The sequence below is a fragment of the Clupea harengus genome, chromosome 14 (assembly GCF_900700415.2).
Source record: "Clupea harengus chromosome 14, Ch_v2.0.2, whole genome shotgun sequence".
Classification (NCBI taxonomy): Eukaryota; Metazoa; Chordata; class Actinopteri; order Clupeiformes; family Clupeidae; genus Clupea; species Clupea harengus.
In genome coordinates, this window is record NC_045165.1 from 14,675,747 (window position 1) to 14,817,207 (window position 141,461).

Sequence of the window (141,461 nt, forward strand, 5' to 3'; positions counted from 1 at the left end):
AATGGTATTCTCCATGTGATCAAATAGGATTCCTCTGTGTCATCCAGGTGATAGGTGGTGATGGCAGATGTCCACTCACTAAGTCTGTGGTCACTCCTCCATCAACAGGCTTTATCTGAATGACTAAATGTATTTTAAATTGTAGCCAATTGAACCATGAAAATGAAGTTACACACACAGTACACGTTCTTTCCTCTCCCAAAGAAAGTGTGAATTATGAACAGATTCCCTGAGTGTAAATTATAAACCGATTCTAAATGTATTACTAACTTTCTTATTAAAGTTTATTATATTTTTGTCACACATTTACACTAATTTGCAGCTCTCTCCATTCCTTATAAACAGTTAATACCATATATTTAAAAAAAGAATCTTCTGGTCAGCCAGGGCCCATCAGACGGCTCAGATCTAAGCCATCATGGCCGTGGTCAGTCAACTCAGGTTAGTCGTATTACAGCGAGTGGACTGATCGTCGGGGTTGCTACCCCTCAGACAGCAACTGCCAACTCGTGACTCGTTTCCGTGGCATCAAGGTAATTGGTCATTAAGATGAGCTCAGGGGGGGAGATTAAACAACTGCTGAAGGGGTCTATCGGGATTTACAATGCGGCCTGATGAACACAATGCACATAACAAAAGAGAATGTATGCCAGATGTTATTTGTGGATTGTCGTTGTTCGTAAATATAAAGAAATAAAAAAGGTTAAATAAATGCATTGGTAATCACATGTGCACTTGGCAACACTGGGAGAGACCTAGCCCCACTATTGTTATCTGCATGTACTCTCAACAAAAGGTGACTGCTTATTTTGCAAAGTACTGAGAATGCACCACATGTCCAAGTGTCAGTTATACAGTGAATGTAAGGAACACTCTTTATCTTTAAAGTCCTGGATGCTAATGTATTGCTGTTGTTTTGTAAATCAGTCAGCTTCTTTTAGGCATTCTTTGATAATACTCACTAACAGAACATTTTAAAAACAGTTTGGGAATTACATACTGTACATCTCTTTGCTGCTTAGTTATTTTTCATTTATGTATTTATTTGTATGTTTCTTTGTTGCTTTAAATATGATGCTTTTCTATTATTACTATTAATGTCACCAATATTGTACCTCTGTTTATGTCTGATTACTGTAAGCATGGGTTAAAAATGTATATCATTTATACATTTCTCTCACAAAACCCAGACTTGTATGGTAGCTGCTACATTCAAATATAATAGCAATGCTCTACAATGACCAACACCTTGCATACTACCTCAAATAGAACTCACAAGACGAAAGGAAAATAATTACACTGGTCAGGCATCTGAGACACAGGCCTCGGTCTGTTTCTCTATCAATGGAATAATACTAACAGTCACTCGCCTTTAGATGTGCACAGATGTCCATCCTCCCCGGTCATGGTACAGAGGATGAAACAGCAACATCGCCCGTTTTCACGTACAATCAAATTGTCCTCGCAGCAATGGGCAGACGCAATGCAGAAGGAGAGCATTTCTCTTTCGCTGGGGAGTAGTCCTGTGGGACAGAGCTGAGTTTCTGTGGACTGACAAGACATCTTATCCTCATAATCCACTCTAATAGGATTCCTCACAGCCATGGCGCTACCCTGGGCGTTCTTCACTATAACACACTTCTTTTCCTGCAAAATACACATCTTGGCACAAATGGAACTGGTCATTATCAGTGTTATAGCCTTTAAGGATACCGATCGAATGACCACAATTAACCACTAACACACATATATCTGCTCCAACTAATACGATGTTGATACAAATTGTACGATGCTTAAGCTTTTTTCCCTTACGTAAACCCTATTTAATTGCTGTAATGTTACCCGTATTGATTTTTTTAATGGATTCTGTAATCACACAGGCGGTGAAACAATAACAGTTACAACTCCACCTACTGATGAATCACATTCATAGCATCAACTTCTCGTTAGTTTCAACTTCTCGGTCTCGCTCATTTTCTCATGTATTGTACGGTTTGAATATTCAGACTGTGGAACTATTGTTTAAATATCCTACTTGTACGAAACGTGTTTTCCACCACTCCACACCTCATGAGGAGCTATATATTTGTATTATTCTGATCAAATTGTGAGTTAATTTGTTTTATTTTCCTCAAAAAGACTCACAATATCTCAGTGGTGCTTAATCTCAGTCATGCCCTTGGGGGTTGGCCATTCATTCATAGAGCAACCACTAAAAGCTTTTCCATTCAATAGACCCATTCAGACCAACACGGCCTTCCCTTACACATGTACACAACCTATGAGGCAGAGGCCAGACTCCCAAGGTCACAAAACAGTATTAATTGCTCTAAAGGATATTGGGCAACAACGTTTTTTTCTTTCTTTCCTATACACTTCTGTATTACGGAAATAAACATATAAGTGTCACTTTCTTTTTTTGTCTGTATTCACCATGCATTGCGCACCACCTAAACACCTTTTGCCTGTTCTATCCTTGCACTGAAAGACATCAAGGCAACAAGGATTAAGGAAAGGAGCAAAGAATACAAGTGCGCATTCAACCTTTAGAAAGCAACTCTTAAGGACATGATGTAGAAGAAACTGCGTTTCTATTATCAGTATGCTTCTTAGAAACAGTCTTACTGACGTAAAGAGTGATGCCACTGACACTGTATACACGGAGGAAAGTTTTTTTCTTCCCTTTTTCCTGTTGCAGTTTGAAGTTGCAGTCCAGGGTGTTTCATGATGTCCATGTCAGGGCATTGATTTTTTTTGTTTTTTTATTATACTCATTAAGGATAATAATTAGTTTTCTTTAAGTATACTCTATACAATATAAATACAGTACAGAAGACAGCAAAAAGTCAAATGGGCCAAACTGAAGTAGATACAAGTATGGACAGAGGAGTGCAATGGATGCCAGTATGGGTAATGTAATGTGAGGTGTGCACGAAAGGTGCCTGTGTGTAAGGAGACAGTCAGGAAAGTGACTTTGTGCACCGTCAACTCAGAAAAGTTCACACACAAGTTTGGTTCACAATTTGAACACTATCAAACACTACTTGGCAAATCCTTAGCACTGATCGTATCCACTTTCCCCATGATCGGTTGGTTTTGTGTTCCTGATTATGTCAAGTCATACACAGCTCCAGTTTAATTTATGATCATATATGATCACCATCATCAGAAATATACGCATCTACACATCTAAATATAAGCATCTAAATGAATCAACATCTAAAAACATCACTCAACAAAAAGTGAAGAGAAGTTGTGGCATCCAGGAAGACATGCAGTTGATTGGCTTCCAAATGCTTGCTTGCTCATGTAAGTTCTAATATAGGAATATCTAAATCATTTCCTCCATCATTTCCAAACCTTTAGAAAGTGGAATTAACACCTCCATGTTTTGAGCCAGGACAGACAACATCTATGACTACCTTAGTCCTGATTTTAATCTTCTGCAGTTGGACCCGTGTAAGGGGACACTTGCACCCTTACGCCCACCGGTAAAGATGACCATCCTGACTAGACATCTACCGAACACTTGCTAATCTCTATCTGATGTCACTTGACCTTTCAATTGTTGATTGGCAGAAACAGGGGTCAGATTGTTTTCCTTCAAGGTCGTCATTTTCCGGAACTCGGCTTGTGACTTGGTGGGCTAAGTGGCATCGGGAGCTAGGAGGCAATCTGACGTCCTTGAAAGGTTGTCTCTCTGGTACGGCTATAAAAGCACTCTTATGGTCTTCAGGCATCAGAGAGTGTCAGAGGACGGTTTGGCGTGCATAGAAAGAGACACACACACACAGCCATACGTTCACAGACTGCACGGGAGAGACGCTGAGGAGAAACTTTACGGAGAAGAAGGAGTACAATCTTACTGTGCGACAGGTGAGTAATTTCTGAACAGGTCGTACCAAGATGTAGTTTTGTGTGGTTTAACATTTTGTGTTTTTTATTGTATTTTTCTGTGGTGTTTTTATTTGTACACTATTATTATATCATTTTACATGCACAGTCAGACTTTTAACGACTTCATTTCTAGTCATTTCTAGATATTTAAAAAAGATAAAAGCTGTACCATTGAAATCTCAGTTCAAATCTAGCAACTTACATACTGACTGAAAGAGAGAAATCATACTGAGAGACAGTTTTGTGCAGTAGTTCACTTACTATTATGAAAATGTATTTTCTTCTCATGATCAAACGCTGAAATTCAAAGTCTCTGAAATCTTTTCAAATTGATTATTTTGCCTTTCATTGGCTCTCTAAATTGATTTCTCATTTTATGAAAGGTTGGAAAAGTGAAGTACTGTTTGTAAGTGTTTTGCCGACGAATAGTCTTGTTTTCAATAATCTTCGCTGGCACAATTGATCTCTTAAATGTTGTCTTACAGAGAATTTGAAAAAGAACCTCATCCAAGAATTCAATTTAGTCATTCAATGTAATTAAGTATTCAACATACTTTTTTTATTATCATACTCATCAACAACCCATAACATGCGGATCTCTGTCCTTTGCAGTGATGTTGAAAGGACTAAAGATGATGTGTCCTGTATGGACATTGGCCATGGCAATGCTTTGCGTCCTCGCTGCGGAAGTCAGCAGTCAATGCTGGGAGAGCGACTACTGCCAAGACCTCAGCTCCGAGGAGAACATGCTGGTTAGTGCTCTCCAGGGAGGAGTAGGGTTGGGCTGGGATATTCTTCAACTCTTAATGTGCATGAGTTTTGTATCTATTGTAAAATGTGTATCTATTGTTCTGTTCTATGTAAAATTTGTCAAATCTCTGAGCGGAATATCTTGATTAGTGTTGAGACAGAAGGCGGTGTGTTAGTAAAGGATATGTGGATACCACAACCTTGGTTGAGATATGTAGACACATTTCCCCATTATCAAAATAAGTAATTCATTCTCACCTCTTTAGTCTTATCATTCAATGAGTCTTCTATAAGAATCCAATTGTACATCTTTTTTGTTTTGTAAAATTAAGAATTTTATGTATGAATTCAATGTCTTTGTATTTTGTGTTGTGTGAAGTTGGGAATCTTAATCTAATGCGTTGTGTCTAATGTTGTGCCTACTGACAGGAATGCATTCAGCTGTGTAGGTCAGACCTCACAGCCGAAACCCCGGTCTACCCCGGCGATGGCCACCTCCAGCCCCCAGAGCAAGAGGGGAATGACGTAGACTCTCTGCCCGCCCTACCCCTCGCCCCCGCAGGGTCCCCCCAGGACCTGTCCGAGGGGAAGCAGGCCTTCCCCAGGCACGAGGAGAAGCGCTCCTACTCCATGGAGCACTTTCGCTGGGGCAAACCAGTGGGCCGCAAGCGCCGGCCCATCAAGGTCTACACCAACGGCGTGGAAGATGAGTCTGCCGAGGCACTGCCGGCGGAGATGCGGAGAGATGCTGACTACGGCCTGGACAAAGAGGAGAACATGCTGGCTGGGCTGCTTCAGCAGAAGAAAGACGGCTCGTACAAGATGAACCACTTCAGGTGGAGCGGGCCGCCAGCCAGCAAGCGGTACGGTGGCTTCATGAAGTCATGGGACAAGCGGAGCCAGAAACCCCTGCTGACTCTCTTTAAGAACGTCATCAACAAGGACGCACAGCAGAAGAAAGATCAGTGAATGGAGTGGGGCGGGGGTGGGGGTGGGGGGGGGGGGGTGCAGAGAAGGGAAGCGAGAGAAGGAGCGAGAGAGGAGAGGAGAGCAGATGGATGAGATGGATGAAGGGAGAGAACGTGAAGGAGAGAGGAGGTGAGGAAAAGAAAGGAAAAAAGGATACACGACACTGACCCATGAGATTTTCCCCTCGCTTTTTGTTTCCCTCCGTAAAGAGGGGACATATTTGCTTTTTCTCCCCTTACTAACCCTAGCACACAGTAAGTAGATTGCTCTGTAATATTGCTGGGGGTACCAAAAGTAACTCCATAATTAACATTGCTATCAAGAAATAAATTCTGAATATTGTACATATGCTGTTGTGATTGAGTATTAGTGAGAAAGAGGTATTCATCTAATTTATTGATGTAATATACTGTAAATTAATTACATGTGAAACATAAAAATATTTTATCGCAAGCACTTTCAGGCATGCTTATTCATTTCCTGAATGCTTGATTGCATCATGGTACAAATTGAGCGGGTAACAAGTTCATTTAAATCTTTTAAATACATGTGTAGAACAATAACATAACAACGATTACAATTCATTTAAAAAAAATTGACCCATTGGTTATGCCTTGAACACACAAAAAACTGTAAGGCTTAGTGTGATTTGATAAAATTACATTTTATTTATTTATTTCATATTCTCATATAATCTTTACACCATTTCCATACAATATATTTACATCACTGATTTAGCACTTCAAATGATTAAACATTTATACAAAGTCAAAAGTTGTACAATTTAGAGATGAAAATTGCCCTCGGGCAAACCCACATGAATGCTTCATCTGGCAGAAAGACCTTTTGAGCTGAAGATGGTTTGGGCACAGTGAGCACATGCAGCAACTCAAAGAAGGAAGTCTTTCACATAGTTTAAACACAAATATTTCTTCATCAAAAAGTGTCACTTTCTTTCTTTGTCTGTATTCACCATGCAGTACGCACCACCTAAACACCTTTTGGCTGTTCTATCCTTGCACTGAAAGACATCAAGGCAACAAGGATGAAGGAAGGCATGTTATTAGGAGCAAAGAATACAAGTGTGCATTCAACCTTTAGAAAGCAACTCGTAAGGACATGATGTAGAGGAAACTGTGTTTCTATTATCAGTATGCTTCTTAGAAACAGTCTTACTGACGTAAAGAGTGCCACTGACACTGTATACACTGAGGAAAGTTTTTTTCTTCCCTTTTTCCTGTTAGAGTTTGAAGTTGCAGTCCAGGGTGTTTCATGATGTCCATGTCCAGTTTAGTGTTTGAGTGTTTGAGTTTAGTGCTTATTTATTTTTTCAATGCCATTTGCAGTGTTCGTGTAGTGCTCATAGAATCATGACTATAAATGTGAAACGTAATTGTTCATTATACAAATATTCTCGTATTTATTATTATTATAATTATTTAAATCCAAGAAAAACTTGGCTACAATTGGAATAATCTGACGGGCCAAGAAGAATCGCTGACTGTATTAGACATAGGCGGAGATCCCGGGGGGGACAGGGAGGACGTGTCCCCCCCAACCATAAAGTTGTCCCCCCCAACAATCATTGTTAACACAAATACATAATTTTGATTAATAAAGTAATATTACAAAAAAGACTGACAACACAAGCGGTGCTCATTATAAGCGTAAAACAATGTGTTTTTTAAGTGTTGAAAAATCATGATCCCCCCCTATTCCTCAAAGTGGTTTGGTTCACATGCTATTTCCAACGGGCGGGGCTACCGTCAGCTCCCTGTTTCAGTAGCCTACACCATGGGTCAGCAGCAGGCAGCCCCTGGACCAATTTTGGCCCGCCAGCGATTTTTTTTTGGCCCGTCAGATTATTCCAATCGTTCCAATTTTATCAGTCGTCTTTAACTGAACTTCAGGCCGACAGAAGTGTTGCAGCAAGATTTTTGCGTTAGAGCGGGAAAAAAAAAACATAGGTTTATGTTTTGCAAAACGCGACAACTTTGTTGAATCGTGGGTTTGTTTGTTTGACTGTTCTTGGCTTTTGGTGGTCACAGCACCTGCTTGATCATGAATCTCATGCTCAATGAGGCCCGTGGGGTGTCGGGGCCCGTAGCCGGGCCCAACGATTTACACGCGTCGCTCGACGGGCCCACCCTTTCTAAGTACAGCGACAGGCGTCGCTCGACGGGCCCAAACTTAGTGTAGCGTCAAAGTTTCTCGGATATGCTTAGGTTCAAATCCACGCTGATTTTAACGTTGTAACAGTGTAAAATGCTATATATACACTTGAAAAGGCAAACTTATCTCAGTCATGGGTGTTATATTATTTGGGTGAAAAGTAGACATTTATAATAAAATCATATGGTTATCCTACATACACTATAGAAACTATCAAAAAACTATTCAATGAAATGAACAAGTTGGTATTTTTGTGATTAGCAATGATGATTGCTGGGTAATATGTACTAATAATAATAATAATATTTTATTTTATTTGTAATGCACCCTTCATTCAAAAGAATCTCAGAGTGCCAACATATTAAAAACTAACTATAATAATACAATAAAATAAAAATGAATTAACATAAGCATAATAGAAAACTTTTTAACATTTTAACATACGATTTAACACAAGGCCAGAAATGCCTTCCTGAATAAAAATGTTTTTAGTCCAGCTTTAAAGGAGTCCAGCGTCTGCGTTGCCCTTAGGTGGTCAGGGAGGCTGTTCCATAAGCGTGGCGCTCCCGAGCAAAAGGCCCGGTCGCCCATGGTGCGGAGCTTTGTTTTGGGGACGCGGAGGAGCGAGCTGTTTGAAGACCTGAGGGTGCAGGTGGAGGTTTGGGGAGTAATTAATTCTTGCAGGTAGGGAGGTGCATGCCCATTTATGCATGTATGGGTGAGTATAAGGACTTTGTAGTCAATCCGGAAAGAGACAGGGAGCCAGTGTAGTGAGTGTAATATTGGTGTTATGTGCTCATATTTCCGGACCCTCATCAGGATCCTGGCAGCGCTGTTTTGGATGTATTGCAGCTTCTGAATGTTCTTGCCAGTGATCCCATAGAAAAGCGAATTACAATAGTCCAGTCTTGAGGAGATAAAGGCGTGGACAAGCTTCTCTGTATCTGATAGGGTTAAAGTGGGGCGGAGTTTGGAGATGTTTCTTAGATGATAAAAGGAGGTTTTGCACAGGTACTGTATGTTGTTGTCCAATGTCAAGTCTCTATTTGATCATGTGACAATACAATACGCGATAGTTAAACCAATTCGGCTTTTTAACTAGCCCGGCGTCAACTAGTCGCGAGCCCACGGAGTCAGCAGGGATCAGCATCGCTGCTTCTGCCCTCAGTGGTGTGTCAGCAACCATGCAACAGGTATCTTACGGCTATTGTGATAGATATACATTTCAAGACAAGTTATAGCCTACATACATTATGGTAGGGCAGGATTACTAGGCTACAAGTTGGGTAAATAGTGGTCGCTATTATTATTACTTTCTAACTATTTTTACGGTAAGAAATGTTCCTGCTGAGAGTCAAACAAGACTTAGTTCATTGTGTACATACCCATCGCTTCTGAAATAAGTAAGGTTGATTAATTAAACACTATTTATATCGATAACAAACACCTTTGATTAGCGTTTTTTTAGACGCGGTTGCAGAAGTAGGGAACGCTACGATTTCTTTTTTTTTGCGTTCACTAAGGGGGCCCATCATAATATCTTGCACCTGGGCCCGTCGTTACTACGTTACGCCACTGTCTCCGCCCCTGGTACTAGAGTGATGTTTCTCTGCCAGTAGTGTACAATAACAATGGTTATGACAGATGTAAGAAATTACAGTATATCCTGTGAGTGAGCATGAGATTCATGATCAAGCAGGTGCTGTGACCACCAAAAGCCAAGAACAGTCAAACAAACAAACCCACGATTCAACAAAGTTGTCGCGTTTTGCAAAACATAAACCTATGTTTTTTTTATTTCGCTCTAACGCAAATATCTTGCTGCAACACTTCTGTCGGCCTGAAGTTCAGTTAAAGACGACTGATGAAATTGGAACAATTAGAATAATCTGACGGGCCAAAAAAAAATCGCTGGTGGGCGAGAACTGGTCCAGGGGCTGCCTGCTGCCGACCCATAGTGTAGGCTACTGAAACAGGGAGCTGACGGTAGCCCCGCTCGTTGGAAATAGCATGTCAACCAAACCACTTTGAGGAATAGGGGGATCATGATTTTTCAACACTTAAAAAACACATTGTTTTACGCTTGTAATGAGCACCGCTTGTGTTGTCTGGCTTTTTTTATAATATTACTATATTAATCAAAATGATGTATTTGTGTTAACAATGATTGTTGGTAGGGATGCACCGATACCGATACCAGTATCGGTATCGGTGCCGATACTTCGTTAAAATACTCGTACTCGTACTCGTTGTTGAATTGCCGATACCAAGCACCGATACCACTCATCAATATTTCACTGCATCAAACTGGCCGGGCTATGCTGACACAAAATGTGATTTATTGTCCTACCTGTCCTACTACTCTCTGCCAGACTAGTAAGTAGCTTATTTGCCGTCTTGTGTTGCATTTGCTTGATATTTGACTGTGTTAGGAAAGTTTGTCAGTGTCAAAGTATTTCAGTATACAGGTTTCGCTAAATGTAGCTGCTAGCATCTCGTTAGTGATTAGCAATTCCGTTGTGCTGCCCTAACGGCGATTTGGGCTCATTTTAAGATAAATGACGACGACAGGAGTAAGGCACAGTGTAAGATCTGCACTGCTACGGTGTCGAGGGGCGGAAAGAAAAGTACTTTGTTTAACACAAGCAATTTGATTAAACATCTGAAGACGCACCATAGTGCTAAGTACACAGAGTGCACTGATGCTAGTGGCGCAAGACCGAAGCAACTAATCTTAACTGACGTCTTGCAAAAGAAAAAAACGCGCACGCACACACAGAGAGAGAGAGGTAGAGAGAAAGACTGTGCCACATAGGTTAAGTGATTGTTTGTGTACTTGAGCAGGAGATTCTTCTGATCCTTTTGTAACTGAAATGTGCTCTTGTGCTAATCCAGTAATAGTTCTGTTCACTTTTTGTTAAGCAGACTGTGTTGTTAACTATGCAGCAAATTGAATTGCCTTTATCTGGTTATATTTGCATTTTGTCTAATGTGATGATATTGTCTGTTTGAAGGCTTTTTTTGTGTGTTAAAACCAGAAAGCTCTGTTTATTTTTGGCTTGGGATAGCCTTCTGTTAATGTTGTACTATAGGCTTGACATAATCTGCAGAGGATAAAATAAAATCTGCCTCCAAATTAATTGCACTTTCATGGAGACCAAATCTAAGAAGTATCGGTATCGGTACTCAGTATCGGCAAGTACACAAATAAAAATACTCGTATCGGTTTGTAAAAAAGTGGTATCGTGCATCCCTAATTGTTGGGGGGGACAACTTTATGGTAGGGGGGGACACGTACCCCCTGTCCCCCCCGGGATCTCCGCCTATGTCCATGTCAGGGCATTGTTTTTTTTATTATTATTATACCCATTTCATTTAGGATAATAATTATTTTTCTTTAAACTCGTATACTCTATACAATATAAATACAGTACAGAAGACAGCAAATAGTCAAATGGGCCAAACTGAAGTACATACAAGTATGGACAGAGGAGTGCAATGGATGCCAGTATGGGTAATGTAATGTGAGGTGTGCACGAAAGGTGCCTGTGTGTAAGGAGACAGTCAGGAAAGTTTGGTTTACAATTTGAACACTATCAAACACTGCTTTGCAAATCCTTAGCACTGAGCATGAAGTGTTGGTTTTGTGTTCCTGATTATGTCAAGTCATACACAGCTCAAGTTTAATTTATGATCATATATGATCACCATCATCAGAAATATACGCATCTACACATCTAAATATAAGCATCTAAATGAATCAACATCTAAAAACATCACTCAACAAAAAGTGAAGAGAAGTTGTGGCATCCAGGAAGACATGCAGTTGATTAGCTTCCAAATGCTTGCTTGCTCATGTAAGTTCTAATATAGGAATATCTACATCATTTTCTCCATCATTTCCAAACCTTTAGAAAGTGGAATTAGCACCTCCATGTTTTGAGCCAGGACAGACAACATCTATGACTACCTTAGTCCTGATTTTAACCTTCTGCAGTTGGACCCATGTAAGGGGACACTTGCACCCTTACGCCCACCGGTAAAGATGACCATCCTGACTAGACATCTACCGAACACTTGCTAATCTCTATCTGATGTCACTTGACCTTTCAATTGTTGATTGGCAGAAACAGGGGTCAGATTATTTTCCTTCAAGGTCGTCATTTTCCGGAACTAGGCTTGTGACTTGGTGGGCTAAGTGGCATCAGGAGCTAGGAGGCAATCTGACGTCCCTGAAAGGTTGTCTCTCTGGTACGGCTATAAAAGCACTCTTATGGTCTTCAGGCATCAGAGAGTGTCAGAGGATGGTTTGGCGTGCATAGAAAGAGACACACACACACAGCCATACGTTCACAGACTGCACGGGAGAGACGCTGAGGAGAAACTTTACGAAGAAGGAGTACAATCTTACCGTGCGACAGGTGAGTAATTTCTGAACAGGTCGTACCAAGATGTAGTTTTGTGTGGTGTAACATTTTGTGTTTTTTATTGTATTTTTCTGTGGTGTTTTTATTTGTACACTATTATTATATCATTTTACATGCACAGTCAGACTTTTAACGACTTCATTTCTTGTCATTTCTAGATATTTAAAAAAGATAAAAATTGTACCGTTGAAATCTCAGTTCAAATCTAGCAACTTACATACTGACTGAAAGAGACAAGTCATACTGAGAGACAGTTTTGTGCAGTAGTTCACTTACTATTATGAAAAGTTATTTTCTTCTCATGATCAAATGCTGAAATTCAAAGTCTCTGAAATCTTTTCAAATTTACCTTTTACCTTATGAACTGATTATTTTGCCTTTCATTGGCTCTCTAAATTGATTTCTTTCACTCATTTTATGAAAGGTTGGAAAAGTGAAGTACTGTTTGTAAGTGTGTTGCCGACGAATAGTCTTGTTTTCAATAATCTTCGCTGGCACAATTGATCTCTCAAATGTTGTCTTACAGAGAATTTGAAAAAGAACCTCATCCAAGAATTCAATTTAGTCATTCAATGTAATTAAGTATTCAACATACTTTTTTTATTATCATACTCATCAACAACCCATAACATGCGGATCTCTGTCCTTTGCAGTGATGTTGAAAGGACTAAAGATGCTGTGTCTTGTATGGACGTTGGCCATGGCAATGCTTTGCGTCCTCGCTATGGAAGTCAGCAGTCAATGCTGGGAGAGCGCCTACTGCCAAGACCTCAGCTCCGAGGAGAACATGTTGGTTAGTGCTCTCCAGGGAGGAGTAGGGTTGGGCTGGGATATTCTTCAACTCTTAATGTGCATGAGTTTTGTATCTATTGTAAAATGTGTTTCTGTTGTTTCCCCATTATCAAAATAAGTCATTAATTCTCACCTCTTTAGTCTTATCATTCTAGGAGTCTTCTATAAGAATCCAATTGTACATCTTTTTTGTTGTGTAAAATTTAGAATTTTATGTATGAATTCAATGTCTCTGTATTTTGTGTTGTGTGAAGTTGGGAATCTTAATCTAATGCGTTGTGTCTAATGTTGTGCCTACTGACAGGAATGCATTCAGCTGTGTAGGTCAGACCTCACAGCCGAAACCCCAGTCTACCCCGGCGATGGCCACCTCCAGCCCCCAGAGCAAGAGGGGAATGACGTAGACTCTCTGCCCGCCCTCCCCCTCACCCCCGCAGGGTCCCCCCAGGACCTGTCCGAGGGGAAGCAGGCCTTCCCCAGGCACGAGGAGAAGCGCTCCTACTCCATGCAGCACTTTCGCTGGGGCAAACCAGTTGGCCGCAAGCGCCGGCCCATCAATGGCTCCGACAATGGTGCGAAAGATGAGTCTGCCAAGGCACTGCCGGCGGAGATGCGGAGAGATGCGGACTACGGCCTGGACAAAGAGGAGAACATGCTGGCTGGGCTGCTTCAGCAGAAGAAAGACGGCTCGTATAAGATGAACCACTTCAGGTGGAGCGGGCCGCCAGCCAGCAAGCGGTACGGCGGCTTCATGAAGTCATGGGACGAGCGGAGCCAGAAACCCCTGCTGACTCTCTTTAAGAACGTCATCAACAAGGACGCACAGCAGAAGAAAGATCAGTGAATGGAGTGGGGCGGGGATGGGGGTGGGGGGGGTGCGGAGAAGGGAAGCGAGAGAAGGAGCGAGAGAGGAGAGGAGAGCAGATGGATGAGATGGATGAAGGGAGAGAACGTGAAGGAGAGAGGAGGTGAGGAAAAGAAAGGAAAAAAGGATACACGACACTGACCCATGAGATTTTCCCCTCGCTTTTTGTTTCCCTCCGTAAAGAGGGGACATATTTGCTTTTTCTCCCCTTACTAACCCTAGCACACAGTAAGTAGATTGCTCTGTAATATTGCTGGGGGTACCAAAAGTAACTCCATAATTAACATTGCTATCAAGAAATAAATTCTGAATATTGTACATATGCTGTTGTGATTGAGTATTAGTGAGAAAGAGGTATTCATCTAATTTATTGATGTAATATACTGTAAATGAATTACATGTGAAACATAAAAATATTTTATCGCAAGCACTTTCAGGCATGCTTATTCATTTCCTGAATGCTTGATTGCATCATGGTACAAATTGAGCGGGTAACAAGTTCATTTAAATCTTTTAAATACATGTGTAGAACAATAACATAACAACGAATGACCCATTGGTTATGCCTTGAACACACAAAAAACTGTAAGGCTTAGTGTGATTTGATAAAATTACATTTTATTTATTTATTTCGTATTCTCATATAATCTTTACACCATTTCCATACAATATATTTACATCACTGATTTAGCACTTCAAATGATTAAACATTTATACAAAGTCAAAAGTTGTACAATTTAAAGATGAAAATTGCCCTCGGGCAAACACGAATATGAATGCTTCATCTGACAGAAAGACCTTTTGAGCTGAAGATGGTTTGGGCACAGTGAGCACATGCAGCAACTCAAAGAAGGAGGTCTTTCGCTTAATTCAAACACAAATATTTCTTCATCAAAACCATTGCACAGTTGCACAATCATCACCGTACTCTCAGCAAAAAAAAAAACTGGAGAGAGATCTGTGTTAAGATGACTCTCTCCTTTTCAAAAACCAGCGTAGTTTTTTAGCAGCAGGATGGAAACAGGCGAGGCAGGCTTGGAAGGCAGCAATGAAAACACTAAAACTACAGCATATCAGACACTACAGGACAGCGACATGCAAAAGCAGAGATTTTACCGAGGGAATCAGAACAACACAGTACAAACAAGAGGAAAGTGCATATCAGTCAACAACAGCTGGAATCGGAACAACAACCAAACAAACAAACAAACAAAACTAAATATCATCTATAAATAAACTCACGACAACACACAACAAAGATGAGAAAGTACTATGGAATACAACACGTACAACACAAAGATGAGGTGAAACAAGAGGTCCAGACAATGGGCAAGGACTGCGAGCAACGGTTTAAGTTAATCATTTGCATGATCACCTCATCTTTTACCGGACCAGCAAGCAAACCTCTGAAAAATAAGAGGTACTGGCGCCACACACTGTTCCACTATGCGGCAGCTTTGCACAATCTGTTAGATGCATCTCTCTGAGCTAACAACCTCTTTAAAGCTCAAATCACCGTAACCTTAGTGGCAGAGAGGTGACACACATTCGGTCATTACAATCATCATGTTCGTAGCAGCTCTCCCAGCGCAGAGCTGAAACTCACCACAAATGTCATCTCCCAATGTCACGTTTTTGCTTTTCCACTCTTGAGATGAAATACAGTGTTTGACAAGAAGCATGAGATGGAATATTATTGATATATATATATATATATATATATATATATATATATCAGAGTATACCGATCATCTAATGTTGATGACAAATATTGTATTTCACTGACAAAAAGAACTACGGTTTTTACATCATAATTGAATTGACCAAAATTATTCAAAGTAATCATCTTAATATCCTTATCCTACCCTGTCATGGCATACCAATGACCTATTAAGCTTTCTCTGAACCTTTCAAAAATGTTCTCACCCGTGTCTGTGTCTACTTCTGCTTGCTTCAAGCTAATTCCTTTCAGGGATTATTGCTTCTCGGTAAAAAAGTATTGCAGCATATTGACACACCACGTATACTACACATACACATGCACTACAAGATATGTACGGCACTACACCTGCATATGTCCTACTGTGAATTTCTGATGAAACAGATTACTTGATAATACAGAGGACACATCATTGCCACACACTTCTAACATTCTTTGACAACAGTTGAATCAACGTTTAAGGCAGTCTTCGCTTTTTGCACAAGTGTGCCAAGTGATAGCATCCACAGAGTATTTGGTGATCCTTTAGAGAGTAGTTAAACATATATGGATATCCATAGAATTATTGTTGCATCTTACAAACAAAAACAGTGCGCCAACAGCACCACAACGAACGAACGAGCGAAGAAAACAACAAGCTTCTGACTGATTAGTTGCTTGTTCAAGAAACGCATCAAAGTGATTCATAAGTATTAACTATTTTGGAGGGTTGTTGTATAATTGCACATCAAACACACTCTTAATTGTCAGCATCAACATCATCATCACTGTTTACTCTGCTATCTACACCATTTTCCCTCAAACATTTTAAAGATGACACATCAGCTCTATAGTTCTCTGATGTAGGTGACAGATGCAAATCAAACAGACATACAAAACAAACAGACACACAAATGCTGGGCTACACAGACATACTGGGGTATCACGAGCTCCCTCAGTAGACACAGAGGTCGGGGAATATCATCTCGTAGACGGGTATGGAGCGGCTCTGTCCGTGTGCAGTGAGGGTTCCCGAGGGGCTGGGGGGCGGCCTGGGGATAGGGGGGAGGGAGAGGTGTTGTTCAACATGAGAGTCCAGTAAGGAAGATGTAGGCAAGGTCAAACACAAGTGCTTAATACAACCAGAATGTCTACATAGCTAGTACTGACGCACCCCAAGAGAGAGCTTTCAACAAACTACTGTTCCATACCTGATTGTGATCTCAAAGATCTGGTTGAGTTTACTCTGCAGCAGTGAGGCCTGGGAGAGAAAAAAAAGACGTAACAGTCATTCCAAGCATCATCATCATCATCACCATCCTCATCATCAACAACAACATCACTAAAATCATCCCAATCATCATCATCATCATCATCACTATCATCATCATCATCCTCAACATCACCACAATCATCACAATCATCATCATCATCATCAGCATCAATACCATCATCCCAATCATCATCATCATCAACAACAACAGCATCACTAGAATCATCACTATCATCATCATCATCAACATCACTAGAATCATCATCATCAAAACCATCATCATCATCATCATCATCATCATTATCATCACCACTGCCATTGTCACCATTCATTTGAATGATGTCAGAAAGTGTGTGCATCTGGGGCAGATTTGGCCCTGATCTGGACCCGCAGACTTCTACCTGAAGAAGTCCCCCTGTGTGGGTCACGTACTCACCCTTGCGCCACAGTGTGCAGCAATCTCCTCAAAGGGAGCCGTCTGGAACCTCTCCACCACCAGCCTCCTCCGCTCTCTCTCCTGCTCCTCCATAGTCACACTGTCCACTGAGGGGGGAGAAGGAACAAACGGCATCAGCTTACATCACTATAAGCTCTTCAGTTTAGTACCAGCGATCTCATTAAATGTCATTTTTTCTTCCTGTTCTTCCTGGGTTAGGTATAACATCAGACAGCTATGGCTCTATGAATACCCCTCTCTCCGAGCTTCAGAGTGTTCTGTATTAGCACAGAGGAAGTTATTTAATGTACCATATCCATACAGTAGTAGCTAAATAATTAAGTAAAGTCGTTATTAAGACATTTCTTGCATGTACAGTTCCCCATGGAACTGAGCTATGGTCGACAGTGCTTTATCCTTACAGTTTCAAACTATCTATCAAACAAAAAAAGTAACTCACGGATGTTAAATTATTTCTGTCAATGGCTACCAATGACACCGCAATCGATACTCACCAATAGCTTGTTTCAGTGTTTCGAAGGTGATCTGTTCAGTGGGAGTTTTCTGTGGGCACAGAAAAAAGGGCTTTCATCAAACCGATATGTAGCATTTAACCTGAATAGCTGGACCACAAACCTGGAGGGCAGAGCTTGGACTGTTTCTGATAAGTATAAATAGAACACAGAGGACAGTCGAAGGGCACATGCTCATTCAGTATATTGGAAATAAACCTGTTTACTCCTTTACCTTTCACAGGAAAGTGTCATTTATTTCTCTCTGAAATATTCCTGCTCTGAACCATTTTCAAACATGTTTAACTTGGTGCTCATTGAGGTCCACAAAGCGTTCTATACTTTCAAGAATAAAATCGTATTTCACCGCTAGATTTAGTTCAGTAAAGGTATTCTCTGTCTTAGCAGCCAAACTTGAGAGAGGTATTTTGAGGGCCTTTGTTATCGTGTAAATATAGCTGCGTGTTGTCTCTGTCTGTCTCACCTGCTCTCTCTCTGGGCTGTGTCTGGAATCCATTTCCAACTGGAGGGAGATGGTGTCCCCGATGCTCTTCCTCTTTGAGAGCCTGTCCTCATCTAAAGGCAGAGACAACCACAGGAAAACTCAGCCACTAATCCAGCCATACGCATAAACACGAGGCACCATTTGATTGTGCGTCAGCTGTCTCTATTTGCAAAACAAATATTTAGTCTCACACTTTTGAGCTGAAATAATGATTCATTTTTTTAGATGTGTTCAGACTATTTTTCAGACATATTACTTGCTATTGCACAGCTATATATACAGCTAAACATACAGAGAATAGCATTAGCAACACCAAGGTCATTGGTCCACTCAGCAACCAGTGCACATATTATCCCTCCTTAAGCGTATAACGTAACTAGCACCTGATAGAGGCATCTATATTATGACTACAGGTAAACGTTGGGAGCTGTAGGCAGGCCTACCTGTTATTTGTGGAATGTAAGGTGTGGCCAGCCTCTCTGTGTTGTAGCCGCTCCCTCCTAGCGTCTCCGCTATTTTGGACTGCAGGAAGACGATGTCTCCTTCAGGCTTCGGCAGACTCTCTGGCAGTCTGAGGGAGAGAGAGAGAGAGAGAGAGTTGGAGACAGAAGAAACAGGAGGGAGAGAGAGAGGAGGGAGGGCGGGAGAGAGAGAGAGACAGAGATAGGAGCAGCAGAGAGAGGGCAAGAGAGAAAGAGGACAGAAAGAGAGACACACATAGAGAGAGAGAAAGAGAGAAAGAGGGAGAGAGAGAGACAGAACAAGAAGCTGTGCCATCACTGTCTAGCATCATGAAATGTTATTTTCAGAAAGTGAGTAGCTGATAACATCTTTAAGGTTGCATGAGGCTGGAGTGTCTAATGGACTTCCTGATCAGAGAGAGCCCCTACTGAGTTCAAACAGTGCCAAAGATCACGCATTCTCTGGACTCTGGAGTAGTGCAAGGCATGTCTTTAAAGGCCGGGGTATCTTTTCTCCCTTTACAAACACCACACCATGGCTTCAGAGGTGGAGGTGCGAGAGAACGGAAGAGGGGCCAGAGAGCCAGAGAGACAGAAAGACACACACACGCGTGTGAATTGTGTATAGACTGTGGCAGAGACAAAGACACGTGTCTTTCAGGGGGGCATTCATAGAGGCTTCTGATGACTCACAGTAGTCTGAAAAAAGGCGCAGGAAGAAAAGGACTGGTATTTGTTCGCTCTGCACTGACTCAATAGAGAGTTATTCAGCACCATACAGGTAATTGGGATGAAAGGTGGGCTATTTAATATTGATCATCACAGAAGCCCTTTGGCACTATTTCAGTACACAATTGGTTTGAAAGTCCACCAAAACATGAGTCATCTGATGAGAGAAAAGAGGGGAAAATGTATTCTATTGTAAAGCCAGCTGACCTTGGTTTCTCCACAAATACATCCTCCGGCAGTAAGTAAGGGATCTCCTTCTGTCGAGCCTCAATCACCTGATAAAGAAAAGCAACAAGAAAAAGAGGTTTTCTAAGATGGCTGCCAACTGAAACCATTCCTAGTATCTCCTAGTAAGTGACTGCCAAGCTGAAACTATGTGTAACATTTCTGAGTGACTGCCACTTAATGAGGAAATTAATAAGAAGAGTGAAAAGAAAACTTCTGAACCTCGTGTACGTGCTGGCAAAATGTTGGCACGGTTGTCAGCTGGCAGATGAGGTTCAGGTAGGCAGCAGAGAGGGCATGAATGGCACAGCGATTGTACACAGGCAGCGCCTCCTCGCCCGCCAAGTCCTGGTGAGAAAGAACCAAGGGCAAGATGGTGAGTGGAACAGAATGACCCCACACTCACCTCCTACCGTACCGCCTGGCTGCCCTTGGATGGAGACGCCCCATGGATGGAGCCATTCCGGTTCCAAAATGAAGTGAGGCGTGTACCCTTGTGCCCCCCTAAGAAACCCACACTCAGGCCTGGCAATGCTAATCTAATCATACCTGTAAAGGCAATGCCAAACAGACTGTACCTGCAGAGCCAGAGCCAGGCGGATGAGGTCCACCACCACCTCCTCGGTGGCCAGCTCTATGGAGAGGAGAGCCAGCAGGGAGAAGAGCGACTCGAAGTGGCGCTGGGTGCTGTTCTCCTCATTGCACACCAGGTAGATGTGGCGGAACAGCCTCTGGGCATTCTGACAGGGCATGAGAAAAAGAGGGAAAAGGTTGTTGTGATGTCTGAAGGTCAACAAGGCTGCATCTTTGTAGTTTTTCACCATCTGGATCTCCATTAATATAGTCATTCCGAGGGCGTGGGTGAACTACCACAGTTTGTGAAATATTTGTGTGTATCCCTTACTGTCGCTTCATGGCACTTATATGTATTTTCAATCCTCAAACAATCACTCATGCACCGACAACACTTTAAACAATCCATCAAGATATGCAGAATGTACAGGAATATTGTTACATGTTATATCTCACTATTTCTCCTGAATGAAGTCTTTATTGTGTATAAAAGTTATGTTTTGAACAAAAACATATAATCTGCACTGCAAAAAAACATGAAATATACTTAATACATTATTAACATATACTGTATACTAAAGCGCTGCTCTGGCCCTTTAGCACATTGCAATGTATTTCAACATAAGTCTTCCATCTTTAATTGGATAAATGAAACCTCAGTTCACAGTATGCACTGTGTATAGATGGACATTACCTTTTTCATGAACAAATTGTCCTGCCGGGAGCATTTGTCCACCTTCAGTTTCAGCACGGAGATGTCTGTGATTATACTGAGAAGCAGGAAGAGGGTGTCCATGTTAGTGGCATATTCCTATTTGTAAAATACCTGAAACTAGTGTACACTTGTAGTGTTGAATTGAATTTGTATGTTTGGTTGTTTGTTTAGATTTTTCATCCTCGCGTTGCAGCCTGACCTGATGGAGGAGAACATGAGGACGTTGTCATGACGATCGATGAGGCTGATGAGGATGTCCAGGACCAGCAGGCGGACCTCGGCGTCCTCCATCAGCGTGAAGGAGAGCAGCGGGTCCAGGAAAGACGAGGGCAGGGCTGTCAGCATGTTGGTGGTCTGGAAGCCCACCGTCACCTGCAGACAGACAGGGAGGGAGAGTGATGGAAGGGGGGGGGGGGGGGGGGCACCGAGGCAGATGGAGAGGGGAGGAGAGATCTGTCACGCTCCCTGTTTAAGTTACAGTGTTGACAGAGTCAAACCTCTATTTAACAGAGATAGACATTTCCATTTAGTCACAGACACTTAAGTGAGTTACAAGTGAGATGCAATGCAAGCAAATAGTTAAATCAAGGTGAAATGATTGAAAGCAAAGTGATTGGGCATATGTGTTGTGTGTATGTGACAGATTCTGTGATTTCTTTTTTGTCTGGTACAGAAATTTTGACAGCATATTACTGGCATCAAGTACCAATACACCAAAATAGCATTTCCAGTCTTTTGGAAAAGAACTGCACCTGTAATAGTGACTTGAGCAGCATGACTTGAATCATGCGACTGCCCTCAAACCTGAAAGACATAATGAGAAAGACTGCGTTAGACGGCTCTGCCAGCCTCACCCTCCCTGGGGCTTGCAGACTGTGTCTCTTTTTCAGCAGACACTCTTAACTCCCTCACTTAGCAGAGTACAAAGTCCATCATTTATTTATTATGAGATCAACAAACACTTTGGCACCGGCATGCAAATCGAACTGGGACACTAAATTGAAATGCAGACGTAACAAAATTAATCTATGCAAGACAACAATCGCTGCCTAAACAGGAACAATTAATGACCTACCAAGATGTCAGGTCTGCAAGGAAAATGAGGTTCTGAGCAGATAGCTTTTGAGAGAGCAGAAACTATGTAGATATGTCGCATTGTCAGTATTGTGTCCCAGTTCCAAGTTTAAATGAAGCCATACATCCTCAGTATAGAAAAGGAATCATATAATAATCACACATGTACTAATAGTCTATTCCAGAAGCCTCATGCAGATTGGATCGGAAAACCAGAGTTCAGAAAGAAAATGTCCTGCCATATATTTGTCCCTCCAGCTGGTTACCCATGACCCGTACCTCTGCTTTGTGCTGACCAACACATTCAGACTGTTGATTCAACATCTGGGGAAGGATGTTTTCCTACTGAACATGACCTTTTCCACCCTAAGTGTATTGTACACATTTAATCTTCTTGAAGAGTCAATGCAGTGGAAGCAGCACTCTAAAGCAAAAAGAAGATGCCCTACATTTTCTCCCCGAAGAAAAATACTATCCCTCTCACTGCTTTACATCAGAGAGACACTACATACATCATGTATAGTTCATGGACTGCTCTATGCTACATTCATACTGTACATACATACACATATACATATATACATACATATATATATGTATCATTAACCTACAGGTGCATTACTCTTAATGTAACTCCATGGCGTTCACACATGTATATGTCACATGCATGCATATTTCTCAAATGTATAGTGGAGGGAGGCAGTACACTATGCTAGGTGGCTAGTCTACTGCGGAGTGATCGGGGGCAGTACACTATGCTAGGTGGCTAGTCTACTGCGGAGCGCTCGGGGGCAGTACATGCATAGTGCTGCTCTCAGAGGGTTCTCCCACCCTGTGTTGGCTGAGCCGAGGGCCGGGTATATCCCTGGTACCGGGATCTTCCCCATGATGAACAGCATCACCTCTGAGCGCTGATAGGTTGGGAGCGTGCTGGCAAACGAGCCTGCAGACACACACACACACACATACAACACACACACACACGCAAGCACGCACGCACGCACACACACACACACACACACACACATACAACACACACACACGCAAGCACGCACGCATGCACGCACACACACACACACATACACACATACACACACAAATATGTAAGTATAGGACATATATTAACAATAGAGAAATAATCCACAGTATTTATGATTTTAATATTACTTTACAACTTTTAGTTCTAGTAATATTACGATTATGCTTACCCATTTTGTTGCATTATGCATATTGCTTCATTTTTCATAATTGTTACTAATCTACTTTTTTTCATCAAATGTTTTTGTAAGGCGCTTTGGCCCAAAGCATCTGCTAAATAAGTGAGAGAAACTTCTTGCTGTAAGAGGAGTTGTTGGTAGTGATCACTTAGACACACACACACACACACACACACACACACACACGCACAAATGTACAAGCACACATACACACACACAGACACATTCTTGTGTCTCACCGATAGTCTTAATGACAGACTCCTGTAGCTGTCTCTCCTCGTGCTCTTTGATGATCTTAGTGCCGATGTTGCCATAGTCGTAGGCGCCTGTGAGCTCATAGTCCACACTGATGCGCAGCTGCTTCAGCAGGGTGTTAAACACCTCCAGCACCGTCGGCCCTGGACACAGGACAGTACAACATTACTGACATCAAAACTACAGTTACTATGATAGCTCTAATGGTAAATTAATAGAATTTAAAAAGTATAGAATTGAATGGTATAGTATAGTATAGTATAGTATAGTATGATATAGTGTAGTGTAGTGTAGTGTAGTGTAGTGTAGTGTTGTGTAGTGTTGTATAGTATAGTATAGTATAGTATAGTGTAGGGTAGAGTATATGACAAAAAATATGACTATAATAAAATATTTGATTGAACAATATTACAAATATTAGATTGAAAACTATTTCAAGGGACAAGGTCTTTATTTCCCCATGTTGATGAAAGGGGTCCAGAGGTCCCTCAAGTGGCGTGAATATGTACTGCAGCTTCCCCTACCTACAGAGCCACTGGCTTCAATCACTGCAGCCTCGGAGAGCACCTGCACTATCCCAGCGCGCACTTTGGCCGAGCTTTTACTGTTGGCATCCAGGTGCCCAAGCAGCTGCTGTATCACCAGGTGGGAATGCTGGGACTGCAGGAACATAATACAATATCATATCATATAATATAGGCCTACTGTATGTTTTAATCTAAACAGTATTTAAAGTTGTTTTTGTACCTGAATGGAGTACATGATGATCTTGAAACAGCGCACAGCAAATGTTTTGGTCTCCCATAGGGAATGGTTATCCAGATGCCTTGAGATATAAATAAATGTACTGCCATCAATCAATGTGATATAACAAACAAAACATGAACTTAATGCACTTGCTTTTCAGTCACTGAGACCGAGGATACAGTAAAGGTTTCTGTACGTTGGCACTGTAAACTGCGATTTCCAGAAATTATAACTCATTTGGCGGTCTTGTTTCTCATAACTGGATCAACCCTCCTTTTTGTAACCTCCCACAACAATATAGCACGCCATAGCACGTCAACCAAAACGTTCTCACTGCAGATCCCTTGAATAGCTTTATCACTGGACTGCATCCCTCCTCTAAAGACATCTGCCTCCTGACGAAGGGCAATGCGAATGCAAATGTGCATCTGTGCGTCAGAGCCGGTGACTCACATGAGGACGGGCTTGACGGCATTCTTGATGTTGCCGTAAGCGGCACGGCCCAGCAGCTCCCTGAAGCAGCGCTCAGTCAGCTCCACTGGACTCTCCTTATCCTTCTCTGCCTCCGGAGAGGGAGACTGGCTGCAGGTAACACACACAATTTTTTTTTTTTTTTTACAAAGTCTCTATGGACATGGTGCACCACATAACTGTCATCAACTAAGAGGCCATCACATTTTATTAAAACCATTTTTCCACATTCATTCACTTTTCCATCTTCCAGTCTTCCTATGTTTTGCAAAGTCATCTTATTGTAGTGGCATATTTATTACACTATTATATATTATTATATCATAACTGCCAGGAACTGCAAGAGGAGCCAAGATGGGAGAGGATTGTCAGATGTAGTGAGATTCATTTATTTAGTTTCTTACAATTTCTGTATCTGTTCTTTTATAGTTGTGAAATTAGATGAATAAATCAATGCTACTCAATTCTGTACACACATACACACATGCACACACATACACATACATACACACAAAAAGAGTAATATTATGTATGTAACTTTCTGTCATCAACACATTGTTGCCCCTAAGGGTGCATCACATTTTATTATTACCATTTTTCCGCTTTCTTGTACTTTTCATCTTCCAGTCTCTCCCTATGTTTTGCAAAGTCATCTATTTATAGTGGCATATTATAAGTGCCAGGAGTCTGTGTTTGAGCTGCAAGATACCATTTGGTCTAATCAGGAACTCTGTACTCAGCTCATGTGCACGCACACTTATTCACTCACTCACTCACTCAAAGAGACGGGTGGGGGGGGGACGGACACCATGTTCAAAGGTATTGCTTTAGCAAGGCAAAAAAAAGTTGTCATGCCAATAAAGCTTAATAAATTGAAATTGAGAGAGAAAAGAAAGAGAGAGGGAGGGAGATGGAGAGGATGTGTAAGAGAGGGAGAGAGAGGATGAAATAAAGGAGAAAAAATATGTGTAAAGCTGGACGAGGAGGGGGAGAGAGAGAGATAGAAGGAGAGCGAGTGTAAGAGTATGTAAGTATGTGAGTAAGAGAGAGGGAAAGGGAGGTAGAGAAACACAGCCAGTTTTAGCTACTTTCTCTGGACGTTAGCATACTGCTGATAGCAGGCTTTATGGGTGTGATCAGATTGCCCTGCACTTACTTGTGCACTTGAGAGCTGTTTCATAGCATTACACTCTGTGCTAAGAGCATTCGCCGCTAATTATATCTGGATGAGTCATTCCACTATGGCTGTAATACACTTACAGCCTCAGTGTTCACTGCATAAGACAGTTATCAGTCAGGTGCTGCCCATAGCTGATGTTCTATTTCTGACAAACCACGGGGTCTACCTAGGCATCTGTAGGCTACAGGGTTTCAGAGAAGGAGCACTTCAGCTTTGTTTAAAGATGAGCAGTGACTGCATGTTCAATAAATCCCTGAGACACATGTTATCATTGTTATTTAAATTAATTCCGATGTTAAAATCACCTGTAATAAACTGTTTGTTTTCCCAGTGCAATAGAAATCTGAATATTTGTAGGTAATATTTTATAACCAAAATTTCATTGAATAATTTTTGGATGTCCAGGGTGTGACTATTACACACACTTGAGGTGGCTTACAATACTCAAGCATGTCTGTGATCCATACAGAAGCATTTTGGTCTGCTACTGAATACTGTACACATGAACAAACTGCATGGGAACCGATGGACTGTGGCAGTGCTCACCCAAGAGGGTCCTGAACTCATCCGAAGACAATCCTCAGCTTTCCCTTTGGTCAACCGCTACAACTAGACAGCATGCTGGGATTTGTATTTCCCACTTTATATGTCCACACACAGACACTAGATTCCCGGTGATAAAGCCACAGAGTTGCCCCTGATTTAAAACTAAGCACAGAACAGGACAGGTGATGGGGGGGGGGGGGGGGGGCAGTGGAGGAGGCCGTAGCCCTTACCTCTCCACGGTCTCGTCCTGCAGGTTGAAGAGCAGGGATGGGACGATCTTGTCCATGTGCTGCGGGTCCCAGATGTTGGCCTGCAGCTCATCGTTCACCGTTTTCCTCACCACCCCCTGCAGCCCTCTGATCCCCGCCATGCGAATCCTGAAACACACTGACAGCTTAGTCTACTTCCTTTTGCACTCTCCTTCCAAATGCGCCAGCCTTAATAGGCACTCGAGACTCATTTAGCACGTTATGTGATAATCGGGAGAAGTGTTAGCGGAAACTGTTGTGAGCCTTTGGGGTGCAGTTGGGGGGGGGGGATTGAAAGTGTGAGGTGTGTTTCCTCACTTGGTGCGGATGTCGGGATCCTCGTAGCTGGAGTGACACATCTCGCTGAAGCGCGAGACGAAGAAGTCGTAGCTGCGGTGGTAAGAGGCTGTGTCCTCCTCGATGTTGGCGAACTTTATAAACTGAGAGGGGAGGAGGATATTCGACATGATGTGTGTTAACGAGTGACAGGTGAGATCAAAGCTTAAAGAAAAACAAATGTAGAAAACAATATGACACATCTGTCACAACCAGATCAAAGTCGGCCTACATCAAGAGGCCTGTGAGTCAGCTTATTTTGGAAAACTGTTAAAAAAAACTAACAAAATCTTGAGGAGATGTTCACGTCCGTGACTAATGCATTACACACTGCCACCATCATATTTATCGAAAATACAATTTAAGCCCCGGTCCTGGCTGTCCTAGATCTGCTAAAGTAATCTCTCTTTAATCTTTAAGCCTTCATATTTTTCTCTCCCACTCAGGATCAGCCTTCCTGTCCATTTGGCCAGATGTGATGGCTCTGCAGAAAACGGACACATTTGCACCGATACACGACTTTCTTCTGTTCCTGCAACCCACAACACTGTAACCTCCAGTCAAAAGAGTGCCCCAGTGGGGAGAAACATATACACAATTGATTTGCCTCTACTACTGGGGCATTATTGTGAGTGGGGTACTTTGTCATGTTTGTCTATGCAAGCTGCCAGCCGTGGTGTGGCTTTAACGACTGTAAATATTGAATGTTGCTTGATAAGGCAGCCAGGGTTTATGGAGGCGGGTTGCTAGTGGCATTGTAGATGTGGCCCTTGGGAAAATCCCAACCTTCCCCCCCCCCTCACCTCAGAGAAATTCCCAACATCTGCTCAGAGACGCTGAAAATGGATTGGTCCGTGCCGTGATGACATGTCAGAGTGATGATGAGGCCTTATGCTCTCTCTCCCTTTCTCCTTCTTCCTCTTTCCCTTGCTCCTTCTCTCTCTACGTCTCTCACACACACACTGTTCTCTCCTACTGTCTGATATACCCTACACAAACACCCATACACATACACACACACACACACACACACACACACACACACACACACACACACACACAATCATTCTGGGATGTCAGCCATCCAGCGTAATCAGACTGAGCCGGGATCTCTCCTCTCTATCCTCTGACCCTGCAGTTCCAGGTCAGCCTCTCTGGCCCTCAGGCAGACCCCCACCCCCCACTCTCTCTCTCTCTCTCTGTCTCTCTATCGCTCCCCTTCTCTCGAAGCAGACGCATGCTAATGCATGCTAACACATGCTGCTGAGGCCGCGCTGTTGCCATAGGGACGCTATTGACAGCCTGGGGAAGAGAGACGTGATATTGGCACTTAGGTGAAGTGACAATAATAGCGCCGACAGAATGAAACACTGCTGGGAGCCTCTTGATGATGATCGTCCATTTGCACTTGTCTGCTTCTGAACTAACCATTCTCTTCATCAAAATGCTTAGACAGAGACAGACAGACACACTGAGATTCCTTCATATGTTTTCTTCTCTTCGGCTGTCCAATTTTGACATTTTCATTTCTGGACTTATGAACATTCCCGAGGTCTCTGCCCAGATATGAATTATTTCCTTGCAATCCTTTCCTTTTCCTTCTTGACAATCAAATCGGGACCTCAGAGGTAGAACTGCCTCCACGTGATGCTACATACTAGATCCACATGAGTCCTCAAGCCCCTAACCTAATATGAATTAAATATTAGATGGATGAGAAGCAAGGGATGAACTCACGGAGTTGGTCCCCAGGATCTGCAGGTTGGGCTTGTCTGCCTCCAGGAGTTTGCGCACCATGCCGAGGAAGCTCTCCACAAACAGGTTGATGCTCTGGCAGTGGCACGCCATCAGCAGCTGATCCAGGGCCTCCATGGCGATGCACACATACCTGAGATACACACACACACACACATACATACATACACACACACACAAACACACACACACACACACACACACACACACACACACACACACACACACACACGAGTCTTTGTAATAATGTATTCCTATATTTTGGTAGTGAAGTACACTGCAGTAACACAAATTTTGTTCTCATTTTTGCTCTCATAGGGCATTTATACTGATTTTAAAATCTTTTCGATTTGGGTAAAAGTACCTGACTTTGTAATAAGGAGTTTTCCTAGACTGTACTGTACACTATGTGCACTAGATTTCAGTTATTAAGAGCTTGAACACAGCCCATCCAGTCACACACTTACTTATTTATTGCATTGGGTGAGATTTTCCACAACGGTTGCCATGCACTTTCATACAATTACATTCATTCAGCAGACAGACACTTTTTTCCAGTGCAAAATGAGACTGTGTATGAGTCAAGATGTAGAACCATCTGGAAAACCTCACTGGAGGCTTTGACATCCTTGTCACATTGAAAACCGAATGAAACGTGCGTTGTTTGTTTATGTGAGTTGTTTGCTTGTATGCAGCCCACCCGTATCTGTGCCGGGTCACATCTCGAGAAAGGCGTTCTGACAGGTAGGCGCCGATGCGGTCCAGTTTTTCTGGGGCAGACAGGGCGTAAAACGTCAGCTTCTCCATGTTGGCTTTCACCAAGCCATCCTGCACAGAGGGTGAGGGGTGGGAGGGGATCATGGGGAAGTTAATGTGTTTTCAGGAACAGAAAAGCCATTCATTTTCATCCTCACTGAGACTCATTTTTGATCCCTCTTTTAAAGACTTGTATGTAAGGCAGTGTGTGTGTGTGTGTGTGTGTAAGGCTGTTATTTTCCTCTTTTAAAGACTTGTGTGTGTGTGTGTGTGTGTGTGTGTGTGTGTGTGTGTGTGTGTGTGTGTGTGTGTGTGTGTGTGTGTGTGGGTGTGGGTGTGGGTGTGGGTGTGGGTGTGGGTGTGGGTGTGGGTGTGTGTGTGTGTGTGTGTTTGTGTGTGCTGCTGTTATTTTCCCCCACCCTGCTTTTTAGGAAGTGACAAAACCTCATTAAAGAAAAGATCTATACACCACTATGAGACTTAATTCCATTACATAATGTTGGTGTTGCCATAAATAGCAAGAATCAATGTGGCTGCTGGAAAACAAATATACGTTGGAATTTCACGAAGGGTTTCTAACATGGAGGGCAATGACCTGTTATCCACTAGCTAATGCACTAAAAGCACTGTTCCTGCCTCCATAGGACATGTACCAAAGTGCTGTGCTGTTGCAAGAACACAGCAATGAATTACCTGTGTTTAAGTATTTATTAATCATACAACATGGTGTTGTCCTCTTACAGGCCTTATAGGTCTAAATCAAACCAACAGACTGAATTTACAATATTAACATAACATCATACAGTTGCATTTATTTTGTATTCCGTTTTGAACGTGTGTACATAAATATCCATGGGCCACATTGGAAAAACGCAGTGAAGCCTTGATTTAGGAACAAGAAGATACTCATTTAGTGACAATAACAGTTTGCAATGTATGTGCACAATAATTTTGAAAAATTCTAGAGCATTCCTCTTAAAAATACAACTTTTTCCTTTTTCTTTTCCTCTGCTTACGCCATTTTGTTGCCTAAGGTCAACTGAAAGAATAAACTTCAATGTAGATGTGAACAGCTTTGCGCTAGCCACCCTCTATTTAACTTCAACTTATCAACATCCACACTGAAATAATTCTGTGAAGTTTTAGCATAATTCTGAAAAGCTACCGCTGCTATGGCTTCCGCTGCTATTCCCGTTCATGACTCTCTGTGTGTCAGGAAGTTGACCTCTGATCAGACATATGAACAGAACATAGTCTCAGTAGAGTTGTGGAATATCCATCTATCTTTTCTGAAGTCGTGAGACATACTGGAAACAAGCTTTACAGTCTTATACACAGGAGTAAATAAGGAATTAAATGGCCTAAACTGAACAAAATGTGAATGTTTCTCCTTAGTTCTGCCAAGTGGAGATGCTGTGGATAACCAATACCAGTCTGCCCGTACACAACCCTTCAGAACTATCACCAATACCAGTCTGCCCGTACACAACCCTTCAGAACTATCACCAATACCAGTCTGCCCGTACACAACCCTTCAGAACTATCAGTGAATTGATTTTTTGTTGATTTTTTGAGTGATCAAGGATTCCTCCAGGTCATTGTCCAAGTCTAATTTGCAGCGAAAGGACATTTTTGATTAAGGTTATTGATGTGAAAGGATTCTCCTCTGGGTCCAAGGGCTCTTATAGATTTTTCCACAATGGACCCTTGTGTGGTATGTTTAACCAGACTGTGGCTGTGTCGTATTGTGATTTCCATGGAGGCATCACCCAGTGCTGAGAACTAGTTTTGTGGTGTCAGTGGCTTATTTCCTATCACATCCAGATTGTCAGGGTACTGTATATGCTCCTACCTCTGGGTCCTCAGGGAAAATGTTGTCCACAAGCCTTTTGTACCGGGGTCGCAAGGCCCCACAACACCCACAAACACCTGCGGTTGGGAAGACAAGGGAAGACACAATACAACAGAGCAGGTGAACTTGTTAGCTTTGGTCACTGCACAATCAGATGATGGCTTTTGTGTTATTATATGGGTTGGGTTTTATCATACTGGCTTGACAAGCAATCAGTTAAAAGCCTGTTTTAAAGAACAATCACATTTGAAGGAACCTCCATCATCATCATTGTGAGCCTAGCTCATTTCCTGTGTCTCCACATTGACTGACTGAACCCATAAGCACTTGTTGATTTAATTGATTAGCTTGGCTCTTTAAATGAATAGCCTTGAGGTGCAGCCTGTGCCAAAGTGATTCAGTTTACAGAAAATGGCAATTACTTTTTCCTGTCCTTTTACAACCACTGCAGTTTCTGACAGCTTTGAGAGGCAAAACTGTACAGAACAGTAAACAATTGCCTATGGAACCCACCCCCGTAACCTTCCACTCTTACACCAACACTGTCTCACACACACACACACACACACACACACACACACACACACACACACACACACACACACACACACACACACACTGAAGAGGATCAAGTAATAACGACCTAGAACACAAGGTTTTTTCAAGTCTGAAAAATCGTTCTCTTTGCCAACTCATTCTGCCCACCACCAACAAATCAGCCCTTAGGGAAAACATCTCTGCACTAACTAGATCAACAGAGCCTTCGCCCCCAACCTCACCCCCACCCTCACTGATGCATATAGAGCAACGCACTGTGGTCTTAAGGAGTTGAGATTTTAAGAATTAATTTGCCCACGATGACGAGACCCAAAGATCAAACAGCGGGGGTGGGGGAGAAAGAAAAGAAGAAAAAAGAAAAGAAAATGACAACCTTGAGCAGCAGTAATCTTATTATGCAAGCTGTTTGGCCATTCATGCCAAGAGCGTAACAAATATTAGCTCAAGTAGGCACTGACGAAATTCTGGGAGATTTGGTGCCTTTTCTTATGAAACGCACAGTGGTTCTAATCTTATATCAGCCCCTGAATAGCAATTCACGATCAGACCTCCACTATTTTCACTGCAATCAGACCACCGGACCATCTTTTAAACTATTTATGACTCATACATCTTCCATGTCTTGTCTTTTTTTTTTTTTTTTTTTTTACAAAGACACCTCCCAGGAGCCCCTGCTATGGTGCCCTGCAATTATTCTTCTGTGTCTTCTGCAGACGAGGAGGCCAGAACACACTGCAGCCTCTGAGAGATGCGTGAGGTCGTGGGCGAGAGGCGGTGAGTCACCAGAAGACACGGCAGCTTTGCTTGCCACTCCACGTAGGCACTCTCTCTCTCTCTCTCTCTCTCTCTCTCTCTCTCTCTCACGCGCACACAGCACGACGCGACAGCGCCTACCCCTAAGAGAGGGCAGCAGACGTCACGGATAAGCAGCTGACAGCCAATGCAGACGCTCGCTCCAGCCCACCTCCCTCGTCCTTGCCCACTATCTCCTCCAGCATAAATTATCCATCATGGGCCTGACGTCTTAGATCTCTCCTGCCGTGGGTGACCACGTGTCTGTGTGCGAGCGACAGGGAAAGAGGGGAAATACTGCCAAGATTAACCCTGATGATGGAAACTAAAAGGGTATATGGAGGAGGGTATAAGCAGGAGAATATGGAGAATGTTTTTTCTCTGTCTATCTCTGACTCTCTCTCCCCACTCTTTTCTCTATCTCTCTGTGACTCCCTCTCTCGCCACTCTTTCTCTGTCTCTCTCTCTCTCTCCCTATCTCCTCTCTGCCCACTCTTTCTCTACCTCTCTCTGTCTCTCTTTCTCTTTTCTTCGCCAGGTTGGCTTCTGCTGGCAGGCTCCTGTGTTGACAACAGCATAAATACTGCAGCCATAGGGCTGAGCTCAGTTTATGCCCCTCATAACTCTCTTTTCAGCGTGTACTCATTCACATCATGTGGGCCATAGAATTTGGCTGCAAAGGAAATGTTGCACTAGGGGGAGGCCAAACGTCAGGGTCCAAAATACGTTTGCAAAGAGCACTGTCACTTTTTTTTTTTTTTAAATGAATGGTGACATTACCGTCCCATTCAGCCCACCTGTCTGGACCACAGAATGACAGCAGATGTACACCATTAAATGGACAATTTATTTTAACGTTGGCCTGAAAGGAGATACATTTGGGAGCCAGTGTTGTTTCCAGTCCCACGCGACACACATCACGCCTGCTGCTACGAAAAAGCAATGCCTTGTGGATGCACACATGCCACATCTGGGAACAGCTCAAAACAAGGCAATTGAAAGAGATGACAAGAGGATTAAGTTACAATGGTGAGCCGGGCTTCCCATTATCACTGCCATGAAGTAAACAAAAGGAATGGAAACACTGGACACAAGCCAACTTATTATAGCATCGCTCAATACTACAACTTTGATTACATAACACTGTGTGCATGTTCATTAAAGCAGTCCTGTGTAACTGCAATGGGGGGATCTCTTTTTCCAGGATACAACGCTAAATATAGCCTGCAATCCCTTTGAACCAGATTTTTTTGTGAAATACAAGGCTGATGCAGTAGTGATGAGGGCAGTGCACAGACTGCTTAGCATATCCCTCCAAAAACCAAGCCATTTTAGGATGTGAAATATAACCACACACCTTGCAACAAGATATTTCTAACAAGGCGCATCGCCAGATACAGCAAAGATTTGCATGATTGTTGTATGCTTTGTTACCCACTGACTTTTATGGGTGATTTTTTCTTTTCCCTCATGTACTTTTTTTTTCTCCAGTCTGATCAATGTGGACAACTAGGAATGTCATTAGTATTGTAGCTTTAGATCACAAGCTTGATTGTTTGATTTCACACAGTGTATGCTAATAGAATATTGAATACATCATAAATCTAAATACTGCCATAGTGAGTCAGGACAACTAAAAAAACTTACACTGACTAAGCCAGCGCTAGTCTGTTCAGAAGAGCTGTTCTGTTGTATTTTGTGACAGACGAATACAATTTTGAAAAAAAGGGAGTGATTGAGCTTCAAATCCTACGTAGATTCCGAGCATGTCTTAATTACAGGATGAATCTGGGCTTCAACCAAGAAGGTGGATTAAATATGAAATCTTTCATCTCCTGAGGGTAGCCAGAAATAAGTTATCTCTCTCTATCTGTGTGTGCAGCATTTCAAAGAGCAGGAAGTGACAACCGACAGTGTAAACAAATCTGTGGCCAGTTAAAGACCTAACATGTTGTATGTCCTTGATTATTATGTTGCCTGACAACAGAACAAAGTAATGAACAACAATCTGCAACCATATTTTTATAAATGATTTGGGTAGGAAGATGTCAAAGAAATTAGGTTATCTACGAAAATACAGTTATTACAATTCAGGAAAGGGACTGAATAGAATATGTTGCTCTGTCAAGAACACCAATCTCCCTTGGAAAACACATGAATTCCCCAAGCTCCGCTGATGATAAAGATACAATGATGAGAGAAAACAGAAGCAGAGGCGCAAGACAGGAAAGAAAACAAACCAATACACCACACACATGCACAGGTTCGGTCGTCCACAGGCTAACTGCATGTTCACTCTCACATTATGCACACACAATTGCCCTTGCAAACAGTGGAGGGAAACTGTCCTTACCGTACATCGATGGAAACGCCGCTAATATTCCAGCCTCCTGGTTTTAGCCTGAAGCCTTTTCTGTGTCAGAGCAATGCTCTCACACACAAACTCTCTTTCTCTCTCTCTGCTCTCTCTCTCTCACACACACACACATACACACACACACACAAAGCAAACAGTCGCGCTCTCAGCAGCAAACACACTCACAAACGGTGCATGTGACCAGACTCCATGACCTTGGATTTTCCCAATAGCGTGGTACAGCACGGCTCAGTCTCCCAGGAACAATACTGGCTGCACACACACAGGTGCAAAAACACGCGCGCATATGCACGCTTGCCGCACTCTCTCACCACACACACACACACACACACACACACACAAGTAGACTACACACATTCCCGTCACAACCACACACACACACGCCCCCTAGCCAGTCATGCGTAACAAAGACAGAGAGAAAGGGAGGGGGAGAAATGGGAAGGGAGGGCAGAGCGCGCATGTGAGTCGGAGCAGGAGCCAGTGAGAGAGGGAGAGAGAAAGATAATAGAAAGGAGAGAATCTACTGGTACAACCAGACATCAGTCTTCTTTTTCTCCACCCCCAGCCCACCCCATCCTTACTGTGGCAGCATCTCCACAGCATAGCGCAGCATCCCTACTGAAATCATTACAACGACTGGACATTAGTCTGCTTCATGTGATGTGCTGACAGAGGGTAGGGGGTAAATTACATAAGGTTTAATGATGGTTTATTATACCGGGAACCAGCTTCAAAAACAGCTTCTAAACAGAGTAATAAGTGTGTAATTATAATAAATGAATGTTATTTTGGGGTTTTGTTTACCTCAAAATGCAATAAATGAGTCAATCTTATAAATTATGTTCACATTTGTAATTAGACTGTAAAGTAAGAGCTGTTTCTTTGATATGGAGAAGGCTGTGAGGGGAACTGCCATGATCCTTGCCATGTGAACTGGCTCAGCGTTAATCCGGTTGAGGCACAAATCATAACACATTGAAAATCAAATCCTTCTCAACACAAACTTTCACTGTGCTTTTATCACACCAAAACTTTCTCTGAAACTGTAAAGGGAAGGATTTTACTTCTGGTTTTAGAGAGATTACTTCTCAAAATTGATTTGTCAGACAATGTTAACATATCAAATGTTGTAGATACTATGTTAGGCTTATAGGCTTTCTATAACCAGTAAGTTCTAGGTCTACAGTTTCAATGCATATCTATCAACTCAACAATATAAAGAGATTTAAAACTGCACTGGACTAAGAATAGAGGCTATCATTAAAAGATGACTGACTGAAGATATGACAATACAAACATTTGATGAGTTAACTTACCACCACCAACCTGATGATCCAAAATGGTGCAGCAATCCAACAAAAGTGTTCGAGGACTTGGAAAATTTGGAAAATTTGGCAATGTTAGCCAATATGGCATTCCTGGCATATTTGGCAAACGTGGCAATGGCATCTTCACAGTATTCCAGCTCCTTACCGAAAAATAATGGAGGAGCAAGTTGCTGTTGGTGTTATCCCATTTTCAGCTGCCAACAACTTTTGAAAGTTGTTCGCAGAGTCCTTTCAGAGGTGGCCCTCCTCCTCCTTCACTCCCTCCCTCTCTCTCTCTCTCTCTCTCTCTCTCTCATGCGGTTCAACTCGGGAAAAGAAAAGCCAGGGCAGAGTGCAGACTTGGAAAACTAAACATAACACTCGGACTATGTGACGAATCTGCAAATGTCTATGTAATGTATAATAATGTCTGTGGGTTCAATAGTGAGTGTTGTGTTGTTTAGCCGCAAGCCTTTTATTTTTAAAAGCACACAGGCTGGAACACTGATACACACTGAGACAAATAGGAGGCAGGTCTAGCTTTGACATAACAGAAACACAGATAACGCTAACTAACACAGGGCCTAACACACAGGCATTACAACTTAATATACAAATCATAACAGTCATACATGCCAAAACTGGACACAAAATGGAGACACAAGCAACATTCTAAATCAAAAACACATACTGGCTCAAACTTAACCGCACAGCATGCTGGAAGTCACTTACAGTCTCCTATCTAGAGCATGCGGAAGCTTCAGAAACCCCCTGCATGTTACACAGCCACCACCTAGTGGGTTGGTTGTGCCCAACAACTCTGGCGTTCAGCACAACGTCTCTGAGGTTCTGGGGGAGTTGATGTTGTCGTTAAGACGGCGGTGGCTTGTCGAGTGGGGGTCACTGAGTCTTTGTCCGGACAGGCCAAGGACCAGTAGGGTAAAAACCAGTCTTGGTGGAGTACCAGACCCTGTTTTGTCTGACCAGCCACACCGTATACACAACGTCCAAAAGTCTCTCGATAACAGTACATGGACCAACCTATTGGCTCTTCAGCTTTGGAAAAAAAAAAACGTTTGCACTCAGGACTGACAACCCATACCTGTGTGCCCGTAGCTAAGATCTGTCCCCGGTAGAGGGTGTCATAAGTCCTCTACTGTCGAGCCCTGGCGTCAGCAACAGCTTGCCTGGCCAGCCCGAGGACCTCCCGCATCCGTTGCAGAAGTAATCCAAGTCAGGTCCACCCCTCACTTCTGGCTATGGGAAAAGCCTGAACACTAAATCCACAGGTGCCTGAACCTTGTGTCCGAACACGAAGGCTGCAGGGGTGCACTTTGTGGACGCTTGAACTGCCGTCCGGTACGCCCACAGGACCAGGGGCAGATGCAAGTCCCAGTCCCACTGCCGCCAGCTGGTCAAGATAGCATTCGTGGCCAGAGTGCAGTCAGAACGTTCCACTAGTCCATCACTCTGGGGATGCAACTCTTTAGTCCAAATGTTTTTTATGCCCAGCCGCCAATAGAATCAAAATTCCACCCCCTGTCCCTGTGCAGCTCCTCAGGCACCGAAACAGCAGAACATTTGGCTGACCAGGTGCTTAGTCGTGGTGGCAGCACTCTGGTGAGGGGATATGCATACGTCTCTGGCCACATAGTGAAAGAAGCCCATGGCCACAAGGATATAGAGATTCCCCAGGTTGGTGGTGGGAAATTATCCCAGGATGACCCTACCTGGAACTGCAGCAGCACAGCATGCTGGGTCAGCCCCTTCTGAGTCATGCAGGAGTTATACCGTTGGACATAGAACGTCCTGGCGACATACCTGTACAGTAGAGGTGGGGCTGGAGAATGTGAAGAGTCCTAGTGAGTCTGAAATGGCCCATCGCAACTGAGCCATGTACCAGTTGGAAGACTGGAGGGCAGTCACAGAGGCCCTAGGACCAGCAGGACATCGTAGTGGCCCCACAAGTCTGCCAACGTCATTGCAGGAACCCATCCTGGCTAGTGAGGCAGGGCCACTGCGAGTAGAGGGCTTTGGTGTCAGGATCCAGTGCTGAGACAGCAACCCAGGCTGGTCGTTGATTCGCTCCCACCCTGGACCTGGGAGCGAATGGGCTCCTGGCTCTGGTCTCGTCAAAGCTGCTGGGGGTCGATGAATTCCCAACTGCTGTCGTCAATGGCTGCTGGAGCCTGGACACTGCTCCCCGGAGAGGCATTGCCACCACCAGAGTCGCTGCATCCGTGTCCTCGACACGCTGACAATGCCAGCACCCGCCCTCCTCACATGGTCGTCGGGACAGAGCATCTACTTTGATGTGGATGCCACCAGACCGGTGCAGTCCACATGCCACTGGAATGCTTGCCCAATGGTGGCAAAGTTAAAGTCTTACGAAGCGCTGGCAGTAGGACACCAGACCCCGGAAGCTCAACAACTCTCCAATGCTGCAGGGAGTGGGTTAGTCTGTCAAGGCTGCTACCTTTGCTGGGTAGATGGACACCCCCTCCGTGCCGACGACATAGCTCAGAAAGGACGTCTCTTGTTGGAACAGAAGACACTTTTTCGGTGCAGACACAGACCAGCTCGGCGCATGGCATGGAAGACGTCACTCAGGTTAGCCAGGTTGACTTCGACGTCTGCAGTGTGAACAAGGAGGTCATCTAGTTGGACAATGCAGCAGCTCTGGGGAACATCAGCCAGGACTGTCACCATAAGGCGCTCAAAGGTGGCTGGTCCATTACAGATCCCGGACGGCCGCACTTTGAACTGCCAGAGACCATGGCTGATGGAGAAAGCAGTGTTGGGGCATGCCTCAGGAGTCAGCTCCACCTGCCGATAGCTGCTGTGTACATCAAAAGAGCTGAACCAGTGGGACCTGGTGATGTGGTAAAGGGTGTCGTCGACATGTGGCAGCAGGTAGGAGTCTTTCCGAATTACTTCGTTGAGGAGGGCAGGCGACGAGTTGTGCATCCTGGTCGTGTATCTCCAGTGTCTCCGGTATCGTGCTGGACCAGGTTGGTGCGTTTGCAGTTCTTGTCCCTGGCCACAAAGATGTTTGTGAACAGCTCCAGCAGCTTTCGCAGTTGGTGTCTCTGGAATATTCACAGCTCTGCTGGTAAATATCATCGACAGTGGTTACGCAGAGGCTTCCCCCCCATCTGGCAGGGGCCGATGCAGAGGACTTACAGCATCGATGTGGTAGCCCCTCTGGTTGGAAGCGATAGTGTGGAGAGCCTCTGGCTTAATCTTTCTTCTCTGCCAGCAGCATGGAATGCCTTAGCTCCAGCCCGCAGAAGTAGACTAGCTCCATACACATCCACCATAGGCCCCCGCCACAGCGGGCGACCCGTTTATCTCTGATGTTGTCTGCGAAGATCTGCTGTCCAAACCAGTGCTACTGTACCCCCTCAATGGCCAGCCAGCTGGCCTGCTCTGCTGGTTGGAGATTGGTAGATCTGCAGCGCTTTGCCCTCCTGGACCCTGTCTCCTCCACCAACCAGGCTGCCAGTTCAACTGGGGCTGGATGAGGTACATCTCAAATGGGCTCTTTCTGTAGGAGCTTCATCGCTCCTCACTGAGGTCGGCTCCTGGGGCAGCCACAGTCCTGAAGCGCCCAGCACATCTACACGATGATGCATCTGGTCCCCGGTCCTGGCGGGGCTGCAGCATCGACTAGAGGGGTGGCGGAGTCGGCAACCTGCAGCTTCCTCGCGCTAACACAGGGGCTAACACACAGGCATTACAGCATAACACACGGACACATTGATAATAGCTAACACTGTGACAAAAGGGAGACATGAGCAACATTCTAAATTGAAAAATGTATACATAAACAGAACACTGGCTCTCTCTTCCCCGCACAATATGCGAAAGATTCTCTTACCCCCTTCACGTTACAATATTATTAAAGATGTTACATGGCGGAGCATTATGTAGGCTTTTTTCGTTGCCATGGGAACGAACAGATTTCCACCACACTGAATATGTGGAGAAATATTTAATCTCCAGGTTCAAGTACAGAGATTTTTATCATCTGTTAAGATTTTAAAGAAAGGGTCGTGATTATTAAGATACAAATATCAGTAACGTTAGCGCCATAAACTGAGATATTACATTGCTTCACTTTTTAACTGCAAACGCGATGCTGAATCTGCTGGCAAGGATAAGAACATTGGCATTCCTCATACGGTTGAAGGCTAGTCAGAGTGTTATGTGGCTCGCTGACCAGTTCAGCTTGCTAGCTACACTATGCATAGACAATCATTTAACATTTAACGTAATTTTAATATAATATTTCGTGTAATGGCGCGTATACAGCATAGTTTGGGGAAATGTGTTTCGCTAGCACGTCAGCGTCAGTTTTTCAGCTGCTTGATAGCCCATTAAGGAAGCCGAGTGTTTACTCCCAACGTAGCTAGTTACACAAGCTAACAGTCCAAACCAGTTAGCTGTCTTTGTACTCATGAACTACAAATTGTAAACTTTAATTTCAGTTATTGCAATATGGACACAAATGTGCAAAAGCGACGTGAAAAGAAGTCATTGCGTGTGAAAGTTATCAGCTTGGGGAACGCTGAAGTCGGGAAGGTAAGACAATGTTATGCAGCTAGTTAGGTAGCTATCTCCTTAGCATTGGCTTTGTGGTGATAACGTTTGTTGATTGTGGTCAGCCAGCTGGTTGATCGTAGCCTGCTCGGACCATTCCTGTAGCTAAGAGGATGAACACGCATGTTAATGTCAGCCTTTCGTACTTTTCAATCTAACAGACAATTGATCTTTACAATAGATAAACTCAACCGTTAGCTATGTCAGGTATCGATAAGTTATTTAACGAGCTGTTCGCCTTGCTATACCTGGACGTGACAATGTCCCCCTGAACGCTGTCGTGTGTTAACATAAAATGAGACGAAATGGTATAAATCATTCGTCCCTTTATGTCGTTAGGTCAACCCATTTCACACCGATGCACGCTTGAAATGCATGAAGTGTTGTATAGTTAGATAGATAGGCCTACATCTTTGAACATTAATGTTATTTGGTGTCCTCTGTTTCCCAGAGTTGTATCATTAAACGCTATTGCGAGAAGAGGTTTGTCCCCAAATACCTGGCCACGATTGGAATTGACTATGGGGTGACCAAGTAAGTAAACTCAACTGTTGCTGTGATATGGCGACTTTAAGCCAAGAATTACGGTATACAACAGAAGTGATTGCCCTGTGCAGTATCACTTAAATGTCAAATTATTGTATCACCTCTCAATAATTGCATCATTTCCAAGTTGAGAGTATTTCCTCTTATGAACAATCAAAAATGAATACTTTAGAAAGACTAAAAATAGGGGCTCAAAGTAGAAACTCAATGCAACAAAAGTGAATACACCTGTGGTCACTGGCTCACAAGTTAGAAAACCTGTGATCATTGAAACAAAATTGAGCACACTAGGGATTTCCAATTAGCTGAATTGCATGAACATGAGGATACAATGACCTGTGAATTCCAGAACATTCTCAATTCTGGACCTCTGGGCTGTCTACCTGCATATCTGTATCATGGCGCTCCACGTGGAAAAGAATTGTCATCAGTGGCCGCCCTCCCTAAAATGACGCCACGGATAGTGCGGTAATTTGCACATTCTAGCTCTGAAAAACAGACGGGCAAGTGCCTCAGATTTGGCATAGGGGTTATCAATGGAGATTGGAGTTTTTGTTGTAGCTCAAACAGTGTGGACATTGCATAATGTCAACCTCTATGGACAGCGTCCAAGAAAATTACCCTTTCTTGGTCTTTGACACAAAACTGCAAGATTATACTTAGCTAAAGAACACGAAAAGAAGCCTGATGAATATTGGGAGCACATTCTTTGGTCAGATGAGGCCAAGATAAATTTGACTGACCCCCAGTTGCAGGTACATTTTTTTTGTTTTGTTTTACACCTTAAGGTGCTTATTTGAGAAAAGGTTTCTTTTACTGGGTGTAGGTTTGAAAGATATGCTCTTCCTTTCTGTCCCTGAGTTCTTATGACTGCAATATGCATTTCAATTCCTTGTTCTAATGAGTAACTTAGGAACGTATTACCAGGACTACAGGGACTTCCCTTAGGCAGACATGAGCCACAATGTAACATACACGGCCTAAACAGTAGCAGGAAAGTCTGCTGATGTACGTAACTGACACCGTGGGATGGAGCATGCAATGACTAATAGAAAGACAGAAGGATGCATATAGTGTATTATGAAACCCCCCTCGAGTCATCACTGTTTTCCTAGTCTTGATGGAAACCAGCCAAAACTAGTTTGGTCATATGCCTATATCCACGTGTCTTAACACCGACATAATGGGACTGTATGTTGGAGTTGAGTTGATTTTGTAATAAGAAGGGGCCTCATCCCACAAAGCTTTGGATTTGTTGTTTGAACCTTGTGTTGCTTGTAACTTGTAACTAAGCTGCAGCTGCACCTGTGTTGCCTGAAAGTTTTTACCACACAGTCTCCAGAGACTTGGCATAAGAGGAATATTCCAGCATGATAACGATCCAAAGAACACTGTTTATAAAGAAGAAGAAAAAGTGAATACTATGACCTGACAAAGTATGGCGTCTGACTTGAATCCAGTAGAACACATTTGGGGCATTTTAAAGAGAAAGGTAGAGAAACACAAACCTTCCCTCACAGAGCAGCTGAAAAATTATCTGAAGAACTGCCAGAACTTCTCTGCAGAAATGTGTGCAACACTAGTATCCTCCATTTGTTTTTTATTGAGTCTGACATCAAACATAAAGGTGGACCTACAAAGTATTGAAAAAATATTTGAATCTCAGTAATGAAAGATGCATTGAGTTCCTACTGTGGGGTCTGTATTTTTAATATAGTAAAGTTAAAGTTTTTTTTTAAGAGCAAATACTGCTCAACGTAGAAGTAATGCATTTACTGTAAGGTGATATAATTTCGAATTATTTGACATGTTATTGACATTGCACAGGGGTGAACTGACCTCTGTTGTATACTGTATATAAAGGTATGTAAAGGTATTTTGAAGTATACCTATAAGACTCCACAGGAGACACAGGAGATTGATTGCAAGGGTAATGAGGTAGCGATATTTAGTGGTTTGTCTTTGGTTTGACTTAGGGTTCAAGTCCGTGACCGGGAAATCAAAGTGAACATTTTTGATATGGCTGGACATCCTTTCTTCTATGAGGTAGGAGCACATTTTTTGTATTCTTCCTTGACCTAAAGCAGTGACATTGTGTTTCCAGGGTTGTTTAGGCAAGAAAAATAATTGTTTCCTCGCTGCCTCATTGTCCTATGTTTTAAAATGTATTATCTTGGATTATGGGCTAACGGGCAAATACTGACAAACTTTCAGTTATTTAGAGTTGAATGTGGGCCTATATCTGAAGCGCTGTACCCAAACTATTACTGGTTGGGTCATTATCAAGTATTCTCTCGAGCTGTACATTTAGTAACATTTAGAACAGGTCTTTTCCATTTGATGTAGCACATCCTTTGTCCTAGGCAATACTGCAGTTGATATGCACATTCTTTGTTTGAAACTTTGCTGTACTCTAACTGTAAAGGCTGCTTTGGTATCTGAATCTTTGGCACCACAGTTAAGAAAACAATCCCATCAGTACACACCCTCTTAATATGAGGTTGCTTTCGGACACCAGAAGGGGGCAGCATACAGTACAATAAAACATACAGCATCAGAATCGGTAATGAGACATGGAGCGCAATTGTGCCTGCAGCACATAAGAAGCCATGTTTTTTTTTTGTCACACATCATTAGAGTTACCATGAATTCATGGTATCTAGGTTCTTTTAGTTGCAATGTGCTTTTTTTTTTGCTCTCTGAAGTGTATGTAGGGCTTCCCACACATTATCAAAGCACAGTATTTTCATGTGATTGTTATGCAGACACTGCAGTAAATTACTAGTCAGTTTGGTAGTTGTTCCTCCACCTCATTCAGTATCTCTCTGTCTCAGGTACGCAATGAGTTTTACAAAGACTCCCAGGGGGTGATTCTGGTGTATGATGTGGGACTGAGGGAGAGCTTTGATGCCCTCGACAGCTGGCTGACAGAGATGAAGCAGGAGATGGGCTCTCAGGCCAACATGGAGAGCATCGTCTTTGTGGTCTGTGCCAACAAGGTTAGATGGATGTTAGGAAGATTTCATTCTTTTATCCCCATTTATTTCCTGACAAATGTCTTCTGGAAGCGTGCCCAAAACACTATTTATGTTAACAATGCCTCTCTTGGTATTGCCGCTCTTGACTTTTGCCTCCCCAAAGTCACAGACAAATGAAATTATCTCAGATTGAAGCATATCCCAAAGGTCGTGGGGAAGCAGTGTGTATGAAGTTGCAAGGGCCAGATGATGTGTAACCCCGGGTGATGCTTGTGGCTGCAGGTGGACCTGACGAAGAGGAGGGTGGTGGATGAAAGCGAGGGCAGACTGTGGGCAGAGAGTCGGGGCTTCCACTACTTTGAAACATCCGCGCAGAGTGGAGAAGGCATCAATGAAATGTTTCAGGTTTGGGCATGGATAACTTCCTTTCTTTTATTCTGTCTTCCCTTTCTGGACTTATGTGCCTCCATACCCCCTTCACTCCTTACACATGCATGCTACCTGTTTATTTAGGTATTTAGTTGGTAAGTTTGGTAGTTAATTGATTAAATCTGTGGTTGCTCACAATCTCTTGTGCCTATTTTGTTGAGCTTTTTTCCCTTAAGTTCAAAAGTTCAAGGTCTATGTTGAACTGGAATGTTAAAGTATACCTGGATGTCAGTGACCTTTTTTTTTTTTTTTCATGTCATCCCAATCTACTCCTCTTTTTTTGTTTTCCCCAGGCCTTCTTCTCCTCTATAACAGACATGTGTGAAAACGGAGGGAAGAGGCCAACACTGGAGGTCAACGTCGGCTTCACCAAGGAGCAAGCAGACACCATCCGCCGCATCCGCAACAGCAAGGACAGCTGGGATATGCTGGGGGTCAAGCCTGGGGCCACCAGGTAGGTCAATGCTGCCAGCTCTTTGGACTGGATGTGTGTACTGTCTATCTCAAAAATCAAGCGCAGGGAATGTTCACTATTAACCATGATTTATACAATGATTTTGCAACATTTCTGCAGCTATGCGGTTAATACTCCGGTGTGTCCTATCACTTAACGATTCGTCTTAAACATTTAGCATCCATTCCCACATGACACCTTAACACTAAATATAAACGCTCAATAAATGGTTTTCACTATGAGTGGGAATGGGGTATTTGTTTGTGCGGGCGGGCGTGCGTGCATGCGTTCCTGCGAGCGTGCGTGAGGGGATAGGGTGAAGGTGTAGTATTTTTGCTTTAAATGCCCATCCCTATTCCATACAACTTTGATATGGCTAGTAGCGCTTGCACCACAACTACATAGCATGAGGTAACGATGAATAAACTGTGGTTAATACACGGTTGTGGTCAATACACAGGTTTGTTTTATAAAATTACATAAAATGCTGTAATGTGGTGTATGTATGGTGCGGTTAATATTCTGGAAACTACGGAACTGAAAGTCATTCCCAGTCTTTGCCTACATTTTAAAATAGCATACATCAGCATTAAATAGTGCCACTAAGTATGATGTTACGTACCTGATGCTCCAAACACACTATTCACAGCAAATGTATATGTATATGTATATGTATATATATATAGGAACCAGCAGCAACCCAAAAGAGAACATAATAACAGTGACAGTGTTAAAAAAGGTAAATGGTAAAAAATCTCCTAAATGCATCCATGTAAGGGGAAAATCAGATATCGCAATCGTCACTTATTACTTCATTACCTCAAAAGCAATGTAGCAGCTGAATTTTCTAAATCCTGTCAGTGGAATTTTGCTGGGCAAAGAGGGGATTATGATGTGGATGACTCAAAATCCTTCTCACACCTGAGACTCCCACAGCAGGAGGCTGAGTGCATCTAGGAAGCCACAAAGCAATGAGTGCCCATTCTTAACGGCTGTTTTTATTATTATTATTATTATTATTATTATTATTATTATCTGTGCAGTGTTGGTGTATATTGTTATTGTATCAAATCATAGTCTGGACCTTTTTTAAATATATGTGTTTCGTAGAATATAGCCGTAAACCTCCTAAAAGAAGAGCCCTATGGCTTGGTTAGGACATTTATCACGGTGAGTCACTAAACCACGTGGTTGGAATACCCCAGATCACTGCCCTTAATTCATTGGGTTCTCTTAAACACTACTCAGCATGTTTGTTATTGCCAAGTTTGAGTCGTTTTTGGCAGTCAGCTCTGCAACCATGCGGACCGTTTCTTCTCCTTTCTACCAGTTACATTTAACATTTGACCCATTGCAGCATAAGTTTCATACAGTGCCACATTCGCAATGCAGTGACATTTCATTCTTCAATCCAAAATGGGAGTGTTGCATTTACGTCCACTGTCCGGTCTGAATGTGTTTTTGTGTTGAACTTACATGAGCGTGTCTGGTTAAGTCACTCTGTTGTGAACAATTGTTTCAGTCAGAGGGCATTAGTGTACATTCCTCTGTACGGTGCAGGTCTGGGGCTGCACTGTTGTCCTGCTGTGGCCACTATAATGAGTGTTTGTGGTTGCCCACGGGGCGTGTGAACGCCGGCTCTGTGTCCAGCCCCGGCTCTGCCACGCAGGCGAGCTCCCAGCTCTAATAATAGAGGGCTCGGCAGTGGGTCAGCGAGCCAGTGGCGAAAGCAGGACACCGCACGAGTCATCAGATGTGCTGGAGGACAGGCGCAATCCAATTAGGCTTCACCTACCAGATTAATCAGGCTTGCCAATCCAATCTCTCTCTCTTTCATTGTCTCTTTGTCTCAATCTTTCTCTCTCATTGTCTCTTTGTCTCAATCTTTCTCTTTCCCTTTGTCTGTTTGTTTATTTAGCTCTTTCTGTACTTTGCTTTCTTTCCTTCTTCTTTCTCTCATTGATGTCTTTCTCTTTTTTCTTTGTTTCTCTTTCTTTTTCTCTCCCTCCCTATTTCCATCTGTGTTTCCTCCATACCCCTCATCTCGTATTCCCTCTCCTGGTCTCTGGAGCACCACTCGAAGTGTACCCGCCCAGGCGTCTGCCCTGGCGTCTGCCCTGGCTGCGCTGTTCCTCTCATCCTGTTGGCAGCTGGCCAACACCCACTCAATAACCTCAAGGCTGAATTAACTCTGTCTCTGGTGAATCCAGCCAAGGTCACAAATGGTGTCAAATGAAGTTGCCAACAGAGTGTTTGGAAACAAACACGTTACTCCAAAAGTTTTTTTTAATTCTCTGAGTCAGAGAAATTAGACAACTAATTTCACTTAATTAGCAATAAACGTTGAGCTCTTTTAAAGAGCACTTGTTCGTGGACTTTTTGTGGATCTGAATAAATGTTAAACCTTTTCCAGTGATGCCAGGCCTCTTGAAGACTGGTTGATGCAACCAGTATCATACGCATCAGCATGCTCATCTCTCGTGTGGCTCTGTGTGTTTCAGGGAGGAGGTGAACAAAGCCTACAGGAAGCTGGCCGTACTTCTCCACCCAGACAAGTGTGTGGCGCCAGGCAGCGAAGATGCCTTCAAGGCCGTGGTGAACGCTCGCACCTCGCTACTCAAGAACATCAAGTAGGGTTGCAGAAACGTCTTTCCCAGTTCTCCTCCCATCCTCTGAACGCGCCTCAGAATTACTGTCCAAGAGCAGGGGTGGGGGGGTGGGGGTCTGCCATTTTTTTTATCCACGACAGAAAACCACCATGGATGTGCCACAATTACTTTCATGTCTCAAAGGTTGATTTTTGTTATGTTATTTCAGTAAATATTGAATTAAAGCCTAACTATTATGCCTGTTGACATGTTAAACTTAGCATCCATTTTATTTAACTGTAAAATAAGGACGGTTACTCTTTAAAGGAAACCAGGGACAATACCTGATAGCCATTTACATCTGCTGAGACTGTTATCATTACCTTCTACAAGTTTGGGCCTTCCTAGGGAGAGAGTACAAATGAGAAAGATGGATACATCTGCAGTGTTGCCCTGTTGTGTGGAAGTTAATGATTGAACCGTTTATTGTTGGGCTCATTAAAAAACAAAAGGGATTTTTTTTTTTTTTTGCTGGTAGCGTGTAATCTACAGCATTCATAACTGAATGAGTGGCAAGTGTATCATGCACTGAATTGTTCACTCTACATTCAGTCAAGCAGTTTGGCCTCTAAATGATTCTGAATTGCCTGACTGTGTTACATCTTGGCCGTCTAAGAAAATTGCATCCTGGTTCTTAGCAACAGACAGATTGGCCACTGAATTCAAGACATTTGTGTTAATGGCATTGACACTGACTGCTTCGGCAGAAGATCTCTGATGGGTATTTCAGCGACCTATGTGTGACACAAGCATGAGATCATGGAAGGCTGCGGGATGCAAGACCACTGCAGCACCAATAGTCTTAGCTGCAGATTGCCCTCAGTGTGTATGGGCTTAAAGCAATCCTTTCCTAAAGGTCCAAAGACCTTCGTGTCCACCCATCCTTTCACCCGATTAGCCAGACCACTCACACAAATACTGTGTAATGATTTCCTGAATTCCAGCCACCAACAATGATTTCCTTTTTCTTTTTGTCTTGTTTGGTGACCACAAGACTGTGCTTGTGGAAGTAGGCATTTTTGTCTGTTAATCGTTGTTGGTGTTCATATGTACAGTAAGTACTACAAGGTTATTTAATTCAGAATATATGCTTATTTATTGAAGAAAAATATAGCCTATATATGGTGTGAAATCTGTATGAATTGGTATCGTGATCTTGAACCACAAGTGAATGAAAGACCTCTACACTTTTGCACGAACTCTACACAGATGTGTAGTTACAAAGATATTCATTTTAAAACTCTGAAAGATGGTCATCATAGAACTTGACTTAAAAACTGCACTTTCACTCCAGACCTAAATGTTTAATTCATAATGGCATCACAGTACTCTCCAGATGCTAGTGTCTTCTCAAAAAAAGACTCAACACTCAAATACTCAACTTTACACAGCTCTGAGAGAAATTGCTTTAAAAGCTTAACTGTTTACAGATGACATATCCCTTATTAACTTGCAGACATGCTAGCTCACCAGGTAGGATTTAAAATTAGCCTGTGAAATCATTGGGTCATAATTTGGTAGAAGTACCATAGAATTCCAGGCTTCCTGTTTCCTCCCCAAGTGGTGCCAACAAGGGAATGTTTCCACAATGTTTACAATGAGCAACTATTTCTACTCTCGGTACTGTTAAATAATGTTTTAAGAAGAGCTTCATTATTTCATATGATGTGAATGCACCATATCATCCTGATTTTTCTGTTTAAAATAGTGCCAAATGCTAGCCACCGGCTGACGTAGTGGCACTTGTTTGTACAATAGTCCAGGCGAAGCACTACCATAAAATATCTCTTTTTTTTTTGTAAGTTTGATCCTTTTATCTGAACGTGTTGGAAGAAGTTACATATCTCAGTGTGTTCTGTTTTAATGATTTGGAATGAATGTGTATGCTGTAAATACTATCTATTAAATTTTACGTTATCAAAAGTTGCATTTTGAGTTGTGTTCTTAATGTGAGAGGCATGAAGTGTCCCAGTCTTTTTAAAGATTGCCCCGAAAAGCCAAATGCAAAATGAAAAGGCTGTTATTATCTTAAAACAAAAGGCTTACACATTTACATTGTGCTAGTACCATGAGTCCACAGCATGACAGTGCCTTGACGGATCTATCCTGTTTCGCATGATGCTTGAGGAGCTATACTGCATGTTCCACAGGGATTTTTTAAATAATAATGTGACCAATGTATCAGTAGCGGGTATGTGTTGGGTCATTCCTTGCTCTGACTGGAGTCCTGGCTTCTGGGAAATGCTTCCTTGAGTGTCAGATTGGCAGTGTTTTGGATACTCAGCACTCCTCTGTTGGCTCCATTGCCACTTGGCAAGCTCAGTGAAGGCAGCTAAACCGTCAGAGCCAACAAAGATGCCTACCAACCGATTGTAGGACAGCAAGACCTTGGTGTACAGTATGAACTTTGTTCTGTAAAGCACCTTGAGACATACATGATTGTGATTGGTGATGTTTAAATGAATAAAATCGAATCTAATTGGAAATTAAGCGGGGAGGAGATCCCCACCCCTATTTCAAAGACTTATGAAAACATGCAAGTACTCATTTTATTATCAGTATCAGGACTACATGAGTATCAACCTCATAACTTTGGTCTTTTGAGAACCTTGCTCTACCAGTTTAGCCTCAAGACCAAAAATAAAAATATGTTACCCTTGCAAACATAGCACAGCACAGCTTGTTGTTTATTTGTTTTGTTTTTTTTCAGCTGCGTGCTTGATCCTCCTTTACCTCAGACTCCTGATAATACAGATGCTGTGGTTAAGTTGCTGGAAGACAGGAAACTGACTTCTGTTCCGCAGGAGGGTCAGCGGCTGGCTAATCACATCATTCCCAGTCAACGCCCTCGATCCTCTGCCATTGCCATGGTAACCTCGATGCTCCAAAAGTGAGAGATCAAGGTGTTTCCAGAGTTGAGTGACCATCAGCTCACAACTTTCCAGAAGGGAGCTCTCATTACGCTAATAGTCAAGCATCAAAACACAAAAAAAAATATTGGAACATCTTGACATCATGCTACCGTTTGTTTATAAATGACACACACCTGGGTTTACCCTTGATGCCCTTATTCGCCTGTGGGTAATCCCCTACAGATAAGTCAACCCTCTGTGTCTATTTAGAGCTCATTGGGAAGCGAGGCATGCAAGACTCATTTTCATGGGACGCATTTGCTTCTCGTGTGCGTTTTGTGACCGTCTTCATCTTTCGCTCTGTGGGGGGGGGTAAGGGGACCAATACTTTGGATTAGCCCTTGACAGATTGCAATTCATCCACCGCAGAGACAAAAAAGGGTGAAGAGGAGCTTTTCCGGAGCCATCTGGCTAAGGGGCCGGCATGAGGAGCTTTGGTGCAGTACGGCTCAAGGGAGTTTACTGCACAATCTGCCAAAGTGGTTGCCTGACTTTCTGCCTGAAATGTGGAACTTGTTCCCAGTTGAGATTCTTGTGAAAGTGATGTGATGATGAGAGCTCTTAGGACTCAAGACTGGGTCTAAAGTTTGCCTTGGAAGAATAATCTTTCACTTGTTTACATGGAAATACTGTGGAGGACACAGGACATGGATTTTGGCATATAGAGATTTGCTGAGGGAAATGATTGTTTTCTATACTGTACTCTTTAACCATGTCGCTGAGAGCACAGTTCACGTTATTCTTGGAGTGTTGCACCAGGAAAAGAAAGGGTTCATGGATGCTCCTTTGCCCAACAAGTTTATATCAATGGTAAGTGCTCTAAATAGATGGGTTAGCCATCTCAGTGGCTCTTTAATGTCTATTTAAACGTCTATGTTAAGGTTTAAGGTTGTTTTCCCCATCTAAGCTGTTGGATAGCAACACTTTTATTTTAACCAAATATCATGGGGTAAACTTTGAATAGCTTGAACCTTGATGTAACTTCATTACATTCCTGATATGATGAAAAATTATCCAAATTACATCAATAGATATGGATCTTTATAGTAAAAAATCAATGTGTACAAGTCTGATAATATCTCACCCATGTAAACACTGTCATGCATCTAGGCTCTTTGGATGCTGACCTGATTTGTGTACACAGAGCTCGTGACCAGCCCTGCTCTTTGAGCTCAGGTGAGGTTTCACCATGACATCCGGCGATGAAGTCCGCAGCTCCGCAGATGTGATGCTGCAACCCCCTCCCCCCCAGCAGCCCACCATAAAGACGCCAAGCCACAAGCGCAAGCAGCTGAAATGGCAAAACGCTGTGAGCAAAATTATCGACCAGCACGATCTGGCTCAGACGGGCGACCTGCCAGCCACGCGCAAGATTGTCGTCAGCGACGCCTGCATCGAAGACATCAACCGGCAGATCCGCAACAAGCTGGCACGCGGTGGGGGCGTCTACAAGCGCCGTTCCTCGGCCGCCCGCGTCAACCCGGCGCGGGACCGCAGCTCCACGGGCACGCAGAAGAGCATGGACGGCATCAGCGACGCCGACTTCTTCGTCAGCTGGGGCTCGATGGTGCGCGGCGTCTACCTGCCCGTGCTCCACCACACCTTCAAGTCACAGGACCTGGAGAAGCTCTATCAGCAGTACTCCTCGGACCAGCGCCGCACCTCACTGGTGGTCACCAACATCATCGACATAGTCACCAAGCTCAACATCATCGTCATCTACCTGGCCGTGGCTCCCGAGATGGTGGACTCGCTCCAAGGCTGGCTGGCAGGTCTCTTCATGGGCCTGGGCGCCTTGCTCTGCATCCTGGTGCTCATCTGCAAGGGCAACATGTCACCGGCGTACCTGCGCTACGCAGGAATGGCTAGCTGGTTGTCTCAGACTGTACAGGTGCTGGGAGGCTTGGTGTATGGGCTGGAGAAGGACCAGTCGTGGTATGTGCTATTCATTCTGTTTGCCACCTACACCCTCCTCCCTTTGCCCCTGCTCTGGTCCATATGCACTGGATGCCTCACCTCCACCCTACACCTCCTGGTGGAGACCATACAGAACTATAATGACGATGCCATAGTAAGGAAGGTGAGATTGACTGTTCACAATTCAGACAGACCACACGTATGAACTGTGTACCTCAGTTCTCTCTGCAGATTAGAATAGGAGTGCTACAAAACAGTGATTCGGTGATTGATTTGTTTATTCCTGTTTTACTTGAGGCAGTTATATCTTGGCATGGAGGGCTTCATTCCTGGGTCTATACACTGTATGTGTGTCAGTCAGTTAATCGCATGCACTGGAGTGAAGCCAAGGTTAGACCTGGCAAAAAAAATGGCTGTCATGGCTCAGTTGGTGCTGAAGACGAGCAGGTTCACACTCCCTCTATTATAGTTGTGGTTCTGGTCAGAGAGGCTGTGTACCAAACAAGCTCTGCTTCCCAAGCATTGCCCCCAAGGCAATTGCCAGGTCATTGTCCTCTTTGGCATCTCCACAGTTATGTGAATGCCTTGACACTTGAACCAACAATTAGGGGAACTATCAAATAGCTTGTTCACTGACCTAATGCCTAAGTGGAATTAGAAAAATGCACTTGCTGAGACCAAATGTTACCTTACTTGCATGCTGACTTGGAATTTGTTCATGTGTACTGTATGATATTTTGACATGGTTAGTGAGATATTATCAATGCAGATGAAAATGAACAGACCTGGATGCAAAGTGAAGCCTACATCATGAATTCTGTCTGCCCTGAAATAAGCCTTTTAACTGACAAATAGGATGTTTAAAAAATTGAGTGACTGAGTGAATAAGATTGTTAAAGAGTTGTATATTCTGAAAATGAAAATTGTGTTCAAATGAAGGTGAACTCAGACACTGATAGACTTTACGGGGTGTTTCAGGTGCTGTCGAAGGGGCTGCTGTACATGGGCATGAACACAGCAGGCCTATTCATACACTACCTCTCAGACCGGGCCCAACGGCAAGCCTTCCTGGAGACCCGGCGCTGCATCGAGGGCCGGGTGAAGCTGGAGAGGGAGAACCACAGACAGGTAAGGCCATGGAGTGCTGCTCACATCTGTTAATGGATGCGTAATCAGTTTGATAAAAAGCACACTAACAGGACAGGTAACAGGAACAGAGGACAGCAGGAGTCTGAAGAGAGGACATGATGAATCCAAGAAGAGTGACTGTGGTGAGAGTTGTCACCTCACCCAGCACCAAACCCATGTCTCCAGGCAATAACTCTGTACCCTGACTGCAATGCCATAGAGCCAAACACATTAGTATGGCAGTAGGCAATACCTCTGTACCCTAACTGCAATGCCATAGAGCCAAACACATTAGTATGGCAGTCAGAGCACATCCTCAACCGTTGTGGTGGTATTCCATAACAGAGACCCAAAACGAGGTGTGGTTAAACAAAGTAGTTGTGGAAAAGACCAACAGATAAATCAGAGGGAATACATTTAGTAAATCAGCTGATAGCTTAGACCTCAGGAAATTAGCTTTTCAAAAGACCTGCCTATCCTTTAATTCGGAGTAAAGTGAATTGTTTTTGATAGCAGCTGCAAGCTGTTTTGACAAAGTCATTTTAAAGTTTGTGGGAGCGTGTTTTTGTAATCAAGCTTTTATGTTCAAACACATGATGTCCAGCAAGGGATACATTGGTTGCCCGATACTTTTGTCAGTTACTGAAATTTTCGAACTCAATGTGACTCAACAGTGACTGTTCTGTTGCCGTCTGCTCTCTGCAGGAGAGTTTAGTCATGTCCATCCTGCCTCGCTTTATTGCCTTGGAGATGATCGCTGACATGAGCACTTTGGACGATGACCTGCTGTCTCAGCAGTTCCACAAGATCTACATCCACCACTACACAGACGTCAGGTACCTTAAACCTTACTTTAAATCCTTCAGCGCTCGTCATGACCATGGGAGGTCTCATGTGTATGTAGTACTTGACCTGCTGTGTATGCCTTTTGTTTTTGTCTCAGTATCCTGTTTGCTGATATACAGGGCTTCACCACACTGTCAATGACCATGTCTGCCCAGGACTTGGTGCGGACACTCAATGAGCTGTTCGGCCGCTTCGATCATCATGCAGAGGTACGAAAACGCAGAAGCAGAAATTGCAGAAAGTGCTGTTTGCAAATATCACTCCCATCTCAGTCATCAGATTGCCAAATATCACACACCCATCTCAGTCATCAGATTGCCAAATATCACACACCCATCTCAGTCATCAGATTGCCGAATATAACCTTCGTATTTTAGTCATCAGATTGCCAATACCGAGCACTGATACAAGTACTTAATAATTTGCCTACGCTGGTGTTCTATTACTTTCTCTGTTTTCAGTGGGCAAATCTGATTGGGAAGCAAAAAATGACAAAACACCCCCTGACCACAGACTTGAGCTTAATGTAATGTTGACATGATGTGGTATCGGTGTGTGGTATCAAAGCAGTTTGATAAGCGCGAGTACGATGAGTACTATGAGTACGAGTACAACACAAATGCATTGACAAGCTTACAGGTTGAAGATGCAGTATGGAGGATTTAGGGTGATCTACTAGCAGAAATGGATTACAGTATTTATAATTATATTTTCATTAGTGTATGTATACCTGTAACTAGGAATCATTATCTTAGAAAGAGTCCTGCGTATCTATATAGAGAGCGGGTCCTCCTCCACGGAGTCCGCCATGTTGCTTCGCCATGTTTGTACAGTAGCCCAGAATGGACAAACTGCCTTTTTATGGCACCTGACGGCCACAGTAGCTTCTCCTACACACTTGGAAAGGGAGAGTTGGTTGTAATCTGCGGCCCTCACCACTAGATGCCACTAAATCCCACATACTGTACCTTTAATAGATTGGAAAATGATTGGCTTACAGGTTAATATACTGTTCTTAAGAGCCAAAGAGTTTTGTCTCCAAAGGAAACGTAACCAAGCCATTCTTGAGTGAATAGTGAACTTGCATGGTCATTTAGCTCAATAGGTATAACAATAACTGTAAGTAAGTAAGTAAAATATAGGATATTCCTGTAAGTACCCTAAACTGATTCCTTATGGTGCTCTTAACTGGTTTGTCAGGAGCATCACTGCATGAGAATAAAGATCCTGGGGGACTGCTACTACTGTGTGTCTGGGGTCCCTGAGCCCCAGCGTGCCCACGCCCGCTGCTGCGTGGAGATGGGCCTGGCTATGATCAATACCATAAGGTGGGTCTTGGGCCTCTGCTCCAGGGGCAGATTGAGCCGGCTATCATCAAGGTTATTTTGAAGTTCTCATAATAGCATTAAGAGCCCAGGATGAATGCAATTGCTTGCAGGCCACTGAGGTTTTTTTTTTTTTTTTTAAATCTAATCTAAATCCAATTTGGTTTTGCCATAGCTCCACAGTATGAGAACTGAACATCATCAAACCAAAGAAAATAATCTGAACCTGAACAGTAATCTGCAATTTGTTGAATAACACCTTAGTGAAATCAATTGATGAATGGTACGGTTTTACTTTCTGAAACTAGAATTTTACATCTCTGCTGAACACAATGGCTCTCTTCCTGTGTGTCTGCCTGTGGGTTGTTACACCAAGTTTCTGCTTCTGGTCAGGGCACACCACAGTCCTGTAGCACAGCAAGGGAAGCGCTGTGGAGGCAGCAGAAGTCTCCACTTCTCCTTTTTAAAAGCAAAGCAGAGATTTTACAGAAGTGTTTGAGTTCACCGCACCGCCTATTGCAAAAAGAGTCCTTTGCTTTGACACAACCAGAACTTCCCTCTAAACTGGTTTAATCAATCAACTACACTGTGTTGTTATTCAAAAAATATTGTTTATATTGAGCAGTTTAAGGCAAATCCATCTATTAGATGTATAAGATTTAAATAAATGCATTTTGACCTTGTTGCTATCTTTATAAAGAGGGCATGACGGATTCATTCACTGACATGAGTGATTCTACGCACCATAAGACTTCCAATAATAGCTGAGTGTCCATTAATTGTTGGCCGCTCATAAGACCACAGTAGAATGTTTAATTCCATTAACTCAGATCTCATTGAAAAGCATACACTTCCCATGGTTCTGTGTGTTGTTAATCAGTAGAAGCAGCAAATAAATGCATGACAATTGACTGGAGGTTTTATAGTGAATGACTCGGTCTCTCTGAACCTCTCAGGTATGTACGCAGGGAGCTAAAGCACAACGTGGACATGCGCATCGGCATCCACTCAGGCTCCGTGCTCTGTGGCGTCCTGGGCCTGCAGAAGTGGCAGTTTGACGTGTGGTCCTGGGACGTGGACGTGGCTAACATGCTGGAGGCAGGGGGGGTACCTGGGTAAGTGATACTGGAGCTCAACTAGAGAGCCAGGTGCCAACCTTAGCGATGCGTATAGAGTGCACCTGCTGATGTACAGTAAGGGCGGCTGGGGTTGGTGGTAGATATACATCCATTGATCACTCAGGGCTACATATACATTTTCCCCTAATTGTCATATTTACAGTAACTTCAATGTCAACAGGGCCCTTGTTGAAAGATCTATAAAACTCAAATATGAAAAGGAGAGTTTCTCATTCATATGAAGTTATATCTTCATTTTCTCTTTTAACGTCTACTAGAAGATTGCTGCTTCTCGTGTCTTTTCTTGGTTCTGCTCGTGTAGAGGAATGGAAATGGCATGGCATGGTGAGCTAATCTTTCTGTCATTTCCTTAGGAGAGTTCACATCTCACGGTCAACCCTGGACTGTCTGGGCGGGGTGTACGAGACAGAGAAAGGGCATGGCTACCAAAGAAATGAGTTCCTTCGCAAGCACAAGATTGACACCTTCCTCATCCGCCACACCCCGAAGGAAGACGTAGAGCCGCCCAAAGTCCGCCGCGCAAGCCGAGACGACACTTCCTGGAGTGCCGAGTTGCCCTTTGACAACATAATCGGCATAAATTGCGTGAGTCCTCTGAACAATATAACACCAGTTCAGTATAACTGGATTGAATTCGATTGGGAGCAACTCGATTAGATAAGAATTAGATAATGTCACAAAGTTGAAATACATTATATTATTATTATTATTTTAATAATTTAAACATTATTATAATAAATAATTCCACAAAGGCTCAGTGAAATCTCCCATGTAGAGGTGAAACCTTTAAGCATAACCTTACTCTGGAGGAGGGGACCATCCTTCAAAAAGTATAGAAAACACAAAAAAATGATCAATAGAAGACACCATTAAGAGGCCATAGTGATGGTGAGGCTCTATCACCTGCAGTGTTGCACATCTTGTATAGAAAATCCCAACAGTGATCCAGGCGACCCTCCTGCAGGATACGATGCTTGTCCTAATGTGATGTGCCTAACTCTGATTGGTCTCTGAGGTGGCCTGGGTAAAGTGGGCTCTTGACCTGCGAATTGGTATACACTCACTTTATCCACAATAGATTAGTTAACACTTGGAAAATGGGCAGATCTTTTAAAAGCAAATCATAGCATATGCAACGCAGCAAGATTATCTTAATGTATATAAGGTAAAGATCCAGTATTTAGTAGACACTTACGACTTAAAGCCACTTACATAGACATCCTGCAGTGACCAAGGGTCGTATATAAAACTGCTTAATGTGGTATATTACAGGACATGAGTCACATTAGTTAAAAAAGCATTATGGTGAAACTAATGATAAAATGCATGATGCCCAGCTGGCACTGATACAAGCTTGCTAACATGCTAACTGGCATCTTATGGCAATATTGTTGGCGATGTTATGCTGTGAAGGCTTTTCTTATATTTTTGTGGGATATTTCAACCCAAACCGCAGAACTGCTACAACTGCTGCAGAACCTGGATTGCTAGTAGTCCTTCACCAGATGATATCAAAAGTAGTTGCTCATAAAAACAAACGTCAAGAAGTGGCAAATTGTTGCATAGAGTGGCTTAAGTATAACTTGCAGTCCCTTAAAAAAATCTCAATCACCTCAGTCATGTGCTGCTCTTGATGTTTATATGTACACTGGAAATAACAACCCAACAAAAACATAATTCTAATATAAACATTCTACTTTTGCCCTCACTACCATTTAAGTGACCAAAAAAAGATGATATAAGTTGAAGATTGGACACTACAGAATGTGAATCTATTTGTTGCCAGTTGTATGATATATATATATATATATATATATATATATATAGATTAAAAAAAATTTACTAATTAATCGCACATTTTGAAATTAATTAATCGCGATTAATCGCGATTAATCGCGATTAAAAGTTTGTTTTTCTTCTTAAGACTAAATCTTATAAATTAACGAGTAATCACTTCATACAGCGTGAATTTTAGACACTGTTGTTTAATTTTTTTTATTTTATTTTTTTTAAACACAATGGTGCCCCTCGACGGTAAATCGCAAGATCGTTAATGTGCTTTGCATTAAGGTGATAACTTAAAGACGAGCTGCTTCTGTGATAGCTAAATTCAGCTTGACAAATGCTACATACAACTTCAGTTTTGTCGATTGTTCCGTCATTTTGGCTCTTAAACAGAGACTTTCCGCCCAACAATCCCTCAGCTCTCTCCATCTTCAACTACCACACAGTGGTTCTCAAACTTTTTCTGTCATTCCCCACTTTGAACAAGGGGGGCTTTTCAAGCCCTACCTGTCCCTCATCACTCCCATAAAATGGTAGGCCAAGCTTAAAATTGTCAATTATTGAAATAACCTCAAGTAAAAACAAATAGCATCTTATTTAGGTCAGCAAATGTATATTACTTGGAGTGATTTAATGTTTCATGTTGTAGTGTATTGTTGCTATTGACACGCACACATGGACGGATTATGAAACCATTGGTCAGGACGTGTAACAAAATACACCGCTTCCAACCACAAATAAGAGATACATTTAAGCCACTTCTGATATTAACAAATACAAAGTCTAAAAACAATTGACAGCAAGCAAAGTTAATAACAGCGACTAATCGCGATTAATTAATTTCAAAATGTGCGATTAATTAGTTAATTATTTTTTATCTATTGACAGCCCTAGTTAAAATATTTTATCGCGTTAATCGCGGCCGCATTAATCGCATAGATTAAAGCGTTAACGCTGACAGCCCTAATATATATATATATATATATATACTCTATACTACTACTTTTTAGTGAAACATCATAAAATGTTGGCTCGTTTTATTTTACACGATGCTGTGCTTATGTCTTGTAGCTCTTGGCCACATTCACCAACGGCTCGTTGGTGCAGCTGCCGAGTCAGATCTCAGTGGGATACTCTCACTCTCGTGAGATCAACAAGCGCATCAAGCAAGCCATCGAGGTGCGCAGCAGCGAGCTCATGAGGAAGGAGCACATCACGCCGTTCACCCTCGTCTTCAAAGATGGACACATTGAGGGCAAGGTACAATCAACACGCAGTTATTTAAGGGAAACATCAGGGGATTTTCAACAATTCTATCATCCTAAAGAATTGGTAGCACAAGAACATTTAACTGAACTCAATACTTCCATATTTTGAAGGTTACTGACATTCCAAAGAACAGGTTGAACAACATCATTGAACAAAATTCAATACTCGTTCCCAAGCTGTATAATTCCAAAAATAAGGATCACCCTCAAAATTTGACATTGGTGGAGTGGTGTGTAACTTCCTTAAAATGTTTAGCAAGTAGGCCTGGTTGAACATTTTATGCTCTGAGCTTAAAGGTGTATGCCTTATTATCCCTCCATGTTCTCTCCCAGTTTTCCCAAATGAGGGACGAGATGTTCAAGTCCAATCTGGTGTGCTCCTTCATCCTGCTCCTCTTCATCATGGCCGTGCAGCTGCTCATCCCAGCGCCTCAGTGAGTGAACACCGGCACTCAACTACTCCACAGCCTCTCAGATAATACTCACACTTTTTCTCTCCGTTTCTCTCTGTCTTTCAAATGTTCTCTTGCTCTCTCCTTCGCGTGTCACAACTGGCTACATACCCACCTGTCAGCGAGTAAACACCAGCACTCAGCTCCTCGCCAGCCAACACACGCTTTCCCTTTCTCTCTGTTCTCTCCATCTTTCAAACACTCTCTTTCTTATGCTATGACTGACTACATCCCCACATGTTAGTGAGTAATCGCCAGCAGTCAGCAGGCCCCCAAGATGATACAAACACTCTCTTTTATACTTTTTCTGTTTCTCTCCATCGCCTCTATGTCTTTCTCCATTTCTTTCTCTCCGTCTCGTGTGTCATGACTGGCCACCCCTCTGAGTCACCCCCAGCACTCTGCTCCTCCACAGCCATGACTCTGAGACAACACAATACAGCCCTCACAGCCATGCATACCACCATCTCCATCATGGATATTCTCTCCCTCTCTCTCTGTGTGTCTCTGTGTGTCTGTCTCTCTCACATCTGCTTTGACTTTATTTCTGACTTTTTACCCTCATTACTTATTTGTGTTCTTTGGCTCTAGTTATTAATGATTAAAGGGACATTTTATATCTGTCTCTCTCTCTTCATCTCTCTCTCTCTCTCTCTCTTTCTCAGAATCCGTCCAATGATAGTGCAGTTCTCCCTGTTCCTGCTGGCGTACGCTCTGCTGCTGGTGGTGACGCTGGCCGAGGAGTTCAAGCAGTCCCCTCCCGCCCTGCAGAACCTGTGCTGCTGGATCCAGGAGACCAAGAGCGTCCGCAACCTCCTCACCCTCACCGCCATCGCCATCAACTTTGGAGTGGCCTCCTCGGATATCGTACGTGAAACAGAGGGACTTCCCTCATCATCCAACCAATACATTACATGTTATTAATCATACTGAATCGATAGATTATCACCGACAAATAAGAATATATATATACCGTATATATATATATCAGAATGTTATTATGCATACTGTATCACATGCAAAATGCTAATATTGTTAAGTGTTCGTAGGACTATTCCAGTGTACAGTAGTAGTTATATATTTCAGTGAGAGAAATGTTGTTTGAGTCTGACTTAAAACAAATTTGTCTGTGGCCACCTCGGACATCGTACATGAAATAGTGGGACTTCCCTGATCTTCCAAACAACAAATGACATGTTGCATAACAACATGTTGTTTTTGTCTAACTGAAGCACATTTGTCTTTATTACCCAGTGTGGAATGAAGTGCTATGGCATAAAAATGTATTAGTTGATTGATTAACATTATGTAATCATATATCATTCATATGTGAGTAAGTACCCTTTGTTGACACAGATATTAGTTTGGTGAACGAAGTTTAAGTCTTATCCTTGGACTCTTCTCCTGCAGTTATGGTGTAACCTCATGGAGACAGAGGGTGAGGCGGACAACACAAACTCCCAGGAGGTGCCAGTTGATGGCCTTTTAAACATCTGCACATATCCTGAGGTAAGAGATGAAATCCAACTCTTTAAGGTTACCTCATGTTAAAATGGAAAACATAAAGCTATTGAAAAAAAATACTTTAACATCATAGACATTGGTATACTTTATGCGTATCTTACCTTTTTGTAACATTGAAGGTCCTTCTACTTATATACAAAGCCCTTAATGGGCTAGGACCAAGTTACTTTGCAAACTCCCTTGTCAAATACTTGCCTTCAAGAACACTGCGATCATCTAATGCTGGTTTATTGGAGGTTCCCAGCAACAGCAGTAAGAAAATCGGGGACACAGCCTTTGTCAATTACGCCCCAAAGCTATGGAACACACTGCCTATAGATATCAGGGAAGCCAGTTCGCTAAACATTTTAAAAAGAAAACTAAAAACGTATCTCTTCACCTTAGCCTTTAACTAGCTACGACTTTTATTTTCTATCCTACGTATGTCATGCATTTTATTTATTTTATTTTTTATCTTAAATCTTTATGGACTCTATCCTAGTTTTTATGTTTTATGTTTATTTGATGTCTATTTTTATGTGGATCACTGTGCATGTAATTTCTTTGTGCATGTAATATCTTTGCTGTTAAGCACTTTAAGCTGCATTGTTTTGTATGAAAGGTACTATACAAATACATTTTATTATTATTATTATTATTATTGATGTAAATTCTGGATATGACCTCTATTTGTGATTTTGAATATAATCTACATATAGTAAAATTGAAGTGCTCACAGCATACACAAATGGTCACTAAAGTCACTGTCACTTCCCTTGTAGTACTTCGTACTTAGCGGTGTCCTCGCCATGGTAACGTGTGCCGTCTTTCTGAGGCTAAGCTGCTTGCTGAAGCTAGTGGTGCTGCTGATGGTCATCGCTGTCTACACGTACCTCATAGAAGTGACACTGCACCTGCTCTTCATCCGCCATCACCACAACGGCCAACTCCAGAGGTACGGCTCCGCTGACTGTCTAACGCAGAAATGTCATGTCATATAGCATACATTTTTATGTGTAGACCTCAGGTGGATTAAAGGCTATTTAATCATTTCCCCAGATCCCAGTACCTCAGAAGACAGGGTATTTCCGTGTTACTGGTGACCATGTTTGTGATCGCTGTTCTCTATAACAGCCGAAAGGTAGGCCCATAAATACAGTAACACCAATATGTATTTGCTGTGATGAATATAATATAGCGTTCGAACAGTTGTAGTGCAACACAAATAATGACAGTGTAAAACTGCAGATTATATTTCTTTTACTTTTTACAGTTTTTGGTAAACATGATCTCATTCTCAACATCTCTCAACCTGCTCTTTTTCCCAGCTGGAGACGACCGCCCGCCTGGACTTCCTGTGGCGACTGCAGGCCCGAAAGGAAGTGGAGGACATGAAGGAGCAGAGGGAGCACAACGAGTGTCTGCTGTACAACATCCTGCCCTCTCATGTGGCACAGCACTTCCTGGCCAGGGATCGCCATAATGAGGTATCCCACCGAAGAACCCAACAAAAAGAACTATTATCATGTACTTTCATACAAAACAATAACAGGTAAATTGATGGCACCTTTATAGGGAATATGTACTCATTCCCACTTCCCACCAGTCACCTACTCTGTGTTGGGCTACAGTGATGGCATACTTATGACTCGGGAACACTCCTCGTGCTCAGGGTTAGAGATGCACCCATACATCTTGACTGACACTATGCACTGAGCCTTGACATGATAACAGCCTGTGCTGAGCTCCCTAGGGAAGAACACTGCTTCAAACAAAGAGAGCATAAAATAACAGAACCATGCCTCATGTGTATGAACATGCAAATAAATATATTTAGGTAGTGCTGTGCTCTGACAGTCAATATGGGACCAGAACTAGACTGGACATTCATATAGTTACATCAATGATTTGGATTTGTCCAATGTAACTGAAAAAGGCCCTGTTTATCTTTTTCTCTCTCTTGTTCTCTAGGACCTGTACTCCCAGTCCTATGAGCGGGTTGGGGTGCTGTTTGCTTCCATCCCAGGGTTCACTGACTATTACGAACAGAAGGAGCTCAACAACCAAGACGTGGAGTGCCTGAGGCTCCTCAACGAAATCATAGCTGACTTTGATGAGGTGAGTGCAAAAGAGCACAGAGAGAGAGGGAGACAGCTTGTACTTGTTCTTCTCTTCTTGTTGTCTTGACAAGCCTTTGCGGTATCAGTGAATTTGTCAGGTTAAATAAAAGGGCAGAAGTACATTTCCTCAAAGATTGCCATTGTTTATCGGATGTAAAATGATTGCGTGACCACATGACTCATGGTAGAATATCAGGATATGAGGGGGAAAATAAGTTTATCTCATCATGTCTATTTTGTCTCTTTCTCTCTTAGTTGCTTGAGGAGTCTTACTTTCAAGACATTGAGAAAATCAAGACTATTGGCAGTTGTTACATGGCTGCCTCTGGGTTGTCTCCCGACAGGCCGGTAAGTTTGTCACTGTCCAACTTAAAAAATGTTAATGTTTCATTTGTTTTTGCAGCCATCTGCGCCCCCCCCCCCCCCACACACACACACACACACACACAGAGGCACACACACACAGAGGCACACACAGGCACCCCTCCCTTAAACAAAACCGACAAGAATGCTTGGGAAGAATTGGAAATCTTGCTCCTGTGCCTAATGACTTCATTTTTGTCTCCCCAAGACCAGTACAGATGAGTGGGCACACCTAAGCGAACTAGTGCTATTCTCTCTGGCCATGCAAGAGACGCTGAAAGAGATCAACAAAATCACCACCAACAACTTTCAGCTTCGCATTGGTGTGTATGCCAGCAGTACTGAGGCATATTTGATTTGATTTCTCAAAACCACTACCTTATTATAGACGCTTGGAATACTGTGGCTGTTTAAATGGAGGCTGATTCTCTTGATTTGTATTTTCCTTCATTATGCCCCAGAACACGAACCTGGCACTGCCAGCTCACATTCAGTAAATACTTTTTTTTTGTGGTTTGGAAACATTCAGTTTTGGGTTAGGGGTATAGCTAGCTAAAGATGCTCACAGTGCAATGTGAGGCTAAATAGATACCGTAAATCAAAATGAACAAACTTGGCAAGATGAGCAACACCATCTTTCACCTAATGAAAGGCCTTTCGTGACATTCAGCTGTTTTGCATGACTCATTTCATATAATATTGACCCACCTGAAATATAATCATGGTAACAGGCCACTGCACTGGAAGCAGAGTAATAGTCTTATTTGGGACATCAATCCAGACAGATTGAATTAACAGAAGCTGTTTCACTGCTTGCCTGTGTGCTCCTACGACATACCCTTGGGAGTCTGTCACTGGTTTGCTATTCTGGTCCTCATGCCCAACAGGCAAAGTGGAAACTAATAGGTTTAACCAGGGGCATCAATCCAGGGTGATTGGATTTTGAATCAGAAGGCAAATGCCCCAGCACTAGCGCCAGCACCAGCTAAACTTGGTTTGCCCACATCCCACACTGTCAGTTTTATTTTATATTACTTCTGTTGTGTATATTATGTTTAGTTTGTCATGGAATGTCTGTCAGTAGGCACCACCACTAGTGTTGGGTCAAGGTGTAATGACCACACATCTAGATATCTCTGAGTCCGGTCAAATACATTGTCTATTCAGGACGATGTAAATCCAAGACATCACATCCAGTCCTGTGGTGACTAGGCTAGCGCAGTGTTGGCTAGGTATGTTGGGTGTGACCTAGAATCAGGCTCTAGGTCCCTGAGACCTCAAATGGAAAACAGATCTCATATCTCATATTGCTGTTGGCTGTAGCTGTTGTCATTAAAAAACTATTCAGTGGCATATGAAAAGATAAACCTTTTAATTCAGATGATAATTTATGAAGCAGTGGTTCTGTAGCCAGACAAATCTGGCTCAGAGTGGCATCAGAGTTTAGGCCTGATGTAGTATTATTGCAACTGTATAGACACCATATAGGTAGGAAGGTAGTATTACGGTTAGAGGTACTATTTTCTGATAACTGCAACCATTCTTCCCTCATGAACACCAGGTATTGCTCATGGCCCAGCTGTGGCTGGGGTGATTGGTGCCACCAAGCCCCAGTATGACATCTGGGGGATGACTGTGAACCTGGCCAGCCGCATGGACAGCACGGGGGTCAGCGGGCGCATCCAGGTCCCAGAGGGAACCAGCAAGATCCTGGCGGATCGCGGCTTCAAGCGCGAGTTCCGTGGCGACATCTTTGTGAAGGGCGTGAGCGAGAAGCAGGGTGGCGTCCGCACCTACTTCATCAGCAGCCGAGAGCATAGGTCCGATACCATCTTTACTGTCGACATCTACACTCTCCACTCCAATGCAAATATATATATACTATATATATATAACCAACTAACTAAACAGGCAACTAACAATAATGAGAGGGAAAATATGAAAAGCGTCAAAATAAAAAAAATACTTATTGTTATGATTTTTAATGCTGTCTCTGTTGTCGTAAATTTTGTTAGTTTTATTAACATTTCTCACCTTCTGTAAGTGACTTTGGATAAATATATCAGCTGAATGAATTATCATAACTTAAACCTTAGGTCCAGCTACGCGGAACGCCTCACCAGCCGATCGGGCCAGTATGGACGCAACACGCTGTCTGGAGTGGTGTTTTCCCTGGTGCAGGCGCGCAAGAAGGAGGAGCTGAGAGAGGCTAACGGAGGTTTCCATCTACTGGAGGTTTCATAGTATCGGATCTCTCGGGCCATGCTGGGTCCTGCGTGCAAGAGCCACAGACAGTTGACAGAAATACCTCCACAGCAGATCCACTGAGTGAGATTAGGCCCCTGGAGATCTGTGCATCTTTCCCTGCTTAAACATGGAGCCCTCTCGTCCTCAGTGATCAGCTGACCACATTTCCTCACCTTTGACCTCACTGGAAACTCAGTGTTCCTTCAACAAAATGATCTAGACTGATCTGGTTGAAAGAGAGACATTGAAACTGTTTGCTACTTCAGCTGAGGTTTCCAGCCTGCAATGCTGCACATTGGTGTGTTTCTTTTGAGAGACTATTCCATGTTCACTTTTGTAAGATGGGGCAACTTTTATTGATTCAGCATGTAACACCAGATACTTGGCATTTACTGCTTAATGTACTTAAAATGAAGACTTCTGAGGCTCTCATGCTCCCAATTACCTTCCATGATTGACTGCTTGAAATTGAACTAATCTCAACTATTAAACAGCACTGAACAGCATGCCTAAAAGAACATTTTGACTTATATATACCACAAAATAATCAAAAATGTTTTGTTCAACAGCAGATAGGCCTTTTTTCTTATCCCTCGTTCCATGGAAAGTTTGTCTATTTCTGAAAAATTCTGACTGATTCAATGGGAAGATTCTTGCCAGGAAAAATAATGGATATAGGTCTAAGAACAGAGACAAGTCACAGCTGTAGATTTGCTTGTATCTGTATTTGGCCTTCTAAAATGAGAGGATGTGAGGGCATTCTTTAATAGAGAGTCTGAATCATGAGTCTGAGTCATGAGATTGCATAAGAAGAATTAGCAAAATCACCAGCAATTATCAGTGAAGAGTAGTCATTACTCAACACTCAGGTACCTTATTATGACCACACAAGTGTACAGATAATGAATCTCTTTTTCCTCAATTCATGATCATAGGCTAGGTATATGAATGGATTTTTTTTGTGACCATCAAACTGGCATGCCATATACTTTAGTGCCCTTCCTCGATTAGACTGTTTATGCACTATTTTTATAAAATGTTTTTTGTATGAATTATTTTAATGGCATAAAGAACTGTCCTCACTTTTATTGTTAAACATAATTCTGATTAAAATGATTATATACCTATCAATTTTTATTTCGTAAAACCTTTTGCTGTTATTGTCATTGTTATGTTTCCGATGAACAAGACCTTTCCGGTCTGGGGTTCAGGACTCAAAAAGCAGACCCAACTGTAGGCCGGACTAGGAATTGGGTTTAAGAAACAGAACTAGTGACGTGTTCTGTCTGTGTATCGATCTCTACTCCTTTTCAGTACACGCACCCAAAAGCGCTGTCCATGGTTCTGAAACAACAGCTAAGCATTAGTCACTCACTCTTAAACAGCAAGGGCAATACATTTAAGCCTCTGGGGTGACAATCGAGCCCGTGGCCCGAAAATTTACTGTGGAAAGTTTACCGTGGCCTGAAAATATTAAGTGGAAAATTCCAAAAATAAACGGTTTATACGTTTTTAAATTCCACGTCACTCTGAGTATACTTTTCGCACCGTCGCCAGATATTTTCCCAAACTGATTTAGAGTATTGACAATTGAGGGAACTGCAGTTATAGGGTTAGATGTATATAATAGCAAGTCATCTGCATAGAGCAGTCGTTCTCAAAGTGTGGTCCGCGGACCACTGGTGGTCCGCCAGAGCCCCCTAGTGGTCCGCGACGGCCACAAGTAAATTATTGCGACATTTCTAACATACAACTCAGAACGAAGAGAACAGAGTCAGTAGTAGCCCAATCTATTAAAGATTATTACACGGCTCTTCAGAATGTTCCAAAAAGTTCCGTTGATTTGAATGGGCCACCCCAACGTTCGCAGGTCCGTAATATCTTGATATCCACTGCTGCGAAAAGATATTGACCGCTGTCATTGGCAACTGAGTTTCTGCTTCTAATTCACACTTTCATATCATTCCGCAAGTAGTCCGGTGTAAGATTTTTGTGAATATTTTAAGTGAAAGACCAAGAGGATAAACAGCAAAGACATATTTTTTCATAGCCTGTTTGGCTCATATTCACTAAGGGTGCCAATAATTGTGGAGGGCACTGTATATGCAGGGGAAGTGCATGATGATCTTCTTTTTTGTCGTTCCCTCCCGACCAACACAACAGGAGAAGCTATTTTTGACTCACTCGACGATTTCATTACACAGAATGACCTGGACTGGACAAGATGCGTTGGCATTTGTACAGACGGTGCAACTGCGATGACTGGAAATCATAGAGGACTAACAGCGCGAGTACGCGCAGTAGCACCATTGGCCACGGCAACACATTGTTGCATTCACAGAGAACAGCTGGCTGTCAAGAGGATGCCCCCGTGTCTCAAGGCAGTACTGGACCAGTCTGTGAAATTGCTTAACACAATCAAAGGCAAAGCTCTGAACTCACGTCTTTTTAATGTGTTGTGTGAAGAAATGGGAAGCGAACATAAAAAACGTCTTTTTCATACTGAAGTTCGCTGGCTGTCGCGTGGGAAAGTCCTCACCCGTTTATTTGAACTGCGCGACGAGGTGATGTTATTCCTTCATCCTAGTGATGAAGTGTATGCACTGCAAGGAAGGTGCACTGCAAGGAAAAGCTGTCACAGTCTTCAATGTCCAGGACAAAATCAAAGCTGCACGCCTCAAGATGGAATTGTGGTGTGGCCGTCTCGATCGCCAGGAATATGACAGTTTTTCGACACTCACAGATTTTCTTCTCACCACCGAAGAGCAGCTGGATGGCGACACTGTTGCAGCCTTCAAGGAACATCTGCAAGGCCTTCACTCGCAGTTGGGAAGATATTTCCCAGAGTTAGATGCAGGCCATGAGTGAATCAGAAGTCCATTCGGAGACAAAGAACACATCAAACGACTTTCAGAGATAAATGTTTGACAGACTTTTGGGTCCATGTCCAACCTGAGCATTCTGAGCTGGCTGGCTTGGCTCTTAAAGTGTTGATGCCGTTTCCAACCACCTACAACTGTGAAGCTGGATTTTCCACACTTGTTGGTCTGAAAACAAAGCAACGCAACCGGATCAACGTGGAGCCAAATATGAGACTGAAACTCTCCAGTCTGGAGCCAGACATCACTCGGCTCATGTCTCAGCAGAAGCAGTGCCATTCTTCCCACTAAGTCAGAGGATGATGGGTGAGTAAGCTGTGCTATATAAAACTTGCTGCAATTTTTCTGATTGTGGGGGACATGGAGCGGTGATGTTCTAAATGGCTTATAACCTGTGTGTGTTTGTTTCCTCGGGTGCAGTGAATGACGGTGGAACGCGGTAACAGTGGGTCTTGCGGACAAGGGGGACCCACATGCAGCGAGCGGCGACAGACCTAGCAGCCGAAAGGGTTGAGAGTCGGAGACGCGCTGCGGCAATCTGGACTTAATAATAATAATAATAATAATAATAATAATTATTATTATTATTATTTGGGACTTGGGAATACCCGCACGACTGGTGGGGGTGTGCTGAGGTTGGATTTAAGTTATTTCTAGAAACTCGTCATATCTCTAACTAGCCTACCGGTACGTAAAAAAGGAGTGCCCACCCGCGAAAATCATGTGCCACTAACAATTGTATGGCGCCAAATCTGGGTAGAAGGCATGTTGTTCCAGGGATATACTATTTAGTTAGATGGTCCGCAAGTTTTTTTATTGGCTAAGTGGTCCTTGGTCTGAAAAAGTTTGAGAAACACTGGCATAGAGGGATAACTTGTGAGTAAGTCCACCTCTCACTATGCCTGGAAACTCATCAGATTGCCTAAGGGCAATGGCTAACGGCTCTATTGCAATGGTGAAGAGGAGGGGGGACAGGCTTGGCGGGTGCCTCTACCCAGGGAAAAATATTCAGACTGCTGACCGTTGGTAACTACTGCGACTAATGGTTGAGCATATAAAAATTTTATCCAGGATATAAAAGCTTCACCAAATCCAAATTGCTTGCGCACAGAAAACAGGTAGTTCCATTCAACTCAATCGAAAGTCTAGCGGCTTGGATTTTAGACAGAATTTTATAATCGCCATTCAGTAAAGAGATAGGGCGATAAGAAGCGCACTGTAGTGGGTCTTTACCTTTTTTAGGGATAAGTGTAATAGCAGCTTGTTGTAGGGTTGGTGGAAGCTCTTCAGACGACAAGGATTCATTAAACATGGCTTGAAGCAGTGGGGATAGTTCAGGTGCAAATTTGTTATAGAAGTCTTAGGTAAAGCCATCTGGCCCAGGTGTTTTATTGCATTTTAAAGATTTAATAGCTTCTAGGATTTCTGTGTTTGAGATATCTCCCCCAAGTGGTGAATTGTGCTTCGAAGGGATAGAGGGGAATGTAAGTTTGTCAAAGAAGCTCTCAATTTTTGGGGAGTTTTCATCCTGTTTTGTTAGTATTGTTTAAAGACATTGTTAATCCCCAAATGGTTGGTCACGATCTCACCATTTTTACCATGAACCTTAGGTATGAGGCGAGAGGAGGCGGATTGGCGGGAGCAATGTTTCTTAAGTAATAAAAAGATGTTTTAGTTATATTTTTGATATGGGTTTCAAACTTGAGATCTGGGTGTCTGGCCTGGTGCTTGGTGTTAAGTGCTAGTGTATTAAAATCTTTCAGCTTTTTCACTAATGATCAATACCTCTGTTTTATCTTGGTTGAGCTGGAGCATATGTTTTCATTAAAAAAGGCTTGGTCTGTGTACTAACAGCTGATGCTGTCAGGTCTGTGCTCTGTCTGTCCAGTGCTTTTACTTTGTATCCCTTTTGTCCTCTTATGTTACTTCTTGTCTGCCATCGTTTACTTCCTGTGTCTAGTCCTTTGTGCTTAATTGTCCCTGCCATGTGCTCCAGTGTTTACCCTTGCCTTGTGTTCCTGTTCTGTGTACCTGTGTCTCCACCCCTCACCTGTTCCCAATTATTAGTCTGTTTTTTATTCTGATTTGTTTCTCCTGTGTTTTGTTAATTCCCCTTGTTTAGTTCACCTGTGTCTTGTTATCTGTTTCCCCCTTTTGGTATTTAAGTTGAGTCTTTCTTGTGTTTCGCGTGGGTTCATAAGTCTGAGTATGGTGAGAGAGTCTGTGTCCTGTTTTCTGTATGCATGCCCATATTCCTTCGCTGCCTTACTTCCATGTTTTGATGTTTTTCGCCCTGCCCGTTTTTGGACTCTTAAGTTGGGGACTTCTGTGTTTTGTTTTTCTGTGCTTTACCGTTTTTGTCCTGAGTTTTGGTCTGCAATTGTGTCCTTCCTGCGAACCCTGACAGATGCAAAATGATTCTACAGTTAAGCAAATATTTGCAATTTATATCAGTCATAGAACAGGATTTTATGCCTACATAAAATGGCAGTATTTAGATGTTGCTTTCACTGTCCAAACCGTTATTAATTAAAAGACATGAAAAATCAGTTGAATAACAGTGTTGTAATGAGATTTTAGCAGTTAAACAATGTTGTTTGCTTGGTATTTCTCAGTGAAATTGAATGGGATTTGATGTACAATAGACAACAACTGGATGTACATTTTACTGAAATAATTAGTTTAATAGCATAATGTGAGGGACCGACCAGTCACCCCCTATTATTTGGGGATGTGGCGACTGGACTTGGTGGTGTAGTGGGGAAGAAGAGTGCAGGTGTTTCCGTACAAAAATATATACCGTATATTTATTAACAAGGGCTCTAAAGCAGTGGTCCCCAACCACCGGGGCACGGCCCGGTACCGGTCCGTGAGGCATTTCCTACCTGGCCGCAAAGAAAGAATAAATTATTTATATAATTTCCGTTGTATAAATTATTAGAGTCTGAAAGGTGTTTTATTTTGAAAAACGACTTATTTCCCCGATGCAACATTCGCCTGTGCCTCTTGACACGTCAAGACGCTTGTCTCGGTCACGTGATACGTTACTCAAAAAAATAAATCCGCAAACTAGCGAAAATGAGTAAGAAACAAACGTCCTTGGAGAGCTTCTTTGCGAAGGGGAAAAGGCCAACTGAGGAGCCAGAAGAAGAGCCTACGACCTCCAAGAAAAAGAAAGCTTCTTTTAACAGACAATACCAGGAGTCATACTTAAAATACGGTTTTATCGCAACAGGTGACTCACGCACCAAGTCCGCTCTGCATACTATGTGGCGACAAGCTAGCAAACGAGGCAGTCCTTTGCATTTCGCCACGGAGGGAGCTTTCACTAAACAGTCATAAGTTAGTTTTTTTTTCTGTCTGTGACATCGCGCCCCCCCGGGAGAGTGTCGCGCCCCCCACTTTGAGAACCACTGCTTTATAGGATAAAGTACAAGTCAGTACAATGGTGAGTTGTATTTTTCATGCACTTAACATTCGTTTTTATGCCGGTCGCGTTATTTTATTTTTGCTGTATTTATCTGCCGGTCCGTGAAAATAATGCCTACATTAAACCGGTCCGTGGTGCAAAAAAGGTTGGGGACCCCTGCGCTAAAGCACCCCAACACATGTGCCCATGAAATAAAACAAACAAACAAATCAATCATACCGGCAGTACTCACAGAAACTCAAGTGCCTGGCACCCTGGGCACCTGCTTGCCCGATTAGGCCCAAATACCGGCACCTTTCTCAAGGCCCAAGCCAGGCCCCAAACTAGGCCCAGGCACTAAGCCCGAAACTAAGTACATATACTAGCCATATAGATAATACATACATACACACACAAGGTACAACACAAGGCACAAAGACAAGGCACACAGACAAGGCACACAGAACCAGGCACACAAAACAAGGCAAACGGTGTCCACACATCTAGACCCAAAACACTTCTCCTCACATCAGGGAAGTGTTTTACCTTCATGCCTCAACCAGTCCTCTTTGGTGCTCTTTACTGCCTCTCTGAAAATATCTCTCTCAGCCAGTCCTCCTCTCATGAAAATGAGGCACAGCCACTTCAGGCTCAATCAGTCCAATTAGTTGCTCTTGGAGCCAACCATTACGCCGGGGGAGTCTCAGGGCCTCATTTACTAACATTGCGACCGCAGCGCAATCTGCGCCTTTGCCAACCCGCATATAGCGCACGGTATATTGCATCGTATTTATCAAACAAGAACCTCATCTGAATGTGTCGACGCCTTACCAGCGTAATCAGCGCCTAACCCCGCCCATTAGTGTTATTTAGCGCGCAGCTAAAATAGGGAAGAAAGAGCCTGAGTGTTCCTTCCACCCATAGTCCAGGCAAACTAACCCCTTTTGGAGCCAAAAGTAGAATAAATTGTAAAAGAATTTTTTGAAGCTTAGATTATTTCTTTGAGGTGTCCAGAACAACATACTAAAAGTCCTAAGAAATCCTAGTTGAGGAAATATGTTAAATTCTCATCAATCCGAGATGTTTGCCAATAAGGCCAGGCAACATTACACCCCAATGGGGCTATTTTTTTCCTTTACTCCTATCAAAATGAAACTTTACACAATGAAGCTACCCATGAAAAGTAAACATTTTTGTATTACAAGTTTCTTTGAAAATTTATTTTAATATGCAAATGAGCTATACACTAATCGAATATGCCCAAAATACACCCAAATAGGCTTCATTTTTTCCTTTACTCAATAAAGCTTTACATAGTAAAAGTATACATGAAAAGTAACTTTTTTTGTATTACAAGTTTCTTTTGAAATGAATTTGAATATGCACATGAGCTCCACACTTATTGAAAACGTCCCCATTTGCATAGGCAGAAACACCGTTCATATGTATAACCAGAGGTGTAAAAAGTACTAAAATGTTGTACTCAAGTAAAAGTACAATTACTTTGATGAAATTTTACTTAAGTACAAGTAAAATTACCCATTTAAAAATCTACTCAAGTAAAAAGTACTTTAAGTAAAAGTTACTTAGTTACTTTCAACAACTTGATGGGGGCCGCTCCTATATAGTGCAAAAAAGGACAAGGAGTCATAAATCCAATACAAAAACTAGTTATTTTTAATTAAAGGAGAATCTTTAGGAATATAGGTGCAATGACAATAAACATGTTAAACATTAAACATGTCAACACAACATTTAAGAACTTTTGGGAGGACATGAACCACATGACAGCTAAAATAAAAAGTTAAAATGCCGCTGCCGCTGCCCCACTGTAAACTTTGGTTACTTTACTTATGTCCACCTTTAGAACATTAGTCTACAAACTTCTTGTTGAGTTTGAGCAGCAGCTGATTTTCAAGGTGAGTAGAGTTCATCCGGGCTCGCTTTGCATTGAACAGCAATCCAGCACAGCTGAAGAGTCGCTTGCAGGCGGCCGAGGCAGGTAGGCCAGTATTGAGTTTCCGGGACAGTTTTTTGATATTCTGAAAGGTGTTCAGCAGATCCATATTGACTGAGACACAGGCTAGGTACCCTTCTAACTCCCCTGTACCTTCTGACCTTTTGGACTTCATTGAGGAAAATAAATCATCTTCATCTGATGAATGTTGTCTGACTTGCTCCAGCCTCCAACATCTGGTCAAGGTGTTGTCTGACATAGACTAGACCTGTAGAATGACAAACAACATTTCTGACAATTAAGTATTGAGCTGCCATCAAGAGTGCATCATAACACAGAAATAGCTATAAATAGCAACTTGAGATGACAGACCTACAGTATATATACAGAATTATAGCATTATTTTCTATTTCTACATGCATCACAATTCATAATCCTCAATTCTTGCTAACCGAGACCCCTGAGCATGAACATGAAAGACCTGCACGTTGCAAAGCCACGACTAAACATCGTGATAAATTCCAGATAACGTCATACACATTGACTTGTCCAACTGTCTGACAACGATGGTGTGCGCATTCACGTTGCTCTGTTTCAAGGCATGGGAGCCAGCCAAATGATTAGCCTAATATCAGTTTATGAGGTGTATTTCATTGCTGATGACTGATCTGCAGTCTTTAACACAATATGAGAGACTGAACATAATAATGCTATGACCTGAAACGAATTATTATTAGTCTATTGGATGACGGCTGTCGACGTTAGCATACTCAGGGCGGTTGCAAGTGCTAGCCAAAATGAGGCTACTAGTGCCATGAAACGCATATTTTGCTTAATGGAGCAAAGCTAACTAAACGACAAAAATGCTGTCTGAACTACTAATGGAAAGGGACAAATGCTGTACTTACCAACACATGCTTGCGCAGATTTGAAGATGAATTTTTATAAGCAGAAAGTTCTGACTGGCGGGTTAGGCACAGTTTACACAGCATTATATAGCTGTTGCCTCTTTTATGTTGGAAGGCAAACTGCTTGCTGAGATGTGGCCACGGGTTTTCTTCATCTTCTTTAATTTCAACTGGCGGAAAGTTCGGTGCTTCAGCTTGTTGGTTGACCGCAGCTTGTTGGCAGTCCGCACTATCATCTTCCTCCATCTATCTCTCGTGACTCGGCACCGGTGCCTTGCATCGACTCCATCATCCACTCTATGCAGCATCCACCACTGCAGCGAGAATTGTCGTGCGCGATTCCCACCTTGAACTATGTTTTTTTTTTACTCAGTAACGGATGTAATTTCCAATGTAGCGAAGTACAATATTTCAGTCAAAATCTACTTAAGTAAAAGTAAAATTACCGATTTCAAAAACTACTTAAAAATTACAAAGTACACAAAAAAACTACTCAATTACAGTAACGTGAGTAAATGTAATTCGTTACTTTACACCTCTGTGTATAACAAATACATCGGCCCAAACTTCATCCAATCATCCTACTGCCAATGGGTGATGGCAATGCTGCTTTTAGACTGGCCTCTAACCTGAAAACTGCCTGGCTAGGTAATACCTGCCAGGGGTATAACCCCCCGCCGGTATAGTCTTCAGGGCCACGGAGGCACACAAGCCTCCCCACCACGACAAGGTAGCAACAACAGGGGAGGGCTTTTTTTGGTGTTTTTTATTTTATATTAGCTTTTCTTTTTAAAGTTTTTTTTTTTTTAAATCCAGCCTGGATCCTCGACCCCTTCTCTGTGGCTCTTGGTTCTGGCACCCCCTATATCAGTTCCTGGTTTGTTCTTTGCTTAATTCTTCCCCTCTGGGTCATATTCATCTGATAAATCAGGCAACTGTGAGTTTGTGCAGCTAGTATTACGACATTCTCCGCAAATGGCAGTGCAAGGGAGTCCATGTTTTTTGCACGTGCATCTCTTTGTGCTGCAGTCTTTCTTGCAACTGCAGCGGACTACATCTAGTATTTCTGGTGGTGCCGCAGGCTGATCGGTCATTATTGGCATAAATCTCCCATCCAAAACATGCCACCCCCAGTCCATACGTTCACTTCCCCCTTTCCACTCCATCATTTGGTAATGACCCGAAGACTATGGAACTTTGCAGCTGTTGACGTTGGACGGAGAGTTTGAGGTTCCACTGGAGATGAGTTCTGAGTTACTTTATCACAGAATCGCCTGTATCTCAGCATATCCAGTGATTCATCTTTTTCGCCCCCATACAGTGATACTAGAGCTTTTTCACCTGCTGCAATGATGATGCCTTTTCCCACATTTTCCTGTGACTGGCTGAACACCTTAGCTTGTTCGAGAAAGCTAGTGTCATTCTTTACTTTTTTTCAGTGCCATTCCCTTTCCTATGCCAAATAGACGAGACGTAGAATCACAGCCTAAAATGGCATGGATAAAGAGGAGATTGTCACACACCTTGGGACCAAGTAACTCCTTCGTCTGCTTTATGCACCATATCCGTCTTGTTTTTGTTGCTTCCTTTGGTTCTGGTGCCAGAAACAGCTCCTGTGCATTCAGATCAGCATGATGCAACAAGAGTACTAACAAGTCTGTGTCATCATCTACTAAGACTGTGTCTTTTGTTCTGGCAGAGGCAATGGCAGTTTGGACAATGAGCACATCTGCATCGTGCTTTGCATGGTCTGTGATACACCCAGCCTTCTCAAGTTTAGCACTGAGATAAACCAAGAACCGTTGTTTGTTTTCCTTATTGTTAAGGAACTGGTCCTTTTTGCATTGGATGATCATGTCACCAGAGAAGTGTACAGTCACACCGGGAGTAGCACCTGTCCGACGCAGTTGAGTGGCGTCTTTTATTATTGGTTCTTCTTTGTAGCCATCAAAGTTAGCGTTGCATATGTTGTGGTACATTGCATCGGCTGCATGAAGGTCATGGACAGATGACATTCTCCCCAAAACTGTCTCAGACCATTCATCGTTCCTTAAGTGGCAAACCTGCAAAATCCTTTCCTGGAAGTCTCCTGTTCTTACTGGGTAGATATCAATTTTCTCTCTCTGCTTATTTTTATTATCTATTACAGTTGGTTGTCCACAGAACAAGCAATGCTCTTGAAAATTGAAGTTCTGTTCTGAGCGGAGAATATGTTTGACTTGTTGCAAAGAAGGTATTACATTATCACGTACAATATTTTCTGCTTTACAATAGCTGCGGCGGCATTTGATGTGTACTCTGTCTCCGGGAATTGTCGATGGGCCGATGTATTTGTTATACATATGAATGGTGTTTCTGCCTATGCAAATAAGTGTGGAGCTCATGTGCATATTCAAATTCATTTCAAAAGAAACTTGTAATACAAAAAAAGTAACTTTTCATGTATACTTTTACTGTGTAAAGTTTTATTGTGGTAGGAGTAAAGGAAAAAATGAAGCCTATTTGGGTGTATTTTGGGCATATTCGATTAGTGTATAGCTCATTTGCATATTAAAATACATTTTCAAAGAAACTTGTAATACAAAAAAAATTACTTTTCATGGGTAGTTTCATTGTGTAAAGTTTCATTTTGATAGGAGTAAAGGGAAAAAAAATAGCCCCATTGGGGTGTAATGTTGCCTGGCCTTATTGGCACACATCTCGGATTGATGAGAATTTAACATATCAGAATCAGAATCAGAAAGGTTTTTACTGCCAAGTAGGTTTTCACCTACAAGGAATTTTTTGTGGTACGTTGGTGCAAACAATAAACATACACAATAAACAATACACATATTAAGTTACAGCAGGAGTGTGCAAAAAAGGGATTAGAGTCCGTGTTGGGGGGCGGGGGTCCCGGGCCTTGTTGATGAGGCCAACCGCAGACGGGAAGAAGCTGCTCAGGTGGCGTGAGGTTTTGGTCCTGATGGACCGCAGCCTTCTGCCGGAGGGGAGTGGCACAAGGAGTTTGTGTCCAGGGTGGGAGGGATCAGCCATATTCTTCCCTGCACGCCTCAGGGTCCTGGATGCATACAAATCCTGGAGAGATGGCAAATTGCAGCCAATCACCTTCTCCGCAGAACGAATGACACGCTGCAGTCTGCTTTTGTCTTTGGCAGTGGCAGCAGCGTACCAGATGGTGATGGAGGAGGTGAGGATGGACTCAATGATGGAGGTGTAAAAGTTCACCATCATTGCCTTTGGCAGGTTGAATTTCTTCAGCTGCCGCAGGAAGTACATCCTCTGATGTGCCTTTTTGGTGAGGGAGATGATGTTTAGCTCCCCCTTGAGGTCCTGGGAGATGATGGTGCCCAGGAAGCGGATGGACTCCACACTGTCAACTGGGGCGTCACTCAGGGTGATGGGGTTGGGAGGGGCTGGGTTCTTCCTGAAATCGACAACCATCTCCACTGTTTTCAGCGCGTTGAGCTCCAGATTATTCTGTCCACACCAGGTCACCAGATGGTCAATCTCCCACCTGTAGGCAGACTCATCACCACCAGAGATGAGCCCAATGAGGGTGGTGTCGTCCGCAAACTTGAGGAGCTTGACGGACTGGTGACTGAAGGTGCAGCTGTTGGTGTATCTCATATCAACATCTCCACCCGCACCGCCTACTTCCATCTCCATAACATAAATCGCCTCCGTCCCTCCCTCACCCCCCACACCACCTCTATTCTTGTACATAGCCTTGTCACCTCCCGTATCGACTACTGTAATTCTCTCCTCTTTGGTCTCCCCCAGAAATCCCTCCATAAGCTCCAACTGGTCCAGAACTCAGCTGCCCGTATCATCTCCCTCACCCCCTCTTTCCACCACATCACCCCCATCCTACAGCAACTCCACTGGCTTCCAATTCACTTCCGTATCAACTTTAAAATTCTTCTTCATACTTTTAAAGCCATCCACAACCTTGCCCCTCCTTACCTGTCTGACCTCCTTCACACTGCCACTGCCACCTCCACCCGCTCCCTCAGATCCTCCTCTTCCATCCACCTAACTGTCCCCTCTGCCCGGCTTACCACCATGGGGAGCAGAGCTTTCAGCCGCTCTGCTCCCAAACTCTGGAACTCACTCCCACCTGACATCCGAAACATTGACTCCTTCCCTCAGTTCAAATCCTCTCTCAAAACCCACCTTTTCAGGATTGCATTCTCACTGTAGTTGCCATGCTGTTTTTACTTGCACTTTTAATTTTAATTGTTTTGTTATTTGTTTGCTCCTGTTTTAAATTGTAAAGCGTCCTTGAGTGACATGAAAGGCGCTGTGAAATAAAATGTATTATTATTATTATTATTATTAGAAGAGAAGAGGGGAAAGAACGCAGCCTTGAGGGGAACCGGTGCTGATGGTCCGGGGGTCAGAGACATGTTTTCCCAGCCGCACGTGCTGCCTCCGGTCAGACAGGAAGTCTGTGATCCACCTGCAGATGGAGTCAGGCACACTCAGCCGGAGAAGCTTGTCCTGTAGCAGAGCCGGGATGATAGTATTGAAGGCAGAGCTGAAGTCCACAAACAGGATCCTGGCATAGGTTCCTGAGGTGTCCAGGTGCTGGAGGATGGAGTGAAGGGCCATGTTTACTGCATCGTCTACAGACCTGTTAGCTCTGTAGGCAAACTGGAGGGGATCCAGTAGAGGGTCAGTGATGGCTTTGAGATGCCGCAACACAAGCCGCTCAAATGACTTCATCACAACAGAGGTCAGAGCAACGGGTCTGTAGTCATTAAGTCCACTGATCTTTGTTTTTTTGGGGACGGGGATGATGGTCGAGGTTTTGAAACAGGCTGGTACCTGGCATGACTTCAGTGAGGAGTTAAAAATGTCTGTAAACACCGGTGACAGCTGTTCAGCACAGTGCTTTAGGATGGATGGAGAGACAGAGTCTGGCCCGGTTGCTTTGCGGGGGTTCTGTCTCCTAAAGAGTCTGAAGACGTCCCTCTCCATAATGGATAGAGTCGTCACTGTGGTGGGGGAGAAGGGGGGGTGCTCTGAGGTGGGCAGCTGTGGAGAGGCGTAGGCCTCTGCTGTGGTGGGGAAGGTGAAGCTGATGGGCTGGAGCTGGAGCTGGTGGGTGGTGTCACAGGGGATATTTCCTCAACTAGGATTTCTTAGGACTTTTAGTATGTTGTTCTAGACACCTCAGAGAAATGATCTAAGCTGCAAAAAATTATTTTACAATTTGTCTGTCGAAAAACGCTACTTTGCCTGGCCTACCATGGATGATGAGTTCAAATTAGAATTAGAGCTTTTGGTTCACAAAGTTACAGCAAACTAACCCGGGTAAATATAGAAACTCATAAATATTTCTCCATTTAGCCCTTCCGTCCACACTTAAAGTTGTGATCACTTTGAATTCAAGACTGTCTTTTATTGGTGAGCTGATTTTGGGAAATTAAACTTTTCAGCTAACATTGAGTTTCTGGGTTACTATGGTTACCCCTCAGGGTGCCTGTGCAGCTTCATATTAACGAGTTTATGTTCATAAGTAGGAATGCACGACACCCCTTACTTTAAAACGGCGCATTCCAAAACTGAAAACCATGCTTTTCAAAAATGCTGCCCTAGGCAGATACATTTGAAAACTGGATTTGTAGCGTGGACAGGGCAGGGGCAACTGCCATTTTCAGACGTTCGGTTTGCTTGAAGTATGGGTGAAAATACGGTTTAAAGTAAACCATACAATGAACGGCGATTCTGGGTAAAGCGTGGCCGAACATCTAGCTGGTCGGACAATTTTGTATATGCCTATATCAAATGATATATCGGAGGCGGGATGTGGTAGGACGGAGAAATGCTCAGCCATAGATGGGTGAAACCGGGGATCTAGTTACCCTGTACGGGGGTGTGCAATATTGAAGGGGATATCTACAGCTCCAGTGTCAATTGAAGTAAATGGGAAGAAAGTAAGGATGACAACATTGATTTAAAATCATACTCCTATTCATTTGTTAGGGCACAAGTATTGTGCCGCATGGGAGTTAAAATTAAGTGTGCCCCTGACGGACTTTCTTTAACTGACCAGACACCACACCTCTCCATGGTTCTCCGATCATTTCCCATACCACAAACTAAACACATTCATTGGATTAGATTACTGGAAACAGGGTGGGAAAATGAAATTCTGAGTAAATGGGGAACTTTGATTCATGACAGACATCCTAATTTAAGGCAACCTCGTTGTCCGTCACATTGCACTATAATTGTATGTGAGGCTTCATGTACAGGCAAGTGTGAAGAGCAGGACACAAAGTGGAGGAAGGCGTTGCAGGAGAAAAAGCAGATCCAGCTGAGGGTCCAGTGGGTGATCATGGGAGCTGAAAGAGTAGTAGTACAGGTAATATTAGATAACAAATTGCATGCGACAGTCTATAATGTACCTAATACTACACCACACATTACACTCAAGGTAGGCTTAGGATTCAGAGCAAGAGATCTAAGTAAAATGATAGAGAGAGCCAGAACCAGCGTATGGCTACCCTTAGATGAGTCAGGCATGGAGGGAGTGGGAGTGTCAGAGGATGATTCCTTAATGCAGATTAGGCACTTAGCAGTGTTGACAGGGGAACCTCAGATGGTGGAAATGTGTGATGAAGGAGAATACACAGTAGCCTGCCCTTATGGAAACCAATACTGTTTGTATGGTGAGTACAAGGGAGCAGGATACCGATGTTGGCATGTTGATTCACACAAGCCTTTGACAGAACATGAGAAACCACTTTGTGATCTTAAAGACGACTCTATAGTAGGAATGAGGAAATGGAAAATAATGATTTTACAAGAAGGAACAGACGTACACAAGAATGACATACTGAAACAGGTGCCGGACAAAATGTGGGCTAAAGGGGATTTTGATATAGGATTGGTGAAATCTGTGACTCCCATGGAATTTAAACTTAAACCCGGAGCTAAATTACCATTTCAGGCGCAGTACCCTATCTCTCCAGCGGCGGCAGAGGGAATCAGAGGTACAATAGAGGGACTCTTGCCAGCTGGTAGTTTGAAGAAAGTGCCGTTTGCTGAGTGTAACACGCCCATTTATCCAGTACTCAAGGCAGATAAGGTGAGATGGAGAATGGTGCAGGATTTGCGTTGTGTAAATGCTATAGTGGAAGATTGGCCTGCAGAAGTACCTAACCCGCATACCGTAATTTCCGGACTATTGAGCGCACCTGAATATAAGCCTCACGCACTGAATTTTTTAAAAATAATTATTTTTAACATAAATAAGCCGCACATGTCTATAAGCCGCAGGTGCCTACCGCAACATTGAAACAAATTAACTTTACACAGGCTAAAATGAATATCAAAACTAATACAATAGTTAGTTTTGCCAGTTAGATAAGTGCACTGTTGCTTTAAGAGCGCACAGTCGCGAGAGTTAATCAGAAGCTAGAACGTTAGATTGAAGACAGACGCTAGTTTGAAACCAGTGAGCTAAAGAACTTGAAGACTGGATTTGTATTGTTGTAAACTTTTATTTTATTTTCTAAAGTGTTTTGAGTTGTGTTCTGTCTACGCTGGTAGACTGTGGTTATTTTGACATTAGTTAAGTTATTGAGAGATACTGAGAAATCGCGTGGAGCTAAGCATGCATGCGGCTGCATCCATGCTAGCATCCTAGCTCCACAAAGCCACCGTAAACACAAAGCCACCGTATACAGTCACAGATATCATAATCCATAAATTAGCCGCATCGTTGTTTAAGCCGCGAGGTTCAAAGCGTGGGAAAAAAGTAGCGGCTTATAGTCCGGAAAATACGGTACTTTGTGGACAAATATACCAACTGATGCTAAAGTATTTTCTGTTCTTTTCAGTTCTTTTCATTCTTTTCAGTTTCATTGGCAGAGCAGAGCAGGAAGCTGTTTGCATTTCAATATATGGGTCAGACATTCAGGTACACCAGAATGCCACAGGGATTTAAGCATAATCCACGTGTGTTTAATCAGGTGCTTCGAAATGATTTAAAGCATTTAATGTGTGATAGCACTGTTACGATATATGTAAGATGACATCCTAGTTGTAAGCCCTGATGTCCCCACCTGGGAGAGAGATACTGTTAAGGTGTTGACAATTTTGGCAGAGGGGGGGGGTCTTAAGGTTTCCAGGAAAAAGTTACAATTTGTTGAATCACAGGTGACTTATCTGGGGAGGCTAATTTCACATGGAAAAATAAAGATAGCACCTGAACAGATTCAGGCTCTGACAGCGGCTCCTAAACCTCTCACAGTACGACAGATGATGGCATTCATAGGCCTCATAGGGTTTAGTAGTGATTGGATAGAGTGTCATAAGCAGAAAAATGCTCCATTACGTGCTATATATAAACAAAGCAGGGATAGGACATTTGAAAAATTGTTTAACATGGACATTGGATGGAGAGGAGGCTTTTGATCTTGTGAAAAGTGAACTACAGCAAGCACCAGCGTTGGCTTTGCCAGATTATACCAAACCTTTTGCTCTGTATGCATCAGTGAGGAAAGAAGACGGATGTGATGCTTACATGACAGGAGTATTGATGCAAGCACAATGTCAGGGGAAATTTAAACAGGCTATAGCGTATTACTGTTCTAAACTGGATTCTGTAGCTCAGGGCTACTCACCTTGTTATCAGGGATTGGAAGCAGTGTACTGTATATGGTTTATGCTAAAGCATCGGGAGTAACAATGGGGTGGCCAGTAACTATCTACACGAGCAGTGCTATTTCTCAGTTTACAGAACAAGGGAGGTTTTGTCTCACTGCACAGAGGCAGTTGAAATATTATGATTTTACTTTATGCCCAGATGTGACTGTTAAAACGTGTGACTCTGTGTGTAATCCTGCAGATCGGGTTCCTCTAGTAATTTACTCTTGGCAGCCGTGATGCGCCTTAAGCACCTGGCTATATGTAAGTGTAAAGCACACAAGAAAGGTGGTGATTATATTACATAGGGGAATGACGAGGCTGATGAGAGTGCGAAAGCAGCAGCACTGAAGGCCCGAGCAATTTAATTCCCACCTCAGACTGGTAAGTCGCATACTGTGGTCTTAGTGGAGGGGACATGGGATGGCAGGACTTTGCCGTGTCCTTCACTATGCCCATATATTTGTACATATGAGTCAGGATGTAAGTGGTGTCGATTAATGTGTACGCCGGTCATCATAATCATCATCCTCATCCTCATCATCATATTAATCCTCTTTGTTGTGCTATGTGTCAAAGGGGAAACTGTCATGCTATTCATGTTGTGGTAAGCCATGTTAACCGTGGCTGCCTGATGTCCAGTGTTAAGCAATTACTTTGCAGCCAAAATTAGAATCATAGACATAATATATATAGGTGTTGAAATTAGTTTATGGAATCAGACCAAACAGATTTCAAACAGGGGTAAACTGCGGGCATGATAAACTGTGGAGGTGCAATGATGGCCACATAGTAGCTCCACACAAGTTATTAGCTCTGTTGATTTGTGCGCGCTCTTTGGTTTTAAGTGCGCAAGGGGGGATAAGTAAGAGAACATTTTGGAAATAGGGTTTTGGTCAGAGGTGTAAAGTAACGAATTACATTTACTCACGTTACTGTAATTGAGTAGTTTTTTTGTGTACTTTGTACTTTTTAAGTAGTTTTTGAAATCGGTAATTTTACTTTTACTTAAGTAGATTTTGACTGAAGTATTGTACTTCGCTACATTGGAAATTACATCCGTTACTGAGTAAAAAAAAAAAAACATAGTTCAAGAAAGGAAACCAAAAAGCGGGAATCGCGCACGACAATTCTCACCAGTGGTGCATGCTGCAGAGAGAAGGTGATAGAGTCGATGCAAGCCACCGGTGCCGAGTCACCAGATGGAGGAAGATGATAGTGCGGACGAGCAACAAGCTGAAGCACCGAACTTTCCGCAAGTTAAAATTAAAGAAGATGAAGAAACTCTGTGTCCACATCTCAGCAAGCAGTTTGCCTTCCAACCTAAAAGAGGCGACAGCTATATAATGCTGTGTAAGCTGTGCCTGCCCCGCCAGACAGAACTTTCTGCTTATAAATGAATCTTCAAATCTGCGCAAGCATGTGTTGGTGAGTACAGTATTTGTCCCTTTCTATTAGTAGTTCAGACATCGTTCTTGTTGTTTAGTTAGCTTTGCTACAATACGCAAAATATGCGTCATGGCACTAGTAGCCTCATTTTGGCTAGCACTTGCAACCGCCCTGAGTATGCTAACGTCAACTAGCTAGCTAGCTAGGCTAGCTATACACTCGTGTACACCCCTTGTGTCCATCCTTCTGTTAACAGCCGTCATCCAATAGACTACCGGTAATAATAATTCCATTCCTGTCTTCAATTCGTTTCAGGTCATAGCATTATTATGTGCAGTCTCTCATATTGTGTTAAAAACTGCAGATCGGTCATCACCAATGAAATACACCACATAAACTGATATTAGGCTAATCATTTGGCTGCCTCCTATGCCCTGAAACAGGAACGATGTGAATGCGCACACCATCGTTGTCAGACAGTTGGTCAATGTCAATGTGTATGTCGTTATCTTGAATTTATCACGATGTTTAGTCAGATATTGATAACAATAAGTGGTGGCTTTGCAACGTGCACGTCTTTCATGTTTATGCTCAGGGGTCTTGGTTAGCAAGAATTCAGGATTATGAATTGTGACACATGTAGAAATAGAAAATAATGTTATCATTCTGTATACTGTAGGTCTGTCATCTCAAGTGGCTATTTATAGCCATTTCTGTGTTATGATGCACTCTTGATGGCAGCTCAATACTTAATTGTCAGAAATGTTGTTTGTCATTCTACAGGTCTAGTCTATGTTAGACAACACCTTGACCGGATGGTAGAGGCTGAAGCAAGTTAGACCACATTCATCAGATGAAGATGATTTATTTTCCTCAATGAAGTCCAGAAGGTGAAGGGAAGTTAGAAGGGTACCTAGCCTGTTTCTCAGACAATATGGATCTGCTGAACTCCTTTCAGAATATCAAAAAACTGTCCCTGAAACTCAATACTGGCCTACCTGCCACGGCCGCCTGCGAGTGACTCTTCAGCTGTGCTGGATTGCTGTTCACTGCAAAGCGAGCCCGGATGAACTCTACTCACCTTGAAAATCAACTGCTGCTCAAACTCAACAAGAAGTTTGTAGACTAATGCTCTAAAGGTGGACACAAGTAAAGTAACCAAAGTTTAAATATACAGTGGGGCAGCGGCATTTTAACTTTTTTATTTTAGCTGTCATGTGGTTCATGTCTTGACATGTCCTCCCAAAAGTTCTTAAATGTTGTGTTGACATGTTTAATGTTTGACATGTTTAATGTCATTTCACTTATATTTCTAAAGATTTCCTTTAATTAAAAATAACTAGTTTTTGTATTGGATTTATGACCCCTTGTCCTTTTTTGCACTATATAGGAGCAGCCCCGATCAAGTTGTTGAAAGTAACTAAGTAACTTTTACTTAAAGTACATTTTAAATGAACTACTTTTTACTTTTACTTGAGTAGATTTTTAAGTGGGTAATTTTACTTGTACTTAAGTACAATTTCATCAAAGTAATTGTACTTTTACTTGAGTACAACATTTCAGTACTTTTTACACCTCTGGTTTTGGTCACCCTACTTATGGGAGGTTTGGGATAAAAATATCATAATGCTATGTTTGTAGCATCTATAATAACAGATAAGAAGTAGGGATCAAACCTTGGGGTATTTTATGGGTAAATATATCAGTGAATGCCAGAGACATTGCCGCTGACAGGATCAATCCAATCTGGGAATATTTTACAATGGAAGGTGTAATTGTATAGGTAGTCATGTACTACATAGATATGAAAAGGTATTGGAGAAATGAATGGGTTCATATGATGGATTGAGGAACGTCTGAGGACGGGACCAAAACTGAGAGAGGGTAAGTATATTTTTAATATGTGAACATTTTTAGTTTTTAGCATTGCAGCAATGATTTTAGTATAACAATAAGGAATGTATGGGAAGCATGGAGTAAAGTACTGCAAACTTTGGCAATCATATTACACAGTAAGGGAGCATGTCTAGAGGGCGTGTGGAAATGATTTATATCTGTTGTTTCTAACTTTTTGAGACTATAAATACACAGGTGGACGCATATGGACTGGTCCAGTCAGGAGACTGGGTATAGGTGAAGGTTTTAAACAAAAAGAGCTTCCAGCCAATGGGGGTGAGAAGTCAAGTGTCTAGTGTGTAATATTGTACTAACTTTTTGCAGAATTTCAGGACCACAAGTTAGTCTATCAGGGTTAGAATGGGGAGCATTCTGTTGCAGCAGCTCGACCTGGGCAAGAGGCTGTTAAGGTCATGGAAATGCTGCAGTGAATGGATGTTTCTTACCCTTGGGGAAAGGGAAGTGATGAAACACATAACATGGTCATATCAAAGGTTCATTAACTACACTTCTGACCCTCCACAGTGATACAAATAATAATAATCCACAAATCAGTCTCATACAATATATTAAACGCACTAAGAGCATTAGGAGAGCAGCTTGATGCCACCTCAAGAATGACAATGCAGAATAGAATGGTACTTGACTGGATGTTAGCAAAGGAGGGAGGAGTTTTTGCTCAAATTGGAAGTTACTGTTGTACCTTTATTCCTAATAACACAGCGCCAAATGGGAACTTCACAATAGCAATGAATAAACTGTTCCAATTGCATAATGAGCTGAAAGATAATGCAGGTCCCCCTGAGTTTGGTTCTGTACTATCAGACTGGTTCAGAAACCTGTTTGGATCTTGGGGAGGCTGGTTCGCTTCAGTACTTGGTATTATTGCACTCATCATATTAATATTCTGGTTGATAATATGTTGTATTATTCCTTGTTTTAGATCCCTTGCAGTTCGAGCAATAGCTTCTTGGTTTACCCAGATGACAGTGATGGTTGATAAAAATGAAAGCAAAATTGGTTTAACAATGTCTTATGGTAATGATAAAGCTGTTGAAATGATACAGGTAATTAGCAACAAAGGACAAGATGGGTCAGGAGGCGAACCTGACTCCAACGGTGACATGTGGGAACTGGGTGACCAGACCACATCAGTCCTGGATCAAACGCGAAAATAACACGTCAGGGTTAAGTGCTAGCCTGCCTCGCCAGCAGGATGGTCGTGGGGTCAAACCCAGCCATAACCTCTGCCCTTCGACGGCTTACAGAAGCTGAAGATTTCGCCATATCGGTAGTTGCATAACACACACTGAATACATACACTGGACAATTAATATACTGATGGGATAGTGGTTAGTTTACTGTAGTTCTATGTATAATGGGATCACACATAGGTCTACAGGAAAAGAGTTTAGTATTATTAGAGTAGTTGCGTTATATGCATGAAGACCTCTCCGGGAAATACTGCCTGGGGATGATTGTATGTTATTGCTATAATGATTTTCATGATGACAAAGGGTTTTGAGAAATTGAAGGTTGCCAGATATAGTGGTGCTATACTCTAATTTGTCTGTGGGATATGGGATACAGACGGCAATATGCCTTTTATGAGTTTAATTGATGTGTTTGTATACATTGTCAGAGGATCTATGTTTTTTCTTTTTATATGCTTTTATATGTTGTATCTTTTATACTGTGTGCCTTGACCATCTGGGAATGTCCGGTGGTCTGTGTGATATGTTTGTAAACTCCACTAGGATTTCTCTAGTGAGACAATACTGTATTGTAATAGGAAGTATTGGAAGTTAGTATAATCACAGATATATTGAGTGTTCAAGTTCACATGATGTTTAAAATAAGGTTAACTATTGGCTTCGCTGTACAGCTGGTAAAATATGCTTGTATTGCTTTATAGCGTTTTAATAGTGTGTGCTGTTTGTGATACCATTAGAAAAAGCTTGGTGTGTCAAATCGACACAAAGGGGGGAATATGTAGGATATTTTCTTAAACTAAGAGATACATGGATTGATTCAGCAGTATGAAAGGCTATGTTTAACCATTACATAGGCTGAACAGCTGAGAAAGATATACAAACTAGATAATTGACTTTGCAGAGGCCCCACCAGAAGCCCTTAGAGACAGAACCCTCGTGAGGGGATAACGCTCACAAAAGAGCTCATATAAGGAAACATATAGGCTAATATTAGATAGGTAGTTCAGGTAAACAGCCATACAAGAATAACCACAAGACACACCTAAAATAAGGGTATAAAAGAGCCTGCAGAGCATTCACACTTTGAGACAATCCATGGATCTCTCCTTGTTGTAGCTTAATGATTACAATAATAAACTTCCAGATTCCAGCAAGCAGTCTCGGGTCTTCTGATTGAAAGAAAGATGTAGGGAGATTCAATCTCGCCACAACACAGGCTCATTTAGCAGCTGATATGTCATGCTGAAACACCTCTTGTTTCGTTACTAATACATAATTAGGCAGTCCCCCCAGGATTTCACGGGCCTTTTTTGTGATAGTTGCGGCCTAAAATTCCTGATTTCGCGGGAGCTTTTCCAAAAAGTTGCGGTGTTTTTTATGTATTTGTTGCGATTAAATTGCGGGAGCAAGTGAAAGTTGCGATAAAAAAAGTTGCGAATTTCCCTCTTTGTAATTAGAATTGAGTTATTGGTTGAAAAATAAGTAATTAATAAACAAACATTCATTAAAGAACAAAACCATTGATAAATGGCCCCCTAAATAACCTTACCAACATGCCAAACAAAAGATTACCAGGACTACAAAAAATTAGCAAAATAGGCTGATCTGCCCTCTGCTTATTTAGGCCAGCAAATGTATGCTTGTATTGTTGTTATAGAAACGAACAGAAGTATAGTATTGGACTTTTACTTTGACATCATTAAAATGTTTGTCTCGTGAGAAGGCAACAGCTGTTAGACAGTTATCTAGAAACATATGCTAGTTAAGTATGCTCATAGTAAACCTTGTGTTATGCTTTCCCTCACACCCTCGAAAACAATGACTACGTGTTTTGACTGTTTCATACTGTGATAAACATGTTTAAGTGACCTAAATATTATTTCCATGAACTGTGTTAGTGTTAATTATTAGTAATATAGCGATATGACAATGTTTTGCCTAAACTTCTATATCTATTTCAGAATATTCCCCTGCCACCTCCAAAACACTTTTTCTTAACAGTTAATAAGTTGTTCACTAATTTCATTTGGAATAACAGACGTCCTAGACTCCGCCTTTCACTTCTATATTTCCCATACGATAGAGGAGGACTTCAGTGTCCTAATTTACAGTGGTACTATTGGGCTACTCAACTTAGAACCATTATGTTCTATTTTTCTTCTCAAAGTACCCCATCTTGGGTTGACATGGAATCTTCTACAATCTCTTCTGACCTGTCCTTAAGCCTATACCTTTATTCATCTGAACTCAAAAACCTTAGGAAAAACACCTTTAACCCAATAGTACTGAATATGATAAATGTTTGGTATGAAGTCAAGAAGTACTTACGAATTCCTAATAACTTGTCTTGTTTTAGCCCCATTTGGGGCAATGCACGTTTTAAACCAGGGGGGCTTGATGCAGGGTTTAAGGTTTGGGCAGACAAAGGGATAAAGATAGTTGCAGATTTATACTCGTCCAAACAGCTCATGTCCTTTGAAGAAATAGCTCATTCTTTTGAAATTCCTGGAAAACACTTCTTTAAATACTTACAAATAAGAAATTTCATCTCTACCTCCCAACAGAACTCTTTAATGAAACCCCCTCTATCTATTTTAGAGAGGGAAATGATAAAAGATTGCTATAACAGAGGTTTAATTTCATCACTTTATGACATTATAATTTCAGTATATATTCACAATATAAATGGTTAATGCGTACTTATGTCACTCCAGCTACATTACACAAATACAACGAAAACATCCCTGACACTTGTGTGAAATGTAACAAATTTAAAGGCACTTTGTACCACTGTATTTGGGAATGTGAACACATAATGAAATTCTGGAAAGAGGTTAACGATAAGATAAATACAATTTTAAATATTAGTTTCCCATTATCTGCTAAATCATTCCTCTTACACATGTATCCTCGTCACATTTCACTAAGAAGTAGAGATTATTCTTTCATAGAGATGAGTTTGTTACAAGCAAAACGTTTAATTGCCCTACACTGGAAAAACATTAAAGCACCTAGGGTAGGTAGTTGGGTGAAAGAAATGGCTATAAACATGTCTATGGAAAAAATTACTTATATTGTTAGAGGTAAATACGGGAAATTTGAGGAAATATGGAATCCATTCTTTTCTTTCCTTGAGCATGGTGGAGTTGACGGGATGTCACTTAATGGAATAGGTGTGTGAAAACTAGTGGAATCTTGCGAGAAGCTTATGTGTGTATTATTATTTAAGTTTTTCTTCTTTCATTTTCTTATTTTTTGTTAAATCGTTTGTCTTTGTCTTTTTTATCATTAATATGTAATATGTGTGTCATGTTGGTACATGCTTGTACCTCAACTGTCTAAAAGTTAACAATGTGTTTAAAATCAATAAAGATATTTGGAAAAAAAAAATATAGCAATATGACCGTTATTCATTCATAATTTCGTTAATGGCTAACGTTAGCACTTGTTAGCCAGCTGTGCTGTAATCTGTTGTTGCTCTGATTCTTGATGTAACGAGTATAATAGTAACTTGCTGTGTTTAGTATACCTTCTAAGTATTTTCTGTATTACAGTTTCACTCATAAATTTCACCTGACAATCAATAAAGTAGTGTACTCGAGTTTGGCTGTCTGTTTACCTACGCTAACGCACTGGTGGTGTAAAACACGTAGCGGGAACAGTACATAGGCTTTACTTATCCACAACGAAGTGCACCTGTTGGTATTACCAAAGGACCACCAGTAAGACTGAATACTATGTTATGAATGTTTCAGCCTTCACATATATCGGAAAAAAAACAGCCTGTGTCACTGATCTGTCTGTCTGACGTCCTTCCTGCGTTTCTGCCGTTCTCATTCTATGCAGATCAATCTGTTTTGCTATCCTTGTTGATTTATTTTATCCGTATAGGTGTTTATGTTGTTCAATTTCATATATTAATTTAAAGTCGTCCAATTTCAACTTATCCATTCTTCAACACTAGCTGCTACCTTATCTTCAAACAGAAAGTAATGTTAAATCTCCATGGCAACAGCTCTCAGGGGTTTGGGAAATAATCGGATTCATTGCTTCCTTCATTATTCACAGCAAAATAAATAATTTTCATTACATTTCATTGATGTATTACCAGACTCTATGTAAAAAGGGCCACGCACACCTTGCAGAAAATTATAAAAATTGAAGCCAGATCTATTTCTGAATTCTCGGAGGACATGGGCTGCCTTCCGTTTCCACGTCTGGTGTAGCCATTCTCAGAACTCTGCTAGTGTCTGCAGGGCAGAATTTCCGCCCTTGGTGTAGCCGCGGAAGGGAGAAAGTTGTGGGAGATGACAATGATTTGTCAAATTTGCGGGAAAGTTGCGGTGATGTGTTAAAATTGCAACGTTGCGCTGAATTCGCGGGGAATCATTGAATTCGCGTGAATTGGTGCGATCGCAACATCGCAACTTCCTGGAGGGTCTGATTAGGCGCACTTTACGCATCTCCTTCCATCTCTTTGCGACGAACACCCACTTTCCCTTATACCCTCCCAGCAGCTGAAATCTAAAGTGCGCCACCTTTGTAAATACAGTTTTAGGTTTTTACCCGCTATTTTACGCCTGAAACGGGCGCAATCCTGTTAGTAAATGAGGCCCTCAGTCTTTTAAAGGGCAATCCTCCCTTTTATTGCCACGGTGAGAAGGGGGAGAATTCACCTTCTCACACATAATGGTCATGCAAAATCAGCATAAATCCAATGTTAAATTTACTGGTTTACAATGTAATTTTATACATTATAAACTGTTAAGGTACATATTGTTCTGTGAAGACCAGTGTTCATTTTGGCAGCTATTTTAGAATCAGTCTTAGTCTTTAGACGAAAATGCATATTAGTTTTAGTCACTTTTAGTCATTTTTATCCTCCTTAGTTTTAGCCTAGTTTTCGTCGACTAAAACTCAGAACATTTTAGTCTAGTTTTAGTCGACGAAGTCTCATTACATTTAAGTCTAGTTTTAGTCACATTTAAAAGTCCATCTTATAGCCACATTAAACTCCTTTCCTTCCCTTCTCAGGCCCGGGGACCCCTTGTGTTGTGTCTACAACTGCATAATAGTCAAGCTTGCAGTACTTAAACTGTGGATGCAATTAGTCTCTAAGATACAGATCTCCTAGTATATGCCTACAGCTGAATTCTAATGAATTCAATGTAAATAATAATTTTAAGGCAATACTTAATTAACAGTATTATCATTAAAATATAAGAGAATATCAAGTCTAGATTTTGAAGATTCAAATGATGTAATAACACAATACAACTACTATGCCTACCTGGCCTTAGTTAAATCAACCACATTTCCTCCATATGAATTGCTGTGCAATCTGATAACCAACATATTTAGCTAGACGGATAGTTTGAGAGTTGAAAGTAGTGCCAATGAATATAACAATTGCATAAATAGACAAGGATATGTAAACCAATCACATATTCATTTATTTTTTCTTGATTAATGTCATGCGTGGCCTGTTCTATAGTCCATTCTGCAATGCGTTTACTAGCTAGTGATCGATAGCTAGTATAACTTACCTAGCTATCGATAGCTAGTATAACTTAGCTATGCTACCTCATAGTTAGCTAACGTTAGCTAGCTAAACGTTTTGGAACTCATTTGCCAAGCCAAACGGGGGGTTTCAATCGAAAATGACTAGCTAATTATCCAAGCTGACACAACCTATACACTCGACTGCCCCTTTGAAGTTAACTTAACGTTGGCTAATATATTCTAATAACTAGTTAACATTAGCTAATTATCATTGACAGTTACTAGCTCATTTACCTTGGCATAAATGGCAGGGTTGTCTTGTGCGCTTTCAGTTGCCTCTTGTTGTGTTCTTTCCCCCTATTTTGAAGCATTGTGTTCATTCATCAGAGATTGTGTTTTATTTTCTGTCAAGTTATAATTAAAGACTGCAGATATCTATTCTTATTTTTCTTCCAGTACCGAGTGCTTGAACTTCAGCCATCATAACGTTTGTTAGGGCGTCACTGCTCACTGGGCATCTCAGGGAGTGGAGGGGGGATAGAAACAGTATCGGGCAACATTCAACCAATGATGTGCATACAAGTTTAGAAAAAAAAAAAAAAATTGTGACTTAGTCAACCACCAACATTTTCGTCTCATCTCGTCTCGTCAACGAAAGTTAAAATAGATTTAGTCATAGTTTTTATTTATAAAGATCTGTTTTCGTCACGTCTTAGTCACGGGAAAAAGGTCGTTAACGAATATTTTTCGTCATAGTTTTCGTCAACGAAATTAACACTGATTTAGACAACAGGTGCTGCTTTGTATTAGTGGCTCATGTGAGCACTTTATGGGAATTGTGCAATATTGCATCACTATTTATATATGAACTATTTATTGTCACTCTGAACTAAAGTATTTATTTCCACACTAACTTGAGTATTTATTGATAAGCATCTATTTAAATCTCTACCTTCAAACAAGATATCAGAAAATAAAGTGCATTATTTTCGTACGCCGTCTCCTTCCTCATTCATTTAATTGTATTAATTTTCATTAAATGAATTTTATTTTATTGAATTCATTTAATCAATAATCCCCTATTGTCATGACTTACACAATGATTAGATACCTAGATATTTTGAGGGGTAAAACTAAACAGCAGACGATTGTACATATCCTTATGCGTGAATGTTCAAAAGCATTTGCAAAATATTTAAAATAATTAGAAATTGCTGTTATGATGTCTACAAGTGACTAGGTGAGGAAGGGCTTTTAATTCTGATCTGAGAAAGTATGAAGCCCCCTAAGGGTCACGGACTGGTGATAGTTTTTTATGAGCCATTTTTGCGTTACCTCCATTTTTGCGTTCTCTCCATGGCACAAAAGTATTGCGATGTAATGCAAAAGTATCGCGAGGTAACCCAAGATGTATTGCGTGGGAACGCAAAAACGCCTGATATCACCGGACCCAAATTCACTGAGAAGTGGGCGAAGCCAGGTTACACAAAAGCAGCTCAGAGAAAAAAATCACCACCATGACCCTTAGGGGGCTCCGTATTAATCCTTTAATTCCATGCCCCATTATGTATACAGTGTAGTGAAAAGGAATGCAATTTTATTTTAGGAATAACTAAAGGAATAAAGTAGTACATTACTGCAGAGCTTTTTGTTAGATATTTCCGCAGGTGCAAACGTGGTCCAAAGTCTATATTTCTCTTTGTGGATCATATCTGAAATGTGCCCTTCCAACTTTTACTTTCATCTCTGTCAGAAATATATTTCGACAGTTAGTGGAAATATTTGTCTTGCTGTCGGAATGCGTTAGAGCAATCTGTATTGTATCGTGCCTCCACTTTCAAACTATGTCTCTACCCTTAGACTTTTTTATCTATTAACTTGTGATATGCTTTGTCACGTGTTAAACTCAGCCAACAGCTGAACAAGGGTGTGAAATGAACGTCCCGTGTCCTCAGAGTCTGTGTGACATCCATCCACTTTCCTCCGTCTGTTAAGGCGCATAACTGCTACAAAAATATGGCGAATATTGACAGGGGAAAACTTTCAGCTATGGAACCATCTGGGGATGAACTTGTTTTCTTTGTAAATGGGAGAAAGGTAAGTAAAACCCTGAATATTCCATACATCATATCAAACAATTATTATTAACAGACAGGTTAGGCTATTTCAGGTTACAACAAAGTTGAACATTTGCGTTAATTTTTGGTATTTATTGCAGATTTTGGAGCGAAATGCAGAGCCAGAGATGACACTCTTGACTTACCTCCGAAGAAAATGTATCCAATGCAATAGGCCTACTTTTACTTGAGCACTTTGTCTGACTTTAAATTCATGCTGAATGATGTTGCCTCAGCGGTCCATTTAACATTGCCCATCACAGATTATAATAACCCTCTTTTAAGAAAGTTATCTAAATCGATCATCTAAATAGCCAAAGATACCGATTTAAACTACTTTGTCGAAGGGCTTTTATTAGCCTTGTTATTGTTTATTATTAAAGTTATAACGCCATTATGTGTGCACAAAAAAGTAATTGCTAAAGGCGTTGGTATGTTATGTAACACTTCCGATGCAATCACTTTGACATTGCCTTGATTGTATTGTTTTCGCAGTGAATTGTGTAAAAGTACAAGATGTATCGTAAACAATGGAACTGGAATATTCCTCCAATTGATCTCTTAGTCAAAAAGCATATCTTCGATTTTGAATCTGAAATGGTCTCAAATCAACTTAGGGGCAGATTGAAGAGCTTAAACTTAAGCGTGAATCCAAACTTCTTGCCCATGCAATTTTATTCACCCTAGTTACAAATTAATTTGTCTCTCTTATTTGAACTTGCACAATTTTTTCTTCAAATACTATTGAATGGGATAATGCTATAAACAAATGTATTTATTCAATTCTTAGACATGTTTTGCTTCTGTTAATGTTAATACAGTATCAGTTTAGTGTTTCTGAAATATGCCCCCTGGTTCATCTGGTCCATGACTGTGACATGTCCTGCTCCTTGACCATCTGTCAGTGGGTCTGACCGGAACCAAACTAGGCTGTGCTGAGGGAGGCTGTGGGGCCTGCACCGTCATGGTCTCCAAGTTCCACCGCCACCAGAACCGCACTGTGTATCCTTTTCAGACAGCTTTTATTGCTCCTACACACATGCATGCACGCACCTCATGACCTCACACAAAAACCCACACGTGACTATTACCGCTTGCACAAATGACATATTCCCCTTTGTCCTAAATGTGTGACAAATGAATCACCCTTCTTTCATCATAGCCCTTAAAATATGCTCACCTATTTCTGAGTAAAGGAAGGAAAAAATTTCTGATTTTGAGGAAATGATCTCAGTCATTATGCATCCTTAACTACCCCTCCTATTAGGCACCATTCTGTGAACGCCTGCCTAGCCCCCCTCTGCTCTCTGCACCACTGTGCTGTCACCACTGTGGAGGGAATCGGCAGTGTGGCGAGCAAACTTCACCCTGTTCAGGCAAGAGTGCACACATTAACATTGCAGTAAAGGTGCAGTATGAAGGATTTGAAGTGGTCCATTAGCAGAAATGGAATGTAGTAATAACATAATTATGTTTTCACCACCTGTAACTACAAATCATGGGCCCTTCGGATTTACATAGGGAGCGGTTCCTCGTCCACAGAGTCCTGCATGTTTCTGCAGTACCCCAGAACAGACAAACCAAAACATTTTGCGTTTTTATGGCACCTAATGATCATCGTAGTTTGTCGTACACGCTTGGAAAGGGAGAAATATTTAGCTTGTTACAATCTGCAGCCACACTGCTAGATGCCACTGTATCCTATATACTGTACCTTTAATATATATTATTAAAATAATGTTAAGACTGTGAATCAATGTCCCATTTGTGAATCAATGTCCCATTTGTGAATCAATATCCCCAGTTGTAATTTTCTAAGTTCACAAACGCCTGCTATGTCCCTCACCTCACCTTTGTGTTTTACTTGATGTTACTCGATTACTCAGCTTGCTCAGTTTTCTCCATGTAATATTTGTCGCCTTTCTGTTTAACACAACCTGATGACTGGAATAATGTTGGCTTTGGTGTTGAATATTCTCTGCAGGAGAGGATTGCCAAAGCTCATGGCTCCCAGTGTGGTTTCTGCACCCCTGGAATTGTGATGTCTATGTACTCACTGCTCAGGAACAACCCCCAGCCAAAGATGCAGGATGTGGAGGAGGCCTTCCAAGGTGGGACACTACAGCCTCTGTGCTGTCCATCTATTGAGTGGAGAACAATTGACAATTGTGGTTGACAATTTGGTCCTGGTCTAGCTTGGATCGACTGGATCAAGACCAGATTCATGCAGAAACCTATTAGTTTGAGGGTGTTTGGTTTAATTTTATGAATAACCTACATTGCCATTGGTCTGTATCAAGGTTTTTATATTTGTCACCCCATAGGTAATCTGTGTCGATGTACTGGCTACAGACCGATTTTGGAAGGTTACAAAACATTTACAAAGGTATGGTTAAATATTCCCTTTATCAGAAACCTTAGTGGTACTTACAGAGCTTTCTATATCAGGTCATAGGCCATGGTAAGAGGTCTACTATGATGTAATGAGAAATACCATAACTCTAATGTTAATATGATATGACGGGCGATGAAGCCGTAGGTTACCATAGAGATACATTTTGGATGTCTATCATACAGCCTCTGTGGTAAGCTAATGTGAATATAATTTGCCTTGTCATCATGACCTGTATTTCTGACTATTTTCTGTCCTGCATGGCTGTAGGAGGGGGGCTGCTGTGGGGGGAGAGGGAAAGCAAATGGCTGCTGCATGACGAATGGAAACGCCACAAATGGAAACTCAACCAATGGACACAAGGAAGACCACATCAACGTAAGTCCAGCCCGTGGACTTCCATGAATCTGCAATTTAAATAAAACTGTGACAGATGCTATGTTATCTTAAAAAAAGATGGTGATAGGTGACGTTTGAAAAGTGATCTTTGGGAGTCACTGAAGTTGGCCAAGTTATGCTCTCCCTGGTCTCGAGTATTCAGCGGATAGTTTGCATTCACGTTTGATAATCGATGTGTCATAGCTGGCTTGCAGTCCCAGGGCAGACTAGGAATCTGGTCACATGTTTGAACTGAATCTCACTCGTGTTATGAAGGTCAGAAAGACTGCCATAGAAAAAAAGAAACATGGGACAGGTCCAAAGGACTAACATTAAATGACTTGCCATATACATTACAGTAGATTGTTCCTTCATCAAACCATCCTCAACTCGGCAGCCATATTAATTGTGTATTTATGTAACATCTATTCTATTGCAGGGGAATTCAACCATCTCAATCCAACCACTGTATGACCCATCTGAGTTCATGCCTCTGGATCCAACACAAGAAGTCATATTCCCACCAGAGCTGATGGTTAGTGGCACACTTAGTTTCCATTCTTCAGTCATGGATGTTATGCCTTCACTTATATAACACATTGGTAACACTAGTGTGTAAATGAAGCACATCCCAGCACAGATCCTTTTTATAGGAGTCGAAAATGAACGTTATTTGCACTTAATACACAGTCACACACACACACATTTCTACTAAGGTTTGCAAATCGTTTGACACGCAGCCAACTACAGTATAGCAAGAAGACATTTTATACATATTCAGAGTTCTCGTTCATTTGCAGAATATATGTAAGCAATCTCCAAAAGAGCTGAGGTTCAAAGGGGAGAGGGTGATGTGGATTCAACCCAGTTCTCTCACAGAGCTCCTGGAACTCAAAGCTCGCTATCCAGACGCCAAACTTGTGGTCGGGAACACAGAAGTAGGTGAGTCTGTTTCACTTGCCAAAGAACCAGGAATTGGGATTATTGCCAATTACGTTTCCGCAGATAAGGACTTTGTCTTGGCTCTGTGGTGCAAACAAACTGAATAAAAAAGGGAGGCAGAGACAATTTGAATGCAAATTATACAAGCCGTAAGATATACAACGGCAGCCAAGTCAAAGGCAGTTTACCACAAAATAAACATAAATGTAATGGTGTGAAGCAGGAGTCAGTGTTGATGGGCGTTATTGAAAGGTTTATGAAGGTTATTGAACTGACCCCGAATCAGACGCACAGAGTAAGCACCAGGTGTGTCTGAGACATAGTACCTGATTTCAGGCAGAAGTCTGCACACTGAACTGTACTTGAATAGGATTTATGCCCTGTGGTCAGATATAGATAAACCCGCCACAGAAATGATTAACAAGTTCAACGTCAACAAGTACTCCAGGACATCGGTGCTGGTTTTGCAATGCTAGCCATTACTGGAGACTGACATTGCCATTTGTCATATCTGAGGTGGCTTTATTAAAGTCTAGGCTTAATAGCTTTGGGCAACACATAGTATCTGTCTTTTCACTGACCGCAGGCCTTTAAGAGATTTCCAAGTCTTGTCAGAATTTTGAGAGCTGTTATCCAAAAATTAAATTTCTTTACAAATATCTTTATTGCTTGTTTTAACTTGTTGTATCCTCCTCGTGAGTAAATCCTCCTGTGCTTTAGGTATTGAGATGAAGTTTAAAAACCTGTTGTACCCGGTCATCCTCGCTCCTGCCTACATCCCAGAGCTCAATGACATTCAGCACACAGAAGATGGTAAGCAAGCTGTGTGAAATCTTGCCAATGTCCAAATTATGCAAACTTGTTCTGGAGTAGCCCCCTATCCCACACACCTCCACCCATAAAAGGGTCCTTAGTGCTTATATTAGTGCCACCAATAATCATTCCCATAGTGCTTGGCGTATTGCATTGGGACAAATACTTGAAAATGCAGCAATGCAGATTTGACCTCATGACCTCTTTTTTGGTGTGTGTAGTGGAGCACTGTTCAGAGAATTTGAGTCTGATTTGCCGTCATCCCCATGTTGTGTAGGGATCGTGTTTGGGGCCTCGTGCACGCTGACACTGCTGGGAGACGTGTTACGCACGGCGGTGGCCAAGCTGCCCTCGCACCAGACGGAGGTCTTCAAGGCCGTGCTGGAGCAGCTGCGCTGGTTCGCTGGTCTGCAGATCAGAAACGTGGCGGTACGTCACTGAAGCACAGCAGCAAATCAAATCACGAGGAAAATATTTTGCATTTGATACGCAGCTTTTAAAGAAGTATAGAATGATACATTTTGAACACATCGGAAATGTTCATTCTTTCATCATTATAAAAAAATCTATTTTAATGCTATGATGAATAAAGGCCTGAGATTAGATCTACCCTCTGTGATGGTGATGGGTTGATTATATATAGATGTGTTTGACTTTTAAGGATGATCTACATGTAATGGAATCATGTATTACAGCAGACTTGTTACAACACTTGTAGTTGAAGAATTTACTTTTATGATCATAGTTTTATTGGTCATGTGTTGCCCTGTGTTTTTCTAGGCCATTGGAGGAAACATAATGACGGCCAGTCCTATCTCTGACCTCAACCCTGTATTCATGGCTGCTTCATGCAAGTTAACTCTACTGTCCAAAGGTGCTGTACGCAGTTATGTTTTAGTCTTTGACCGAGGGTAATCATTTCCCTGAACTGAACTGATAAAGCTGTGCACAAATATGCACAAGTGATAGGATTGGGCCAGAGCATGGGCAGTCCTGCCTCATAAAGTTTCCCCTGGTCTCTGAGTCAAGAATTAATCTGGGACTGTGAACTGTAAAGATTTCTGACATCCGTTTGGAAATGTGCACACAGACTCTGCAAGGGAGTGAAGCACCAGTGCAATTGATTGTTTTGAAGCCTCAATGTGTTGCTAACTGTTGATAATTGATGGTGCTTGATTGAAATATAGGAGAAAGTTAATGATTCAGAAATTGTTACACTTTCATTGACTATGACCTAAACCCCCACGGTATAATTATATTTGTAAAACAGCCAAGGCATGGAACAATTAAAATTCTCTAATCTTTTTTTACAGTCATTGGGTATGTGTTTATGTGAATACTGTGATCTTTATGGCCAAGGGGGAACAGTTCTTTACATTCTAAAGGGCTTTAACATGTACAGCAAGTAAGCCATAAACCGGAGAACTATAAAATCTTCAATGCTTGTTCCAGGAGGAACACGTGTTGTTGAGATGGATGGCAGCTTCTTCCCAGGCTACAGGAAAACTGTCCTGAAGCCCGAAGAGATTCTGCTGTCAATCGAGATACCCTACACCAAAAAGGTAAAACACGCAAGCATAAAGGCATCTTATTTAAGCATTCACCTTAGTACAAGGAGGAATACACGTATGTCTCTGCCATCTCTCACAACATGTGTAACCTTAACCCTGGTTTTCCCTCAGTCCCTCAAATGATTTACTTGACTTAAGTAAGAGCACATGTGGATTGTTTCATAGCAGCTTCAGAAAACCACATGAGGCATAATATCAGTTAAGATGATGTTTGCAATAACAAAGGAGACAAACAAGCAGGTCTCCTCAGACCAGTGAAGATCTCATAAATGCTGCTGTCAGAATAAGACACCTTCTATCTCATTTGATTAACGTGTAAATCCGTATCGATATCAATGTTTGCTTGTAGGGCAGTCACCACAGATCTTAAGCCATGTGTTCACTGTATGTGTTCCAGGGTCAGTATTTCTCGGCCTTCAAGCAGTCTCCCCGTCGAGAGGATGACATCTCCATCGTCACCTGTGGGATGAACGTGGTGTTTCAAGAGAGCTCCAACATCGTGGAGGACCTGCAGCTCAGCTATGGAGGAATGGCTCCCACGACGGTCCTAGCCAAGGCCACAAGCAAGAAGCTCATTGGCAGGTTTGTCAACTGTACCAACCTTTCCTGACAGTGATGTGTACAGATGGATGTGTTTGTTTGGATTGTTTTTGGTGGTTTTGTTTGTTTGTTTTTGTCGTTTTTTCTGGAAACATGTTGTTACGCCTACTGGTTTAATTGTTTGGCATGCTGACTGCTGATAGCAGTTATGGTCATTGGCTTACTTGATCATTACCTTGTTATTAAATCATCAGAACAACCTGATCCAAATGTATTCCAATCACAAATGTAACTACACTTGATATTTGAATGATACTGAATTCTAAATGAGGACAAAATTCAAAAATGTTGTTTTTAAGCCCAGGTGTACACAAAGCTCTATGTACCAAGACCTTGTGAAGGTGATTTGAGTGTAACCTGCCTCTGCTCTGCAGGCCATGGAATGAGGGTCTGCTGGAGGATGCCTGTGTGTCCTTGGCTGAGGAGATGGCCCTGGCTCCTTCCGTCCCGGGAGGCATGGTGACCTACAGGCGTACCCTGACTATCAGCCTCTTCTTCAAGTTCTACCTGACCGTTCAGCATCAGCTGGCCCGAGATGTGAGTGTATGGTTTCATAAAGAGAGTGCACCAGCAATTCATATCATATTCACAAGTCACCCTTTGGGGAAATGGGTCTGAATGGAATGGGTAAATGCTAGTGCTGTCAGTTAAACGCGTTATTAACGGCGTTAACGCAAACCCATTTTAACGGCGTCATTTTTTTTATCGCGAGATTAACGCGATATATATATATACCGGTATATCTTTTTCTTTTTGGCCTCGCAATCTGTGTAGTAGGCTAACGTTACGGTTTGAGTGAATGGTAAGCGGGATACGGCGAAATGGATCATAAAAAGCTTCTGAATGGAAAGTTTACTTGTGCAAAAGAAGCAAGCTTCACTGTTGTCTGAAAATGTCAACAGGCAGCTGGCTGAAAGCAAAGAAGTAGTAGTAGGCTAACCTTTTATTGGTAACCTAACTGTTACGGGTTCATTGTTTCTGAAATAAGAGGCCTGACTGCTATGTTCCCAGCAAACTTGAAAAAAAGAAACTTTTTAACTGCACTATAGGCTGAGTCCTTGTTTACCTGAAATGTGCACTTTATAATTTTATTTTGTACCGCCCTGTTTGGCAATGTTGGTTTTCAATAAAATAAAACATTTGCATAAAGCAAGCCAATCCACTTTTCCATGTTGATAAGGGCATTAAAATAAAAATAAAATGATGGGAAAAATAAATAAATGAAGGGACATTTAGAATAGATAAGAATAGATTAATTTTGAGTTAACTATGACATAAATTAGATTAATCGTGATTAAATATTTTAATCGTTTGACAGCACTAGTAAATGCACTTAATCATGTAAAGGTGAAAGGTCAGGTGTTTAGCAGACGCTTTTATCCAAAGCGATGTACAGACAACCTGCAGCAATCGTGAATCAAACCCGGGTCAACCTCTTGCACCATGCCTCATAATACTGATTGGGAAACAACACATCCATGTCCACAACTCACTCGATACGCATGTTGCCATGACATATATATATATATATATATATTCTAAATATGATCTGGTATTACTATACGTAGCACTGAAAATACTAGCTAAAACAACATATTCCAACAACTTCAGTGTTTGTAATATTTTATAACGCCTACCGGTATTAAGAATGAAAATGAAATCTTTGTACTATGCTTACATAGTTGTGCCCATTTCCCCTGGTCTACAGGGTGTCCTTTTGGAGGACGTGCGGCCAGACTACAGCAGTGCCACAGAGATCTTTCACGCAGAAACTCCCTCCAGTGTCCAAGTATACCAGGTAAAGCTCTGGATATGGATTACCTCTTACAATTCCCCCCCTGTCAAAAAAAAAACGGTGAACATTTGTTGGGTCCTACCCACTAAATAATATCGCAATATCTCCTTGATGAAAACAAAGTCTTTTTCTTCTTGGTTACAAAAACAAGCACATCTGTTTTGACCACCTGATAAGCTTTTTCAATATTGGTAAGGCATTAATAAGTCTTGAGCCAGAAAACAAGTTTAATGGCTGATTATTAAGCCGATATTCTCAACTTTAAAAAAAATCTTACTATGCATTTCTCACTGAACTGTTGAAAATGTCTCCACAGACAGTGCCTCCTGGACAGAGTGCTGACGATGTCATTGGACGGCCCGTAATGCACCTCTCTGCCCTGAAGCAGGCTACTGGGGAGGCCATCTACTGTGATGACATCCCCTGCTTCGAGAATGAGCTCCATCTCGCTCTGGTCACCAGCACCAAAGCACACGCACATATAACGTGAGTCCAAGCATCTTGCCTAGTGGGTTTAATTTGTGTCTCAACTATCTGAGCTGAAACCCTAACTGAAACCCAGGTATTGCGAGGGCAGATGGTAATTATGTGTTTTAGATGTGCTCAACAACCCCTCCAAAATTCCTTTATCATTCTCACCATCCAACACAGTATGTTAATAACCTAGAGCTATCAGAGAAAATTGCTGAGATGGCTAGCAGGAAAATTCTTCACTTGTGTGTGACTCATGATGCTGGTGTTTGCAATACCATCAGCACCCAAGACTAAGAATAGGAGTTGCTCGTTGTCTCTATATCCAGATCCATTGACACAGCTGAGGCCTTGGCCATTCCTGGAGTTGTCACCTTCGTGTCCTACAAGGACATCCGCGGCAGCAACATGACGGGACCTGTGCTCTATGACGAGACGGTCCTGGCAGAGGACACGGTATGTTAGCCGAGATGTTTCACACTACACTGAGCGTGCACTGAGCGTGAGTGGTGGAAGGGAAGGGGGGGAGGCCATGTCGTAAAATCACATGCTGTGTCTTTCTTTCAAACACAAATCGATTCCTCTGTGTACACAAATGACACACAGCCATTTGAATGTGCAGCCGATACACATGACACACATTCACATCAATGACCCGCATTCATGAAACGTGACCAGAACTGTCATGAGCGAGACGAATGTGTGAGCGAGTGCTTTTCTCTTAAGCCTCAATGCTCATTGATGTTTGCTGATATCTGTTTTGGTTATCATAAAATAGTTGCGCTGATTCCCAATAATTAAATGATTAACTAACTGAATTAATTCAATTAGAAAAAAAAATCTTAATTTCAAGTTGTTTTGTATTATGACAGGCTTGGCACAATGTTGTAAAATGATCATCTAATATTAGAGACAATTACTTGCTGTGAACACTATCTTTGATCCATGCTATAGTATGCAATGCAAGCCATAGTACAGTATGTTGTGTTATTCTGAATACCGACGCTATGAGGATAGATATGCTTCCTTGTGAAAAGTTACTTCACGTGTTCCTCACCTGACTCTCATTTGCTATATCTGGCAAAGAGTAGATCAAACATCTTAACTGTCCTTGTGATTCTGTAGAGAGTGGCAGGATTCAAGTCATTTTTATAGATAATAGTTGAAAATGGGTGTCCATATATTATTTAAAAGTGCCAATTTACCATGGTATATGCAGTTAAACAATCAGTAGTGTTCTTCTCTCCCTTTATCAGTAAGGAAATCAGTGTTGGAATTCAGTGCATTAGTCTGTGAAGTCTGGATTAACCTACTTATCACGAAGAAGCAGTTTATCCACATGGTTGTATCTGAATGAACAAGCAAAAAAGTCATTCTTACCTAACGCATGACTAATAAGTTGTTATAAAATTATGTGTTGTAATGATGATGCTAGCCTGGCTATTCCCTTAAGTTTTGCTTCTGTGTGTGTGTGTGTGTGTGTGTGGGTGTGTTTGTGTGTGTGGGTGTGTGTGTGTGTGTGTGTGTGTGTGTGTGTGTGTGTGTGTGTGTGTGTGTGTGTGTGTGTGTGTGTGTGTGTGTGTGTGTGTGTGTGTGTGTGTGTGTGTGTGTGCGTGTGTGTGTGTTTTAGGTCACATGTGTTGGACACATAGTGGGAGCAGTGGTGGCTGACACGCAGGCACACGCCCAAAGAGCAGCCAAAGCAGTGAGGATCTCCTACGAGGAGATGAAGTCTGTCGTCACCATCCAGGTTGGTGTCCCCTCTCGCCATCACCGTGATTCTTATGCACATCCCGCTATTGAGAGGACGGTGTATCTTTCTAACGTGTGTTTGGTACTGCCCTCTACTGTGAGGCACTGCTCATTGTAAGAATCTGCTAGTATTGCTGTGTTTGTCAAATTCAAAAGGAAAGTTCAGTGACTCCTGACCATGTTGCTGTGTCAGTGTTATGTAAGCTGTTTTTCAAGCTGCCATTTACTCAGATGCCAAGTTGATGGTATGAATCCAAATCTGGAGATAAAGGTCAATACGTGTCCACTTTCTATATTTTTTTAACACATTTTTTTTCACCCTCAAACAGGATGCCATTGAAAGCCAGTCATTTTTTCAGCCAGTGAGGACTATCAAGAAAGGAGATGTTGCCCAAGGTTTCAAAGAATCAGATCACGTTCTTCAAGGTGCTGTGAAGTTTCACTGGTACACTCACCCAACTTTTACCCAAGTAAACATACTGTAAGGATATTAGTAAAAGTATTAAAACCTCCGCAGTCCTACATCCACTGATTTCTCCTCCCGTATCCTCAGTTGTATGTACTCTACCTCCTCCCAATGCATTCTTGTCACTAGAGGTTAATGACACTGTAGAGACTCTATACCCCACACTGAGCTTGTGTGGATAACTTATGGTATTTATTGTATTCTATAACTATATTCATGTGAAATCTTTATATGCTTTTAGAGTCATAGTGCCATAATGGGGATGCCATGTTGTAGGTCTAACTTTGTAGGGACTAACTTATTGCCTTTGGCAACATAGGGGAGATTCATATTGGAGGCCAAGAGCACTTCTACCTGGAGACCAACTGCACCCTGGCCATTCCTCGTGGAGAGGACGGAGAGATGGAGCTCTTTGTGTCCACACAGTCAGCCACGAAAACACAGGTCAGCCATGATTAGGTGTCATAGTATTCGATTACGGAAAACTTTTTTTTTTCAAAAAGGCATACCTCATGCTTATCATACCTCATTAGGTCACTTTATTCTTAATAATTGTAGAAGAAGATATATGATATTAATTTATAGAGAGGCTAGTTTAGATAATTTAGTTTTAAAAAAAAGATGCTTTATCCCCTAGGCCCTGGTTGCTAAAGCACTAGGAGTGCCAGCCAATCGGATTGTGTGTCGAGTAAAAAGAATGGGCGGTGGCTTCGGTGGCAAGGAGAGCAGAAGTACGCTCCTTTCAACAGTGGTTGCCTTAGCAGCACAAAAGTATGTACTCTTCAGATGGTGGTTTGTAATTTCATGTCTGCATGTTTACATATATTAATGAGTATGTGAAACATGACACTATAGAAGCATCAGTAAGAATGCCTGAAATTGAACAATATTGTTTTTTGTTGTTTTCCACCCAGAGTCAAAAGACCTGTCCGCTGCATGCTGGACAGAGATGAGGACATGCTTGTTACTGGTGGCAGGCACCCATTTTTTGGTCGATACAAGGTGAGATGTTTAATATTAGTTTTCATTGGTTGCAGAATGCTGTCTTCTATTTCATATTTCTATCCATCCATGACCTATTCATACAGTTATACATACTGGACTAGAAATCTAGAATCTAAAAACTATAATCTGTTTCATCAGTTTTATTCACTGCTTATATTCATTTCCCTGACCATGTCACTAATGGGAAATATCAATTTTCTTCCCAGGTTGGCTATATGAACTCAGGAAAAGTCAAGGCAGTAGAAGTGACATTTTACAGTAATGCCGGGAATTCCATGGACCTGTCATTATCAGTACGTATGAGTAGCATTTACCATCACTTTTACTCTACACTTTTTCTACTACTACTTCTTCCCTCTATCTATGACCTCTTAGCTTAGACCTTATGACCTTACCCTTTATTTGTATAATATAGTAGGGGAATTGTTTTCTGTGATTTGTTTGTGCTCTATGCCTTTAAGTAGAAAAGTTAAGACTGTTTTGTCCAGTGCTGAGATCCTCCTCCTGATCTTATAACATCATCTTGGGATGGTGTCTCCCCAGGTTTTATAAAATATGATTGGTTCGTTGCTTATAATTTATATCTTAGGTTCTGATTTTTGGTGAATGTTGTCTCCCTCTCTACACTGCTACCCTTTGACTGTTCGGAAGACTGAATAAACATTGCCTTCAAAGAAACAAGTTGCGTTTTATTGAAACAAGGAGATGGAAAGGTTTCTGAAGTACATCAAAGTTTCCTGGTGTGTATTTAATGACATCCCTGTGTGTTTTTTTGTTTTGTTTGTTTGGTTGTTTTTTTAGATTATGGAACGGGCCCTGTTCCATATGGAGAACTCCTACAACATCCCACACATGTGTGGCACAGGCTACTTGTGTAAAACCAACTTGCCATCCAACACGGCCTTCAGAGGCTTCGGAGGGCCACAGGGCATGATGGTGGCAGAGAGCTGGATGAGTGACGTGGCACTGGCCTGTGGCATGCCATCTGAAGAGGTGACTGGCAATGTTCATCAGAAAAATATTATGAATGCTTAACAACGCATCTAAAGGTTATAGCACAGGAGACATTATAGCATCTTAATAGCAGTGCAAAGATTAATGAAAATAGGGCATAACAACAATCATTTTAGGTATACTGAGATATATTTAAGAGGACCTTAAAAGGACTTGTTATTACTCTTAAAGCATGCCTTGGGGGTTACAATTTTAGTGGATCACAGTAAATATAGATAAATAAATATTACCCCCTTTGTGTTTGTTATGAGCAGAAAACACTGGACTGGACTGGACCTGTTATATTTATTCCTTGTGTTGCCACATCGAGTATGCAACTAAAACGATGTCTCAGGCTTTCAGTCAAAAAGCAGAGACAGTATCAGAGTCTTGTCCAGAGTTAACTTTATAGAATTTGACTTTAATAGCAGCTGTAGCATGTCAGAACAGAGATGTTTTCCACACATCAAGCAGATTTGACACGAGTGCTCAGCACTTTAAGTTGTTTAATTCTTGATGTTACCTTCCAAAAAGCATGACGTGATTGCATTAATGTTTTGACAGGTGAGGAGATTGAATCTCTACAAGGAAGGAGATCTGACCCCCTTCAACCAGTGCTTGGAGCAGTTCACTATTGACCGCTGTTGGAAAGAATGCTTGGAAATCTCCAACTATCACCAGCGGAAGGCTGATGTGGAAAAGTTTAATAAGTAAGTGGAGATGAAAGGATAATTATGCCACAGTGATGATTGAAGGAGAGACTTTAACCACCTTGGCACCAAAATCGACCAAAAAGTCCACTGGGTACCAGGGCCTGATACATTTAGGAAAAACAGTGCTGTTTCCACATTAGGAAACAATCCTTTAGTTATCCTCTCATTCGTTTTTCTCAGGGTTAGCTTCTGAGGCATCCTTCTTTTAAAAAAATATTGCAAGCTTGCTAGTCAAATAGCGCCTGCTAGAGTTATACTGAGTGTCCACGCCTCTTAAGAAGTGATGGAAGTGGCATTGCTCCTCCTGTTATATTGCTGAGATATCTCTTTGGAACATTGCTTGTAGGCAGCATCGCTGGACAAAAAGAGGTCTCTGCATCGTCCCCACCAAGTTTGGAATCAGCTTCACCGCTGTCTTCCTTAACCAGGTTACTTCATCTTACATTTTGATTGATTTTACACTGATTTTAGTTTTTTTTTTTTTTTTTTTTTTTTTAGACTCCATTGATTAGGTCCATGTGTGTGATAGCTTGATCACCAGTCCACACACTGTTATCAAATATCTACAAAGTATAATAGTATATATGATTTTGTGCTGTGATGTGACCCACTACCATGGCAACAGGCAGGAGCCCTTGCTCATATCTACACAGACGGATCTGTGCTGTTGACTCATGGAGGAACGGAGATGGGACAGGGACTACACACAAAGATGGTCCAGGTAAGACAGTGGATATTAAAAAAAGTTTTTAGTTTTTAGTGCAGTTTCAAACAAAATTCATACTAAAGTGTATAAATACAAAATACCAAAGTTGGTAAAAAAAAAAAGCTCACGTGCTAACATTTCAGTTTACTCACATTTAAGTTACCACTTTTCAAAATAGATACTGGGATTTCAGTAAGAATGGATTGTTAACAGTCACCATGTTTTTTGAGATTCCAAATTTCAAGAATACAAAACAGGACGGGATCCAGGATGGTCTAGGACGATACGCGAATGCATTCATTTGAAAAACTATTTTGATATGTGTTTGCTCGTGTGTATGTGTAGGCAAACACAGCTATGGTGAAAAAACACCTTAAGTGTGCTGGTTACATTCTACCACTGCTTAATGCAATGCATTCCCAACATAACATTTTTGAATACCTAGATCATTGTGTTAGCGCTGTGGTTGTGAAAAACCATAGAACAGATAGTTAGTTTTCATATTGTTCATTGCACTAGTACTGATTATCGGCATAATTTGTGGCTGTTCAGGTTGCCAGCAGGACACTGGGCATCCCCAGCTCCAAGATTCACATCACTGAGACCAGTACGAACACTGTGCCCAACACCAGCCCCACCGCAGCTTCTGCCTCATCTGACCTCAACGGCATGGCCGTCCACGTAAGACATTCCCTTACCTCTCTATTACAGTCTGCCCAGTCTTTCTGCCATGTTAAAAAACGATCACAAAGTTAGGAGTGCATGCTGTTATATACGTACTACCATTCATTCTGTCCACCATGTTGAAAGTCTATGATCACATCAATGTCAAGAACATATAATGCAGCTTTTATCCTAACTACCTCTTCGGGGATGGACATTCTGCCTGCCATCCTGCTTCTTGGTCATCATGTCACTGTCACCTCAGCACTTGTTAGCTACATACACTGTATGTGTTTTAGTTTCTCAAATGCGCGAGTGTAAACTGTCTTTTTGCTCTCAGGAAGCACAGACACTGATGAAATGTGTAACAGCATTGTGTTGTGTGCTGTAGAGACAGGTGTCTGGTAAAGTTTAAACTACTAGAATTTTTTTATTTAAAAAGGGTCAAACACAGATATTTTAGGGTCAAACACAGATATTACATTTGTATTATTATTTCTACTATCAGACTGTCATGTATAAACAATGGTAAAAAAAAAACAGACTAAGCCAGACATCTGCCTAATCACTCACTGTGAACATTAATGTCTCAAGATAACAGGTCTTCATGTCTTTTGTTTTCATGATGACTCATTGTCTAGTTTTTGGGTAAATATGTGATGCTCCCTCCCTTCTTGTAGAATGCATGCCAGACACTAATGCAGCGTCTGGGGCCATACAAGGCCAAGAACCCCACCGGCACCTGGGAGGACTGGGTCAGTGACTCTTCATACATATTTACATGTGGTGGTCGTTCTTACACTGGGGCCTTGTAATATAACAGTTGTGTCATATGGAATTGAAATGTCTGGGGTGTTATAATGGTGGATATATGTGCTGCTAGTTCTTATACCTTGTTTTAAATCATATTCATTAATATGTATTCATTCATATTAATATTACAGCATTGTCACATATACCGCAATTAAGTGCCAGTAGTCCAGTCCATGTGTGGTTATACAAGGAATCTTTTATTAGGTGGATTTAAAAATGTTTGTTTGTTTGTTTTTGACAGGTTAGGGCTGCATACTTTGACAGGGTCAACCTGTCAGCAAATGGCTTTTACAAGTGAGCTACAACACACTTTCATTTCATAGAAAGTTCATTATCCCATCCAAAGTATTTGAATGACTGTGTGGAATTCTGATCACGTGACAGTATTTCTCTGTTTCTCCATTGCAGGACCCCTGATCTTGGCTATGACTTTGACAGTAACTCAGGAAGACCGTTTAATTATTTCAGCTATGGTGTGGCCTGCTCTGAGGTGGAGGTTGACTGCCTGACTGGAAGCCATAAGGTAGACCACTGGTGTATGTCCTGTCCAGTGGCAGGAGTTTTTTTTAGTTTGGCATAAGATATTCAGTGGGAAATACTCCTGGTAGCTGTCACTAGCATCAACAGAATTCTTGCAAAAACATTTTGCACCTTCCTGAAAATGCCCATGCTATTTATAGTACTTTAAGAAGTGTGCAGAGGTGGGGATGTCAAAAGTCTTGTGGGAAAATGGCATTAACTATAAGTGTTATTTAATGATTCACTGGTTTTGATATATGTGTCTTCTATCTCTGTGTCTCTAAGAATGTGCACACCTCCATAGTGATGGATGTTGGTAAAAGTCTCAATCCAGCCCTGGATATTGGACAGGTGCAGTTAAACATTATCATCATTCAACAAATAAGCTTCTTATTTTCCTTCACATGAAAGCATATTAAATATACAATTATTTGAAGATAATTCAAACCCTGATATTAAACTTCAATAATCATTTTTGCTGTCAGACTGTGATAGATCTCGTAATGTGTTATTTTCCATGAATTGGGTTTGATTCATGACTGGTCAATACCATTAACACAAGTATAGTATCTTCAACCACGCTTTCTCTGCCTCCACACAGGTTACATTGTTGAACTGCAATGAAGAGTGTGTTGAACCGATGTGAATTGGCTTCTTCATTAATTCATTTGTTTCACGTATTCATTGTTCAGGTGGAGGGAGGGTTCATGCAGGGTGTGGGCCTGTTCACGCTGGAGGAGCTGCGCTACTCCCCTCAGGGCTACCTCTTCACCCGCGGCCCCGGCATGTACAAGATCCCCGCCTTCGGGGACATCCCCACCGAGCTGAGTGTGGCTCTCCTAAGGGACGCCCCCAATGAGAGGGCCATCTTCTCATCAAAGGTAAGGGGTGTCGGGGGGGCACTGTGGCACAAGCCCCAACCACATTCGGGCTTGACGCCCATGGAGGACACGGGTTCAAATCCGGCCCGATGTCATTTCTCCTGTCCACTACCCACCTCTTCTCCCTCTCATTTCCTGTCCCACTCTTTACTGCACTATCGATTAAAGGCAAAAAAGCCCAAAAATAAATCTTAAAAAAAAAAAGGTGTTGTGTGTTATGTATTTTTTTCCTGAGGACTCATGATGAGGATGAAAGATCAATGTAATGGAGACCATAGAAAAGCAAGGCATGCCAGAATATCGGGAAATAAGATTGAAGAATAACAGATATAGAATTGGAATTATGATAATGGTGAAAGATTCATGGAACCCACATCAATCATGGAAAATACGTGAAAAAATGTTTTATTGTATTTTTGTATTATTCCTGATTGTGAGTTACTGATTATCATTGCAATAACCTAGTCATTTCATGAGCCATGTCACTTTTGATGATCTGAAAAAAGTTCTGGGTGATCTGTTTTTTCTTACATCAATTATGATTCCTTCATTTGGATGAGTGAAACCTGTTGCATTGTTCTCATATCCCAACCTTTTGCCCACCAGGCTGTAGGAGAGCCACCTCTCTTCTTGGCCGCTTCTGTGTTCTACGCCATCAAAGAGGCCATTGCCGCTGCCAGGACGGAGTCAGGGCTGAGTGGCCCATTCAGACTGGACAGCCCTGCCACCCCTGACAGGATCCGTAATGCCTGCGAGGACCGCTTCACCAAACTGGTACGTGTGTGATGTCACGGTCTCTTACTAAATGATGAAATTAAATGTATTATATTAAATGTCATGGACTAAATTATTGGTTTGGCATGAATTATGTTTTCCTGTAGCAAACTATTGTAATTTTTTTTTCTGATTGTGTCTGAGAAACGTTCTGATAAAAGGTCTGTTTGTCTGTGTGTGTGTCTCTGTGTGTGTGCGTGTGTGTGTGTGTGTATATGTGTTTGTGTGTGTGTGTGTCTGTGTGTGTGTGTGTGTGTGTGTGTGTGTGTGTGTGTGTTTGTTTGCTTATGTGTTTTTGTGTGCTTCAGTGTCCTCCTGCAAAGCCTGGAACCTTCACCCCCTGGGCTGTCCAAGTGTAAACTGGACATGTGTAAACAGAGCTACAACCACTTCCAGGCCTAAGACAGTGTGTGTGTGTGTTGGAAGTCTCTGCTGTCACCAAACCAGGTGTGTGTGTGTGTGTGTGTGTGTGTGTGTGTGTGTGTGTGTGTGTCTGTTGGAAGTCTCTGCTGTCACCAAACCAGGTGTGTGTGTGTGTGTTGGAAGTCTCTGCTGTCACCAAACCAGGTGTGTGTGTGTGTGTGTGTGTGTGTGTGTGTGTGTGTAGGACACAGAGTTGGATTGGAATAGAAGTGGACCACTCATGCTATAGACAATTCATGCTGCAGAAATACCCAGGCTTTTGCAACGTGTTGACCACAAGGAAACGCACAGTCTGTTGTTTTTGTAGTCCCTTACTTTCACCTTTGTGCTCTGCTGTTTTGTTTGTCTTAACCAAATACAAGAGTTGCGTCAGTGCGCCTAGGTGTTATATAATATTTTCCAATGATTCAACTAGACTAATACACTGAAACATTCAGATTTTAAAATATTTGTATTCATTGCACATCATAATACAACATATACTAGTACATGCTACACCACATAGTAAAATATTTACTGCAGTACACAACTTATTCACATAAGAACAGCAATCACTCAACATTTGTTTATTAGAAATCAATTTAATAAAGCACTTAATATTTATTTCCTATTCTAACAGGTTAACAGTGGCAACTTTTTGTGGACATGATTTCAAAATCTGTACAGTACCTTTACAAATAAATATAAGTGGTATAATTTAATCTGTGGTTAATGTTCTTTTTTAAGAAGACATATGACATATCTTGGATATGAAAGCCTTTGCCAAACTAATTTATTGTTACACACTGAATCCTTCGAGATACAAAGAAGTGTGTTCAGATATGAAACAACAAAGTTCTTGAAATCTCTCCTCACCATCATCTTTATTGAGAGTCAACCCCCCCCCCCCTGATAAAGTGATTTCCTTAAGTGGTGGTCTTTTTGGCGGTGTCTGCATCTTCCCGGCTACTCTCTGGTTCGGCAGTAGCTCTGCAGCACAGGAACATGGTCTTGACTGTCTGGCGGTATGACTTCATCCTGTAGGCATAGAGGAGAGGGTTGAAGGCCGAGTTGGCATGGGAGAGGAGGATGGCCATGAGCATGATGGGTTCGGGCACGTTGCACTGTGGGCACACCAGGAGGAAACAGTTGATCACGTGCATGGGTATCCAACAGATCGTGAAGAGGAAGAGGAGGAGGAAGAGCGACGTGGCCTTCCTCACCTCGCGTCGCAAGCTGACAGCTCTGTTTGCCGGCCCCTTGGCCCCAGCCTGGAGCGCCGTGATGCGCCTCATCTGTCTCCGCACTGTCATGAAGATGTGGGCGTAGATGACGAACATCACCACTAGGGGCACCAGCATACAGCCGAAGAAGTTGAAATACACCATGTAGGTCAAGTCGATGACACAGGCAAAGAAGCAGTGGCTGGACTGAGGTGGGGTCTTGTGCCAGCCCATTAGAGGAATGGAACCAGTCAGAAAGGCCAGGAGCCAGGTAGTGAGTATGATCAATCTAGCGTTCCAGGGTCTCATAATCCTGTGGTAGTGGAGGGGCAGAAGGATGGCTATGTAGCGCTCCACAGCCACAGCTAGCAGACTGAAGATGGATGTGTGGGTTAGCATGATTAGCACTGATAGTATCAGGATGCAGAAGTACAGGTTGTGGTAAGGCATGCCCAAGTCTGTCAGGATGGCACAGGGGATGGCAAGGGCGCCCACAAAGAAGTCAGCCACGGCAAGAGACACCAGAAAGTAGTTGGTCACAGTTTGGAGCCTCTTGTTTTGCTTCACAGCGAGGCAGACCAGAAGATTTCCTGTGGTGGAGAAGGTAGCTATGACCAGCTCTGCAGCTATGTAGGGCCCATCAAAGTGGGACTTGGGAACTCTGGCTGAAAACATGTCCATACTGATGTTCCAGGTTTCATTCATTTTGAGTACTGGTCATGTGCAAATAGCCCTGTAATAATTCCCTGTAAACAGAGGGAGGACAGTATTTCAGCAGGTCATCTTTCCAATTAGTGAAAGCTTTTTGCTTTCTCGTTTCTGAGTTAGGCTCTCTTTGAGATTCATCTGATATATGACATCTATCTTTTCGTGACCTGACATTGCCTAAAGTCAGTTTGCTAGAATTACTAACATGATTATAGTTTGCCCAAAGACATGGTGGATTTCTTCCTGATCATGGCAACAAATACCTCTTTTACTGTAATTAAACAGGTATAACTCCACCTGGTGTAACAAAGGTGGCACTGCTGTAACACATTTACACCAAAAATACTATAAATTCATGTTTATAAGATATATAAAATAATACTGAATTTATGTTTAAAAGTGTGAGTTCAATACAACATAGTTTAAACAGTCTATGCTATCTGTGCAACTACAAAAGAATAAGGGCAGATCTTGTTTTTCATGTCTGCTCTATCAGTTCTCTGTATGCCTGACTGATCACTATTCATTAAAATAGACCCTGATGATAAACCACAGACGAGCTACCTTTCTGTTTGATCAATGAAAGGTTATGAAGGTTTAATTCAAACAGGTTCTATGCTTTGTGTACACATAAACATAATATTTGGTTATGCTGTACAACATGATTATTGCATAGGCTACATTTTTCCATTGCAACAATAGTAATTAGTGTTATATTTTCAAGATTAAATCAATGTTTTGACAAATCTTCTGCAGTGCATTTAAAACCAAAGAAAAGGCATGATTATCTTAAACTATTCTTATGAAAATTCTGGATCTTCTTTTTTGACAGTATATTGGTGTTAACACCTGTCCTGTAACAGTTGCTGTTATGTGTTCATCATTGCTGTTGTATGTGTTCCAAAAGAGGGAAAAAATGAAATATTTATTGTCACTGTTATCCTTGGTTACTTATAAAAGCAAGGGATTAAAAGACATTTCATGTATAAAATGAATCTGTGAATATAATTAAGGTAAATGAGCAGTGTACTTACCTACATACAGAAGAACTCTTGACAGGCGATGCACAAAGCTGTACTAAAGGCACTGAGATAAAACAAGGTTCTGTTCATTGAGAACAGGGTGAGGTAAGCCATGTAAACAGGCAAGTTCATAAAATAGTCAATCCCTGAAAATGGATGGTGCATTAACAAATACTTCCTCAATATCAACAAAATTAATAGACAGTTGAAACCATAGGCTGTCTAAAAGGAGGGGATTTTCAGAGCGCAATGACAAAAATCACCTGAAAGGGGACAGTGAAAAAAATGTTTGCTTTTCTACTGTATGAGATAGCATTGAGGAAGCTAATCTTGATTGCATTTGAACATATAACAATAGACAAGGAGGATGTGTTTATTATTTATTGACTAATAGAATATAGTGATGTGGAATTAGCTGGACTAACGTAAACTCTTTTTTGAAATATGATTTTATGGTACAACAGACGTCATAAACAGCATTATTTAGTGTAGAACGACAGACCAATCATCTGGCCCTGATTTCTTAGGATTCATGATACACAAAACACCTTATCACCTATAACATAAACATATGACCATATGGGAGGGAGGGGAATGACAAGTCTCACACACATCTCAGTATAGTAATCACTAGAATCTATCTAACTGTTTCTGTAAATATTGGGTGTAGTCAGTTCAGTCCAATGACACAAATGTGCACTGATGCTCAAGATTATCAGGGATACATGAAATCCAGACATATAGCTGTCATCTTTTCAAGATGCAGGGGGAAAGCTGCAGGGATAAAGCACATTTGATTTAATCAGACAAGTGATTACTCTGTGAGCTTTTAGTTGCAGGTTAATATGCGTATCCAAAGTGATTAGGCTGATATTTGTATTTGTAAAAATGCTCTTTTTGTAAAGTGAAATTCAGAACACAAGGAAAATGAGTAACCTGCTTCATAAAAGGCTTTAAAAAATGTGTCCTCAAAGCACTTTGCCCAGCCATTATTTCTACTGCCCATCCACCTGTGTGGATGCATGAATGCCCACTGACAGGCAGTAATTCGATGCAGGGCTCATTGACATGCAGTTTGGTGTCCTTGTCCACTCAAGTCAAATTGAGGATTTGACAGGCTGACTCTATGAATACCCATCACCTTTAGAGTATCTGTGGAAATAAAGTCTGGAGGACCAAAAGCCTGTTCCTGATAGGGAGATAAAGAGAATGTAAGACCCCTTTTATCAGAAGATAATGACAGTTGTGGTGGGCTATAGTAATAATAGTAATAATTTATACATTTATAAATAGTTTTCTATTCTTTAAAAATGTTTTAAGCATGTATGTGTTTTCCTAATATATGTTTTATGTCATGTGTTCTTCTCTATATTCTATAACTGTATGCGAAGGCTTGGTTCCTTCCAAAATAATTTCTCCCTACTTACCAATTCTTTCGAATGGCCCTCTTCAGTCGTCTCCGTCCCACAATGCACCCCGACCGGCAGCCTTTGAAAACGTAGCGCGGCTGATTCAAGATGGCGGAGATGGAACAGCTGCTGGACGAAAGTGAGTAACTTGCTAACGACGAATTACATTGGTGGACATTTTGTAGATGTTGATAAGTGTTTCCTTTTTCTAGACGAGAGTGTGCCACTGTGATGGTCACTTGACAATATTGTGTTTGGTTAACCACTCAACGTTACACTGTGTCGAACCACATACTGTTGCGAAAATTATTTTTGAGCTGCGGACCAGCTGCTGACTTTCGTCTCCCTGTTGTTCTCACTCAGTCGGGTTTTGGTTTTGGTTGCTGATTAGTCAGCTAAATTTTCGGATTTGTTCAACTTTATCTTTATCATCGCATTGGGTTCCTGCGCACTATATTAAGACGGATGTCAGTTGGCTTGTCTCTCTGTTAAGTCGAGTTATTTTAGCTACCGTGGTTAGCTGACGAGGATCCTAGCTAGGATAGCTGGCTTGCTACTGGTAACTTACCTTCGTAGCTAGCTGGCTACAAACTAGCCAACTAGCCTCTACCGTATTTGACTGGCTGTCATCTCAAATACTGCGTCTGGAGGGCCTTAGTTAATGTTGCCGATTGATGATTGCCAGATTTCAAAGAGGCAGCTACAGATGATGACACATCTCGGAACCTCTGTGCCCCAGTTCGTATACGCTGTAAATTGTGTGTCGACCCCAATTTCATAACAAATAAGGAATATTTCGTCTATGCATTGTTGTTGTTACTATCTAGCTGACGATAGCTAGCTAACATTACACATACAAAAATGAAAAAAAAAAAAAATTACATGAGAATAATTGTGCCTTAAACACACTACACAACACATATAAGATGTTTGTCCTGTGCTTTTATGGTATTCATTTTCCAATTAAAAATTAACGTGTTCCCCTTCAGGTTCATCAGCAAAAGCTCTTGTCAGTCTGAAAGGTAAGTTAATACCACCTACTGTGCAGGTTGTCTTTGAAGAAGCAGCTATTGAATAGGCTAACACTAATATTAATTTGCCATTAAGCAGCCATGGTCCTAAATCCATCATTGTTTGAACTCAATTCTATCCATACTTGTTGTGGACGAGCATACATTTCCATAAAGTATTTGTTTTTAACCTTCATTTTCAGAAGGAAGTTTATCAAACACTTGGGGTGAGAAACATGGCTCACCCAAACCACAAACTCCAAAGGGAAGGGGAGATTTTTCACCTGTGGAGAATGTAGGCCTAACTCTTTTTTTTTTTTTTCTCTAATGCTCATTGGGTCTCAGTAGTTTTCATATGGAAGAAATAGTACAGTAATGATCTCTGCCAGTTAGCCATTTACCACTGGTCTTTCTGATATTCATTGCAGACCAGAGGCTCGAAGAGGAGCCGCGGTCTGTGTGAAGAGGATGAAGGGCCAGTTGCCTCCAGATCACCTCGGAGGAGTCATAGAGTGATAACTATGCCACAGGTTACTTTTTTTTTTTTTTTTTTAATGTATTCATCACACACACACACACAGTATACAGACGACCACCCAGATGAACTTATGTGGTTATCTGTTTTCAGACTGTACATTTGGGCTCAATGCACAAACATGGCTACTGTTAACTGCATATTAACAGATTTAACCAGAAGCATGTTGTACACATTATTAATCTGTTACTGCAAATACATCAGATGTAGATTACCACACTAAATTAGAACTATGTTAATGAAAAGGAATATGTTGGTGAAAAGTTTACAAGTCTGCCTGGAAATGTTTTATTTATATTGGTTTGCTGTTGTAATTCCTCTCTAAAGAATTCTAAAATGTCTTGACTAACATCAAGTTATCCTCATGGTTTTCTGGTTCCTGAAAATTAAGAAACATTGAAGGTTACAGCAACATCACTGTAAAATCCCTGCTTTTGCTGTTCTCCACTCCAGAAATTTGCTGATTTTGCAGTCCCAGACAAAAAGGCATCTCAGAAGATTGGACTGAGATTGAGGAATTTATTGAAATTGCCTAAAGCACACAAATGGTGCATATATGAATGGTTTTATTCAAACATCGATAGGTATGCTACTACACACACCTGTGTTTGAATAGTTCTCTGCTGTTGTTGACATTTTGTTTAGCCCCTGAAACTATGTTTTTTTTTTTTTCTACATTATCCAGACCTTTATTTGAAGGAGACAATGACTTCTGCCTCTGCCTGAAAGAGTCATTTCCAAATCTGAAAACCAGAAAGTTGATAAGAGTTGAATGGGCAACAATCAGAAGGTTGATGGGAAAACCCAGAAGGTGAAACTTTGAAATCATAACAAATTCTTCTGTCTCGAGGGGGTTTCCTTATGTCACTTTATTTTGTAATTCATATAGATTATCTTAAGAGGGATTTGTTAACTGAATAACTTGAAGGAATGTAGTGTACTGACTAGTGTCTTGTATTAACTTCTTGGCAGCACAACAACGGGCACGGTGTATTACTTACGGGCTAACTTGCCTTACTATTACTACTGTTGTTGGAAAGAGGCTTGACAATCTTGGTTTCATCACTCTATGTGGATTCCCTCTTGAGCTGTGCTGCCTATGTATAACATACTTCCAGTTTTGCTCCATCTCTTCTGCTTCCCTCTCTGAGTTCTGTTTGTAAAGATAGATAGATGGATAAAGTGACTTATGTGGGCAGTGTTGATTGCGCTAGACAGTTGAATTTGAATAGTAAATGTCTCCTCGTTGATTGCAGTAGAGGATTGAAAATGAACTGCATGATTATCGGGCAGGTGCTCGTCGGCATTCTTCGCGGAGGAGAGGTCAGCACTGGAGCAGAAGAGACAGAAGATCAGGCTTCTGCAGCAGAGGAAGCTAACAGACGTGTCACACTGCAAAGACCTGCCTGAGGAGATCCCCCTGCCCTTAGTCATAGGAACCAAAGTCACAGGTAAGAGTTTGTCGAAAGGTGCCAGGGTTTTTTGTTAAAAGCAGTGTCTGTTACCAAGAAGCGGTGTGTCATTTGTGAAGTGGATTTGGAAGTCCCACCATGCCAGTAGATGGCAGTGTTTACATCATTTTTTTTAAAGATATTTTTGAAAGTCCAAAATCACTGCATGGAGATCATGCAAATGCTTGATTTCTCTCTCCCACGTCAGTGATTTTTGTATTATTCCCAGCAACATTTAATGATGGAAGTGCTATTGGTGTAACTTAAAAGCTTCCACTGTTACAGCTTCACCCATTTATTACAATTTACACGTTGTAACAATACAGAAACCACAGTAAAAATGATGACGATGTCCAAAAGACATTTATTTTCTCAGTCACATCAGCGTACATACACCGGCTACTTTAGGCAATGGCACATAATATGTGGTGTGTACTTCTAGGCCTTTTCTGTTTCTCTCTCAATTCTTATCACACTTTGCATCAACTTGATTGTGATGATGTGTTAAACTCACGAGTAATCTTCCCGACTCTAGCTCGTCTGAGAGGTGTTCACGATGGCCTGTTCACGGGCCAGATCGACGCAGTGGACACTGGTGCTGCCACATACAGAGTCACGTTCGACAGGAAGGGCTTAGGGACACACACGGTTCCCGATTACGAAGTCCTCGTAAGTCTGTCTACCACTTTCTCATGCTGGACATTTACATACCTGGTGTGATTTCGTATAGCTTGTTGGCATACTGTGGCATAATTTCTGTTTTAAATGAGAGAATTGAATGAAAACAGTAACAGTGTTATCAAAAAATAACAAAAGCAGTCATTGTGGGGTAGCTTCCGTGTCCGTCAAGTAGTAGTAACTTGCTGTGCTATGGAATGGCAGTTTTTAATTCCTTTTTAGACATCCGGGGCCTGTCATGCATGACTGTAGAATATCCAAGCCATCCTATCCTGTGTACTCCTGTAGCCTGGTAAGTTGCTGTCTGAAACTTACGTTGGTCTTGGCTTTTGTGTTGTTCTCTGCCTCCAGAGCCATGATCCCGGTGACACCATGCCACTCTCGGCCTTCGCCCAGAAACAGCGTCCAGCCCGCCTCCACACCTTCCTAACGCCCACGCGAGAACCGTACCCCTCATCGGCCCCCTCCGCACTGATGGTATCAGCCTCTCGCACCCAATGTGGGGTTACACTAGTGTGTGACTTTAGCCCGCCCAGTACAACACTATGCTACCATACCAAAGTTATATACTTGGGGAGCAAGCAAACTCTAATGTACATCTGAAAACAAATCTGTTGCTTTGGATAAAAGTGTGTGCTTATTGAAAAAAAAAAAAAAAAAACACTAATGTTTTTAAGTCATTTTTGTTTTAAATGACGATAGTACATCGGTATTGCAGGCATTAAAAACATTCCACATCTTTTTGGTATTATGTTCAGATTGAAAATGCTTAGGTTTCTTTCTGTTGATTGGTTGTCTGCAGGATAATGATCCATTGCTCGGTCAGTCTCCGTGGAAGAGTACCCTGACGACATCAGAGGGTGATACACTTGGTGGCTTTCCTGTGAATTTTCTTGTGCAAGTCGTAAGTTTCACCTTCAAAGAGGTTGTGCTCCTAATTGATTAGGCCCTGTTATGTTTTGATGTTTGTATTGAATTTTGTGCTGATTTCTTCGGTCTGAATAAACACTTATTTTTTCAGACACGGTTATCAAAGATCCTTATGGTAAAGAAGGAGCACATAAAACAGTTAAGAGAGATGAATGCAGAAGCGGAAAAACTGGTAAGCATGTTTTCTAAGAAATAGATGTTTGTAATCGGTCTCAAACCTTTTGAGTAATGTTAAGTTTAAGCCTTAATGTTTTTTTCTACAGAAATCTTATGCGACACCAATAGAATACGAGTTTCAAAGGAGATATGCCACAATTGTGTTGGACCTTGAACGACTCAACAAAGACCTCAATAAAGTGTTGCATGAAGTTCAGCAATATTGTTGTAAGGTAATGATCCATCCATTCAGACACATGCACACAATGTAGGCTATGTTTCAGTTGTCCTACTAATCCTACTTGATTTGTGTATGAAGTCAGACATGTTGTACTGTGGGACCAAACCTGTCCTGACCTGAAATACCTCTGAATAGTCTTTAGCTAAAATTCATTTGAGGGATTTGAGATGGCTTTTTGAACTGGCTCTAACCCTGTAACATCGCTACAGCTGGCTCCAGAGCAGGGCCTTCAGCCAGAGGAGGAAGCGGTGGACGTGAGGCGACGCTGTGAGGAGGAGGCCCAGAAGATCGTCAGGCAGGCCAACGTCCTCCCCAACGGCCAGCACTGCGTCCACAGCCCCAGGCTCACCCAGCTCATCTCCAATCTCACCACGCTGCTGCTGCAGATCAAGGCAAGGAGAAAGCACAGTACCCTCTCACGGGGAGGATTTGTAGATTAATGATTGTTCAGTTGGTGAATCGATTTTGAATTCATCCTTGTAGGGTGGGTAGGATTTTGGTTGAGTGGTTATTCACTTAATTGCATGAGAATGTCCTTGAAGGGGCATATCGGTTCCTCCTCTGGCATACACTGATTGGTTAATTGACTAAATAATATATTAGTCATTAAGCAAGTACCCTGAAAAGGCATCCTAGCTTCTTATGGGATGGAGTGTTTGATTTGATTAGATGCTTGTTCATTTAATTGGTCATTTAGGCTAAATGTCATTATAATGTAGTATAATGGTATTATATTATATATTTCATGTGTTTTCATGTGACCAACTTTGGTAAAAAATAACTTCTCTCTATTTTGTGTAGTGTTTGGCTGAGGGAGGTGATTTGAATTCCTTTGGGTTTAAATCATTAAACGATTCACTCAATGACATCAAAACGTCAATTGATACTTCCAATGCCAGGTGAGCGCATTCCTTGATTGCCTTTTATTACCATATTTATTCTTCACCCTAACAGGTCGAACATCAAACAATGAAGTGATGTATTTTTATTTGGGGGGGGGTGGGGGCTGGGTTTTGTAACCACACTTGTTTGAGACATGCCTCAGTTTGTGACTTTGTGCTGTATCCATTCAGCAGGCAATGATGTTTTTGGGGACTGGGTTAAGTAACTCCCCCTGTTTGAAACATGCCCCAGTTTGACTGTGCTTTTTATCCATTCAGCTGCTTTCAGAACAACGTGGAGATTCATGTGGCCCACATTCAGAGTGGCCTGAGTCAGCTGGGGAACCTCCACGCCTTTGCGGCCAACAACACCCACAGTGTTTAAGCCTTCCAGCCTTTAGTACATATCTAACCATCACTCTGTACATATCCTCTGACATAATCGTTGGAAATATACCTCGGACAGCAAGAAGTGCAAGTACAAACCTTCAGAGAACTTTACTCTTCATAGACCAGAGTTGGAATGAGGGGACTTTTATGCAAGAGATTTGTGAGATTTGTCACATTTTTGCACAGTGCGCGCACACACACACACACACACACACACACACACACACACACACACATACACACACATCGTGAGGGTTGACTTGAGTTGACTCCTTAAAAAAAAAAAACACCCATCAGATTGTAAAGAAATTTTGTTTCACCCCGTTCTCATATGTTCGTTCTTCCCAGGACCAGGCCTGTCTCTCTTCTGAACATTTTACGATGATCTTTGGTGAATGCTCCCCTTGAATGTACGGAGCAGGAAGCTGAGACTTTTAGATTGTCCTTTGCTGCACTTCCGTCTGCTAATATCACACCATTTTAAGGGCTTGTTTTACCTCAAACCTCACTCTTACTTTTATGTTCAAGCACATTTATAGGAGATTTTTTGAGAAAGACAAAAAATAGAAGAAAAAAAATCTACAGCTGCAGACTGTAATTGGGTCTGTTTATTTGTATCAGTAGGTGAGGCAGGGCTCCAGACGGGCATTGCACAGTACTGCATGCACCACACAAACCCGCTGCAAACAAGGATGTAGAGAGCAGCTGTTAGGGTTTGATGCTTTTGTTTTGGTTTTCTTTTATATTGCCATGTGTTTGTTACACAGCAAAATGTCATTGCATCTCTTCTCATCTTTTCTGTTTTAGTTTCTGATCAATTTTTACACTCAAAATGAGTGATTTCACAGAAATGCAAACCTCAAAATCTGCAGCCTTACGTGTCAGTGCTATTTTTGTACCTTCTGTAGTGTGCTTTAAGTCAGAATAAGTATTTATGATCTCTGGAGCTTAGAGATGGCTGTAATGTTGTGTAAATACTTCTAAATGATTTTTATCTCGAGTCTTTGTACAGTTATTCGCAGAATTCTTGAAATGTATGTTGTTAAAAGAAGATACTTGCCTCCAGTAGTCATTTTGTTTGGATTACATTGAGCTCCACCCATTATAAAATATTATTTAAAAGTATATTTTATTGCATTTATGGTGCGTCGATCCATTAAAAAAACCAAAATGATGCACATTTTCCCTATGCAAAACTACCTTCGAAGATTATGTTTCCGTTAATGTGTGAAATTAAAATGGTTTCTCCCACTTTGGTATGTCTCTATGAACCTGACAGGCCAACCTTTGTCCTGTTGGCTCGAGTCATTACGTGTGATAACGCAAATGTTCGGCTAGTAGGCTACAGCACCTGCTTCACACCACTTCTTTGAAGTTTTAAGTCTCATTGTCCTTATCTACATCTGTTACCCTGTTGAACAGGTGCGTGCCTTGGTCTAGTCAACAATATACCGTTTAGTGAAGGACATCTTTGTATTAATATCTTGCGATTAGAACAGTGGTTTTCGTTGGATGGGTTAGGCTGTAGACTTTGGTCATAAGGGTCCGGTAATCAAACGTGTCGGCTTGGAGAGTCAACAAATTAGAGCATTTCCGGGAGTGACTTTACGGAAGACGGTAGGCTACGTGGCCACCTTATTTGACAGTTTTGGGGAGCTATTACTATGGAAGTGCTGAAAACAGACGTTGACAGCGGGAGCCCCACTTCCCACCAAAAGTGCTCTGACAGCCCGCAGACGATTACCGAAGAATCCAGTGAGCGGGTGGAAATTTCCCCGTCCATGGAAAGGGCAGAGACCAATTCGTTCCCTAATGAAAACGTGGTACCTTGGTCCATAGACAACAACTGGGGTCTCTCGCAAGAGGAATTGTTTGATATGGCATCGATCTTTTTGAAAGGTAATTCCATACATTATGCGCACAGATGAAGTTGTTTGAAAACGGTGGCCCTGACTGACATGAAGATGGTCTACAGTTGTCACAATGTTTACATTAGTGAAAGTGTTGTAAGTCTACACCTCTAGCCAGCACGAGAAAAGTTGTCATTGGTGTAGGCTTTATAAACATATGGCCCAAACACTGCATATAGGCTGCAGTGTATCTGTAGTTTTAGTGAGAATACATTTGCATCAGCCTATCTACACTTAAATTTGTCAGCTGACGAATTATGAATCGTACTTTCATTGATTCATCTGCTGAATGTTTCAATTGCAACCCTGTTTCACCACAGTAACCCAACAGGTTATCCAAGGTGACGGCTTTCTTGTGGTTAGTTGCTAACAGTAACTGTTTTGCGTTTAAAGAGAAAGATGGCAAAGCTTTCCATCCAACCTATGAGGAGAAGCTGAGGTTGGTTGCCCTGCATAAACAATCATCTCAAGGGCCATACAACCCTGATACCTGTCCAGAAGTGGGTTTCTTCGACGTCTTAGGAAATGACAGAAGGTAATGTCAACAGAGATTGTACCCTGCCACAGTAAGAAGTTGTTCAATCACATGTTAGTTAATTTTCATTATTTTTCTCAAAAAAAAACAAAAAAACATTTCTACCATTCCTCCCTCTGTTAAGATCTTAGAAGACTACATTCAAAATTGTGAATATGTAAATATTGGCCATATTCAATTATGATCTTCAACTCATTTTTGTTGGCTACACAAATTCTCAGTATATTAAATCTAAAATCCAAGTGAAGTTTACCAGTTCATTGGACAGTATTATTCTTTTGACTAATATCATAGTGCTGAACTGTGCAATTTGATTCATTTTTTATTTGTTGGTCTGACAGGAAAGAATGGGAAAGCCTTGGCAAAATGACAAAAGAGGATGCCGTGGCAGAATTCATTAAGCTGATGAACATCTGTTGTCCTTTATTCTGTCCATATGTGACATCCCATAAGATAGAAAAAGAAGAACAAGAGAGGAAGAGGTAAGTACCAACTTTATTTCAGATCATCTTCTGAGCCAATGCGGAAATATCCTCCAGAGATGCATAGTGGGCATTTGCCCCCCCCCCCCCCCCTCCCAAGTGGCAGCGGTGCACTACTCTGGATCCAACCAGTTTAAGTTCTACCTCCACATTATCTTGGTGTGAGCAGCTCAAGAAACCTGAAGGCAGCAGAAACCTGAAGCCAGGTGTTATACCTCTGGTTGGTCCTCTTCATTGCTAAAATGCATATCTTGGGGGTTAGAGTTCAGATGTGCTCAGTAATTCTTATCTGCCCTAGACCACTTAGATTGTCCCCACTGGACCTTACATAAGCTTACAGAGTGTGTTATAATCAATGCTCGTCCCTAACCAGGCTGGCTTCTGTTACACAATTACAACTGTAGAAGAAAGATTAGCCTGTATAGCATTGTCCTCTGACCTTTTAAAACCTCCAGGCCAGGCTGAATGTAATGGCCTGTCTTTGCCCACTTTAGGAGGGAGGAGGGGGAGCGACTCAGGTTGGAGAGAGAGGAGATGGAGCGACGACAACAGGAGGAGGAACAGCGCGGCAGGGAAGAACAGATTCGACAGCAGCGAGAGGAGAAGCGGAGGCAAGAGGACGAGGAGCGGCTACGGATTGAACAGCAGAAGTGAGCAGGCTCGCTCGGATGCTCTCTACACTCACGTTCACGTGGAGCATTTTCTGTTTTATCGGAGGGTTGTTTTAACATCACACATTTACATTGCGTCTCTATTAATTCATTGAAGTACATGCTTTTATCCAAAGCGACTTACAGTACAGATGTGTCCATTTTTATCAGTATGTGTGCTCCCTGGGTATCACACCCATGACACTGGTATTGCTAGTGTCTCACTCTACTAGTTGAGTTAACTGAGAGCTCAGAAATCTTTCCTTGGGGTACAATATTTGACTACAAACCTCAAACACATCACTGCTGTCACATTTCTACAACAGAAACACTGGCAAGCTAATTGTTTCCCAGTTCCATGACACCGAACCGTGTCTGAAAGTCATTAGGGTAAGGCTTATCAGCATTTTCTGTGATTGTCTGATCGTGGTTGGGTCTTTATTATCTCACCATGACAGACAGCAGATCGTGGCAGCTCTGAACGCCCAGACCTCGGTGCAGTTCCAGCAGTATGCGGCCCAGCAGTGTCCGGATGATCCGGAACAGCAGAAGCTCCTCATTCAGCAGCTGCAAGAGCAACACTACCAGCAATACATACAGCAAGCATACAAGCTACAACTGTCCCAGCAGCAGGTACACCAATTTAAATTCCTCTGTGTTGCACTGTGAATAACAGGTTTTGTTAAACAGCAGTTGGGAATCTATTCCAGACACTCAAGTAGCTCAGTGTTACTACTGAGGTTCTGCGGACCTGCCACAGCTATCTAAACCTCCTGTGAAACAGAGCATTGTTTACAGCATATTTAAGACATGTACCTTTTTTTATCCAGCAGGCTAATTTGTGGAAGCAAGAGGCAGAGTCTACTGTCCCCCCTCCAGGCAACAGAGAGCAAAGCGAGACCTGTAAAGCTCCTGACAGTGAGCGTGTGAATGATCATCTGGACACTAATTCCCCTCCACAGGTAGACCTACACACTGGACCACCAGCAGGTATGTGTTTTTGTAGACGGTTTGGTTAATGCCTGCACCGACCACTTGTTAGTTCACGAGGGGTTAATAGCATACTAAGAACTTTTTCAGAGTTTGACTGATCATTTATTTTTGTTCATACACTACCACATCTTATTTCAAAGTGTAGGTTTACAGATGGGCAGAAAGGGGAGGGGAATTTCCATCTTGGGCAATACGTTACGCATTCCAATTCAAAGCGTTTCCGCGTAGGATGCTCCTCAGTTTTCTTGCATATCGGTCCTCTCTCCTTGCTCCTCCCTTCTCGGTTCCTTTGAGAATATTTAATGAAACAATTTGTCCTCCATGACTTCTGTCTTGCAACGATTACTGGGTCACGAGCTGGAGGACCGAGGACAGAGAAGGCATACAAATTGCGAATTGGCATTCACCTATGTAAATACTATTTACTATGTACACAAGACCACACTACAGTACTACTCTCACAGATCCCTGCAAAATACCATATTATTTTTATGTCTCAAGTTTATGTATTGAGTAATACAGCTTTCAGTTTGCCAACAAAGGGCATTGCATATTAGAATATCACTTCAACACTGAACGACTTGATTGTGTCCTTCTTAAGAGATCTCAGCCCCATCCATGTGGACCAGACCACATATCAAAGACTTTAAGGAGAAGATACAGGATGATCCAGACTCCATAATCACAGTTGGTAGGGGTGAAATGGTTACGGTGCGTGTTCCCACCAATGAGGATGGCAGCTATATGTTCTGGGAGTTCGCCACAGATCACTACGACGTTGGTTTTGGTCTCTACTTCGAGTGGGCAGACATACCTGTTGGTCCCAGCAGCAGTGTTACTGCCACGACTGAACCTAGTGATGAGGACGCGGACAAAGGTGAGCATGAACATTCATTTGTTTTGAGATAGTTGGGTACATTAGTGGTAAATCAAGAAAACTGGAAGAAGCCAACTGTGTCTAATCTATATTTTATGTGGTCACTATAAAACTAGAATTTGCTTGGATTTCCATTAGGATCAAATAAATGACAGCCATGAATGTAAACAAGCATTAGGTTTTCCATCTCCCACTTTTAAGTACTGTTAGTTATTGTATTTGGTCCTATATCAATACAAAAAGTAGAGCTTGAGCAACCTTTTCCACCTCACTATGTTTTCCTTATTTCAAAGGAGAGCCTCAAGAAGAGACGTTGAAGGACACCCCGACACCTTTCGTAGAGGAGGTAGTGCCCATTTATCGGCGAGACAGCCACGAGGAAGTATATTCCGGGAGCCACCAATATCCTGGGCAGGGGACATATCTGCTCAAGTTCGACAATTCCTACTCCCTCTGGAGGTCCAAGGTTGTCTATTACAGGGTCTACTACACAGGATGAGGCCGAGAGCGTATCCATGGGAACTGAACCATTGTCTTCCAGCATTATTCAGTTTTTTTTATCAGAGGGACGTACAAAGATCCATGTCCATAGTATTTTTACAAAATATTTGAATACAGCTGCTTTTTAAAAAGAATCTCCCATTAATCAAATGCAGAATATTTGGCAATAATTTGGCAATTAAACTGTAATCTCCAAACACCAATAGCCTACATGTTAGATCAATGTATGTTACTTATTCTCAAGACAGACAAACGATTACTTTAATTCATTGTTCAGTCAAATCAATAATGTACAATTTGTGTTATTTTCACATATTCTTACTGCTCTTTTAATGGCATTCAACAAAAATGTCAATTTAGACTTTTGTCCTTTAAATGAATGAATGTGATTTATGAGTTTAATTTGAAGAGAGCATAACAATTATGAAGATCTTTCATAGATTGTAGACACATCTTAGAAATGATGTAACGATTCATATTTATATTATGTTTATGAAATTATGTCACAATTAATATTTATATTTAGTTTATGTTTGAACTTGAAGAGGCTGCTAATTATTCAGTGCACTTCAAACAGTGTGGTGTGTGGACCTCATCTTGATTTGCAAAGTGATTACATTTGGAGGCAACAGTCACAAAGATATATGGCAGTAATATTCCAGAACTTTAAAAAGTTTCGATAGCTTCATAGGAGTTATTCATTTAATTGTCTTAAATAACCTTTCAGCACAAACATGTACTGTTTATATTCTCTTAATAAAGAGCCATCAGCTGGACTGATGTATGGCAGAGCATGGAGCATGCAGCGTTTTTTTCTAAAGTCATTAAAGTCACACACACTAATGATTCTACAAACATTCTGGTTGTCAAGTCAAAGTCAAGTCAAATGTATTTATAAAGCACATTTTAAAACAACTCACGCTGTCCAAAGTGCTGTACAATTAAATCACAATAAAATATCAAAACAAATAGAAAAACAGAAAAAAAACAATTAGATCACACAAAAAAATCAAATAGCAAAACAAGCAACACACTCAACTAAGCATCTATATTCACATCAAAGAACAGAAACACCTCTAACAGAAAGCAAATACACAAATTATCAACTAAAATCAGGCGGATCCAAATGCTAAGGAATAAAAGTAGGTTTTGAGCCTGGACTTGAAGGAGTCAATAGAGGGGGCTGATCTTATAGAGAGGGGGATGCTGTTCCACAGTCTAGAGGCTGCACCAGCAAAAGCGCGGTCACCCCTGTATTTAAGTTTAGATTGGGGGACTGCCAGGAGCCCTAAGTTAGACGACCTGAGGGGCCTGGTGGTAGAATAAAAGGTCTGTGATATAAGACAGAGCCTGCCCACTAAGGGCTTTAAAAACTAACAGGAGTACCTTAAAATCAACCCTGAACCGCACTGGAAGCCAGTGGAGAGAAGTCAGGATAGGGCTAATATGGTTTATTTTCCGGGTACCGGTCAGGAGCGTTTTGGACTAGTTGTAGGAAGGACAGGGACGAATGGCTAATTCCAGTATACAAGGAATTGCTGTAATCTAGCCGGGAGGAAATGAAGGCGTAACTTGAACTCGTAGTGAGAACCACTCAGGACTGCCTTCACAGCTCAGAAATACAGAAATGGACAGCATCAAAGTGAGAGTACGCTACATTCATATAGGCCTTGCAAACATGTTTAATGTGTAACCCTGCATAAAATCTGACCAGTAGATGCAGCAACATATTGTGGCGTTGGCGGTTTTCCAGTATGTATTTTAAGTAAACAATGGTTAACATTGAGGTCAGAGGACAGATGTATTGCCTTCTGATGAAAGGCTAAACTTGGGTTGGAAGGAACGCCTAAAAGAACAAACCCTCTAAACCGGTCTGTGGAACTCACTCACATTGCAAACCACTTCATCTCTGAGTGGGTAATAATCTCCTCTGACGTTCCCGAGGTAACTCCTCCCTTCTCTTATCTAACTAAAACATTAAGGCACCATGTAGCTTACTGTGATCCATATACATTTCATTCAGTAAAGAACTGACTCTTGAACTAAATTCTTGCATGAAAACCTTTCATAGAAACCTGATGCATAGAGAAATAAATAGCATTGATAACAGTCAAAAGTCAAACTAAACTTTTCGTTCTCTCCTCTTTACTGTTGAGACAGACGATTAGGAAAATTGAGACATGTTGTGCATATTCCACCTAAGACAAGTAGCAACAAATTCAATTCAATTGACTAATTAAATCACTCAGCACACCTTTGGTATTTGATGATGAGTGCCATTATTACGGCAAAGCAGAAGGGCTTTTCTCTATTGATTAATTTACCTTACATTTACATGTAATCATTTGGCAGACAAAAGTGTGATTCAGTGCAATCAGCTTTATGCAGGGGTGCAAACTCCTCACCTTTCGGCGAAATTCGCCGTTTTTGATCCAAAATAGGTCATTTGTGTGATTCGTGTAGATCTGCAATAAAAAAAAAAAATAGAGGGGGGGGGGGGGGGGTCCTCCAATGACATGTCTTTCGGGTGAAAGCGTTGGTTTCGAGTGGCCTTTTTAAGATGGCATTTACGTTAACGTGTGACGTTGGTACGCTGCAAGAACGTTATACTATCTAACGTAGGCTAACGTGCTAATGTCAGACAGTTGGCTGACAGACGCCTCGCAAATTACATCAACCATTTTTGCTGGTTACAATAACGGTGTTATCGGATAGTACAGTGTCTCTTTCTCTGTAACTTTTGAAAATTCTAAGCGTGAAAACGCCGAAAAATGTTCATTTACTTAAAAGACATGGCCGTCAGCCGAGTTTGGTCCGGAGTTTAGCTGCTAAAGTTATCTTCTGTCCTGTCGTTTGAAGCAAACCTTTTAGCTCTGGCATTGGTCTCCCATTATGTATTCATCACTTCACTGGATTGGAAGTTCATTTTCCAGGCTATCGCACGCCCCCTTCATTGAGGCAGAGGTTAGGTTTGCCTCCCCTATGTGCTTTTTCACTGTGGTTTTATGACAGATCAGCAAGACTAAATAGCTTCTTCACATACGTGAAATACATTACATTACATTACCTATTATATGGATACAAACGACATATAATAAAGGTGTCTACAAATATTTTAGTGATGACAAACAATGAGAAAGCAAAAGTCATGCGCTCAACCCAGTGTGTGAGGGATTGCACAAGCTGATTGCTCGTCGCTGCCTCACTTCGCGAGTCGCCTCTGTTTGAACAGAACATGGTCAAATTCAGCGATTTTGATTATAAAAATGATCGGAATCATACCAAATTTTTATTTAAAGCAAAGATCAGTAGATACATATTAATATTTATTTTATCATTATTTGTTTTTTACTTTTCATGATGACTTTTACTTTTCATGAGGCTCTGCCTCCCCTGACCGCACGTCCCTATGTGTATGTATTTCTACTGCCGGGCGCTTCACTGCAACTGAACAAATGTACCACTCTCCTACTTCAGTTTGGTTTCAGAATGAGATAATTTTAGGAGGAGGATGCCATTACTGTGGCTCAACTAGGAGTCAGGTGCAAATGGGCCTTGTCCTGACAAGCTAGACTCAAAGAGTAATGTAAAGGGAAAAGAATATGTGTTCCCACTGTCACAGTTTTTCAAGAACACGGAGAAGCTAGGCCATGCCTGATGCAGCCTCTGTTAATTTTCTGTTCCTATAGTTGGCCCTTTTTTTGGCTTAATACCTGATTGAGATCTGTGACGTAATGTGCTTTGGTGAAGTGGACTGGAGTGGTTGGTCGGGAGGGTATTGGGGTGGGTGGTTGGGTTGGCCTGTGCCCGTGCAACATTCAACACAGGAATGTTTATGATGAAACTGTTACCAGAGCACAAAATTGTTTACAACAGCACAACGTTTTTCATAGATCTAGCCTCATCATTTTGTTGTCAAAGTGCACCAGATTGATGCATTGAACTTTTAAAATGTGCAAAATGTTCTTATATATAAAATATATTCCCCGGGGAGCATGCCCCGGACCCTCCTAGGGGGTTCGCATCGTTGTCACCTTTTTCATCCCTGATGAGTTTGCACCCCTGTTTATGTATAATCTCCACGGATGGACTTCTCTCAAAGGTCATCAGGGAGGTCAGTGTTGCTTTTTTGTGTGTGGCTCCAGAAGAAACGGACTGGCGTGACGCAACCGAGACCTGAGAGGAGAAGTAACCCAGCTGCTCCTCGGCAAAGGCATGCTCCAGCGCCAGCAACACAGAGCGCTTCAGCTTCTTCTGAAACTCCTCACACATGAATATGTACAGAAAGGGGTTTATGCAGCTGTTGAGGAAGGCCAAGCTGACTGCCATTGGAATTCCTTTGTCTGCCATGTTGAACACATCACTGTTGAAGAGCTGTTTGTTTATGCTGTAAATGTATATCTGATCTGTCATAATTAGCTCAATGATTTGGATGGGTAGCCAGCAGATGAAGAAGGCCAAGATGACTGTCAGGATGATGAGGAAAGGCCTCATCTTCTTCCTCCCGTGGGTTCGGTTTGCACGGACACCAATGGCCACGTAACAGCATGTGATTACGAGGAAAGGGATCAGAAACCCAATCACAAAACGGAATATTGCAAGGCTCTTGGTTGTGAGCGCATCTGAAGTCTTGCGACACTTGTTGTTGATAGCACCGCGTGTGATTACAAAGGGAATGCTGCACCCCATGGAGAGGAGCCACACTAACACACAAATGAGCCTGGCTTTGTTTGGAGTACGCTTGTTGTGAGACCAAACCACCACCCATATAGTCAAGCAACGGTCCAAACTGATGGCTGTAAGTAGGAAGATGCTCACAAACATAGTTATCACTTGAACTAGACTGGTGAACTTGCACAGGAAATCTCCAAAGGGCCATTCATAATTGAGAGAAAGACTGATGATGTTGAAAATAAGGAACAACGTGAAAAGGAAATCAGCCAGTGCCAGATTCAGGAACCAGATAGAGTTAACCGTGGTCTTCATCTTGAAGCCTGTCACGTAGATAACAAGGCCATTGCCAGTAACACCCAATACAAATATGACACAGTACAAGACAAGAGTGATCATCTGTGAGGTGGTCAGAGAATCCTTTGTGCTTGAAGATGTGGTCTCATTAACGGGAGCCGTACCATTAATGGATAAGTCTGTAAAAAATGGGGAAATTATCAACTAAAACGTTTGGAGGCATTTTTCAGGTGTTCAAGACATGCCATACAAAAGACATATGCAACTAGATTTACATTTGCTGAAAGAAATACCACTGCATGAAAAAAAAATTGTGAAATGATGAATTAAAAATGAATATAAAGTAAAAGATTAGAGCACAGAGAAAGACTGACAAAATAGAAGGAAGGCAAAAATTAAGAGGACAGAGAGGTGTGTAAAGATCGATTGAAAGGTAATTTCTATTCATTAAAGAGAGTGAGACAGGGTAGTGCCTTTGATAAAGACAAACATAGGGAGAGAGAAATAAATAATGAAAAAAAAATAGATAGAGAGTGAGTGAGTGAGTGAAAAAAAGAGGAAAGAAATCATGATAAGAATTTTTATATTAAGCTTTAGAAACATGGATTCAAATATGAACCAATAATTATACTTTTTACTTATCTCTTACACCCAAAGATGTACATTAAAAGGTTTGCCATTTTATTTGTGTCTGCCAAACTGTCGCTATGGCAGACACAGCACTAGACAACACCATCCCCTCACCCCAATATTTGGACCCTTACCCCTTTCACACCAAGTCTACATTCAAGCATTTGCACGGCCATTTCTCTCTCTCACACACACACACACACACACACACACACACTCAAACAGGGATGTTAAACCCTGTAGTGAGGCATCATGCTAATGGTAGGCTTACTTACTTAATTTTATGATTAACCACACTAGTAATCGTATTAAGCATATTATTGTATTGCATACACTGTTTCCTACATAGTTCTTTCTGGTATGAATGGTCACAATGCCTTATCTACAGATCGACAGGAAGCTGAAAGGAGAGTACGACATAGTCTGACATACACACAAGTGCACAACGAATGCACAAATTCATTAAATGTTATAAATGAATGAAATAAAAGAGGACATTTAATGTAAAATATACTTTAGAGTGACAGTGATAGAGTGGTAGTGTGACAAGTAATAGTGATCCAGTATAGTGTCTTTGATATGAAATGGGATGGAATAAAGAGAGAGAAAGAGTGAGTGAGAGGGGAAATAGAAAGAAAGAGAACGACAAAGAAATGTAACATTTAGACGTTTGATAATAAGATAGAGAGAAAGAAAAAAGAAACAGTGATAAAGAGAAAGAGTGAAAGTGATTAAGTTAGAGTGATAGAGATAGAGCAATAGTGCAATGGAGTGATAGTGAGGAGAGAAGTAATGGGTGAATTGAGATGGTGAAGGATTTAGGATTAGGGATGGTGAAAATAAAGGATTAATAAAGAAATAGAAAATTTGGTTTATCTTAAATATCTAAAAAAGTAGATAGAAATGAAAATGACATGGCTTAAGTTAAGTGTCATTAACGAGACCTACAAAATGAAGTTTCCACATTAGGCGGTTCGAGCTTATTCATTATTTGCAGAGAATCGGTTTGAGGAAGAAGAAGAAGAAAAAGGAGAAGCATTCTCGGAAGAACAATACAGTGTTTTGTAAGCAATTCAAGGTTGTGAAAACATTTTCTCTGGTAATCTTACCCATGGTTTCATCAAGATTCTTTAATTCAGCAGACACAACTGAAGCTGTATCATTACAATGTCTAAAAAATGTAAAGAGATAAGAGTCAAAAGATATAATCTGACTAAATTCCACAACATTGTGAAGACATAAGAAGCATGTATGTTAGGGTCTCCCTCTCATAATTTGCATTTGTCATGTAACAACAGGTTTTGTAGATATTTTTAAGTTTATGTCAAAAAGATACAAATGCAGAGGAATCCTGCAAATAGTGTCTGTTAACGGCGAACAGTTTAATATCTATCAGGACAATCATAAATAAAAATTACCATGCACGTTGTTTAATTAAACTATTATCTTTAAGTTAGCTACCTTCACTGAACACACAATACTGATTCATTCTGTACAATACTAATGATTAGTAGGCATAACAAACTTTCCAATGTCCCAAAATGTGGTAATTTTGAGCAACAGAAAAAAGTAGCACTTGCCTTTTTCGTGGTGTGTCTTCAAAGCTGCAGAAAGCACAAAGTCATTCCTCTTCATGCAGCTTCTGGTGAAGAATGCAAGCATAGTTTTCTGATTGAGTATGAGGCCACCAGATGGCACTTATTAGCACAGTTGATTGTTGTTGAAAACTATGTAAGATTGATATGCATCTGTTTATAATTGTGAAATATTTGACATGAGGTTCTTGAGAAAAGGCATTCTGGCATTTGGAGTTGAGGCTTTTTCTACTTAGCACCAGCTCATACAGATTGCAAAACATTATTCTTCCAAATTCCAAAGAACTCCAATTTGGATGACAGAGCAACAAAATGAGATGCTGAAACGAGTCACAGTTTAAGCAGAAAGTACAGCCCTCCAGTAAGGCTTATGGTTGCAGTTGGTCAGATAGACATTGGTTATTACATTTTTACCATCAGAAACTATATCCAAATATTCAGGCTGATGAGGAAAGAAGAACAAATTGGCTACTAGAAGAGGCATTCAAGTGGACAGGTTTTATCATATTTTTATATTTTATTGTTCTTCACTCTTTAGTATTTTATCTTTATTTTTCTTTGGTTGTTGCTTTTGCTTTTTCTATATGTAAAGCACATTGAATTGCCTCTGTGGGGAAAAAAAACAGTATAATGTAATTTTAAGACAACAAAATGGGGGAGAGATAATCAGAGAGGCCTACAGGCTGTTTTTTCCGAGAACTCCCCTGAATCATTCTGGTTCAAAGGATACAAGTCTGGAACTGTTGCTGCTGGGAACATTTGTTGTATATCATCCAAGTTTGAGTCACAAAAGTATTAGTAAACTTAAGTCAGATGTTATCCACTTTCTCTCTGTCACATTATTGCATAGGCATCATGTCTCAGCACGTCTATAGGTAGCTGTAAGTTCTTTTTTTTTTTTTTTTTTTTTTTAAGTTACGTTGGTTCCTCATTTCATTGCTTTTGCAAAAGCTTTTTATGCCTCCATCAATACTTTACTCACCTGGACTCCTAGAGTTAGACAAAGCAAATTGAACATATACGTCATTATGTCCTCTGAGTTACTCTGTCAAAACATTTCAGGCCGTTCTGAGTTTTTTTTTAATCATTTTGCATACAACCAGCCCAGTGTTGCTTTAGGCTGTATTGATTCTTCAAACTGGTCTCAGAACTTGGAATATTATGTGTATTTATTATGTTTACTGTTGTGCAGGCTGTTCATAATGACAGTATATACAAACTATCCAACTGCAGTGGAAGTCATGGCACTGACCGCCACAGTTAAAGGTATCTTTTTTCTCAAATTTTCTGATTCCGATTTCTGAGGTTGCATTCTAGTGCAATTTTTTAAGTAGTAATATCTAAGTAGAAATATCTAAGTTCTTAGTGGTCCTGAACATGGCATTGTGTAATATAGGCCTATAGGAAGGTTACATGTTTATGACTGCGAATGAAGAAATACATTTTAGCATATCTCTATGTGGAAATTAAACATAATCCTACATTACTATCTGCTAATATTATTATTGTTTTGTTCTGTACAATATGAATAAGTATTTGAAATGTTAAACAATTACTGCCTTTGTAAGACCTATGCAACAACCCATGCTTCTTGTGGGCTATAAACAGAAGTAGTAGCTTCAGCTAGCCTGGGAACCAGACGACCTTAGTCCCGCCCACAACATTTGAGGTCGGGAAGTTTGGTCTGGCATTGCTCCGTTGGGGAGAAATTATGCCGACCTGAAGCTGTGCTTACCAATCAAATTGTCAGGGCGGGCTTTATACGATGATGGACAGATGATCAACAGTAACGTAATCAACCACGTCACCAAAGAGCTCTTGGTTTGAATTTGTTTTCAACAACCATGGCTGCCGCTGGAGAGCTGAGATGTGTTCTGCCATCAAGTCTGTTTTAGAAGACAGCGCATTCATTTTGAAAGAGGAACAGAGAAACGCGATCAAGGCATTTGTCGATGAAAAGGTGTTTTTGCCG

The 141,461-nt window shown here is 41.7% G+C and overlaps 12 protein-coding genes across 16 annotated transcripts in view; 9 read left to right on the plus strand and 3 right to left on the minus strand.

Moving 5' to 3' along the window:
* Positions 1-3,708: 3,708 nt before the first annotated feature.
* Positions 3,709-5,616, plus strand: pomca (proopiomelanocortin a). The gene is made up of 3 exons (XM_012836728.2): positions 3,709-3,876; positions 4,510-4,649; positions 5,077-5,616. The coding sequence occupies exons 1-3, from the start codon at positions 3,726-3,728 to the stop codon at positions 5,614-5,616; spliced, it is 831 nt and encodes a 276-aa protein (XP_012692182.2). The 5' UTR covers positions 3,709-3,725.
* A 5,883-nt stretch (positions 5,617-11,499) lies between these two features.
* Positions 11,500-14,192, plus strand: LOC105908246 (pro-opiomelanocortin-2-like). The gene is made up of 3 exons (XM_012836723.3): positions 11,500-12,209; positions 12,869-13,008; positions 13,312-14,192. Exons 1-3 carry the CDS (start codon positions 12,062-12,064, stop codon positions 13,849-13,851), a joined length of 828 nt encoding a protein of 275 aa, XP_012692177.2. The 5' UTR covers positions 11,500-12,061; the 3' UTR covers positions 13,852-14,192.
* A 276-nt stretch (positions 14,193-14,468) lies between these two features.
* efr3ba (EFR3 homolog Ba (S. cerevisiae)) lies at positions 14,469-41,857 on the minus strand. Of its 3 annotated transcripts, none has more exons than XM_031580893.2 (23): positions 41,721-41,857; positions 31,438-31,514; positions 29,530-29,657; positions 28,812-28,962; positions 27,057-27,178; positions 26,721-26,867; positions 24,747-24,875; positions 24,294-24,372; positions 24,071-24,206; positions 23,531-23,689; positions 22,906-23,017; positions 21,753-21,804; positions 21,200-21,372; positions 20,980-21,055; positions 20,291-20,452; positions 19,935-20,060; positions 19,695-19,762; positions 18,741-18,868; positions 18,277-18,368; positions 17,796-17,844; positions 17,281-17,387; positions 16,783-16,832; positions 14,469-16,623 (listed from the first exon to the last, which is right to left on the minus strand). In XM_031580893.2, exons 1-23 carry the CDS (start codon positions 41,737-41,739, stop codon positions 16,527-16,529), a joined length of 2,439 nt encoding a protein of 812 aa, XP_031436753.1. In that variant the 5' UTR covers positions 41,740-41,857; the 3' UTR covers positions 14,469-16,526. The 3 variants fall into 3 exon arrangements, with proteins under 3 accessions (XP_031436753.1, XP_031436752.1, XP_031436754.1); XM_031580892.2 differs by lacking the exon at positions 41,721-41,857 and adding an exon at positions 36,481-36,687; XM_031580894.2 differs by lacking the exon at positions 41,721-41,857 and adding an exon at positions 35,141-35,557.
* dnajc27 (DnaJ (Hsp40) homolog, subfamily C, member 27) lies at positions 40,661-50,054 on the plus strand. The gene is made up of 7 exons (XM_031580895.2): positions 40,661-41,055; positions 41,525-41,607; positions 43,596-43,665; positions 44,454-44,618; positions 44,880-45,002; positions 45,320-45,480; positions 47,982-50,054. The coding sequence occupies exons 1-7, from the start codon at positions 40,972-40,974 to the stop codon at positions 48,112-48,114; spliced, it is 819 nt and encodes a 272-aa protein (XP_031436755.1). The 5' UTR covers positions 40,661-40,971; the 3' UTR covers positions 48,115-50,054.
* Positions 50,055-50,187: 133 nt separating this feature from the next.
* Positions 50,188-66,170, plus strand: si:ch211-132f19.7 (adenylate cyclase type 8). The gene is made up of 18 exons (XM_012836640.3): positions 50,188-51,850; positions 52,185-53,120; positions 53,936-54,085; positions 54,791-54,921; positions 55,029-55,140; positions 56,132-56,259; positions 57,213-57,371; positions 57,749-57,980; positions 60,252-60,440; positions 60,782-60,882; positions 61,566-61,767; positions 62,311-62,409; positions 63,186-63,358; positions 63,463-63,544; positions 63,732-63,890; positions 64,375-64,521; positions 64,779-64,871; positions 65,095-66,170. The coding sequence occupies exons 2-18, from the start codon at positions 52,230-52,232 to the stop codon at positions 65,245-65,247; spliced, it is 3,201 nt and encodes a 1,066-aa protein (XP_012692094.3). The 5' UTR covers positions 50,188-51,850; positions 52,185-52,229; the 3' UTR covers positions 65,248-66,170.
* Positions 66,171-66,251: 81 nt separating this feature from the next.
* Positions 66,252-67,130, plus strand: LOC122133494 (adenylate cyclase type 8). The gene is made up of 2 exons (XM_042709813.1): positions 66,252-66,706; positions 66,983-67,130. The coding sequence occupies exons 1-2, from the start codon at positions 66,516-66,518 to the stop codon at positions 67,128-67,130; spliced, it is 339 nt and encodes a 112-aa protein (XP_042565747.1). The 5' UTR covers positions 66,252-66,515.
* A 29,759-nt stretch (positions 67,131-96,889) lies between these two features.
* Positions 96,890-116,436, plus strand: xdh (xanthine dehydrogenase). 2 transcript variants are annotated; one of them, XM_031580607.2, is made up of 37 exons: positions 96,890-97,045; positions 97,167-97,224; positions 97,971-98,067; positions 98,333-98,441; positions 99,050-99,176; positions 99,390-99,451; positions 99,728-99,835; positions 100,275-100,370; positions 100,636-100,777; positions 101,498-101,590; positions 101,868-102,019; positions 102,371-102,464; positions 103,043-103,152; positions 103,559-103,743; positions 104,136-104,298; positions 105,470-105,559; positions 105,873-106,042; positions 106,357-106,483; positions 107,658-107,777; positions 108,109-108,205; positions 108,565-108,689; positions 108,883-109,016; positions 109,160-109,247; positions 109,457-109,543; positions 110,052-110,243; positions 110,808-110,953; positions 111,303-111,384; positions 111,582-111,677; positions 112,215-112,343; positions 113,006-113,080; positions 113,380-113,432; positions 113,547-113,661; positions 113,943-114,008; positions 114,350-114,538; positions 115,145-115,312; positions 115,621-115,787; positions 115,880-116,436. In XM_031580607.2, the coding sequence occupies exons 1-36, from the start codon at positions 96,965-96,967 to the stop codon at positions 115,669-115,671; spliced, it is 4,077 nt and encodes a 1,358-aa protein (XP_031436467.1). In that variant the 5' UTR covers positions 96,890-96,964; the 3' UTR covers positions 115,672-115,787; positions 115,880-116,436. The 2 variants fall into 2 exon arrangements, with proteins under 2 accessions (XP_031436467.1, XP_031436468.1); XM_031580608.2 differs by having other exon boundaries at positions 115,621-115,783.
* A 201-nt stretch (positions 116,437-116,637) lies between these two features.
* On the minus strand, positions 116,638-117,646 carry LOC105908163 (adenosine receptor A2b-like). Its single transcript, XM_042709718.1, has one exon. The coding sequence runs from the start codon at positions 117,640-117,642 to the stop codon at positions 116,641-116,643; it is 1,002 nt and encodes a 333-aa protein (XP_042565652.1). The 5' UTR covers positions 117,643-117,646; the 3' UTR covers positions 116,638-116,640.
* A 2,465-nt stretch (positions 117,647-120,111) lies between these two features.
* LOC105908359 (protein lin-9 homolog) lies at positions 120,112-127,604 on the plus strand. Its single transcript, XM_031580343.2, has 15 exons — positions 120,112-120,215; positions 121,066-121,098; positions 121,290-121,381; positions 121,515-121,616; positions 122,075-122,205; positions 122,307-122,432; positions 122,915-123,072; positions 123,608-123,741; positions 124,102-124,227; positions 124,553-124,654; positions 124,772-124,852; positions 124,944-125,069; positions 125,287-125,469; positions 125,879-125,976; positions 126,238-127,604. Exons 1-15 carry the CDS (start codon positions 120,185-120,187, stop codon positions 126,341-126,343), a joined length of 1,629 nt encoding a protein of 542 aa, XP_031436203.1. The 5' UTR covers positions 120,112-120,184; the 3' UTR covers positions 126,344-127,604.
* A 107-nt stretch (positions 127,605-127,711) lies between these two features.
* zgc:162964 (uncharacterized protein LOC560569 homolog) lies at positions 127,712-133,090 on the plus strand. Of its 2 annotated transcripts, none has more exons than XM_031580344.2 (8): positions 127,712-128,247; positions 128,652-128,793; positions 129,135-129,275; positions 129,770-129,925; positions 130,384-130,558; positions 130,756-130,915; positions 131,520-131,795; positions 132,089-133,090. In XM_031580344.2, exons 1-8 carry the CDS (start codon positions 128,013-128,015, stop codon positions 132,292-132,294), a joined length of 1,491 nt encoding a protein of 496 aa, XP_031436204.1. In that variant the 5' UTR covers positions 127,712-128,012; the 3' UTR covers positions 132,295-133,090. The 2 variants fall into 2 exon arrangements, with proteins under 2 accessions (XP_031436204.1, XP_012692095.1); XM_012836641.3 differs by having other exon boundaries at positions 130,759-130,915.
* A 1,225-nt stretch (positions 133,091-134,315) lies between these two features.
* Positions 134,316-139,061, minus strand: LOC105908165 (C3a anaphylatoxin chemotactic receptor-like). Its single transcript, XM_042709814.1, has 3 exons — positions 139,004-139,061; positions 136,292-137,443; positions 134,316-134,371 (listed from the first exon to the last, which is right to left on the minus strand). The coding sequence occupies exons 1-3, from the start codon at positions 139,005-139,007 to the stop codon at positions 134,316-134,318; spliced, it is 1,212 nt and encodes a 403-aa protein (XP_042565748.1). The 5' UTR covers positions 139,008-139,061.
* Positions 139,062-139,729: 668 nt separating this feature from the next.
* Positions 139,730-141,461, plus strand: part of LOC105908166 (C3a anaphylatoxin chemotactic receptor-like) — an 8,647-nt gene continuing 6,915 nt past the window's right edge. Inside the window, exon 1 of the mRNA XM_031580881.2 lies at positions 139,730-140,755. The gene's annotated coding sequence lies outside the window, so the exon portion shown is untranslated. The remainder of the gene's footprint in view (positions 140,756-141,461) is intronic.

What these genes read in the sequence shown, in the direction of transcription:
- pomca (XM_012836728.2), top strand. Translation starts at nt 3,726, where the DNA reads ATGGTCTTCAGGCATCAGAGAGTGTCAGAGGACGGTTTGGCGTGCATA. An exon ending in ACAATCTTACTGTGCGACAG is followed by an intron (nt 3,877 to 4,509) that starts GTGAGTAATTTC and finishes TGTCCTTTGCAG; the next exon opens with TGATGTTGAAAGGACTAAAG. An exon ending in GCTCCGAGGAGAACATGCTG is followed by an intron (nt 4,650 to 5,076) that starts GTTAGTGCTCTC and finishes GCCTACTGACAG; the next exon opens with GAATGCATTCAGCTGTGTAG.
- LOC105908246 (XM_012836723.3), top strand. Translation starts at nt 12,062, where the DNA reads ATGGTCTTCAGGCATCAGAGAGTGTCAGAGGATGGTTTGGCGTGCATA. An exon ending in ACAATCTTACCGTGCGACAG is followed by an intron (nt 12,210 to 12,868) that starts GTGAGTAATTTC and finishes TGTCCTTTGCAG; the next exon opens with TGATGTTGAAAGGACTAAAG. An exon ending in GCTCCGAGGAGAACATGTTG is followed by an intron (nt 13,009 to 13,311) that starts GTTAGTGCTCTC and finishes GCCTACTGACAG; the next exon opens with GAATGCATTCAGCTGTGTAG.
- efr3ba (XM_031580892.2), bottom strand. Translation starts at nt 36,613, where the DNA reads ATGCCATTGCCACGTTTGCCAAATATGCCAGGAATGCCATATTGGCTA. An exon ending in AGATCCTGGGGACCAACTCC is followed by an intron (nt 27,179 to 28,811) that starts GTGAGTTCATCC and finishes CTCCCCTCTCAG; the next exon opens with TTTATAAAGTTCGCCAACAT. An exon ending in ATCTTTGAGATCACAATCAG is followed by an intron (nt 16,624 to 16,782) that starts GTATGGAACAGT and finishes CCCTATCCCCAG; the next exon opens with GCCGCCCCCCAGCCCCTCGG.
- dnajc27 (XM_031580895.2), top strand. Translation starts at nt 40,972, where the DNA reads ATGGACACAAATGTGCAAAAGCGACGTGAAAAGAAGTCATTGCGTGTG. An exon ending in GACATCCTTTCTTCTATGAG is followed by an intron (nt 43,666 to 44,453) that starts GTAGGAGCACAT and finishes TCTCTGTCTCAG; the next exon opens with GTACGCAATGAGTTTTACAA. An exon ending in GCATCAATGAAATGTTTCAG is followed by an intron (nt 45,003 to 45,319) that starts GTTTGGGCATGG and finishes TGTTTTCCCCAG; the next exon opens with GCCTTCTTCTCCTCTATAAC.
- si:ch211-132f19.7 (XM_012836640.3), top strand. Translation starts at nt 52,230, where the DNA reads ATGACATCCGGCGATGAAGTCCGCAGCTCCGCAGATGTGATGCTGCAA. An exon ending in GAGGCAGGGGGGGTACCTGG is followed by an intron (nt 57,372 to 57,748) that starts GTAAGTGATACT and finishes TCATTTCCTTAG; the next exon opens with GAGAGTTCACATCTCACGGT. An exon ending in ATGGACACATTGAGGGCAAG is followed by an intron (nt 60,441 to 60,781) that starts GTACAATCAACA and finishes GTTCTCTCCCAG; the next exon opens with TTTTCCCAAATGAGGGACGA.
- LOC122133494 (XM_042709813.1), top strand. Translation starts at nt 66,516, where the DNA reads ATGACTGTGAACCTGGCCAGCCGCATGGACAGCACGGGGGTCAGCGGG. An exon ending in ATCAGCAGCCGAGAGCATAG is followed by an intron (nt 66,707 to 66,982) that starts GTCCGATACCAT and finishes CTTAAACCTTAG; the next exon opens with GTCCAGCTACGCGGAACGCC.
- xdh (XM_031580607.2), top strand. Translation starts at nt 96,965, where the DNA reads ATGGCGAATATTGACAGGGGAAAACTTTCAGCTATGGAACCATCTGGG. An exon ending in AGTCTGTCGTCACCATCCAG is followed by an intron (nt 107,778 to 108,108) that starts GTTGGTGTCCCC and finishes ACCCTCAAACAG; the next exon opens with GATGCCATTGAAAGCCAGTC. An exon ending in CCGGCACCTGGGAGGACTGG is followed by an intron (nt 113,081 to 113,379) that starts GTCAGTGACTCT and finishes TGTTTTTGACAG; the next exon opens with GTTAGGGCTGCATACTTTGA.
- LOC105908163 (XM_042709718.1), bottom strand. Translation starts at nt 117,642, where the DNA reads ATGAATGAAACCTGGAACATCAGTATGGACATGTTTTCAGCCAGAGTT.
- LOC105908359 (XM_031580343.2), top strand. Translation starts at nt 120,185, where the DNA reads ATGGCGGAGATGGAACAGCTGCTGGACGAAA. An exon ending in GGAACAGCTGCTGGACGAAA is followed by an intron (nt 120,216 to 121,065) that starts GTGAGTAACTTG and finishes GTTCCCCTTCAG; the next exon opens with GTTCATCAGCAAAAGCTCTT. An exon ending in CGGCCCCCTCCGCACTGATG is followed by an intron (nt 124,228 to 124,552) that starts GTATCAGCCTCT and finishes GGTTGTCTGCAG; the next exon opens with GATAATGATCCATTGCTCGG.
- zgc:162964 (XM_031580344.2), top strand. Translation starts at nt 128,013, where the DNA reads ATGGAAGTGCTGAAAACAGACGTTGACAGCGGGAGCCCCACTTCCCAC. An exon ending in GGCATCGATCTTTTTGAAAG is followed by an intron (nt 128,248 to 128,651) that starts GTAATTCCATAC and finishes TTGCGTTTAAAG; the next exon opens with AGAAAGATGGCAAAGCTTTC. An exon ending in TACAACTGTCCCAGCAGCAG is followed by an intron (nt 130,559 to 130,755) that starts GTACACCAATTT and finishes TTTTTTATCCAG; the next exon opens with CAGGCTAATTTGTGGAAGCA.
- LOC105908165 (XM_042709814.1), bottom strand. An exon ending in CCTAGGAGGGTCCGGGGCAT is followed by an intron (nt 134,372 to 136,291) that starts GCTCCCCGGGGA and finishes TCTATGCATCAG; the next exon opens with GTTTCTATGAAAGGTTTTCA.